Here is a 141712-nt window from a genome sequence, read left to right as displayed (position 1 = left end):
GAGCACAGCAGTACTACTCCCCCCAGCAGTGTATAGTCACACAGAGCACAGCAGTACTACTACTCCCCCCAGCAGTGTATAGTCACACAGAGCACAGCAGTACTACTCCCCCCAGCAGTGTATAGTCACACAGAGCACAGCAGTACTACTCCCCCCAGCAGTGTATAGTCACACAGAGCACAGCAGTACTACTACTCCCCCCAGCAGTGTATAGTCACACAGAGCACAGCAGTACTACTACTCCCCCCAGCAGTGTATAGTCACAGGGAGCACAGCAGTACTACTCCCCCCAGCAGTGTATAGTCACACAGAGCACAGCAGTACTACTCCCCCCAGCAGTGTATAGTCACACAGAGCACAGCAGTACTACTCCCCCCAGCAGTGTATAGTCACACAGAGCACAGCAGTACTACTCCCCCCAGCAGTGTATAGTCACACAGAGCACAGCAGTACTACTCCCCCCAGCAGTGTATAGTCACACAGAGCACAGCAGTACTACTCCCCCCAGCAGTGTATAGTCACACAGAGCACAGCAGTACTACTCCCCCCAGCAGTGTATAGTCACACAGAGCACAGCAGTACTACTCCCCCCAGCAGTGTATAGTCACACAGAGCACAGCAGTACTACTCCCCCCAGCAGTGTATAGTCACACAGAGCACAGCAGTACTACTCCCCCCAGCAGTGTATAGTCACACAGAGCACAGCAGTACTACTCCCCCCAGCAGTGTATAGTCACACAGAGCACAGCAGTACTACTACCCCCAGCAGTGTATAGTCACACAGAGCACAGCAGTACTACTCCCCCCAGCAGTGTATAGTCACACAGAGCACAGCAGTACTACTCCCCCCAGCAGTGTATAGTCACACAGAGCACAGCAGTACTACTCCCCCCAGCAGTGTATAGTCACACAGAGCACAGCAGTACTACTCCCCCCAGCAGTGTATAGTCACACAGAGCACAGCAGTACTACTCCCAGCAGTGTATAGTCACAGGGAGCACAGCAGTACTACTACCCCCAGCAGTGTATAGTCACACAGAGCACAGCAGTACTACTCCCCCCAGCAGTGTATAGTCACACAGAGCACAGCAGTACTACTCCCCCCAGCAGTGTATAGTCACACAGAGCACAGCAGTACTACTACCCCCAGCAGTATAGTCACACAGAGCACAGCAGTACTACTCCCAGCAGTGTATAGTCACAGGGAGCACAGCAGTACTACTCCCCCCAGCAGTGTATAGTCACACAGAGCACAGCAGTACTACTACCCCCAGCAGTGTATAGTCACACAGAGCACAGCAGTACTACTCCCCCCAGCAGTGTATAGTCACACAGAGCACAGCAGTACTACTCCCCCCAGCAGTGTATAGTCACACAGAGCACAGCAGTACTACTCCCCCCAGCAGTGTATAGTCACACAGAGCACAGCAGTACTACTCCCAGCAGTGTATAGTCACAGGGAGCACAGCAGTACTACTCCCAGCAGTGTATAGTCACACAGAGCACAGCAGTACTACTACCCCCAGCAGTATATAGTCACACAGAGCACAGCAGTACTACTCCCAGCAGTGTATAGTCACAGGGAGCACAGCAGTACTACTACTCCCCAGCAGTGTATAGAGCCGCAGGCAGTGGCTGTGTATATAGGGGCTGGGATGTCCCCGCCCGCCGCCCCCGGCTATAAGAAGCGCTGAGGAGCCGGGGATGGGGCAGAGTCTCATGGCGGGCGGGAGTCTCCAGGTGACCGGGCTGCTGCCGCTGCTCGTCCTCGGTGTCCTGCTGCCCCCGGAGCCGGCGGAGGCCATCACGTGTCCCCGGGACCAGTACACAGAGGAGGACGGAGGACAAGAGATCTGCTGCGACTTCTGTGCGGAAGGTGCGCGGGGAGATAGATAATAGATATAGCGAGTCTGTATGATACGTGTGGGATCTGCATAGCTTATAGTAATACATGTATAATGGAGTATTGATACAAATGTATATAAGCATATATATATATATATATATATATATATATATATATATATATATATATATATATATCTCCTTTGTTCTATATTATTAATGTATATAAGCATTTGTGTGTATATAAATATATATATATATATATATATATCCTTTGTTCTATATTATTAATGTATATAAGCATATATATATATATATATATATATATATATATATCCTTTGTTCTATATTATTAATACCTTCTCACTATCTATCTATCTATCTTACTATCTCTCTGTCTATCCAAGTCTGATTCTAGGACCGTATTCACATATGCAAAGGAAAATCCACAGCAATCCTGGATTTGTGAAAAAACTTCAAACTGGTGTTTATTTCAAAAGTGTTTCATCATATACAGTAATCGTGAGACGTGACTTTTCGGCGGCCGTCTGCCACCATTTTCAAGCATGGTGGCAAACGGCCACCGAAACATTGCATCTCACGATTACTGTATATGATGAAACACTTTTGAAATAAACACCAGTTTGAAGTTTTTTCACAAATCCGGGATTGCTGTGGATTTTCCCTTGCATATCTATCTATCTATCTATCTATCTATCTATCTATCTATCTATCTATCTCCGAAATATCTATCTATCTCTGCAATATCTATCGCTTCTGTTATATTCCTTTGAATAATTATAGGCTATGTTCACACAACGTCAAAAATACAGAAAAGGCGACCGATTTTGCAATTTAAACTGACTACAATGGCAATGCATTAAAGTCAATGTATCAAAGAACCGATGTTATTGCCGTGGCATTCAAAGGGCAAGTAGTCCACCCAAACTAGAATGATGTACAAACACCAGTCATTGCACTGCAAGGAGAGGCTAGACAGCTAAATGACGTCCGTTATTTTAGACTCAAAATAACGGACGTCATTTTAAACGAAGCTGAAAAGACATAGGAGGAGATTTATCAAACATGGTGTAAAGTAGAATTGTTTTAGTTGCCCCTAACAACCAATCAGATTCCACCTTTCATCCCTTACAATAATCCTATATATGGTTACATTTTAGTCTGCCCCGAGGTTCATCTTAACTAAATGACCATAGATCCAGGGGCGGGCACAGAATGCAGAGGGCCCCTGTGCAAAAAAATGTATTTGGGCCCCCATAACCTATTAGTTTCTCTACATTTCCGCCTTAAAGGCACACACATATATACGCCCGGGTATCCGGTACATGTGTCCTGGTTTCTCAGGAGGGCTCTATAGCACAGAGGCCAGGGCCCACTATAGGACTGTACTGCAGTCTGTCCAGGCCCCAGTGTGGGATTGTGGTATCTGTGGCCACCAATAGAACTGATCATAGGGGGAACCCAAATAAAGAACCCATCAGAAGCGACATGCTGACCTGGTCCCATCTTGGACTGATGTATCTGTGACCACAGCTGCCTGAATAACAATAACTACAACTCTCAGAATGCCTTACTCTTATGAAGCTCTCAGAGATTGCTGGGAGTTCTAGTTTCCGAGAGGACAACCCCTTGAGTTGTCTATTCTTCAAATCCCAGCACTTCCTGAGGGCTGCAGACTGCAGTAAATGCTGGGAGTTGTATTGTTTGCAGCTGTTGTTCTTGGAGGGTGGTCTTGGGTGCATTATACTTTGGAGGCTTAGTGGGGGGTGAGAATATATAGGTCATAGTGTGGAAGTGACCCCAGAACAGCACTAATAGGGGATAGAACACATGGGCCCTTAATCACTGTTGGGGCACAATGGGGATACATGTACTCTATGTGGCTGCACAGGTGGGAGACATGTACTGTATGTCTCTTACACAGTCCACCTTCTGTCTTAAACTTCCAGCAACCTGACAGACACACTGACAATAGTCACTCACTGTCAGAGCTGCTGCTGCTCTTCTTCACAGTCCTGTCCCTGGCAGCCATACCCTGCAGGATCCCTCCAGCCCCAGTCACCACACGCTCTCTCTCCTCTCCTCCTCACACAAGGTATGCCAGACAGTGGAGTACAGGAGGGGGAGGGGCTAGCAGCAGCAGCAGCGTGCAGGAGGAGAGAGGAGAACCAGCCACGGCCAGGCATAGTATACAGTCACTAAGAGGGCCCCGCAGGAGCATAGAACATAATGTAATCTAGGCTCATCCTGTAAGTCCATGGGGGTCTGGGTAACATTGGCGCTCAGCGTTGTATATATCACCACCCCACAACCCCCCCCCCCTTGTGATCCTCCCATGTGCCGGGGGAAATTTATTTTTCTTTTGATGAATTTGAACCCGACAAGTCTATCAGTTTCCGGGGATAAATATAGCTCACACTACTATACTGAGATCTGCAGACTCTGCACTTTTCATACATCATGGGTGGAAAGAAGTCAAAGGGGAAGTCCCAAAAAAAAGTGACTTGTACGTTACTCATACACACAGCCACCACTGCCGGTGTGCATCGCATCGCTGTGTGGTAACTATACCGCTGTACGCCAACTGGTGGTGATCGTGAAACTCATCGTATAGGGCTTCTCTACTATGAAGAATATCTTCCTTTTCATATCAGCTTGTTTCAGATAGTAATAGAGATTTGTAATTTACTTTACTATTCAAAAATCTCCAGTGTTCAAGTACTTATCAGCCGCTCTATGTCCTGAACGAAGTGGTGTATTATTACCAGTCTTTTCAGTGCTCTCTGCTGCCACCTCTGTCCATGTCAGGAACTGTCGAGAGCAGGAGTGGTTTTCTATGGGGATTTGCTGCTGCCCTGGACAGTTCCTAACATGGAACATGGACAGATGTGGCAGCAGAGAGCACTGTGTCAGACTGGAAAGCTGAATAGCACACATTGTATGTCCCAGGACCATGGCAGCGTTCACTGGGCTGACTCCAGAGATGCATCACTGCTTATTCAGTGAATGTTAACTGAGCAGCTTGCATACAGTGTATGTTTTGTGGTGCAGTATACAGAAGCAAGAACTCCTCCTTTTGACAGGTGTCCCTGCTCCTCCACTACTACTTTAGAATCAGATTTGGACTCTAAATTGACTCCGCTTCCTGCTTTGAGAGAAATTTTGGAAGATCCACTCATCTCTATAGCTGATCACTGAAGGTCCCAGTACACCTTGTGGATGATCTTTCCAGCAAACAGAGACTATCCATAGACGACACCCCCATTAATTCTGCATTCGGTTTCTAATATCATGCAAGGAAACACACTATTGAAAACCAGATGATCGGTAGAGAGAGGTTTCAGTATGGCGGCATATGTGTGAATAAACCCTCTCATGGAACGTTGTCTGTTCTCACTTTCACTGTGATTAGGTGTTATTCTATTGTGTAAGAACTAGTAGCATCTACAGTAATATCCTGAGAGCCTTGAAGACTTTCTGAAAGGAAGGAAGTAGTAGCTACAAGATTGCTTACCTGTTAATATGTAACACTATGTATCTGCGGACACAAGCACATGGGTGATTTCACTATGTCTCAGTTTACTATATATATTAGTCATGTTCTCCTACACCTGCAGAATACATGCAGTATACATTCAGGGACCCACTTGGCCAGTTACCTTATAAATAAATAAATATATATATATATATATATATATATATATATATATATATATATATATATATATTCCTTAGATTTCTGCATCTGTGGACTTGAACTGAATGTGTCATTATATATTGACTTATTGTATAAATCAAATTTTTATTTTAACATATTCTTTAAATATTGATTAAAGGACAAAATCTATTTTTAATATGTTATTACATAAGCAAAGTTAGACACATTCCTAATATACACTGATAGTGTATACATACATAGTGATATTTCCCTCAATTTAGTAGATCAGGCAGGGTTCAATTTCTCCTAAAAATTGTGACGTCTCGACCCCAGTGTATATACCTGCAGTGACCAGCATAGGGTGCAGTATATGTAGACATTACATGTAAAAAATAACAAGGCCATTCCTGTGCTTTCTGCACAAAATTCAGCTACCTGGCCCCTCCAGCTTGCTCCAGCTGAATTTTGTGCAGAAAGCACAGGAATGGCCTTGTTATTTTTTACATGTAATGTCTTCATATACTGCACCCCCTGCTGGACCCTGCAGGTATATACACTGGGGTCGAGACGTCACGTTTTTTGGGGGGAAAATTAAAGCCTGCCCTGATCTAGTAAATTGAGGGAAATAGCACTATATTTGCCTTTCCCAAAGTTAGTGTATATTAGGAATTTGTCTAACTTTCCTTATGTAATAACATATAAAAAAATAGATTTTGGTCGGAGTTATCCTTTAACCCCTTAAGGTCAAAGCCTATTTTCGTTTTTGCGCTTTTGCTTATTCCATTTTAAGTTTAAAAGTCCATAGCGCTTGCATTTTTTCACCTAGAGACGTATATGAGCGCTTATTTTTTACGAAACCAATTGTACTTTGCAATGACAGGCATTGTTTTTCCATAACATATGCTGCGAAACCGGAAAAAAATCATTTGCGCTGTCAAATTGAAAAAAAAACGAATTTGTTTTGATTTCGGGGAGTTTTGCATTTACGCCGTCCGTCCTATGGTAAAACTGACTTGTTATGCATGTTCCTCAAGTCGTTACGATTACTATGATATATAACATGTATAACTTATATTGTATCTGATGGCTTTTAAAAAATTCAAACCATTGTTAACAAATATATGTTCCTTAAAATCGCTCCATTCCCAGGCTTATAGCGCTTTTATCCTTTGGTCTATGGGGCTGTGTCAGGTGTCATTTTTTGCGCCATGATGCGTTCTTTCTATTGGTACCTTGATTGCGCATATACGACTTTTTGATCGTTTTTTATTAAATTTTTTCTGGATTTGATGCGACCAAAAATGCGCAATTTTGCACTTTGGAATTTTTTTGCGCTGACGCCGTTTACCGTGCAAGATCAGGAATGTGATTAATTAATAGTTCGGGCGATTACGCGCGCGGCGAAACTAAATATGTTTATTTATTTATTTATTTATTAATTTATATTTATAAAATGGGAAAAGGGGGGTGATTTGGACTTTTATTAGGGGAGGGGATTTTTTATTAATAAAAACACTTTTTTACTTTTTTTTTTACTGTAACTAGAAGCCCCCCTGGGGGACTTGTATATAGACAGCACTGATCTCTCATAGAGATCAATGCTGTGTATATACACAGCAAAGATCGATTAGATCGGTCATAGATTACTATGGCCTGCTGCAGGCCATAGCAATCTATTGCCGAGCCGGGATCAGCGTCATTCCGACGCTGAGGCCTGGCACGGGCAGAAGAACGGATCTCCCCCCCGCGATCGCATCGCGGGGGGGGGGAGATCCGTCCCACTAGACACCAGGGATAGTGTGTACAAAGCCTCTAAGTGCAGCTGTCAGGTTTGACAGCTGCACTTAGAGGCTTAATTAGCCGGCGCGGCAACGGGACCCGCGCCGGCTAATAGAGGCACTGCCCGGCTGCACGTGTCAGCCGGGAACAGCGCCGTTCAGAGCGGGGTCCCGGCGGGACCCCGCTCTGAACACCCCGAGCGGCACCATGACGTATCAGATACGTCATGGGTCGCTAAGGGGTTAAATACTCCTGAAAAATTGCAGTTTTAATTTTGGCCACTAGGCAAAAAACTAAGCCGACACTTCCTGTTCTGTACAAATCACTTTCCAGCAGTGTCCTTCTTATCATCATAGACTTGATTACAGTGACAGGTGAGAGTAGTGATTGGCTGCCTCAGTCATGTGCTGCTATGGCGGTATTATTGGCAGTGTGGGCAGGTGAATATCATGTAGTTGACTGTTTTGGAATTAGGTTACATTTTATACTATTTACTGTTCCTTTTATAGGACAGGAGATAACTGGGCGGTGCACACGGTGGAGTACGGCATCTAAATGTACCGATTGTGGGGCGAACCGATACAACCCAAAGAATGCCAGAGATCGCTGTCAGCTGTGTACTGTCTGCAACAAAGGTAAGCCAACAATGGAGGACCAGGAGGTGACAACTAGTGATGAATGAACGTGCTGATGGTTTGGGTTCGTCTGAACCTAACCGTTCGGCATTTGACTCATGCTGCGTGGAGACGTTGGTTGTAACTCTAGGGAATCCTGGAAAACATGGATACAGCCATAGGCATCCAACTTTTCCAGTCAAATTCCAAGGATCCTGGTTTGGATGAACCCGCTTATCACTAGTAACAACCCCTTCCTATATGCCCTATTAAAGCCTGAGGATGCCACCTGCTCAGAGTATTCCCGATTAGCCTAAAAGTAATGCCCGGCTCTGGTGGGATCAGTAGGAGAGGGCATTTCCTGAGCACTTACTGGCACAATGACAGCAGATCATGGATGAGTCTACATTCGGAAAATGGGAAATATAAAGAATATTGTGAGATCACTTCTCATTTGCTTCTTGTCCTCTGATTCGACAGCTGAAGGAAGCATTGAGAAAAGCCCCTGTACCAAAGGTGCCGACGCCATTTGTGAATGCCCTGAAGGAAGTACACCAAAGAATGACCGCAAAACTGCCTGCCGGTGTGACAGAGGAAAAGAGATCGTCAATAACAGTATGTCATGTGCACAGTGTTTTATATAGATTAGGTTATATTGGACAACTGTGTAAAGTATGTGGGGGTATCCCAACTGTTCCATGATGGAAGATCTTGGAGGAAAGAAGGAATGAGGTTGGATTATCTAATAGAGAGAAGAAGACAGTGGCATAATCCTCTTTACATCCAAGACAACTGCTGAGCCATAAATGTATGGGGGAGTAGGGAAGAATTTGGCCAACCGCTATTAAAGATGTATGGGCCTCTTAGGTAGAGCAGGGCAAATGTAGGACAGCTCAGTCTTATTACAAGTAGTTCAGCCAATATCTAGTTCTTCAAATCCCATCAAACTATGAATGTTAGACCCTGTATTCATATATGGGATATTCTCTATTATAATTATAATATAATATATAATATATTTATATATATTATTTCATCCCATTCAGGTAGTAGTGATACCCATTACAAAAAGTAATCACTACTGCCTGAAAGGGATGAAATAATATATATGAATAATTATATATAATTATAATAATTAACTTAAAGGGGTTGTCCGGCGATAAAAAATTATTCACAGACATAACATACATTACAAAGTTGTATAACTTTGTAATGTATGTTATGTCTGTGAATGGCCCCCTTCCCCGTGTTTCCCCCCACCCACGCTAGACCCGGAAGTGTGGTGCATTATACTCACCGCATATCGTGTCGTCCACGGTCTCCGATCGTCAGCAGTGACGTCTTCTTCGGGAGCTTGGCGGATCTTCCCGAGTGCCGGCCACCCTCTGCAGCGTCATCCGAAGCTCAGCCGCGATTGGCTGAGCATAACTGTGCTCAGCCAATCGCGGCTGAGCGGCTGATGACGCGGCCACGTCATCAGCTGCTCAGCCGCGATTGGCTGAGCACAGTTATGCTCAGCCAATCGCGGCTGAGCTTCGGATGACGCTGCAGAGGGCGGCCGGCACTCGGGAAGATCCGCCAAGCTCCCGAAGAAGACGTCACTGCTGACGATCGGAGACCGTGGTCGGCACGCGACAGGTAATGTATAGCGCACCACACTTCCGGGTACACGGGTGGGGGTGGTGGGACACGGGGAAGGGGGCCATTCACAGACATAACATACATTACAAAGTTGTATAACTTTGTAATGTGTGTTATTCTGTGAATAATTTTTTATCGCCGGACAACCCCTTTAAAGTGAATGTATCATCAGTACATTCGCTTTAAGTGTTGCACATGAGTTGACTGGCGGTGGGAAAGCTGATGCCACTATCCAGGGGCGTAACTACCACTATAGCAGCCATAGCGGCTGCTATGGGGCCCGCCGCATCAGGGGGCCCCATGGCCTGCTCCTGCAATACACTGGGCCCCCTGAGCCGTCATCATTTGCAGCATCGGGTGGCCCTGCTGGTCTCCTGGGTTTTGCAAATGTCCCTTTAACTGCAAGCACTCCTGACGAGAGCTAGCAGTTATGTAGTTATGACTTCACTTGACCGTTTAGTGGTCAGTCGGGGGCCCAATCAAATGTTTGCTATGGGGCCCAGCCATTTCTAGTTACGCCCCTGCCACTATCCTTTGTTTGAACTAAGGCCCTGTTCCTGCGCACGGCATCGGTCTATTGCGGAGCACTAGCCTGGGCTGAAGCACTGGAGACAGGTCGGCCGGCCCCCAGTGAGAGGAACCCTGCCCCCCTCTATGACACGGCTCCATTAATTCTACTGGAACCGCATCACAGAGGGGAGGGGTTTAATCACACTGGGGGCGGGCCGGCCCACCTCCAGTGCTTCAGCCCTGGCCAGTGCTCGACTCATGTGTAAAACTTAGAGTGAATGTAGTGATGGTACATTTGCTTTAATAAATATATGAAGTTTAGTGTCAGCTCTTTGTCCATCAGACCGCTGTTCACTGTTAATGTTCTTTTTTTTTTTTTTTTTTGTAGAATGCCAACCTTGCAAGCCAGGATACTTCTCAACCAAAGAAAACAGTGTCTGTCGCCAATGGACAAAGTAAGTAGAAAGTTTTTTTTTTTTTTTTTTTTTTTACTTTTGTGACAGCCCTCCTTACCCAAAAAGAGTGATGATTTATGATTTGCTTGGGCCATCTCATAGGGCTCCTATGATATATTCTGTTCTGAATATAAAGAGGGGTGTAAGCTGCTTCCATGCACCTCTGGCCATATCACCCTTCAGAAAAGAAGGATTGGGCATAGTCAGATCGAACTGATCCTTCACATCAGCCATCAGGAAAGGGTTTGGATGCCCCCTATAGAGGTTGGATGATTGGCCATTCCTGATGAGACTTACAGGTTCATCTGACATTAGTTTTATGTGTACGGCCAACTTTACACTTTTCAAGCCAAAATTATTGCAGAGAAGTTATTTGGAAGCTTTTAGTTGCCCCTATGGTCAGTGATGGCTGCAGTTTTACCCTGGTATTTGGAACACTAAGCCCTTTCTTCTTGAGTTGACAAATGTTTATCAATGTTATATTAAGCCCCCAAAGCCCTTTGGGTCTCTGCACCGCTAAGTTGGTGCCAACGGCACCCATGGCCCTGTGTAGTGAGCAGAGGGGCTGTCACATTGTCATGTCATTATATTACCCTTCTCTGGTGTCTGACTATTTTCTTCCATTTATATTCATAAATTTTATTTGGCTTTTTTTCCCTTTTAGCTGTAGTACATTGGGTGAAACCGTTCAGAAGCAAGGATCTGCCATAGAAGATGTGAAATGCACCAAACTCAAACCCACCCCAAGTCCTGTGACTCCCAGTCCCACCACTTCTCCGACACCATCTTCCACCAGTCATAGAAGAAAAGTAACCAGTCTTCAGAATAGCACTACTACCAACCCCATCTTCATCAGCACCAAGCCCACTACTAGCAACTCTCATGAATGGGGTAAGTTCCTACCATAGCAGAAGTCAAGTTCTTTCCTTCTGTATTCGGCAGACATTGGTTTCCAGACAGGGAATTTTAAGAAAACCACTATAGAACAGACCACATGTATTTTCAGATGTGTCCTGATAAAGAGTAGACGACTTGTTCTTTATTGTGGCGGTTTCTGCACATTGGGAAATTCTTGCCTATTTTTTAAAGGCTTATTTTTTTCCCTATTGAAAACACCAGTATTTTCGCAATATTCAAATTGTCCTGCTTGTTAGAAGCATAAGAACAGACTAGATGTAAGGGGAAGTGGCTGAAAAGGAAATACAATTCCATCTCATACTGAACTTCCCCACAGCTTTCATGCCTTGTTCCCATTTTCTTCCTTCCCTCGGCTGTGCCCCTGCTTTTTAGGGTTTTTCCACCACTGACATTTGTAGTGAACCCATAGGATCTGTTCTTGGTGTATGATTGTCTATGTATACTATATGAACACAAAACCTCTGTATTTGGGCTTATCCTAAGGGCCTAGTGCTTTTTTGGACCCCCTCCCATCCCCTTATTTCCTGACAATGCAGTTCCCTGGGGAGAGGAGTCTTGGAGTAGGCAATAGAAATGGGACCAACCAGTGATGGACTCCATCTCTCCCTGGGCACCATAGCGGCCACATGCTCTGCCTCTATGGTATGTACACCCTTGGTATAAGAACTGCTGATAACTCCAAAGTTTTTTGTTGGGGAAACAAATATATCAAATATGGTTTTCAACCAAGAAATATGTAAAGCTTCTTTTCTTCTATTAAAATAACATGTATATTTGGCCAGATACTTTCCGTCAGTGGACATGGGCCATATGGTTCCTTAGTATGAGGCTATAGGGCCTTAGCTTGCTACTAGCATAGTTGCCAACAGTCCCAGTTCTGCCAGGACTGTCCTGATTCTGAGGAGACAGCCCCGACAAAACCATGTCCCGGGTATGTCCTGGGAAGCTCCGCCCCATGTCTCAGGAAGTCCCTCTCCCTTCCAGCGCAAGTGATGCACTCATGCAGAGCAGGGAGAGGAGTCCCTGGGGGACTAGAGGAACCTTACTGGTGAAGTAAGTATAGCTTTTTTTTGTTTTATATACAGATGAAGGGACAAGAGGATGTTGAAGGGGGTACTGGTATGATGATGAAGGGACAGGAGGAGGATGAGAGGGGTAGTACTTTGATGATGGAAGGGCAGGAGGATGAAGGGGGTAGTAGTATGATGATGATGGAGGGGCAGGAGGATGATGAAGGGGTAGTAGTATGATGATGGAGGGGCAGGAAAAGAAAGGGGGTAGTAGTATGATGATGGAGGAGCAGTAGGATGAAGGGGTAAGAGTATGCTGATATGGGGTTCAGCTGAATCATATGGGTAAAAACTACCAGTATGTACAGTCAGTCAGTAGAATGCTATCTGAGTCTCAGCCTGCTCTGAGTGGGTTGTGTAATATACTGGGGACCTGAAACTGGGGGGTGTAATATACTGGGGACCTGAAACTAGGGGGTGTAATATACTGGGGACCTAATACTGGGGTGTGTAATGCTCCTTTTGTGGTGTTCTGACTGTAAATTCAAATGTTGGCAACTATGTACTAGTATCCTCAACTCAGCAATATTCTCACCTAAAAACAATTCTTTCTTATACCTCTGTACATACAGCATGCTGCATGTTTTTATCTGTCTGTATGGAAAACAATTCAGTAGAGGCCTCATACACCCCTGGGATCCCTATTACGACTACATACATAACAGAGCTGTAATAGGACTATGCATGAGCCTGTTGAGTATATACAGACGGTTGTGGATTATGATGTCATTTATTATGCTCTTTATCATTCTAGCGACTTTTTCCTTGATTCTGATTGGAGCCGTCCTGCTTATAGTATCTGCCGGAATAATCCTAATAATGATAATGCAGATAAACCGTAAGAAGATGAACAAGGGGTTCATAAGTAAGTATTAGTGTTTAGTAGGCCTCAGCGACACAAAGTGTTGTCAATATCTGCGACATGAAACTTGTATAAGAAATCGGATTACATGGCAATACATCCTTTTGCCCATTCTTCACACAAAGACAACGCCAGTGCATTTCACATACATTGGTTTCAGAAGGCATCATATAATGCTTTGTACCCTAATGGTGGTGTTAGGGTGGCATGATCTTCAATGTTAGAACACCTAGATCCCTTCTTCATGTGTGCTGCATTCTTCGAGAAACAGCACCTCTCTTGCCCTTAGTTTGGGTGTGCGGTTTTGAAGCTCAGTTCCATTCTACTGAATAGAGCTGAATTGTAATACCACACACAACCTGAGGACAGGGGTGATGCTGTTCTGTCAAGAAAGTAGCTGTGCTTTTTCTTATCCTGGATAATCCCTTTATGGTTTCCTCATAGGCAAAAACTCTAGGAGGAAGATTTATCAAACATGGTGTACAGTGAAACTGGCTCAGTTGCCCCTAGCAACCAATCAGATTCCACCTTTTATTTTCCAAAGAGCCTGTGAGGAATGAAAGGTGGAATCTGATTGGTTGCTAGGGGCAACTGGGCCAGTTTCACTTTACACCATGTTTGATAAATCTCCCCCTAGGAGTCTAGAGCTCCATGCAGACTAGGTGCAAGGACTCTTGTTAAAGACAGTCCCCCATCCTCTACAGTGATGCTGTATACTCACTAAACTGTAGATAGGGTCCATACATAGTTTTCCACTCTAGTGTAGAGTTCCACACAAAATAGGTTGACAAGCAGGGGCTCCTTTTAAAGACAGGTGTCTCTGACCCTCTGCAGTAAGCAGTCATTCGCCATGCATTGCTGCTTACTGTCTGGTGAAAAATAAGGTAAGCTGTGCATCGCCACACATTCATTGGGCCGGACGCTCTGATCATCTCATGCCTTGCCTAAACAAAATTGTCATAAGAAATTTTATTAATATTCCCTTCATTTCTGTATTGCCAGGAGGTGAGAGGTTCAGAGTCCCCATCCAGGAGGAGAGCACAAGTTCTGACTCCAGTCATCCCAAGGAGTGTCCAGCATGAGGAGCATCTTGGAGCAGAGTGCAGCTTTATGAGCTGCGTATTACTCACTGGTATCCAGTGGCTTATTTTCTATTACCCAGTTCAGTAATGGGACTGTGACATAGCGGGAGCTGTACGTAGACTGTCTGCTGAGAATCTCTCTTCATCGTTATAATGAATTTCCAGAGATTTAACCAGACTGTATTTATAAATTTTTGCTTGAGGTTGGTTTTATGTTTTTAGGCTTCACCCTGATTTTTGCATATTTTTTTTATAAGATGGGGTTTATTTTTGTATCTTTTTGTACATAGTTCTAGTAAAATCTTGGAAGATATTTTCATATTCTTAATAATAAAATTTTTAGTAATGCATAGTGGACCTGAAATAAAATATTAAACTGTTTCCTATTCTATTAGGTCTGTTATGATAATATAATTCTATTACGTATGTTATGGTACTGTTCATACATACAGAAGGGTGGGTACTGAGAATTGAACCCAGCATACAGAAAAAGAGGAATTGTGCAGTGTCTACATACAAGTCTAGGGAAGTGGTACTGTCCATTGTCCATACACACAGAAGAGCAAATATACTGAGAACTACACCCAGCATACAGGACAAGAGATGTGGTACTGTCTACACAAGCAGATAGTAATACTGTGCGCGTCAGTCTGCTATAGCTCATGGTTTGCTGAGGATGAAGATAAGTTTCTTACCTTCATCCTCAACACAGTTTTTATGTACTTTGCAGTTCCATATGTTAATGAGACAGTTTGGTGCACTGGGGGGGGGCGGGACTACCACCCTAAGGCTGGGTTCACACTACGTTTTTGTAATCCATTTTTTTGCAAAAAAAAAGAACGGATGAAAAACAGATGCATGTGTGTGCATCCCTTTTGATCCGTTTTTCCATTGAATTCCATTATAAAAAAAAAAGGCATCATAACGGATCCGGGTTTTTTATGGACACAAAAATGAGGTCGACTACGTTTTTGTGTACATTAAAAAAAAGGATCCTTTTTTTTTTTTATAATGGAATTCAATAGAAAAACGGATGCACACACATACATGCATTTTTTTCCATCTGTTTTTCATCCTTTTTTTTGAAAAATCGGATTGCAAAAACATAGTGTGAACCCAGCCTTAGTGCACCAATTCGCCCTGGCCACCCTTCTAATGAATATTGGGGCAGCACTCCGCAGTGAAGTCACTCCGGCGCTCATGACTGCATAGCGCCAAATTTAAAATCATTAAGGGGGGGGGGCCGGGCAATCATAGGTAGTTGAATGTAGTCCCGCCCCCAGTGCACCAAACTGCCTCATTAGCTAAAAGATTAAACTGCAAAGTACACAAAAATGATGCAGAGGATGAAGGTAAGAAAATTGCCTTCATTCTCAGCGCCCCGTGAGCTGTAGGTACAAATCGGCAGGTTAGATGCTTCTATCCTGCTGATAGTTTCCCTTTAAAGGACAATGGAAGATACTGAGAATTACACCCAGAAGAATATACATCATACAAAACATTCACTGTCACAAACATCTCACCTCCGGTTTGACGGCCCTTGAAAAGGCAGCGCTGGCCACCCTGCATAGTGAGCAGCCATGAACGTATAATATATATAGCTACTCACTACAGTACAGGAACAGAGAGATGGTGATAGACAGAAATCTCTGCTCCTGTACACTTGGGCTTAGGCTTCTGTTGGGGCTGAGGCTTCTGTACCCTAGTTCCTCCGCTACACAGGGAACAGAGCCAAATGCTTCTGTCTCTTTTCTCACTGTAGTGTGGGCAGGTACCTACAGATCTACTTAAAGAGTACAATTAGAATAGACTCTGCTGAAGAGAATCTTCACAGTTCACTTGATTGTGGTTTAGAGAAAATATTCATTCTCACAGAAAAACTCTACAGATCTGTCAAGTGATACCTTGAGGGACGTATGCAGGAGCATGATTACCAATGTGGAAGCCGATCAGTACCGTGTCCGACTGGAGTCCTAATAGAAGACATCAGTGCCAGGGGACACTTTAGCAATTTCTCCAACCCTGGTTCTAGATGAAGAATGCAGATGAATCCTCGCATCATGGGCTGGAACATGCTTAACATAACTTTGGAAAGTGCTGGAGTTGACTTAGAGGCTCTCAGAGGCAGAATGCTGGAATCTACATACAGTGTGTTTTTCTCACAGACAAATTCTGGGAATTCTTGACTTGAGGTAGGCCACATGGCTGACAGGAACTGACTTGCAGTAGTTAAATAAGGCTAGACTCCTACCTCTCTGACTAGTCAACCCTTTTATAGCCTAGCATGTATTGCTCTCATTGGTGGAGAGACATTAGGTGATCAGACTAGGGCTTGCTCTCATTGGTAGAGAGAGGGGTGGTGACCAGATTGTCTTACTCCCATACATGTGACAGGGTGTGGTATAGTGGTACAGCAGAAAATGTTTAACCCTTTCACTAAACACTTCACTGTTTGCTGTTAAACAGGATAACAATTGAAACAGTTCCAAAAATCTAGTATAGTACAAAGCAATACTCGTCAGCCTCCTGACAACATTAGACACTTAGCAGCTGTGGATACTGGGACACTGCACTTTTTTTACATAAAAATCTTAGGCCATCATTACCATCACGTTACTTATTTTGTTTTGTGTACGTTACTTCCTTTGTCTGCTTTTTATATGGTTAGAGCTTTCCTGGATTTCTGCCATGTCTTTTGTTCTTCTGTCAGTGTCGTGGCAGCTTGGGCATTTATTTTTTGCCGGGTTCTCCAGGATGTAAAGACTCTAATATATCCAATGGCTCCACCAAACCTGACAGAAGAACAAAAGACTTTGACATGGCTGAAATCCAGGAGAGATCTAATCATATAAAAAGAAGACAAAGGAAGTATCGTGATGGTCATGATGTCCTGAGATTTTTATGTAAAACACGAACTCCAAGCCCTGAAGTCCGATCCAACGTCAAATATACAGACAAAGCTACAATTTTTCTGAAGATCAAGTGCTAAAAAATTCACAATTGGAAAAAAAAAATAAAGAGAAATGATTACTCTCTTATTCTAGAAGGTCGACGTAAAACTTCTTACTCAACAGTCATAAGTCGGTCCAATCTGATCCATTGAGATGCAGCAGTAATGGATTACAGGGGCCCCTCTGCTGCCACCAACGTTAGATAGCCCTGCAGTTTCCGGACCCTGCTCTGATCAAGCGCAACACTATACAAAGCCATTTGCAAAATGAGAGCGGAGTGGCTGCCACACTGTTGGCAGGAGGAGATGGCCCCGTTGAGGGATAAGCTATCAGAAGGTCAATGCAGGGGCGTAACTGCCACTGTAGCAGCCATAGCAGCTGCTACGGGGCCCACTGCCTCAGGGGGCCCAGTGGCCCACTCCTGCAATACACTGGGCCCCCTGAGCTTTTATCATTTGCAACATTCAGTGGCTGAATGAGTCTTCCAGGTTCTAAAAATGTCCCTTTAACTGCAGGCACTCCTGAGGAGCACTTGCTGTTATGCACTTAAGAGTACACTTGACAACTTAGTAGTCACTTGAGGGTCCCAATCAAAAGTTTACTAAGGGCCTCGCCCATTTCTAGCTACGCCTTTGGGTCTATGAGAGAGTGTAGGGCAAGGTAGCAGGCCCACTCAGCCATTCAGAGGCTATAGCGGTATCCCTCCTCTGCCTTTAATTGGCTGAGTGGGCCTGCAACGTCACATCTCAAGACCAGGAAGCGACTGACCTCCCAGGGGGCAGGAGCAGCAAAATGTGGGCAGCAGCGCTGGAGCCAGGGTGGTAAATTGATGTAATTTTTTTCACCCACCCACTCCCCGGGCATTCCTGTCTGAAATACCCCTTGAAATCATCTACTTTTTCTATTTTACAAAATTTTTTTTGTAAACTACCAAAAAAGATACACCTTTCCACATAAAAAATACAGAGCAAGCCATTGAGGAAGTAGCAGGTGTCACTCAGGTCTAGTTACAGGTGTTCCACTGACCTTACACTACAACCCTCAAAGTCTTTCATAGTGCAGAGCAAGACAGCGATGGAGGCTAGAATGGAGCTCTGTTCTCTTCACTAATGAGTCCCGCTTTTGTCTTTGATGCAATGTCTTTGTCTTGGATGGGAGACCAGGTGGACTGTGCCAAGAAGAGGCCTACAAGCGGACATTACATTGGTCTTAATCTTGGGATTATGGTGTTTCCTGGAATAAAGTACAGTACCCAGACACTTCCTATCATCATTCCAAGTACAATAACAGTTTGGTGTTACATATGTTTATTAATAACCTTGTAGACTGGCTACAGAGTAGAATCTCCATTCTTGCAGATGATACTAAACGGGGTAAAGTAATCACCACGGAGGAGGATAATATCATATTACAGAGGGATTTGGAGAAGCTGGATGCTTGGGCAGATACATGGCAAATGAGGTTTCATGTGAATAAATGTAAGGTTATGTATTTGGGCTGCAAAAAAATAATAAGTAAAGTTATGTGCTAAATAACACACAAATAAAACTGGGTAAAACTGCTTCCAAAAGGGACCTGGCGGAAACGGTGGACAGTAAACTCAACTTTAGTGATCAGTGCCAGGCAGCAGCTGCCAAGGCTAATAAATAAGGGGATGCAGCAAAAGAGGCATAGATGCTAAAGATGAGAACATAGTTTTGCCTCTTTATAAATCACTGGTCCAGTGTAGGACTGGCCCACCAGAGGAGCGGAGGATCCTTCAGTGGGACCCCAGCTTTGCAACCTGCACAGGCACTTACTAACGTGTTGTTTCTCACTGGTTCTTCATTGGTGGTCCCCAAGGATCATTTCCTCTAGTGGGCCCCAGATACCCCAGTCTGTCACACTGCACTGGCCAGACCACACATTGAATATTGTGTACAATTTTTGGCACCAGTATATAAGAAGGATACAGCTGAATTGGACCAGGTGCAGAGGAGGGAGCGACAAAGGTCATAAAGGGAATGGGTGGGTTACATTACCAAGACAGGTTATCAAGCTTGGGGTAATTAAATTTAGAAAAAAAGACATTTTAGGGGCAATCTGATTACAATGTACAAATATATGAATGGACAGTACAGAGGTCTTTGTAGTGATCTTTTTACTCCTAGGCTTATAACCACTACAAGGGGGCATCCTCTACAAGATTTCACCATCAGCACAGATGCCGATTCTTTAGTCTAAGAGCGGTAAGACTGTGGAACTCTCTGGCACATGATGTTGTCATGGCTAATTCATTAAAAAAGGTCTGGATGCTTTTCTTGAAAAATATAATATTACAAGTTATGGGCATTAGATTTCCGGTGATATGTTGATCCGGGGATTATTCTCATTGCCATTTTGGAGTCGGGAAGGAATTTTCTCACTGTGATGGGGCAATTGTCATCTGCCTTATGTGGCCTTTTGCCTTCCTCTGGATCAACACAGTAGGGTTTCTCTAGGTTGAACCAGATGGACTCTTGTCTTCTTTCAACTTTATTTACTATTTTACTATGAAACCAGTGGTGCGGCCATTTCTCTAAAGTGTCTCGGGAGCCGTTTTTTCAACATGACAATGCCAAGCCACATGTTGTTGTATTACTGTGAGCGGCTTATGTGGCTAAAACGTGCTACCATGGCCTATAGAGTCATCGAACTTGTGTACCACAAGGACATCTGGGGGACTTTGGTTGGCAATTGCAATGAGAGCTGGTAGCAACAGATCCCTCCTTGGTGTTGCAGTTCCATTGTTGATGAGTGTAAATATATATGGTATTGTTCTTCAGAGATGTTATAACTATGGAAATATACCATTATATATCCAGCACGTTGAACACCACTTTAGTGCTCCTACAGTTACGGAGAGATGGATCCTCCCTGCCGTGTCACTTTGGCCGGGTGGTTCTTGAATCCAGATTAGAATTGAATAAAACCTGTTATTAAAATTCTGTTGACATGATGTATATTATCCTTAAATATGTTCTCACTTTTATTGCCCTGGTAGGTGGCACCTGCCAGACGTCACTCCCTCTAGGTAGCCGTGTTGTGGACTCTATATAAGAAACTGGTACAGCAAGAAAGTAGAATCTTCGGGCTACAGAGGTTGGACATGGATAACCTTAGTAAGTAGAATAATTTAAATTAGTTGGTTTGTACCTCTCTATGAGGAATTTTTCGTAGTATTTCCATTTACTTGAAGGTGTGTTTGCTGATGTTTGTATAGTTACTATAGGTTATCATGACATGTATCTGTCTCTTCTGATCTGCACACACAGTTCTCGTCTCCTTACTCTTCTGGGCAGTATTCGGTAGTAGCCGGAGTGATCTGCTCCAGGAGTGCCTGAAAGATCCCGACTATGAAGACTTATTGAACATTGCCAAAAATGGGTTGCCATCTTCCAAGACACGTAATGGTAAACACATAGTGGTTGTTGGTGCTGGGATGGCAGGACTCTCTGCGGCCAAAACTTTGCAGGATGCCGGGCACCAAGTAAGTCTTGGGTTTCTATTATTATTATTATTATCATTATCATTATTATTATTATTATTATTATTATTATTATTATTATTATTATCTCTGCTGAAGTAGAAGGCAAATACACTCACCTCTTCCTATTCCCACACTTCTGTTCCTTTCTGGACACCACTGCATGAACAATAGGATATAAGGTATTGGCTGGACATCCAGTCTGGGGTATGTATTAAGGGGTGGTCTACTCCATATTTATAGGTCTTTCCTGGAATCTATATTTATTTAGACAGTCTGGTGGTCCATAGCTTCTAAGAGGATCTGGGGTTCTGTATTTTCAGAGAGTCAGGGGACTGAGATTATTATGGGAGACAAATGGCGTATATCTTATGAAGTTGTCTACATTTATAGAAACATAGAAGATTTCCTTTATTATTATCTTAGGATAGATATATGTATATACCAGGCAGGTTTACATTCAGTTATTGTAGATTTACCAACCACATCTACTGGAATTTTGTTCCAAGCATCTACTACTCTTTCAGGAAAGTAATATTTTCTTGTGGTGTTTCTGACATTTCACCCAACTAACCTCTCACTGTGTCCTCTTGTTCTTGTGTTCAGTTTCTTATTTAAAACACCTCCCTCCTGAACGTTATTTCGTCCTTTAACATATTTAAAGGTTCCGATCATGTCCTCCCTTTCTCTTCTTTCCTTCAGACTATACAGATTAATATCCTTAACCCCTTAAAGTCAAAGCCAATTTTCGTTTTTGCACTTTTGCTTTTTCCACTTTATGTTTTAAAAAAAGGAATTTGTTTTGATTTCGGGGAGTTTTGCATTTACGCCGTTCACCCTATGGTAATACTGACTTGTTATGCATGTTCCTCGAATCGTTACGATTACAACGATATATAACATGTATAACTTTTATATTATCTGATGGCCTGTAAAAAATTCAAACTATTGTTAACAAATATATGTTCCTTAAAATCGCTCCATTCCCAGGCTTATAACGCTTTTATCCTTTGGTCTATGGGGCTGTGTCAGGTGTCATTTTTTGCGCCATCATGCGTTCTTTCTATCGGTACCTTGATTGCGCATATACGACTTTTTGATCACTTTTTATTAAATTTTTTCTGGATTTGATGCGACCAAAAATGCGCAATTTTGCACTTTGGAATTTTTTTGCGCTTACGCCGTTTACCGTGCGAGATCAGGAATGTGATAAATTAATAGTTCGGGCGATTACGCGCGCGGCGATACTAAATATGTTTATTTATTTGTTTATTTATTTATATTTATAAAATGGGAAAAGGGGGGTGATTTGGACTTTTAAGAGGGGAGGGGATTTTTTATTGATAAAAAAACATTTTTTACTTTTATTTTTACTGTAACTAGAAGTCCCCCTGGGGGACTTGTATATACAAAGCACTGATCTCTCTGAACACCCCGTCAGATACGTCATGGGTCGCTAAGGGGTTAAAGTGTAAGGCTAGGTTCACACATCGTCTTTTATTCTTACACCAGTTAAGATTTTTGCTGGACAACCCCTTTAAGAAACTCTGTAATGGGTTTCATTAGGCAAAAAAGCCTCCCCCCCTCACTTCTTATCTGTGCATTATCAGGCAAAGCCATCTATATTGCAGAGTAGGAACATGAAGATGGGTTTGCTGAGTCCATTGATAACCTATAATGGGAGTGACTGAGGGGGGTGAATGAGCAGGAGAGCAGACAAGCAGCCCTGCCATTTGGAGACTGTCTAGGCACATAAAATTCTGGATTCATAGGTCAGACTGCTTGAGGAAACCCACAGTCCATCCGACAGCCATCATGATCATACTGAACTGTCTTACCCCTATACAGAAATAGCAAGGTGTTTATGGATAATCTAAGCTTCCTCCATCTTAGGTAACTATACTAGAAGCCAATAAAAGAGTTGGAGGTCGTGTTCTCACCTACCGAGATCCAGAAGGCTGGTACGCAGATTTAGGACCAATGCGTCTGCCACCATCTCACAGGTAACAATGATCAGAACATTATTTTTTATTAGGCTATATTCACACTACGTAAAAGTACGGCCGTTGTTGCCATCGGCAACAACGGCCGTACTTTGTACAGTGTGGAGCACTGCCTTTACTGCTATGGGATCCTGGCCGGATCTTCCAATATGTCTTCTATTTATCATATTGGATGCCTTTAAGTGAAAGTACCATCAGTATATTCGCTTTAAGTTCTGCACATGGATAGAACGGCGCCGGCGAGGAGAAGCATATGGCACCGTTCTATTACCGGGTACTGTGTGGGGGTGAAGCACTGGTGGGGGGCTGGTCCATCCCCAGTGGCAGGAACCCCCCCCCCCCCCCCCCTATTATGTGGCTCCCTGCATTCAAATTGAACCGTGTCATAGTAGAGCGGGGGTTTCCTCCTACTGGGGGTGAGCCGGCCTGCTTACAGTGCTTTACCCCAAGCCGGTGCCGGAATAGAATGGTGCCGTATGCGGGAACCGGGCTGTGGTTCAAAAAAAGGACAGTGGCTCTGGCTTCCCTGCGCTGGCGCTATTCTATCCATGTGCAAAACTTAAAGTGAATGCTTTGTTGAGAGCACCTTAGCCGTGATCACACATCGCTGACTACATTATATTATATTACGAGTCCAATATATTACTTACCTGAATATGTTTGATATCTTTGGTGTATGGACTGTCACCGGTCACCTGCTTCATGTGACTATTATTATAATAGTGTCACTATTTTTGGGGGCAGCTTTAGTTTTCTTCTGTGTTTATTCCTTGTACCTCTGGTTGATTAACAACTTAAAGTGATACTGCTACCAAATCTTCAATTTTTTTTTTAGGTTTTTTCGGTTTTGTTGATGTATTAAAAGTCACATGACAATTTTTTTCCGAATGCCTCCATTTTGACAGATTTACAGCTTTATTTTCTTTTTACAAATTCTAGTCCTACAATTGGGCTTGACCATTCAATCCATTGATATCTTTTATAATACAATGTAATACTTCTAGATTTATTCCTGTCACTGGTATACTGACCACCATTCCCTCTAAGCTGTGCACTCTGAAAATCAGCTTGACAGGCACTGCTGCCATTTGGCTTAAAATAAAAAAATGTGTTTTCAAATCAGCTGCTGTCAGAAATTTTTACAAATTAGTAAATCGCTTTAAAAAAAAAAAAAAAAATTCACAAGGCTTCCAGTACTTATCAGCTGCTGTATGTCCTGCAGAAAGTGGTGTATTCTTTCCAGTCTGACACAGTGCTTTCTGCCGCCACCTCTGTCCATGTCAGGAACTGACCAGATCAGCAGCAAATCCCTATAGAAAACTTCTCTTGCTCTGGGCAGTTCCTGACATGGACAGAGGTGGCAGCAGAGAGCACTGTGTCAGACTGGAACGAATACACCACCACCCTAACCTTGGTCCAGTACTGGATATACACTGTCTGAGGTTCAGTGCTTCCATATGGTGAATGTATAATGCATGTAAAATGTATAGATGACATATGGATAACATTTCCATTGCTCTTTGCAGGATCGTACGGGAATACATCAGGCAGTTTGGGCTGAAATTAAACCCTTTTATTACATTTGACAACAACGCCTTCTATTTCTTCAATAATATCAGACGTGGACACGGAGAGGCCAAAGAGACCCCAAATCTGTTCGGATATAATCTAAAGGCTGAAGAGAAGGGGAAATCTATTACTGATCTGTATTATAAAGCCGTGTACAAGGTATATAGCGTATATAGAGGTGTGTGTAATATTATCTCACTACATATCTATTATCCAAAGGGCTATGAGCAGCAGTGCTGGGGAGAGATGTTTAATCACACAAATAAGATTTGTTGGTCACAAAAAACTATTGGTGTCTAAAGGACATTACCATTGATTTTACATGAAATGGCTGAAAGGGATTTGTGACAATGTGAAGAAATAAACTAGGCTGTATATGTCACTCTTTTTCTTCTTTTTATATTAAGATATATACAGTATTTAGATTTTTTTTCTTTTTCCTCAGTACTTGAAAGAAACAAACAGCAGAAAATGCTCGACAATATTAGACGGATTTGACAAAGCTTCTGAGATGGTAAAGTTGTGATTGTATTTATAGTAAATTATATTATATTCTAATTTTAAATAGCTCCCAACTTGACTATTACTAGCATATCCACAGGATACAGTGTTCCTATATATATATATATATATATATATATATATATATATATATTGGTTCCAGGACAACTATTGTATGTAGAAAATATTGTATGTTGAGACCAAAATTCTAGGTACAGTACAGAGCAGCACAGGACATGTAGAATCACACTTTACTCAGAGAATCACCACTAGATAGCCAACCAGTGCATAGATGTGTGTAATACATAGCCTCAGAAGGCAACTGCCATTCGACATCTCAAGTGTAAAGGGTCCACATTCAATATATATATATATATATATATATATATATATATATATATATATATATATATACACATTTCTCTTTCTAAATTTTGATTTGACTCCTTGCACTCAGCGAATTTCATTGAACACAAAGATCACGCTCTTCCACTGAGGTCCTAGGGCACAAGACACAGAGCAGCACTGCCTGTACTTTAGCTTTATTATATATATATATATATATATATATATATACACTCACCGGCCACTTTATTAGGTACACCATGCTAGTAACGGGTTGGACCCCCTTTTGCCTTCAGAACTGCCTCAATTCTTCGTGGCATAGATTCAACAAGGTGCTGGAAGCTTCCTCAGAGATTTTGGTCCATATTGACATGATGGCATCACATAGTTGCCGCAGATTTGTCGGCTGCACATCCATGATGCGAATCTCCCGTTCCACCACATCCCAAAGATGCTCTATTGGATTGAGATCTGGTGACTGTGGAGGCCATTTGAGTACAGTGAACTCATTGTCATGTTCAAGAAACCAGTCTGAGATGATTCTAGCTTTATGACATGGCGCATTATCCTGCTGAAAGTAGCCATCAGATGTTGGGTACATTGTGGTCATAAAGGGATGGACATGGTCAGCAACAATACTCAGGTAGGCTGTGGCGTTGCAACGATGCTCAATTGGTACCAAGGGGCCCAAAAAGTGCCAAGAAAATATTCCCCACACCATGACACCACCACCACCAGCCTGAACCGTTGATACAAGGCAGGATGGATCCATGCTTTCATGTTGTTGACGCCAAATTCTGACCCTACCATCCGAATGTCGCAGCAGAAATCGAGACTCATCAGACCAGGCAACGTTTTTCCAATCTTCTACTGTCCAATTTCTTGAGCTTGTGCAAATTGTAGCCTCAGTTTCCTGTTCTTAGCTGAAAGGAGTGGCACCCGGTGTGGTCTTCTGCTGCTGTAGCCCATCTGCCTCAAAGTTGGCCGTACTGTGCGTTCAGAGATGCTCTTCTGCCTACCTTGGTTGTAACAGTTGGCTATTTGAGTCACTGTTGCCTTTCTATCAGCTCGAACCAGTCTGCCCATTCTCCTCTGACATCTGGCATCAACAAGGCATTTCCGCCCACAGAACTGCCGCTCACTGGATGTTTTTTCTTTTTCGGACCATTCTCTGTAAACCCTAGAGATGGTTGTGCGTGAAAATCCCTGTAGATCAGCAGTTTCTGAAATACTCAGACCAGCCCTTCTGGCACCAACAACCATGCCACGTTCAAAGGCACTCAAATCACCTTTCTTCCCCATACTGATGCTCGGTTTGAACTGCAGGAGATTGTCTTGACCATGTCTACATGCCTAAATGCACTGAGTTGCCGCCATGTGATTGGCTGATTAGAAATTAACGTGGTAACGTGCAGTTGGACAGGTGTACCTAATAAAGTGGCCGGTGAGTGTATATATATATAGTCTATAAAACCTCCTTGAGCACAATAGACAACAAAGAAGAGGTGACACACCTGGCCCTGGGTATGTAACGTGACACACCTGGCCCTGGGTATAACCTCCCCGGCCTCGGGGGTGCTGATTAACGTAACTATTTATAGCCGTTAGTTTTCAAATAATCTAATAAATACCACATAAATTATGTGTGACATCTTAAAAACATGTACAATGTGTAATATGATAATCCAAAAATATCCAGAGATAAGGAAGCAGGGAGGAGGTATTCATTCTTTAAACCCAATTAAAGTATGCCTGTCACGATGGCCGGCTGCCGGATCAGTGGAAATTACCTCTGTTAATCTGGAATTTTGGGTCTTCATGACTACGAACACGTCATGATGCGACCGTAATTGGATCGAATTCATGGTCTCTTGGTTTGTTCGCAGCCAAGGAGGCCCAGACTTCTGAATTAACAGAGGAAGTCTCTTCGGGGCCAGTAGTGGGCCATCATGACAGGTACACTTTAAACTCTTTGCCTGTTATCCTAAAGGAGCAAAAACAAAAAAATACAGGCAGGGGGTAGGGGGAAAATAATAAAAAATGTATACTTACCTGTCTCCATGCACCAGCAGTATCGAGTCAAAGGCTCCCAGACCTTGTAAGACTTTTGCACTGCTTCCTGCTACATCACGGTCAGGGGGCCACGGGTGGCGCCATTTTTCCAAGAAAGTAGCTGTGTTTTTTCTAATTCTGGAGTACCCCTTTAATGCATTTTAGTATGAGTGGTTTCAAAATGAGAAAATCATCACTGCTTTCCCCTTATGAGACTATACTGTGTATTTTTTTATATTTTATAATCATATGACATAAGTGTATCAAGGCACATGATGAACATGCGTGCGTGTGTACGTGCGTGTGCATTATAATTATTCTGATATGATTTGCACCTATGTACTTAACCAGTTAGACACACCCCTTACTTCCCCAGAATGATGTCTGGGAATAGAAACGTAAGGTAAGATGAGGATGAGGTGTGCCGTATGTCTAGTGTGTTCAAGGAATATTTGAGAGAACAATTAGAACAATTATAGACTATGTTTTATGAACCTAATGTAGAGGTGGCGCTGCTCTTTGTCTTGTACCTTACTTTTTCTAGGAACCTGATTTTAAAGGGGTTGTCCAGGCTTAGAAAAACATAGCCGCTTTCTTTCAGAACCAGCACCATGCCTGGCCACTTCTTGGGTGCTGTTTTGTAGCTTAGTTCCATTAAAGTCAAAGGAGCTGAATTGCAATACTACATACAACCTCAGGACAGGGGTGGCGCTATTTTTGCAAGAAAGCAGCTATGTTTTTTGTAATCCTGAAAAAACCCTTTAACTCCTAGTATAAGGCAGCACACTGATTGGCTAAGCGGGATGCCAGGTAGCCGTGAGCCACAGGAGCAGGGCGGACCGAGGACGGGCAATTTATTAACTGGGTAGCGGTGGGTTAAGGGGGACAGGGCTTTTCATACTCACATCCGCTGCTAGTATGTAAGCCCATACAGGATGACAGGAAACAGGATCCCAGCAGATTTTGCTGCAGAACTCGCAGCGTTAAATTCACTGCGATCTGGTACATGTGAACCCACCCAAGGGTAGACTTTGCATATGGAGTATGGTGGACTGAGCATGCCATCACTCATAGAACACATGTCTTAGAAAGGATATAAAAAGTGTCGGACTGTTTAATCAGCTCTTACACCATAGAGGCATTCTTGGAAAACATGGAGAGTTCTCTCAAACATTTTACATTATTCTGTATCTTCTCCTTTGTATACACAGTCTTTCTTGGTGGAGGAAGGAAGCTTAAGCGCAGGAGCTCTTCAAATGATTGGACACTACATGGGATTAAATGGTGAATTTCACATTTCCTTTTTGGAGTCAATAGTGGACGATTCAATCTTTAACACCACCAGGTACAGTCAATAGCAACAATACTATTCCATGTTGTAGTATCAATCCACATAGAGACCACATAATAGAGATCACTACAATGTTCATATATTAGTACCTACCATATTGTAGAGCCAGAAAATAAATAAAATAAAATAATGGCTACAGTACGACCATACACTAGTAATTACCAGAATGACCCTGGTATAACCACCAGCTTTACACATGATCGCCATTAAATTGTATCATTTATCATGTTTTCATAATGATATTAAAGTCACAGAGTGAACATAGTGAACTATTACATTCTGTTAGGCTGAAATCAAAAGAAATCAAGTTTTCCCCATCATTCTGCACTCAATACCCCATAATATCAAAAGACAACAGAATGGTAGAAATCTAAGAATGCAAAATTATTAAAGAAAAACTAAAATCTTGCATTGCGGTAAGAATTCAAAGCCTTTAGGATGTGTGGTCAGATTACGGAATCCATGCGAAGAACATCCTGCGGTCAGGTGGATTCCGACGTCCACCTAAAGAATTGACATGTCTATTCTTTGGGCAGATGGTGGAATCCGCCTGACCATAGAATGGAGTCTATGGGACGGACGGAGATGCGAGAGAGCGTAGGGGCAAGCAGAGGAATCTGCGGGAACTTCTTCATTAGTGTGAATGCCCCCTAACTGAGTACTCTGGCAGCAATTTCAGCCTCCAGTCTTCTTGGGTGTGCGGTAGCAAGGTTTACCACATGGATTTGGGAATTATCTCCTCTGTAGATCCTCTCTAGCTCTGTCGGTTTGGATGGGGATTGTTGGTGGACGTCACTGTAAGGTCTCACTAGAAATCTTTGATTCAATCTTTGGTCCAAGTCAGGGCTCACACTGGGCTACTCAAGAGCATTCAAGGAGTCACCACTGTTTTCGTGTGCTTAGAGTCATTGCTGGAAAGTGAATCTTTAGCTCAGTCTAAGGTCCAGAGCACTCTAGATCAGGTTTTGATTAAGAATATTTCTGTATTTTAGCTTTGTACTTTACATTTAGCTTTTCATCATCCCGGACCAGTCTCTTTGTTCTCCCACAACATGAGGCTGCCTCCATCATGCTTCACTGGAGGGATGGTATAGGGCAGGTGATGATCAGTGCCTGGTTTCCGTCAGACATGATACTTAGGGTCGTATTACTTGGCCCGATATTCTGGATAAGCGAGCACCGATCTGCTAGATCAGCACTCGCTTACAGAACCTATTACACAGCTCAACTATCGTATTTTCCGGCATATAAGACGACTGGGTGTATAAGACGACCCCCAACTTTTCCAGTTATTATATATAGAGTTTGGGATATGAGACTACCCCTCTTAAAACGCACAGCAAATAAAAATTAATAAAATACATCAGACAGCAGTCAGATCTGAGAAACAGAGAAGGAGGTACAGTAATACTGGTAGGATACAAGGGCGGCCAGATGGGAGAAAGAGGTGTGTTATTCTGAGCACAGCACCACTTTACCGCATCTCTTTTTTTCCGCCACGCATCACTATTACACGTACCGACGTGCGGTCAGCAGCTGATGATTTTTTAACATGTTGAAAGACAGGAATCACCCAATAGTGTCTTTATTACCCAGAGCGATACGCTGCCCAAAAAGGCTGATTCGGCAGATTATCGCTCCGTGTAATAGGGCCTTTATTTTGTGTGAAACCAGTCCAAGGTTATAGCTACATGGTGACTCTGCTTGTGCAATGCACATTATGTTAGGGAATGGTGGCTTATTGCATTGGGACAGTCACAAAAAAAATTCAGTGCGTTTGGTTACCAGTGGCTGAAGAAGTCCTGGAAAAAATGATATTATTGGTCGGTGCTGGAACCAATTAAACACATTTACATTATTTCCTATTGGAAGACACTGCTCGGTTATCAAACTGCTCTGTTCTCAACCTTCCAGAACCAATTAAGTTTGAGAACCAAGGTACCACTGTCTATTGGTAGACTAGATACAGTCCTTTGCAAACATTGTATCTGTTCGGGGTATGCTCTGGTTAATGGGGGCATGGACTGAGGCCAAAATGTTTAACCTTGGTTTCATCAGACCAGAGAATCTGGTTTCTCCCAGTCTAAGAATCCTTAAAGGACAACTCCGGCGGCAGAAAAAAAAAACACTAACAGACACAGATCGTATACTCACCATCCCTCCTGAGTTGATCTCCATTCGAAATTCTCGCTGTCCCCGGTCCCCGTCAGCCCAATCCGCATCTTTGAATTTTCTGTACTTCCAAGTTCCTCCAGCATGAATGGGAGCGAAAAGGCTAATGTTGCACATGTCTTTTCATTCGCTGGATCACATCACATGCTTCCAGCTTGCTCAGCCAATCAGAGCATTCCAGCCAGTGAAAAGGCTGCCGATCCGCCTTTTGCCGATGGAGGCCACTGTACTGCAGCAGAATATTTTTTAGTATTTTTGGATTTGTGCCTCCACACAATCCTGTCTCTGAGCTCTACAGGCAGCTCTTTCCTTCTCATGTTTTTTTTTCTCTGATCTGCATTGTGAGCTGTGAGACCTTATATAGAGAGGGTGTGACTTTCCCAATCCTCTCCAATCACCTGAATTTATCACAAGTGACTCCAATCAAGGTGCAGAAACGTCTCAGAGATGATCACAAGAAATGGAAGCCCCGGAGCAGAATGTCACAGCAAAGGGCCTGAATACTTATGTCCATGCAACTTTTAAATTTTTTCTTTCCAAAAAATTCGCAAAAATGTTAAAAGTTCTATTATCACATTTTTATTATGGGGTACTTAGTGTAGAATGATGGGGGAAACTTGAATTTTATTCTATTAATGCAGTATATATATTGTTTAGCTATGCTAAATTTATTTGGCGTATTTTACTAATATTGTCCTTTTGTCTCACAAGGATGGATGAGATCACAGGAGGCTTTGACCAGTTGCCTTTAGCTTTCTCACGCTCCCTTGGAAATGTCATCAAATTAAATTCTACTGTAGTTAAAATCACAAGGAAGGAGAAATCTGTGGTTGTCCAGTACCGGCAAAACAAGTCCTCTGCTCTCACCAACATATCTGCAGACTACGTCATCGTCACCTCCAGCGCTGGGACCACCAGACGTATAGACTTCAGTCCTCCATTGAGTAATGACAAGTACAATGCTCTCAGTGTCATTCATTATGCAAGTTCCACAAAGATTCATCTGAGCTGTAATGAGAGATTCTGGGAGAAGGATGGGATAGTCGGAGGAAGGAGCTCTACCGATCGACCATCCCGTAACATCTACTATCCGAGTCATAACTTCACCAATGGAAGAGGTGTCCTCCTGGCCTCATACACTTACGAAGACAGCTCAGTGTTCTTCCTATCGCTAAGTGATGAGGATTGTGTTGATATTTTGCTAGAAGACTTGTCCATCATCCATAAGAGACCAAAGGAAGAGCTGAAAAAACTCTGCCCCAAATATGTGGTGAAGAAGTGGAGTCTGGATCCATATACCATGGGAGCATTTGCCTTTTTTACACCCTATCAGTATGGCGATATAAATGAAGCATTGAACAAACCAGAAGGTAGAATTTACTTTGCTGGGGAGCACACGTCACTTCCTCATGGCTGGATCGACACGGCTATAAAGACTGGTCTGAAGGCAGCAAAGAGCGTTCATAGAAGAGCGAGTTTATAGAATGTGTCCCCCAAACATGAAGAAATGATATAAATTCTATGTTTTCAAGATCAGTAAATAATATTTAGTCACTTGTTTATCCTATGATATAAGAAGATGCATATATTCAGTTATCATATAATAAATACATATGGATTGGGTGATGGAAAGTCACAGTTTTGGGCTTCACTCCAATGATGGCAGTATGGTCACATATTGGCATTTGTTTTACATCAATGAGACCCAGACCCACATGGTCCAAATGAATGGAGCTTAGACCACCACAGGTTCTTTAGTGATAAGAAATTTCAATAAACCGTTCATCCTAAGAAATGTCTTAATGTCTTCTTGGTGTCTACCACAATTACATAAACAGCATGACCCAAAAAGCCAACAATATTAGCCTCAACCCCCAACGTCCTTCCCACAACAAACACTAAGTTACCAATAGGGGGTGGTCCTTTTTCACGTAAGTAACAAAGGTGCCAAGCCCAGGGTGTCAAGCCAACTGGCCCAAATTTTTTAAAATTTCTTTAGTGCCTCTCGTTTTTCATAGGCATTCTTGTTAATTATAGCCTTAGGACAATGCATTGCATCTAGAGATGAGCGAACCTGGAGCATGCTCGAGTCCATCCGAACCCGAACTTTCGGCATTTGATTAGCGGTGGCTGCTGAAGTTGGATAAAGCCCTAAGGCTTTGTGGAAATCATGGATATAGTCATTGGCTGTATCCATGTTTTCCAGACAACCTTAGAGCTTTATCCAAATTCTGCAGCCCCAGCTAATCAAATACTGAACGTTCGGGTTCGGATCGACTCGAACCCGAACCCGGTTTGCTCATCTCTAATTGCATCAAACCATCATGTTTAAACTGCTGCAACTGTTTGCAGGGAGGGGGGACAAGGTCTCCTCAACCGCTGCATTCACATGTTCAGTGTTTTTCCTGGTCCGTGATTGTGGTCTGCTAGCTATCTCCGTGATCTGTGCAAAACCATCCATGTTGTCATCCTTTTTGCTTCCGTATCCGTGTTTTTCACGGATCTGTTTAAAGCATTTTAAATTACATTGATTACATCACATCCGTATTTTTCCCAGATGAAAAATACGGATCTCATTGATTTCTATGGGGAATTCGTTCCGTGCCTCCGTTCCAAGTAATGACAGGTCCTATTTTTAAACGGAACGGATTGGAGATCCTTCAAAACCTTGAACATGTGAATAGCCCTATACAAAGCAATGGGCTGTAAATTTGTCCAACTTGACAGATCGTGTGAATGCTGCCTTACAGTGTCAGCAGTTTTGAACATGATTTGCAGCTAACAGATTCCCTTTAAATAGATGTCCTATGTCCGTCAACCAATTTTAGGTTTGTTTTAATTAACTTTGATGAAAACTGAACAAACCATTATGATGGTAAGTCCGTCTCCTATTCCAGCTACAGTAATTTATCCTGACACAGACTACTGAGGACACCCCTGCAGCAAAGGCTTCATATTAGTAAAGTGTTACTGTCATTTCAAAATAATGTTTGCCATGTCCTAAGGACTTTCAATCTGAGAGTTGAGACCCCTAGAATGAGCGGAGAAAGTCACTCACTAGGCGCATTCACTTCCTGCTTGGTGTTCATGTGAGTAGACTGACTCCATAGACTTACTGTCACTCGCACAAAATATGGAGGGAACACTGTCAGCATGCACCTCTCCCTACTCATTTTAATGATCAGTGGGGGTTTCCACAACCGACCACAAATTTGTAGATGACCCTGTTAAGAGGCACCTATAATTTTAGGGTCCCAGTCATTCAAACCACTACTATTGCCACTATGGACATACCACTAAGTCTAGGGATGTTCGTGTAAATGTTTAATGTTACATTAAAAAAAAACAAAAAAAACCCTTTCCTTTATATAAAACTTTCATTGCTATAAAGTAGACACTAGTACTTTGCAAGTAACTCTTTTTGTACCTTGGCCAATGAAGTACTCACACAAGCCTTTGTAGAGGAACACCCATGGATATATATTCCGCCATCTTTAAATAAACGAGATCCACTTTGACCAGAAACCATGTCAGAGTGTTTGATTCTTCTTCATTCACTCGAGTTAATACTTTTAACTGTTAATTTGCAACAGACATTCAATATGACAGTACTCTTAAAGGAGACCTGTCACCCCCCGTGCCGGGGTGACAGGCTCCCGACCCCCGTTACAGCCCCCTATACTCACCTGATCCGGGTCCCGCTTCCTGATCCGGTCGGGTCACGCAGATATGAGCGTCTGAAGCCCAGCGCGCACGCTCACAGGAGAGTCCGACGCTCATAGAGAATGAATGGGGAGTCCGATGCTCCGTCATTCTCTATGAGCGTCGGACTCTCCAGTGAGCGCGAGCACCGGGCTTCGGGCGCTCATATCTCCGTGACCCGACCGGATCAGGAAGCGGGACCCGGCGGGACCAGATGAGTATAGGGGGCTGTAACGGGGGGTTGGGAGCCTGTCACCCCGGCACGGGGGGTGACAGGTCCTCTTTAAGGTGCACCCATTTGATTTAGCGCCCAACGCGGGGCAAGGAGCGAGATAGTCCGGAGAAGCAGCTGCATTGAAAGCATTCACACCGGTCTGACACATACGAGGGAAGAGACTGCAAGATAAGGAGGTCAGAAAATTAATTATCTTACCTATAAACACCCCTGTGCTGTGTGTTACATGGCTTTCCGGCCAGACACCTGACCACATAATAAAAGCCCTTGTCCCAAGAATCTGGTCACTTTTGTGACCTATTGTTACTATAAGGGACTTTAAACTTCAGGATATGGTGTGAAAGCTGCGCACTGTTACATTGTTCCTGGCCTTAGATGGCCAACGTAATACATTGGTGGCCATGAGCAAACGAACAGTTGATTTTACACAGAATCACTACCTAACAAAGGTTGACCCTCTTTCCAACTTAAATGGGACGATGAGGCTGAAGAGGAAAGAAGGAAAAAACAAAACGTGTTGCTATATCGTTGTAAGGGTGTTGATATTGCTAACAAGGGATGTGCCAAAACTGTAAGGCTAGCTGTACCTAAAAAAGGTTTTGTCCATCCTGTTCCCCAAAAGAGAAAACTATAAGATACAACTCTCCCTAAGTTCAGGGAGATGAAAGTAGAATTACTGAATCACTGTCAGTGACACCACCTTATTTGCTGAGATAGAGAATGAACAAAGGGCTACAGGTTAAGGCCCTATTCAATGGGCTGACTGTTAGGAGCGGGTGAGTGCGGGGGTAAGGGGTGCTTTGGTATCATGCATTTAAGAGCGACTTCGGTACCACCCCTTTAAGAGTGACTTTGGCACCATCACTTTAAGAGCTCATTTGGCTCTGGCCCTTTAAGAGCTAATTTGGCCCTGTCCCTTTAAGAGTGACTTTGGTACGCCCTTTTAAGAGCGACTTTGGTACCGCTCCTTTAAGAGCGACTTTTGTACCACCCGTTTAAGAGCAACTTTCATACAGTCCCTTTAAGAGTGACTTTGGTATCATTCCTTTTAGAGCGACTTTGTTACCGCCCCTTTGAGAGCTAATTTGGCCCTGTCCCTTTAAGAACAACTTTTATCCCTTTGTACCATACTTTCGATTTAGCTCTTAAAATGATGGTACCAAAGTCACTCTTAAAGGGGCGGTACCAAAGTCGCTCTTAAAGGGATGTACCAAAGTCACTCTTATAGGACTGTACCAAAGTTGCACTTAAAGGGACAGTACCAAAGTTATTCTTAAAAGGAATGGTACCAAAGTCATTCTTAAAGGGACGGCACTAAAGTTGCTCTTCAAGAGGTGTTACTTAAGTTGGTTTTAAAGGGACAGTAGATAAGCTGCTCTTAAAGGGACAATACATAAGCTGCTCTTAAAGGGACAGTCAATATGTTGCTCTTAAAAGGTTGGCACCAAAGTTGCTCTAAAAGAAACTTACCAAAATTGTTCTTAAAGGGACGGTACGTTGCTCTTAAAGAGACAGTGCCAAAGTTGCTCTTAAAGGGAAGGTATCAAGGGTTAAAGTTTCTCTTAAAGGGATGTCACTGTTAAAGGGGAGCTCTTTTCAAGTACGGTGTATTTCCCTGGAAATGCACATCTAGTTAATTATTGTAAATGTTATTGATCCTTCTGTTATTTTTGACTATGTCTTTTACAAGGATACTGCACAGAGGAAATTTGAGGGAATGTATATTCATAACAAGCAGATTTTTGATTAAAGGACAACTCTGGCGGGGAAGAAAAAAGCCCCCAAAGCTAATCTTTATACTTCCCCTGACTGTAGTGTCTGTCACTACTCGAAATTCCTCCCTCCCGAGACCCCGCTGTGCTGTGATTACCGTCTTCTGTTCTTCTTTACTCCCTTGTTCGATGATTCAAAACTCCCAACCCTCCGTTCATCAGTTCGGATGGCTTGCAGCTTGCTCAGCCAATCGGAGCCGAGCCTACTGTCAGTCACCTGGCGATGCTAGTTAGGCCAGCCTCCCTCTACAGAGGATGATGTTGACACAAAATGGCGGCGGCTGAAGAATGTGGTCGACAGTGAGCAGGTAAGTATACTTTTTGATACTTCCAGGAAGGGGAGACATAGGAAGAGGATCCAGACCAGTAATTAAAACACATTACAAGGTTTTATAACTTTGTAATGTATTTTATTGCCAGGGGGATATATTGCTGAAGTTGCCCTTTAAAAAGAAGAATTCCTGTTATCTCTCAGCAAAATATGAAAGAATTTATTGGTTTTAGTTGATATACCGCAGTTAGGTTTTATATCTGGAAGAATATGTATATGTTTTCTGTTCTTTATGAAGCTGCTTACAATTATAAAAGATTGTATATATATATATATATATATATATATATATATATATATATATATATATATATATTCTTTTAAAGTGTCTTTTAATTGAGTTCTGGCAAAAGAAAGTAAATATGAGACTAGCCGTGTGTAACATTTATTTTGAGTCCTGCAATGATAATAGTAAAACAGAATAAAACACTAATCCATTTGAGAAATAATCAACACTGGTAAACTAAGTTATTACTTAAAAGGATTCAATTTAAATGTTAGGAATTGAGGCCGTGAACTATGTGAGTTAAATGTTTTTTTTTTTTTAATTATTATTTTTTTTTATTTAGCTGCAGTTAAGGGCTGCAGGGCTGCAGTCAGGCAGGGGTTAACATTTCCGGCATATAAGGCGAACCCCTGACAATCTTCTTAAAAGTCAGGGGTTGTCTTATACGCCCAGTCGCCTTATATGCCGGAAAATACGGTATATAATTTTATACTTGGCTGTGTTATTATATACTGTACCTAAAGGCCAAGTTTAAAAAGGGGGAGAAAGAATTAAGTGGATGATTTTAAAATACTGCACAAACTTTTATTTTTGTTGACTTAGGGTGCGTTCACACCTACAGGATCCGCAGCAGATTTGATTATGCAGATTTGATGCTGTGTTCAGTTAATTAAATGAAATCTGCTGCAGATCCACAGCAGAAAATCAGCTGCGGATCCGGTATGTGTGAACGTACCCTAAAGATATTTATTTGGTAAAACTGGTCAGAAATTAAAATTCTGATAGATGAAAAAAAACAAAAACAAACAAATATTAATAAAAGGTTTTATTGTAGATAATCCCAGGTTTTACAAAGATGAATTATACAAGACTGGATATACGGTGACCTCCATGCAGAATGAGGTGTTACTGCAGCAATCACTCCTGCCAGAAGGTGGAGGTGTAGACACTCACTGAGACATATAAGATGGTTGAAGGTAACTTTTTGCAGATGTCTATATGAATTCCAAGCACACTTTCGGATCGCACCACAATTTAGGACTAATTGGCAAATTAGCGATTTTGTTGGGTTCCTGGGCAAACCAATAAGAAAGACATTCAAAGACGTAGAACTACCAGAGATGGTGGCTGAGGCAATGTTCAGGTTCACACAGACAACCCCAGATGATAAACGGATAATGAAAAAAGCTACCAAAGCTGGAGTCTCCAGTCTCTTCCTAAGGTAACCGTCAGTGTCGGACTGGGCCACCGGAGGACCGGAGGATCCTCTGGTGGGCCCCTCCCCCACTCCTACTCCCAGTCCAGCAGCTGGGGCCCCCAGACAGCCATAGGATGATGCTGCCTGTCCTCAGTTGGCCCCCAGCTGCAGCAATACATGGATTTGCCGGGGCTGTCTACTCAGAGTCAGGCAGAACCATGTCCTGGGAAGCTCCGCCCCCCGCTGCGGGAAGCCCCACCCCCTTCCGGTATTTGCGATCTCACTCAAGCAGAGTAGGGAGAGGAGTCGCTGGGGCACTATGGGAACCATACAGGTGAGGTAAGTATAGCTGTTTTTTGTTTTAAATACAGATGGAGGGGCAGGAGAATGATAAGGGAGGTACTGGTATGCTGATGAGGGGCAAAAGGATGAGGGGGTACTACTATGATGATGGAAGAGCAGGAGGATGAAGGGGGAAGGAGGATGATGGAGGGGTAGTAATATGATGGAGGGGCAGGGGGATGAAGGGGGTAGTAGTATGATGGGGTAGGAGGATGATGGATGGGTAGTAATATGATGGAGGGGCAGGAGGTTGAAGGGGGTAGTAGTATGATGATAAAGGGCGTAGTATGATGATGGAGGGGCAGAAAGATGAATGGGTAGTAGTATGATGATGATGAAGGGGTAGTAGTATGATCTTGGAGGTGCAGGAGGATGAAGAAGGAGGTAGTAGTATGATGATGGAGGAGCAGGACGACGAGAGGGGTAGTAGTATGATGATGGAGGAGCAGGAGGATGAAGGGGTAGTAGTATGATGATGGAAGGGCAGGAGGATGATGAAGGAGGTAGTAGTATGATGATGGAGGAGCAGGAGGATGAGAGGGGTAGTAGTATGATGATGGAGGAGCAGGAGGATGAGAGGGGTAGTAGTATGATGATGGAGGTGCAGTAGGATGAAGGAGGTAGTAGTAGTATGATGATGGAGGTGCAGGAGGATGAAGGAGTAGTAGTATGATGATGGAGGTGCAGGAGGATGAAGGAGTAGTAGTATGATGATGGAGGTGCAGGAGGATGAAGGAGTAGTAGTATGATGATGGATGATATGGTCAGTAACAGTGTGATGGTATGTTGAGAGGTACAGTATGGTGATAATATATATAAGTGCAGTTCTGGGATCACTTCCACACACTGAGCCCCCACATTACTATGTATTCTGATCTCCCACAAAGCATTCAGTGTACAATACACCAAGAATCCTCCAGGTACAACAGCTGAAAGGTTTACAACTCCCAGCATTTACTGATAGTCTGCATCCCTCAGGATATGCTGGGAGTTGTAGTACATATGAACTGCCACTCTAGAGACATATAGTGCTGGACCTTGAGGGCTGATGGTTGTAACAGATTACACCACCAGAAGCTTCTGCACAACAATCAATTGTTAAAGGTTTGTTCTGTCTGAAGCTACAACTCCCAACATACCCTTTATTAAAACTTCATAAGTGTAGGGTATTCTGAGAGTTATAGTTTGACTGAAAACATGTCATTCACAAGGTAGTTGTCGCAGATCCAGATGAATCCACGATAGGGCCGGGTCAGTATGTCGCTTTTTACCGATTCTTCTTTGGTGGGCCCCAAGGATCATTTCCTCTGGTGGGCCCCAGGTATCCCAGTCCGACACTGGTAACCGCACAGATTGTACAAGTGGATAGGGAGATGTGGATGTGTTTGTTTTTAAGTCTTCTATAGAGACAAGCAGTGACAGTGCTTGTGTGGAACTGTATTATCTACACCTGTCATAACTTACTATAGATAAAACAATAAAGGTGCCTGTCTGCATAGTCTGTGATCATCGTGCCTGTTCCTGTGGATATGGTAAAAGTTGATTTCTGTTACACACTTCTTCCGGCGCTTCTACGGACCTCAGGTCTGAAGAAGCGCCGGAAAGGGTGTGAAACAGCTGTAACCGGTAACACATTTTGGCTAACACTGGCTCACCTGCGATTTTATGTCTTGTTGTTTTTTGTATGTCTTTATATCTTGTTGTTGTTTTTTCAATAACGGAACGATAGAACTGCTACAAAGTAGTGAGTGCCGCTAACTTTCTTTTTACGATATTATGAATGTGAGAGACTGTATACTAGTAGCTGAGCACCCCACATAGATTAATACCTATTTCATCTGCCTGAAAAGATCTGCTTCTTGGAAGTTGGAATGGAGAGCGTGTTTCAGGGGAGGGCTTGACGGTGCTGTTCCTAATTACTAAAGAGTACAGTTTGTCTGTCTTCTTCTCCAGGCTAAACTTCATCATACGCTTTTCACCAGTGGAGAAGAACTTGAAGGCTCACTCTCTCTCACGGGCCTCTGATGTTCTTGGTCAAGAGGACACCCCTCGCCATATCATTCCCCTTGAATGCTTACCGTAATTCCCGTGGCCACCTTGTTTCTACAGAATGTTCCCCCTGGCAAGACTTATGTGCGCCCAGAGCTCAGGAGAATTCTGAAATGGGGTCATGCTTCTTTGGTGGTCTGGCATCCTGGAATTCATAAAATGAAGTAGTTGATCTCCCAGGATTACTGGTGGCCTAGTCCTTGCAGGGATACCAAGGACTACGTGGCCTCCTGCACCACCTGTGCCCAAAACAAGGCTTTCTGTTTAAAATAGCGAGTCTACTCCAGCCTCTGCCCATTCCAGATCACTCTTGGGCGCATATAGTTATGGACTTTGTCACCAACCTTCCTCCTTTAGCAGGCAACACCATCATTTGGGTGGTCACATACCATTTTTCTAAAATGTCCCATTTTGTACCCCTTCCTGGTTTGCCTTCTGCTTCTGGCCTTGTCAGTCTCTTCCTCCAGCACATCTTCCAGCTGCATGGACTACCACGGCATATTGTTTCTGATCGGAGACCTCAGTTCATTTCCATGTTTTGGCATGCACTCTGTTCCCAACTCCAGGTGAAGCTAGATATTTCTTCAGCCTACCAGCCTCAGACCAACGGGCAAATCGAGATAGTCAGTCAGGTCCTGGGAAAATATCTTCGTTATTTACTAGGCTGAAATGCATCAACCTTGTTGCCTACAAACTCTATCTGCCTCCCACCATGCGTATCCTGAATTCTTTCCATGTCTCCCTCCTAAAGCCAGTGATTCATAACCGCTTCTCAAGTAACTCCATCTCTCCTGCTCAGCAACCTCTGACATCTACACTGTTAAAGACACCCTGGCTATGAAGTCAGTTAAGGGGAAACGCGTCTTTTTGGTGGACTGGAAGGGCTTTGGTCCTAAGGAAAGATCCTGGGAGCCTGAAAATAATTTCCTGAACCGTAATCTGCTTAGAAGATTCCTAAAGACAAGAAATGGGGGGTGGGCGGTGGGTGGGGGGGGTTACTGTCACAGCTGTGGTGACGACCCATGCTCCAGGCTGCAGCTGCACTTTCTCCCCAGACTCCAAGTTCCATTTATTGGGGCTTAGCGTTCTCTAGGTTTTAAGGGTCAGTTCCCCCTTAATTGGCTGCAGCCTTTCCCTATATAAACTGGCTATCACTTGGCTCCCTTGTTGGAGCCCTTGCAAGTCTACCCTAAGCATTGTGGTCCCAGCTTTGTTGCCCATGATTTCTGCCTGTGACTCCTGCCCTGTGGTTCCTACCTGTGAGTCCTGTCCAATGTACCTGCTGTGTTCCTGCCAGCTGACCTGTTTACATTACTTCTAGCCCTTCACCGCTAGCAAGTTAAACCAGGGGTTGCGATCCTGCTTTGCGGTGAGCTCTGGCGATGACCAGCGGCCCCTAAGGGTCCATTTACACAGAAAGATTATCCGACAGATTATCTGCCAAAGATTTGAAGCCAAAGCCAGAAATGGATTTGAAAAGATCGTTTTGCGATCGTTTTAAGATCGTGCGCCCGCAGCCCGGCCTGGCAGGGTTCGATCGGATCGGCGACGGCGGCGATCGAGCCGGCGCAGGGGGCTGCAGATTAGGGGGGGGGGGACGAGCTGCGGGTGAGCGGGGGGCCGGGCTGCGGGCAGCCGGACTTTCGCGACAACTGTTTACATGGAACGATTGGCGAATTTTTTGCGAACGACGAATGACGATTTAAGAACAAGTTAAAAGATCAAAATGAACGATTTCTCGCTCGTCGTTCGATCGTTCGCTGCGTTTACACGTACGATTATCGTTCGAATTCGATCGTTATCGTGCAAATTCGCGCGATAATCGTTCCGTGTAAACCCAGCATTAGACTCGACTTGTTACAATTGAAAGAAAAATCCAATAACAGAGAAAGAAACCTTGAGAAAGCAACGCGAAACGTGCATTGGGTGAGGCGATGAGACAGACATTGGATATATTTTATGGGTGCCTTCACACCTACCGTATCGCAGCAGAAAATCCGCTGCGGATCTGCAGCAGATTTAACTAAATGAATGAACACAGCATCAAATCCGCACTTACAAATCCGCTGCGGATCCGCAGTGGATTTTCTGCTGCGATACGGTAGGTGTGAAGGCACCCTAAGTAGTTTTATGCACTTGCTGTCATATTTTTCTGTGTGGTAGTTTCCCAGTGGCAGTTTTTCTGGACACATTGGAGCAGGGTAAGGGGAGGCCTGTATCGGACCTGTCTTAGTTGGCTTATACTTACATTTATTTTATTTGCATGTACTTCTTTGTGAACGTTCCTACATGATTGTTCTATAATTTTTCCACCCTCATGAGACGGTGGCTACCCGTGGCAATCAGTTCTCTTGGGTTATGTGAGTATGTGCGTCGGGGGACCCTCTTGTGGCTAGAGATGCAATTCGGCCTACGGCTACAAGAGAGACTGGCAGGGCTGGTGGGTGCTGTGAGTCATAGATAGCATAGATAGCCTCCATGGTACTATGCCACTGTGCTACACCTCAGATCATTGAGGTTCTGGGAAACAGTGTTACGAGCCGCTACATGGTCAGCTGATCCTATAGGTTTTCTACTATTGCCTGCAGAGTCATCAAACTTATCTACCACATGTGAGACATCTGTTTATTGATAGTGTGGCTTTACATTAGATTCTATAGAACAACAGCTGTAGTGTATACACACTGTCTACACTATGGACGTTGTTCTATGTGGCTGCACAAAACAACTGCCATGTCTATTTTGTGCGGCCTCCATTCAGTGAACAGCTGCCGTACAAGATAGGTTGTTCTCACAGTGTAAAGTACAGCTTCTGGCTGTACTTTACATTGTGTTCTATGGCTAATTGGAGTGCGGGCACACCCGAACATGCCCGCATTCCAATTCAAATGAAGTGATGTTCATACTGCAGTAGCGGCTGGGTAAACATGTAAAACAACGGCGATGTTCTTGCCATGTGTGAACACGACCTAAATGTAGATGTCTTGAATACTTTGTTTCCTTTTTTAATCATTGAAAAGTCTGTAGATCCTGTGATTTCCATAATTCCATGACTTTCCCTTCTTGGTCCAAAGTTTCCCTTCTTCCTGTTGCAATCTCAGGCTATGTTCACACACAATTTTATTTATTTATTTTTTTTACTAAAGAACGGCAGCTGTTTTAATTGAAAACAACGACCGTTCTTTTCAGCCCAGTAATGCAATGCCGCCAGTTCCATGCACATTCTGTGCGTGCAGAAAATGATCATGTCAATTGTACAGCTGTTCTTAATCTTCCATGCACACAGGGATGCAATCATATATCCAGCACGTTGAAGACTTCCTTGGTTCTCCTAATACAGAGTGATGGATCCTCCCTGCCGTGTCACTTTGGCGGGGTTGTTCTTGAATGCAGATTAGTACTGAGTAAGACTTGTCATTAAAATTCTGTCGACATGATGTATTTTATCCTGAAATATGTTCTTGCTTTATTGTCACTCGCTCTGGTAGGTGGCACTTTCTAGAGGTCACTCCTTTTACGTAATCAAGCTATGGACTCTATATAAGAAACAGGAACAGTAAAAAAGTAGAGTCTTCGGACTACAGAGGTTGGACATGGATAACCTTAGTAAGTAGTATTCTTATTATATTGTATTATATTTTCTCCATTTGGACGAGCTGAATTTCTGAGAACAGAAAATTGACTTGAAGGTGTGTTTGCTGACATCTGTATACTGACTATAGGTTCTAATGGGTTGTATCTGTGTCTTCTGCACACACAGTTCTCGTCTCCTTACTCTTCTGGGCAGTATTCGGTAGTAGCCGGAGTGATCTACTCCAGGAGTGCCTGAAAGATCCCGACTACGAAGAGTTATTGGACATTGCCAAAAATGGGTTGCCATCTTCCAAGACACGTAATAGTAAACACATAGTGGTTGTTGGTGCTGGGATGGCAGGACTCTCTGCGGCCAAAACTCTACAGGATGTGGGGCACAGAGTAAGTAGATAAACCATGGTTTGGTCTCCATCTACCATAGAAGAACCTGGAGAGCTTGTCTCACCCTGATACTCATAAATATAGAAATAGCTAGGTGTATGAGATTAATCTAAGCTTCCTCTGTCTCAGGTAACCATACTGGAAGCCAATAACAGAGTTGGAGGTCGTGTTCTGACCTACCGAGATCCAGAAGGTTGGTACGCAGAACTAGGACCGATGCGTCTGCCACCGTCTCACAGGTAACATTGATCAGAACATTATTATAATGGTGTCACTGTGTTTGGGTTTAGCTTTAGTTTTTGTCTGTGTTTATTCTTTTTGCCTCTGGTTTATTAACAACTTAAAGTGATACTGTCACCAAATCCTCCTTTTAATTAATTAATTAATTAATTTATTTATTTATTTATTTTTGTTATGGTGTTCGTCGTGCATTAAAACTGCCAAAGTTGTCGTTTTCATCAACACCAGTTAGGGAAAAATTGCTTTTTGGCGTTGAGGCATATTTAGGAGCAAAAAATACGTGTGGCTTTTAGTTTATATTTTTGAAGTTAGAGTCTTTACCCATGAGACGATACTAAATTTGTATATGTAACATATTGAATATGTGCATTTTTTTATTGGTAGTTATTTTTCTTAAATGTTTTTTTATTTTAAGAACACCAGGACACCACTGCAGTCACTGACAGGCTAAGTAAAATGTATAGATCACATATCGATAAATACCTTTATGGCTCTTTGCAGGATCGTACGGGAATACATCAGGCAGTTTGGGCTGAAATTGAACCCTTTTATTACATTTGACAACGACGCCTTCTATTTGTTCAACAATATCAGACGTGGACACGGAGAGGCCGAAGAGACCCCAAATCTGTTCAGATATAATCTAAAGGCTGAAGAGAAGGGGAAATCTATTACTGATCTGTATTATAAAGCCGTGTACAAGGTATATAGCGTATATAGGGGTGTGTATAATTTTATCTCACTTCTAGAGATGAGCGAACCTGGAGCATGCTTGAGTCGATCCGAACCCGAACTTTCGGCATGTGATTAGTGGTGGCTGCTGAAGTTGGATAAAGCGCTAAGGCTATGTGGAAATCATGGATATAGTCATTGGCTGTATCCATGTTTTCCAGACAACCTTAGAGCTTTATCCAAGTTCAGCAGCCACCGCTAATCAACTACCGAACGTTCGGGTTCGGATCGACTCGAACCCGAACCCGGTTCGCTCATCTCTACTCACTACATATCTATTATCTAAAGGCCTATGAGCAGCAGTGCTGGGGAGTTGTTAAAGGGCTTTACCATTGATTTTACCTAGAAATGGATAAAAGGGATTTTTGACAATGTAAACGAAGTAGAAAACTAGGATTCAAATTTTTTTCTTTTTCCTCAGTACCTGAAAGAAACAAATAGCAGAAATTGCTCGACAATATTAGAGGGATTTGACAAAGCTTCCGAAAAGGTAAAGTTGTGATTGTATTGGGTTACATTACATGCAATATTACATGGATCCCAACTTGGATATTTCTGGAAATTTCACAGGATTCTGTGGTCCTACCTCTTAGACCCTCGCCTGTAGCCATAGAGGGGAATCCAGATATCCATTTACATGTGAGACCACCTCTTAAAGGGGTACCCCGGAGAAGAAAAAAAAATTAAATTAACTGGTATCAGAAAGTTATATAAATTTGTAAATTACTTCTATTTAAAAATCTCCAGTCTTCAAGTACTGTATGTCCTGCAGGAGGTCGTGTATTCTTTCCAGGCTGACACAGTGCTCTCTGCTGCCACCTCTGTCCATGTCAGGAACTGTCGAGAGCACTGGTAAATCTCCATTAAAAAAACCCTATCCTTCTCTGGACAGTTCCTGACATAGATAGAGGTGGCAGCAGGGAGCACAGAGTCAGACTGAAAAGAATATACCACCTGATGTAGGACATACAGCAGCTGATAAGTACTGGAAGGCTTGATATTTTTAAATAGAAGTAATTTTACAGCCATCGCTCCTTTATTTATCAGTGCAATTCTATGTGCAGGAAACTCTTGCTCTTCCTCATACAGGTTCCTAGAAACCAAAGGGCACAAGACACAGAGCAGCACCCCCTGTACTTTAGGTTTATTATAAGTAGTCTACACCTCCCTAAATAGAAAACAAAGGAAACCTGGGACACACCCGACCCCGGTTATAACCTCCCCGACCTTGTCCAGAGGAGATACGGGTGTGCCGTAACGTAGCTATTTTTAGCCGTTAGTTTGCCAATTGATATAAAGCTCATAAAACATGAATGACAACTAGCAGAACATGTACAAATAGGATAAGTCTTCAAATGTACAAAGATATGCAAGACGCTCTTACTATAAGGAAGCAGAGAGGATTTACTCATCCTTTACTCCAATTAACTATGACTAAATTTTAGATGTAAAAACACCAAACTCTTGGCCTATTATCTTAACCCCTTCATGACCAAGGTCATTGACGCCCAGATATCCAGGTTAAATTAAAGCAATGTTGTCTCCTCGTCTTCTAAGAGCCATAGGGGGAGATTTATCAAACATGGTGTAAAGTGAAACTGGCTCAGTTGCCCCTAGCAACCAATCAGATTCCACCTTTCATTCCTCACAGGTTCTTTGGAAAATGAAAGGTGGAATCTGATTGGTTGCTAGGGGCAACTGAGCAAGTTTCACTTTTACACCACCATTTTGTGCGCCATGATCTCTAGTTTTTCTTGGTATCATATTGGTGGAAGAGAAAAATTCAGATATTTTTTTTATCATTTTTTTTTTTAAATATAAAATTTTCAAAAAATCAGCAATCCTTCAGTTTTTTTTCACTTTTCATTTAGAATGTTTGCCATGCATGAACAATATTGTTATATTTAATAGCTCAGACAATATGCTCGCTAAGATATGTAAAATGTTTATTTTTTATTTATTTATTTTTTTTATTCGTATAATTAGAAAGGGGGTAATATAAATCTTTATTAGGGCATTTTATATGGGATTTTTTTTAAATATGTTTTGCTTTTTTTCCTTTTTTTCACACATTTTATATTGCATATACAAGTCCCTTAGGGGACATATATGCAATGCTCTGATGGTATATATTGATGAATGCTATTCCATAGCATAGCGTTCATCAGTACTATCGGTGATCTGTACATAGAGTCTGCCTGAGAGCAAACTCTATGAACAATCAAACAAAACAGAGGTAAGTGGCCCCCGCCTACCTGTTCAACTGATCGGGACCCCCACAGCAGTGATCTATTTAAGGCTATGTTCCCACACAGTATTTTTGCTCAGTATTTTACAACATCAGCAGTGGATTAAAAACACAGAAAGGCTTTGCTCACACACTGCTGAAATTGAGTGGATGGTTGTCATTTAATGGCAAATACTGGACGTTATTTCAAAACAACTGCGGTTGTTTTAAAATAACAGCAATTATTTGCCATTTAATGGCGGCCATCCACTCAATTTCAGCAGTGTGTGAACATAGCCTTTCTGTGTTTTCAATCCACTCCTGGTTTTAGTTGCAAAATACAGAGCAAAAATACTAGTGAAGAAGAAGGAGGCAAGTTTGCCAAATAAAGGTATTTGCAAAAATATATGACTGATTTAATTGAGATGGGAATAACCCTTTAAAAGCAAACGTACCATCAGGTACATTGGCTTTAAGTGTTGCATATGAATAGAATTGAACCGCAGCCCAATCCAGCACACAGCGCCACTCTACTATCAGACACCGGTCCAAACTTAAGCACTGGAGGCAGGCCGGCCCGCCCCTAGTGGGAGGTGCCCCCACTCCCCTGTATGATGCAGCTCCATTAGAATCAATGGAGCCTCGTCATAGAGGAGTGGGGGTTTCCTTCCACTGGGGACGGACGGCCTGCCTCCAGTGCTTAAAGTGACTGTACCACCAGGCCCAGGCTGAAGCACTGGAGGCGGGCTGACCCACCCTTACTGGGAAGAAACCCTAGCCCCTCTGATAGGGTTCCATTGATTCTAATGGAGTCATGTCATGGAGGGGCTGGGGTTTCTTCCCACTAAGGGTGGGTCGGCCTGCCTCCAGTGCTTCTGCCTGGGCCTGGTGGTACAGTCACTTTAACCGGGCCGGTGCTTGGGAATAGACCAGTGCTGTGTATAGGAACCAGGCCGCAGTTAAAATAAAGGGACCGCGGCACTGGCTTCCCTGCGTTGGTGCCATTATATTCAGCACTTAAAGTGAATGTAACTGATGGTACATTTGCTTTAATGTTGTAACTTTTATTTTACAAGAAACAAAATTTATTCTTTTAGGGTAGCTTCACACACACCAGTGGATTTTCTGCTGCGGATCCGCAGCAGATGCGCAGCAGACTCGAACCAAATAACTGAACACAGCATCAAATCTGCACTATGAAATCTGCTGCAGATCCTGTACGTGTGAATGCACCCTTAAGAGAATATATGCCATTGTTTTTCTTGCTGTGACACGTTTTGATGGGTTCCGTAGATTCTTTGGTGATGACAGCATATGGTTGTTCGATATGAGGTCTGGATACATATGGTAGAAGTCATTATATTGTCATATGGGACTAGTGTGTAGGATACTAATTTATGTATAGCTATAAGAAAAACTTCAAATATACAGTATTTCATTTCTTATTTGGTATAAACTTACATTTTAACATTTTTACATTTTAACTTACGTATACGGTACATTTTAATAATAGTTTTGGGGGGGTCAAAGAATGAGGAAATCATCCCCCGCTTCCTCCTTATAAAAACGTCCTGTGAATTTTTTGATTTTTTTATGATGATCATATTACATAAGTGTATTGTTGTATGATTTTATAGTATTATGATTATGACTACATGACTTATGAGAAATGTGCAATATCATTTGCATAGTAGCAGCAATAAATAGTTATACATCTAGACGCACCCCATACTTCCCTAGGATGATGTCTTAGAAGTGAACTCCAAGGTCGGAAGGGTTCGGGATGTTCCACATGCCTAGTGTGTTCAAGGAATATTTTTGAGAATAATTATTGATTATGTAAACGAGCAAGCAATCTTCTAGATCAGTGCTCGTTTACATAGCCTATTCAGGTTGACGATTGTGTGGCAAGGGCATGGACATCATTAGCAACGTCACTATATAGAAAATATAAAAGATTACACTTACCTCTCCACGCTACCCAATTTACTCCTGCCTGTTCCCTGCTGACCACAGCCGCCACTCACACTTTTAAACCTGTCTCTGCAGTGGCAGGATGCCCAGCCAATCACTGACCGAGATGGGACAGCACTAGGGATGGTCCGAACCTGCCGAGGTTCGGGTTCGTACGAACCTGAATTCTCGGCAATGATTCCCCGTGTCTTCCACCTCCGTGGAGAGGGTGGATACAGCCGGAGGACCGCCTGGAAAACTGGGATACAGCCTATGACTATGGCTGTATCCCAGTTTTCCAGGCGGTCCTTCGGCTATATCCCCCCTCTCCACGGAGCGGGCAGACAGCGGGAATCATTGCCGAGAGTTCAGGTTCGTACGAACCCGAACCTCGGCAGGTTGGGACCATCCCTAGACAGCACCTAACCAGTGATTGGCTGGACGGCCTGTCACTGCAGAGACCGGTTTAAAAGTGTCAGCAGAGTGTTCCAGAAACACAACAGGAGAACACTGGGGGAGAGGTAAGTATCATCTTTATTTTTTTCTATATACCCTTCATCAGTCGTCAGATGCACCTATCCATCGGATCATCTATCGCACTGATCAATGATTTTTAAACTTGTTTAATGATCAGCAGATGATCGGGTCCTCAGCTGATCATTGTCTTTATTACATTGGGCAATATGTGCCCAAATCTCCCTGATTCGGCAGATCATGGCTCCATGTAATAGAGTCCTACTTCCTTGTATAAGGACGGGTCTAAGGGTATGCGCATAATACGGGATCCGCGTGGATAACATCCACCCCAGTGCGCTCCAGCTTGACTCCGTGCCCGTGCCATAGACTCCATTCTATGCTCGGGCAGATTCTGCTGTCCGCCCAAAGAATTGGCATGTCAATTCTTTGGGCGGTTGGCGGATTCTGCCTGAGAGTCATCAGAAGGCCAGAAAGTGAAAGGACATGTAGTTGCACTGATATACTAGTGCAATTAATGTGGAGCGAGGAAACTGTATGCTTGAAACATTAGAAAGCAGTAGTACTCTGAGAGTAGACGTCCATAAAGTTCAACCTATGCGTCCATCAAGTTCAACCTATCACCCTACTGTGTTGATCCAGAAGAAGGCAAAATCCCTTATAAACCAGGTATCAATTGCCCTATCAAAATTAGAAAAATTCCTTCCCGACTTGCCGAAAAATCCCTGGATCAACATCCTATACCATCTAGTGGCCATGACTTTCATTGAGAAAAGCATCCAGGCCTCCCTTAAAGTATTAAGGGCCGATCATGCCATAACCCATAGAACGCATGCCTTACAAAGGATATAACAAGTACCACACAGTTTCATGATGTTTGCAGCTTTTACACCATAGAGGCATTTTTGGAAAACATGAGGTTTGATACTAAACATGTTGCAGATTTCCATGTCATATCTTCTCCTTTGTATACACAGTCTTTCTTGGTGGATGAAGGAAGTTTAAGCGCAGGAGCTCTTCAAATGATTGGACACTACATGGGATTAAATGGTGAATTTCACCTTTCCTTTTTGGAGTCAATAGAGGACGATGTCATCTTCAACACCACCAGGTACAGACAGAAGCAAATATTTTTACATGTTGTCGTATCAATCCTCATAGAGAACACAAAATAGATCTTGCTATAGTTCTCATATATCAGTGTCTACATAGAACCCAAATTTTAACGTCAACAACCGACTATATTGAATAATGCCTACTGTAGGACCATATACTAGTAACTTCCATAGTGACAATAATACAACCACCGGCTTCACAGATGATCACCTTTGCATTGTTAGCCATAAATTACAAAGCTTTCATAATGATATCAAAAGTCACATAGTGGAATATAATGCCTTGGAAAGTCTTTAGACCCTTTCACGTTTAGCATTTTGCATTGCGGTAAGTATTCAGGGTCTTTACTAAGTACTTAGTTGTAGCCCCTTTGGCAGTGATTGCGGCCTCCTGTCTTTTTGGCTATAATGCCATAAGTTTTAGACCTGGATTTTGGGATTCTCTTCTCTGTAGATCCTCCCAAGCTCTGTCAGGTTGGATGGAGACCATTGGTGGACGCCAATGTCAGGACTTTCCAGAAATATTTCACTGGGTGAAGGTCAGGGTTCTGGCTGGACCACTCAAGGACATTTACAGAGTTGACCCTAAGCCGCTCCTGTGTTGTCTTGGATGTTGGAAGGTGAACCTTCAGCCCAGTCTGACACCCAGAGCACTCTGAATAAGGCTCCATTCATCTTTCCCTTAACCCAGGCCAGTCTCTCTGCCACCCCACACCATGACACCAGACTTCACTGTAGGGATGGTATTGGGCAGGTGATGACCAGTGCCTGGTTTCTTCTAGACATGACACTTTGAGGCCAAAATGTTCAATCTTGGTTTCATCAGACCAAGAATCTTGTTTCTCACAGTCTCAGAGATCTAAAAGGGGTTATCTAGCATTAGAAAAACATGAACACTTTCTTTGACTTTTGTCTCCAGTTCAGACGTGGTTTACTATTAAAGGACAACTCCCACAAAAATTTTTTTTTTGCTCATTTAACACACATTACAAAGTTATATAACTTTGTAATGTGGTTAAATACCTGGCCTGGCCCCCTTCCCCCACTTTCGGACCCCCGACCCCCCACCCCGGAAGTTAAAGAATGTATACATTACCTATTACGATCGTCACGGTCCTCTTCTCCGGGGCGGCATCTGGTGACGACGACGTCAGAGCCGAGGGGCGGTCCGGGTCTTCTTCCTCCTCGGCGTCTTCATGCAAAGTGAATGGGGATGAAAAGGCTGCTGGTGCACATGCGCACCAGCAGCCTTTTCATTGGCTGGAGCGCATCACATGGCTTCCAGCTTGCTCAGCCCTGATTGGCTGAGCTTGCTAGAAGCCATGTGATGCGCTCCAGCCAATGAAAAGGCTGCCGGTGCGCAAGCGCACTGGCAGCCTTTTCCATCCCCTGGACCCGGAAGTCGGAGACATCGCTGGATGGCGGACGGCGGCGACGGAGAGGCGGACGGCGGGCGAATCGAGTGGCGATCGTCACCGGAGAGATGGTGAGTATGGTGTCTGTTTGTGTCTGTGTTTTTTTTTTTTTTTTGGGGTCCCGCGGGAGTTGTCCTTTAAGCTTCATTCACTTCAATGGAACTGACTTGCAAAACCTGCACCCAACCTGGAGGCATGAGTAGTGTTATCTATGGAAGAAAGCGGCCATGTTTTTCTAATGCTGGATAACCCCTTTAAGGCTCTTTTTTGAAAACTTCAGGCGGCTTTCACTTGTCTTTTGCTGAGGAGAGGCTTCTTTCTGGCCATAAAACCCTGACTGGTGGAGTTTGCATTAATGGTTGAACCTTCTGAAAGTTTCTCCCAACAGATCTTTGGTGCTTTTTAGTCACCTCTCTTACCAAAAATCTAAAAACTTCTGTTATCCTGTTTTTATTATGGAGTGTTTACTTTAGAACAAGGCCTCAATAGAAAAAATAAATAAAAAAGGGACAGAATCTGAAGATTTTCTAAATGTATTCTATATATCATTTTTCTTACTAATATGCTAAATTTACTTGGCGTATTTTACTAATATTGTCCTTTTGTCTCATAAGGATGGATGAGATCACAGGAGGCTTTGACCAGTTGCCTTTAGCTTTCTTACGCTCCCTTGGAAATGTCATCAAGTTAAATTCTACTGTAGTAAAAATCACAAGGAAGGAGAAATCTGTGGTTGTCCAGTACCGGCAAAACAAGTCCTCTGCTCTCACCAACATATCTGCAGACTACGTCATTGTCACCTCCAGCGCTGGGACCACCAGACGTATAGACTTCAGTCCTCCATTGAGTAATGACAAGTACAATGCTCTGAGTGTCATTCATTATGGAAGTGCCACAAAGATTCATCTGAGCTGTAATGAGAGATTCTGGGAGAAGGATGGGATAGTCGGAGGAAGAAGCTCTACCGATCGACCATCTCATAACATCTACTATCCGAGTCATAACTTCACCAATGGAAGAGGTGTCCTCCTGGCCTCTTATACTGCCGAAGACAGCTCAGTGTTCTTCCTATCGCTAAGTGATGAGGATTGTATTGATATTTTGCTAGAAGACTTGTCCATCATCCATAGGAGACCAAAGGAAGAGCTGAAAAAACTCTGCCCCAAATATGTGGTGAAGAAGTGGAGTTTGGATCCATATACTATGGGAGCATTTGCCTATTTCACACCGTATCAGTATGGAGATACAAATGAAGCATTAAACAGACCAGAAGGTAGAATTTACTTTGCTGGGGAGCACACGTCACTTCCTCATGGCTGGATCGACACGGCTATGTTGACTGGTCTGAGGGCAGCAAAGAGAGTTCATAGAGAGACCATCATGTCCACCAAAGGCTGAGTCCTACTTTGAAGAATAGCTATAAATTCCATGTTGGAAAGTTTACAAATACTTCGTAATTTGTTTATCCTATGCTATATAACAAGATGGCATGCGTATATTCAATTATATAATAAACACATACGGGTTGCGTGATGGAGAGTCACAGTATTGGGCTCCACCCCATTGATGGTAATGTGGTCACATAGAAGTGTAAGTGAACTAATATATGCAAACCACACATGAACTGAAGACAAGAGTGGTGCTGGGATTTTTGTAGCTCTGGATAACCCTTTTAAACTTCTGACACTGATAGATAGCTGTTAGAATAAAGAGACAAATGGTACCTTTTATATATCCGTCTGTTCTTCCAAAATGTTGAAAAATGCTTTTATTCTATGGGGCAAAGTGTCAGAGGGCTGTTCCCAGGCTCCTCCTCGCTCCCCCTCCCATCCCTATACCTCCTTGGTTGACTGTAAACAGCAAGCTGAGCTCCAAGCTGTTATAGGGATGGGACAAAGAGCAAGGTGAATTCCAGTTTGCAAAAGACGAGATGCTTGGAACAGCCTCTGTAATATTTTGCAATGAAAAATCGTGAAAAAATTTTTTCCCCACATTCTGGAAGCACAGACGATATATGAAAGTTACATTGGGGAAGATTTATCACACTGTAAAGTGTAAAGTAGAATTGTCTCAGTTTCCCCTAGCAACCAATCAGATTCCTTCTTTCATTTTTCAAAGATTCTGTGAAGAATGAAAGGTGGAATCTGATTGGTTGCTAGCGGCAACTGAGCCAGTTTAACTTTACACCAAGTTTGATAAATCTCCCCCATTTTGTCTCCTTATTCTAACAGCTATCTAGAATTTCAGAATGGGAATTACAGCTGACAGGTTCCATTTACATCAATGTCCTGTGTCCATCTGGTTTGTTGCAATGAAGATTGATGAAAAGGGAACATACCATTATGGTGGCGAGTCCTTCTCCCATTTCAGCTACAATGACTTATCTGGACACACACTACTCAGGACACCTCTGCAGCCAAGGCCTCTTATCAGAAAGCACTGCTGTCATTTCAAAAAATGTTTTTTATGTACTAAGGACTTTCAAAAATTTCCATCTGTTAAGGTCTGGGTGTTGAGACCCCTAGAATGGGCGGAGACAGTTGCTCGCTAGGCGTGTTCACTTCCCGCTTGGTATTCATGATAGTAGACAAACTCCATAGACTTACTGTCACTCACATAGAATATGGAGTGAACTTTCTAGACGAGCACTTCTCCCTGCCCATTCTACCAATCAGTGGGGGTCTCCACAACCAGACTTTGACGCAAAAGGGGCCACCCTGGTATTTCTCTCTTTGTGTCCAAACCGAGTGTCACTGTCGTTTCATTTTTTTTTTGCAGAAATCAATAGTACAGGCGATTTTAGGAAACTTTGTATTTGGGTTTATTAGCCGAAAAATGCATTTTTATCATTAGAAAGCAGTTTGAAGCTCTCCCCCCTGTCTTCATGATTTTCTATAGGGAGGGGAGGGGTTGAGTGAGATGAGGCACCAAAACAGGACAACAAAGAGTTAATTTACAGCTACATCACCAGCTATCTCCTCTGACAGTCAGCACTGACATCTCTGACCGCTAAATACCGGATTTTATGCAGCTCCCTGCTGTGTAATCCTTTGTTCTCTGCTGGTGACTTATCTCTCTCCCCCCCCCCTCTTCATAGAGCAGACACGGCCCGACTGATGTAAAAGAGTCGAGATTTCCTGATAATGAGCAGTGAATGAGAGAGAGGAGGGGAGGGGGGGACCTGGGGAAAGTCTTTTTGAATGCAGATAATTACATATTTGCTTAGTAAACCCAAATACAAAGTTTCTTTAAATCGCCTGGACTATTGATTTCTGCAAAAACAAACGAACAAACAGTGACACTTTAAAACAACATATCAGGATGGTTTGGTGATCTCCCCCCTGGGAGGTCCCCCTTGGCAACAGGTTTCCTTCCCTGGAGGGATATCTGGCTATTCCCATGTTTTTTTGCATCATATTCAAATTTTATAGGGGGCAATGTATAAATGGAGACTCTTGACTGAAAACTTCATTGTTTTGTTTTGTTTTTTTTTCCGCTGATCTCCCTGAGCTTAGTGATTGTTTTATTTCTCCATGACCAGACCCTGACTGACCAAAACTTCTCACATGCATCTATTAGACATCTATAGACACTTTTAGGGTCCCAGTCATACATACAACCACTGTTACCCCTATGGACATGCATGTAAGGACATTCATGTAAATGTTCAATGTTCAAAGGAAAAATGCAATAAAAAAACCTTTCCTTTATGTAAACTTTTATCTCATTCACATAGTAAATACATGTTAGTATGTAATGTATTATTAAAGAATAATCTGCACATGATCTAAAATGCATTGAATAAATTGAAAAAATAAACAAAAATATGGTCGCCCTCCTCTGCACCCGCTCCAGGTCAGCCATGTCCTTCCTAACTATCTGTACAAGCAGCTTCTTTTGACACAATGGGAATTGTTATTGTCTATACACAATCACTATTATTCGATTATTACTGTGCCCATTGACAAACACAAGACACATTTGTTCTGTCAATCGTTCTTTGTTCCATTGGTAGCTACATACAAGTCCACACATGGCGGGAATCTTCCATTTATAACTCTTGTAAAACCTTCAGCCACCACAGGATGTCTTCATCCATGATGGTTGTTGCTTTTAACCGAGGATGTGGAGGGACGACCTTTAGTTGCAGATGGACTATATATTTTTTCGTCATCTACAATGAATAAGAAGAAGAATAGAGGATGATAGCTGCAAACTAATCTTAGGGCCCTTTTACACAGAAAGATTATCTGACAGATTATCTGACAAAGATTTGAAGCCAAAACCAGAAACAGACTATAAACAGGGATCAGGTCATAAAGGAAAGCCTGAGATTTCTCCTCTTTTCAAATCCAGTCCTGGCTTTGGCTTCAAATCTTTGGCAGATAATCTGTCAGGTAATCTTTCTGTGTAAAAGGGCCCTAACACAATGCAGATTATTTATTTTAATGCAAGTTTGCAAAACTACAACTCCCAGCATGCCTCCTGCCACCTGCCACACAAGTTGTAGTTTTTCAGCAGCTGGAGAGCCACAGATTGGGGCATTCTGCCCTAGGCCAGGAGTAAGGGAACCTTGTCTCGCCAGCTGTTGCAAAACTACAACTCCCATCATGTCTGGACAGCCAAAGTTACACAAGCTGTATGGAGATATATAATACACAGACTGTATGGAGATACATTATACACAGACTGTATGGAGATATATTATACACAGACTGTATGGAGATATATAATACACAGGCTGTATGGAGATACATTATACACAGACTGGAGATACATTATACACAGACTGTATGGAGATATATAATACACAGACTGTATGGAGATATATAATACACAGACTGTATGGAGATATATAATACACAGACTGTATGGAGATACATTATACACAGACTGTATGGAGATACATTATACACAGACTGTATGGAGTAACATTATACACAGACTGTATGGAGATACATTATACACAGACTGTATGGAGATACATTATACACAGACTGTATGGAGTGAGATACATTATACACAGACTGTATGGAGATACATTATACACAGACTGTATGGAGTGAGATACATTATACACAGACTGTATGGAGATACATTATATACAGACTGTATGGAGATACATTATACACAGACTGTATGGAGATACATTATACACAGGCTGTATGGAGATATATAATACACAGACTGTATGGAGATACATTATATACAGACTGTATGGAGATATATAATACACAGACTGTATGGAGTGAGATACATTATATACAGACTGTATGGAGATATATAATACACAGACTGTATGGAGATACATTATACACAGACTGTATGGAGATACATTATATACAGACTGTATGGAGACACATTATACACAGACTGTATGGAGTGAGATACATTATACACAGACTGTATGGAGGGAGATACATTATATACAGACTGTATGGAGATACATTATACACAGACTGTATGGAGATACATTATACACAGACTGTATGGAGATACATTATACACAGACTGTATGGAGTGAGATACATTATACACAGACTGTATGGAGATACATTATACACAGACTGTATGGAGTGAGATACATTATACACAGACTGTATGGAGATACATTATATACAGACTGTATGGAGATACATTATACACAGACTGTATGGAGATACATTATACACAGGCTGTATGGAGATATATAATACACAGGCTGTATGGAGATACATTATATACAGACTGTATGGAGATATATAATACACAGACTGTATGGAGTGAGATACATTATATACAGACTGTATGGAGATATATAATACACAGACTGTATGGAGATACATTATACACAGACTGTATGGAGATACATTATACACAGACTGGAGATACATTATACACAGACTGTATGGAGATACATTATACACAGACTGTATGGAGATATATAATACACAGACTGTATGGAGTGAGATACATTATACACAGACTGTATGGAGATATATAATACACAGACTGTATGGAGATACATTATACACAGACTGTATGGAGATATATAATACACAGACTGTATGGAGATACATTATATACAGACTGTATGGAGATATATAATACACAGACTGTATGGAGATACATTATACACAGACTGTATGGAGATATATAATACACAGGCTGTATGGAGATACATTATACACAGACTGTATGGAGTGAGATACATTATACACAGACTGTATGGAGATACATTATACACAGACTGTATGGAGATATATAATACACAGGCTGTATGGAGATACATTATACACAGACTGTATGGAGATACATAATATACAGAGTCAGACTGTATGGAGATGCATTATATACAGGCTGTATGGAGATACATTATATACAGACTGTATGGAGATACATTATACACAGACTGTATGGAGATACATTATACACAGACTGTATGGAGATACATTATATACAGACTTTATGGAGATACATTATACACAGACTGTATGGAGATACATTATACACAGACTGTATGGAGATACATTATATACAGACTGTATGGAGATATATAATACACAAACTGTATGGAGTGAGATACATTATATACAGACTGTATGGAGATATATAATACACAGACTGTATGGAGATACATTATACACAGACTGTATGGAGATATATAATACACAGACTGTATGGAGATACATTATACACAGACTGTATGGAGATACATTATACACAGACTGGAGATACATTATACACAGACTGTATGGAAATACATTATATACAGGCTTTATGGAGATATATAATACACAGACTGTATGGAGATACATTATACACAGACTGTATGGAGATACATTATACACAGACTGTATGGAGATACATTATACACAGACTGTATGGAGAGATATAATACACAGACTGGAGATACATTATACACAGACTGTATGGAGATATATAATACACAGACTGTATGGAGATACATTATACACAAACTGTATGGAGATATATAATACACAGACTGTATGGAGATACATTATACACAGACTGTATGGAGATATATAATACACAGACTGTATGGAGATACATTATATACAGACTGTATGGAGATACATTATATACAGACTGTATGGAGATACATTATACACAGACTGTATGGAGATACATTATACACAGACTGTATGGAGATACATTATACACAGACTGTATGGAGATATATAATACACAGACTATATGGAGATATAGAATACACAGACTGTATGAGATACATTATACACAGACTGTATGGAGATACATTGTATACAGGCTGTATGGAGATACATTATATACAGACTGTATGGAGATACATTATACACAGACTGTATGGAGATATATAATACACAGACTGTATGGAGATACATTATACACAGACTGTATGGAGATATATAATACACAGACTGTATGGAGATATAGAATACACAGACTGTATGGAGATATAGAATACACAGACTGTATGGAGATACATTATATACAGGCTGTATGGAGATATATAATACACAGACTGTATGGAGATACATTATACACAGACTGTATGGAGGGAGATACATTATACACAGACTGTATGGAAATACATTATATACAGGCTTTATGGAGATATATAATACACAGACTGTATGGAGATATATAATACACAGACTGTATGGAGGGAGATACATTATACACAGACTGTATGGAGTGAGATACATTATACACAGACTGTATGGAGATACATTATACACAGACTGTATGGAGATATATAATACACAGACTGTATGGAGATATATAATACACAGACTGTATGGAGATACATTATACACAGACTGTATGGAGATACATTATACACAGACTGGAGATACATTATACACAGACTGTATGGAGATACATTATATACAGACTGTATGGAGATATATAATACACAGGCTGTATGGAGATACATTATACACAGACTGTATGGAGATACATTATATACAGACTGTATGGAGATACATTATACACAGACTGTATGGAGATACATTATACACAGACTGTATGGAGATACATTATACACAGACTGTATGGAGATATAGAATACACAGACTGTATGGAGATACATTATATACAGACTGTATGGAGTGAGATACATTATATACAGACTGTATGGAGATATATAATACACAGACTGTATGGAGATACATTATATACAGACTGTATGGAACCACAGTATAGACAGTCTGTTAAAATATTTTTTGACACTATTTCATACACATCAGTAGTCAGGATGGCCGAGCGGTCTAAGGCGCTGCGTTCAGGTCGCAGTCTCCCCTGGAGGCGTGGGTTCGAATCCCACTTCTGACAGCACAAACTTTTAGTCTCAATGAAGTCTGTAAAATACACTTTTTTACATACAATCTGAATTTGTGGGAAAAAAAAAAAAAAAGAGAAAATGAAAATATTGATGACACATACAAAGATCTACATAAATATATATGTGTGATATGTATATATGTGTGTGTGTGTGTTTTAAATACATACTATATACATTTTTCTATGTGTCAATCAATAACTTTACATACATCTACTGCATATAAGATTTCAGGAAACGACTAGAATGAAAGTGAAAGCCTGACACCCTGCCCGTGTATTACATGGCTGAGAAGCCGCATTGTGTCACTAATAGAAACATTAAAAGCTTCTGCCGAAACCCGGGATCGAACCAGGGACCTTTAGATCTTCAGTCTAACGCTCTCCCAACTGAGCTATTTCGGCTACATAGATGCTGAGGTTTTACTACCCCTGTTGGCTGAAGGGAAGGAGTGTTTGGTTATTTTGTATATTATGTCTTATGTGTTTACGGATAAAGGATTCCAAATAAATAAATAAATAAATAAATAAATAAACAAACAAATAAACAAATCAGACATTACAAAGTTCTATTGTCCCTCAGTACTGCTGGAAAGGCTGCGAGTTATCAAATACAATGACTTGTAATTCATCATTTTATGTGTTTTTTTTATTTTTTATTTCAGTTTTTTTTTTCCTCCATTGTGTTTGTTGAGCAGTGGCCTGGGAAGGGGTTGTCTCACCAATGGCATTGCGTATACCAGTGTTTAATCTATAGGGGTCTTGGTGACCCCCTGCACTCCCATGTGTAACCTGCCTTCGGGTCATGATGTCTTTACGCAGCTAAGGGTCTAATTACACGGAGCGATTTACGACTAACTATAAACGATAGTAAACGAGATTGTTTATCATTAACCAGAAATCGTTCACCATATTACACTGAACGATAGTCGTTAGTTACGATCGTTACTATGATCGTTTACTCCATCTGATCCCAGCAAAACAATGAACAATGTGCAATTACACTGAACTATTAGTGAACAAATGCGGAACTTGAGCGAACGAATGTGGAATTACAGCGAACGATTAACGATAATTTTAGGTTCAGATCTAAATCAACGATCAACGACATACCAAAGATTTTTCGATAGTTGCCTGCAATTACACTGAACGATTATGGTTTAAATTTGAACGATATAACGATTTTTAACACGATAATCGTCCCGTGTAATAGGGAACTTACTGGCACAATCTATAGTAGTCAATGTCCCACCATGAGTGTAAAAATAACTACTCACTAATAAAATTACATATGTTAAAACAACCCACATAGAGCAAATGTGAGCTCGCAAGTATTGGAGAAGGTCTAGTAAAGTGCCAAAAATATGTAGACATAGCCTCAATATTAGTAAAAAAAACTTGGCAATTATATACAGACACAACAAATCTCCATAGTATTAACACTCACCCATATTCGCTATGTGGGTCCCAGCTGTCCCTACGATCGTTTCGCCAACACAAGCTTCTTCAGGGAACTCAGCCCCAGTGGCGGTCTTTGGCACCAAGCACCCCAAGCGGTCGCTTGGGGCCCCCAACATCCAGGGGGCCTTCCACGTTCTGCTCTTGTGCTCAAGACTGCTGGACAGGGCCGCTGCGCCGCTTGCTGCTGCCATCTGAACTGTAACTATGAGCACTCGTAATGAGCGCTAATAGTTACATGCAGCAGCACTGACTGGGTGGGAGACATTGGCTCCCTTCCTGTCAGTCACTCTTGTGGCCGCAGGAAGTGTTTTCCCTGCGGTCACAAGTGGCAGCTTTGTCCTTGTGGTGCCGGCGCTCCAGTGACATCACTGGAGCATCGGCGCCAGGACAAGGGGAGTGCGGCCTCTTGTGATCGCAGGGAAAACCCTTCCTGAGGCCACAAGAGTGAAGAGAAGAGGAGACGCCCCGGACCCAGTTGAGTATAAGTGTTTGTTTATTGTGTTATATACTAAATGGGAGGGGGAGCACACAGGGGTCTGTTTAACTGCGGGAGGGCACATCGGGGGTCTATATAAATGGGGGGAGCACACAGGGGGGCTATATAACAGGGGGAGCTCACAGGGGGGCTATAGACTACTAGGGCTTCACAGAGGGGTCAATATACTACTGGAGGCAGCACACAGGGGGTCTATATACTACTTGGGGCAGCAGAATGGGGTCTATATACAACTTGGAGAGCACACAGGAGGTCTATATCCAAGTGGGGGAGCACATAGGGGGGCTATATACTAAAGGGGAGCACACAGGGGTCTATATACTACTGGTGGGGCACACAGGGGGTCTATATACTACTGGGGGAACATACAGGGGGGTCTATATGCTACTTGTGAGGCACACAGGTGGTCTATATATAACTGGGGGAGCACACAGAGGTCTGTATACTACTGGGCCAGCACACAAGGGGTCTATATACAACTGGGGCAGCACACAGGAGGTCCATATACTTCTGGGGGAGCACACGGGGGGGGGGCTATATATAACTGGGGGAACACATAGGGGTTTATATACTACTGGGGGAAGCAAACAAGGGGTATATACTACTGGGGGCAGGACACAAGGGGTATATACTATTGGGGCAGCACACAAGGAGTATATATCACTGGCGGTAGCGCACAAGGGGTATATACTACTGGGGGAAACACACAGCGGTCTATTGTTTTGGAACGCGTGTCGAGGGGGGGGGCCCAGACATAACTTCGCTTGGGGCCCCAGAAATGCCAAGACCGCCCCTGCTCAGCCCGGCTCGGTAAGGATCGCATTGCGGGGGGGAGATCCCGCCACTAGACACCAGGGAATGGGGAAATAATACATTTAAATGCAGTTGTCAGTTTTGACAGTTGCATTTAAATGTATTATTATTGGGCGCGGTTCGAGCTGCGGTCCCAGGCTAAACATAGCACCCAGGATTACGGCGATTCAGAGCGGGGTCGCCACCCCTGCATTAGGACCTAAATGTACTGACGGATGCAGGAAGGGGTTAAAATGAAAAATTTACATATAGTCACCCCAGATGGGACTCGAACCCACAATCCCTGGCTTAGGAGGCCAGTGCCTTATCCATTAGGCCACTGGGGCTGCTGTATATATCCACAAGCTCTTTTGCTCTTTTGCTCTTTTCCTCTTTTGTTCTTTTGCTCTTTTCCACTCACATAGTTTAGAAACAATGAATAGGATGTAGGCATGTGCTTTTCAGTCTCTTCTCAGTAAGACGTGTTCATTGTGCTCTTCCCCTCCCCCAGTACACGCTATCAGCCAGGCTAAGGAAGTCTTTGGAGGAAAGGGTTAAATCAATAGATGGATCACATTGCACTCACTCAGAGCTTTCTATGTATCTCATCTCTAATGCAATTAAATCTGCAGGGTACCTGGTAGCGTGGCCGAGCGGTCTAAGGCGCTGGATTTAGGCTCCAGTCTCTCTGGAGGCGTGGGTTCGAATCCCACCGCTGCCAATAGTAATTTTGTCATTCCACCACTAGGTGTCGCTATTATACCATTAATTTACAGTGTGATAGCCCCAGTCCAAACTTTACTGTTCTGTCAACTCTTAACTTAGGTAAGTTTTAATGTTTAGTTGGGAAAGCCGAGGATGATCTATTTATGTATTGATCACAAGCCGATATTACCGCAATTACTGATATTAACGTGGGCTGCACTCACTGCATCAACAGATTTACCACTCAGAAGCCTGGAAAAGCCGTGTGACAGCCTCTCTCTCTCTCTCGATATATATATATATATATATATATATATATATATATATATATATATATATATATTTTATTTTTTTTTATTTTTTTTTTATGTGGTTATTTATTTATAGTTATTTTTGTTCCATTGAGTTTGTTAGGCAATGACCAGGACTGAATAAAGATACTGGGAATTAAAGGGATTGTCATGGACAGTGATGGCATTGCATATGTTAGTAGTGTCCAATCACTGGGAGGAGCTGTGATCCCCTCCATCCTAGGACCAAGTGCTCAGCATCTCACGCTCATGATGTCTTTACCCTGGCATAATATATAGTAGTCAATGGTCTACCATGAGGGTAGCCCCCTTTGTTATTGTAGAAACAGATAGTGGATGAACTTATCATCAGGACAACATGCCATCAATGCTTTAGTGAGACACCCCCTTTAAAGGGTTTGTTCATTAACTTCTTTATCTGTTTAAATATGGCCAGTTTGGGCTTAAAAATAAATAAGAAAAAAAGTGTACTCATCTGCTGTGACCTGCCTGTGGTCAGTATTGTTTGGGCACACTTACCGGATCCGCAGCGTATTTTCTGCTGCGGATCCGCAGCAGATCCGCAGCAGATTTCATTTAAATGACTGAACACAGCATCAAATCTGCACCATCAAATCTGCTGCGGATCTGTTGCAGATCTGCTGCGGATCCTGTAGGTGTGAACGCACCCAGGTTATTAAATCAGGCGGCGGAAGATCCTGCCTGTTTCAGTGTGCCATAGCCTGTTTATGGGAGAGCTTGTGCGCCTCCACTGCCGCCGCTCTCCGCTCACAGACTTGAGATGTCACTTCTTTAAACGGAGAGTGGTGGCAGCAGAGGAGCGTGTGCTCTCACATAGAAAGGCTATGGCACACTGGAACAGGTTTATTTAGTGTGAATATACCCTTAGTTCCCAAACAATACTGACAACAGGCAGGTCACAGCAGATGAGCACACCTTTTTTTTTTTTTTTTTTTTTACTTATTTTTAAACCCAAACTGGCCATATTTAAACAGCTAAGATTTTGTCTGATTTACTCAGTGTGAACATACCCTAAGGGGGAGATTTATCAATCATGAGTGAAACTGACTCAGTTGCCCCTAGCAACCAATTAGATTCCACTTTTCATTCCTCACAGACTCCTTGGAAAATGAAAGGTGGAATCTGATTGGTTGCTAGGGGCAACTGAGCCAGTTTCACTTTACACCATGTTTGATAACTCTCCCCTTTTAAGTGGTTACATTATATGGGCACTTTATAGAGGTCTCAATAGCGCATACAGTGATTGTTTTGGCACTAAATTATAATATTTTTAGTACTGTATGACAGGATTACTTTATGTGACCTTTTTATCGTTTGCAAACAAAACCCTGACTATGAGGCTGTAAGACCATACTATAGTATGTAAGGCCATGTTCACACAACATATGTTTAGCATAATCACCTAATGTTTAGCATAATCGCCTTATCACCCCCCCCCCCCCCCCCAAGCTCCTCCAGCCCGCCCATCGGGCGAGCCGGGCGTATGAGAGGCGTACGCCAGGGAGAAGGGGTGAATCTGCACCTTCTCCCTGGCGTACACCTCTGGTCTACCTTTCATAAATGTCCCCCATAGTATACGCTCCGGCCGGAATTCTATCCAGCCGGATGAAAAACGGACATGTCAGTTTTCTGCAGCCGCTATTCATTGAATGGCGGCCACAGAGACATATCAGTTCACACAATGGAGCGTGCGGTACTGGCCGGGATGACCTTCAGTAACACCGGCCGTTCTGTGACAATAACTTATTCCCTATCTGCAAAACCAATCGTACATATCTATGGTAGAACTGGGAGGAACAGCTGTCAGTGAAAAGAAGAATTGTTCATTATCTATGTAATCTTCTGTAACTCCATGACCTTATAGGACACGAGGGAAGATGTTGTGCAAAGATAACCTCCAAGTAGTAATGTAGATGGAATGTTGGATGTGGTCACCAATTTTATGTGATACAAGGAAGTATTGAGTTGCATAATGGGTGCGTTGAAACGGTTTGGTTGTTACATCAACCATATGGACCCAGAGTCATGCACGGACAGATATGAGACATACAACCAGTGTCGAATAATCGAATAATCAGCGACTGGGCGGAGGTGAAGATCTGTGATTGTTCAGTACTCAGCAGTCTCCAGCAAGGGGGGGGGGGGGCTGCCTGGGTGATCACTGGATCATCCGGGCAGCCCATAGAACAGGGGTCCTCAACTGGCGGACTGTGGAGGCTAGCTGTCCAGACCCCTGCTGCAGCTCAGTGTACCTGTATACTGAGCTGTGCTGCTCCCCTCTGCACAGTAACTATGAGCGCTCGTAACGAGCTATCGGCTCCCTCGCTGTCAGTCACTCTTGTGGCCGCAGCGGTCACAAGAGGCTGCTCTGTCCTGTTTCTGGTTTCGGCGCTCGAGTGACGGCACCCACAAGAGGGGAAGAGAAGAAGAGACACCTGGACCCAGTATAAGTGTTTGTTTTTTATGTTATATGCTATATGGGAGGGGGAGTACAGGGGCGCTATATACTACTGGGGAGCACAAAACGGGGGGGTCTATATACTACTGGGGGAGCACAAAGCGGGGGGTCTAAATACTACTGGGGGAGCACACAGAGAGGGGCTATATATTACTGGGGGAGCGCACAGGGGGGCTATATGGGAGGGGAACACACAGGGGTCTATATACTACTAGGGGAGCAACAGGGGGGGCTATATACTACTGGGGGAGCGCAACACATTTACTAATGATGTTCAGCTCGGACCTTCACCTGACAATAGACCCCAGTAAGTGGACCTTCACTAACAGTTGTTGAGTACACCTGCCATAGAAGATAGCAGCGGTCTGCCGCCACCACTCCTATTATACAGAGCAACGGCTGCAGATCGCTGCTATCTAGATTGTTGATTTTTTAAAGGGGTAGTGCACCAAAAAAAAATTTCTTTCAAATCAACTGCTGCCATGAAGTGCCAGAGATTTGTAATTTACTTCTATTAAAAAATCTCAAACCTTCCAGTACTTATCAGCTGCTGTGTGTCCAGCAGGAAGTGGTATTTTCTTTCCTATCTGACACAGTGCTCTCTGTTGCCTCCTCTGTCCATGTCAGGAACTGTCCAGAAAAGGAGCAAATCCCCATAGAAAACCTCTCCTGCTCTCCAGACTGGAAATAATACCACTTCCTGCTGGGCATACAGCAGCTGATAAGTACTGGAAGGCTTGAGATTTTTTTAATAGAAGTAAATTACAAATCTCTGGCACTTCATGGCAGCAGTTGATTTGAAAGAAATTTTTTTTGGGTGCACTACCCCTTTAACATGTTAAAAGACGGCTTTCAGCCGACATTGTGTATCGTTGTCTTCTATTACACAAGGCGATTATTGGCTGTAAAGGCCGATATCGGCCAAGTACAGTCGATAATCTCTTTGTGTAATAGGGCCTTTATAGCCTTCCACATGGAGTATGGACTGAGTGTCATGGAGGATCATGGAGTATGCTCATCATGGAGTATGATTGATTATGGTAGTCCAACAAAGATTCTTTTGAGCTGTAATGAGAGATTCTGGGGGAAGGATGGGATACTTGGGGGGAAGAAGCTCTTCTTACCAACCATCTTGTAACATCTGCTACCCAAGTTATAACTTTCCCAATGGAAGAGGTGTCCTCCTGGCCTCATACACTATACAAGATATTCAAGGTTCTTATTGGTTTTTTGGTTGATCTCCCTAAGGTCAACCAGCGTCCTTTTGCATGCACTTACTAGTCATTGCTCCCACTAGCCAGAAACCTACTCCACACTGATGAGGGGCAAAAACCCAGAAACAGCTGTCTGTGGATAGATACCTTGCTGAGGTGGTTTCCTTGACTGGAGAACGCCTTTGGCTTGGTTGTTCCTTCCCGGAGGGAAGGTCTGGCTAGTTCACTGACATCGAGACATGTGATGGTGTCTCTGCAGTGTTCTTTTGCATATTCAAGGTTCTTTTAACCATGACTGGTTTGAAGACAGCAATGGAAATTACCAGAGAGGCCAATGTGTTCCTCCACTGATAATACTGGCTGGGTCAATATGTTTATTATAAGAACAGATATGATAAGTCTCAGACACAGAGACACTGTGTATTCTCATTGTCAATATTATCATTCATAATACAAAGAGAAATATTTCCATTGTGTTACTATATAAATTATCTCTTATCTATTAACTTGGTCTGGAATGTGTACCAGTACACTAAGTCCACACGGCTAAACGCACAGTGATGTAATCCCATGGGGAAGTATAAATCTCTGACGTCAGGAAATACAATATAATTATGCATCATTGCGGAGTTATTAATATATTCCAGTAACACCTACCAATATATATGGATATATGTGCTTCTGTATAATTACAAACAACCAGCAACAAGATAAATGAACCAGCAACAAGATTAATTTTATTAATTATATTAATTAATTATAGAAAAACACCCAGCCGCTTAATGATAACGGACCAAAAAGATGTTCATTTTCATTGTAACCCCATAGTCTTTTACATATACATGGATATAACCTCTGAGCTTTAACTCATTAATGAGATCTATGATGTCACTCTCAGCTCAGGATAGGATAGAAAGAAATGTTACTCACCTACCCTGATCCCCCTGTCCTGACAGCCTCTGGTTCCAGTTGAGCAGCGCTTCCTGCTTTCCTATTATTATGCAGGAAGTACCCCACTGGCCAAGAAGGGTCAAAGTCATAATTAGCATTGGGGATCCATGGGACTGCCGTGGTGGTGGATCAGGAAAGGTGAGTATTTCTGTTCTCTTAACTCAAGCCTGCACACCACATTTTTTGTGTCAGACAACCCCCTGTAAAGGAAGTATCATTACCCTTTTCAGGTCCACAAAGCCTCCACTTCCACCCAGTGGACTTCTACTTCTGTGGAAGCTTTCCCCTGTGCACTTGGAAGCATGTCATACCACAGCTACAGGTTGTGGTCACACCAGCTTAGTGGACAGGCAATAGATGACTACAGATCCATAGTTGGCAACATTTGAAATTTTTTTCCATGGACACTTTAGCGGTAAAAGGGGGTGTGGCTTATTGTGGGTGTGGTCTTGGTGGGGTGTGGCCTAACATGGGTGTGGGTTCCAGAACAACACAAAAAGAGCATTACACACCCCAGTATTAGGTCCCCAGTATATTACACACCCATGTTTCAGGTCCCCAGTATATTACACACCCAGGGGCGTAACTAGAATTCATGGGGCCCCACAGCAAAAAACTATATGGGCCCCATTCCCCCCCTACACACTATAAAAAGGGTTAATACAGAAGACAATTAGCTCTCTCCTTCACTACTCCTGCACTGATAACCCCTGACCTCTGCAGGAGCTCAGACAACAGAGGTCATCAGAGCAGTGCTAATTGTCTTTAGCTTGTTAACCTTTTTTTGTGTTGCAGCATGTAAGAGAACAGTGGGTCACTTACACACTGCAGTACATAAGGGGTTAAGCAAGGACACAGGAGGCTCTTATCTTCCCAGGGGCCCCCTCCCCCCAGGGCCCCATAGCAACTGCCTTCCCTGCCTCTATGGTAGCTAGGCCACTGTACACACCCTAGTTTTAGGTCCCCAGTATATTACACACCCCACAGGCTAAGACTCAGATAGCATTCTACTGACTGACTGTACATACAGTACTGGTAGTTTTTACCGATATGATGCAGCTGAACCCCATATCATCATACTACTACCCCCTTCATCCTACTGCTCCTCCATAATCATACTACTACCCCCTTCATCTTCCTGCCCTTCCATCATCATAGTACTACCCCTCTAATCCTCCTGCCCCTCCATCATCATACTACTTCCCCCTTCATCCTCCTCCTGTCCCTTCATCATCATCATACCAGTACCCCCAGCATCCTCTTGTCCCCTCATCTGTATTAAAAAAATATATAAAATGCTATACTTACCTCACCAGTATGGTTCCTCTAGTCCCCAGGGACTCCTCTCCCTGCTCTGCGTGAGTGACATCACTCACGCTGGACGGGGGCGGGGCTTCCCGTGGCGGCGGGTGGGGCTTCCCCCGGGACTGTTGACAGCTATGCAGATCACACATTAGGCCTCAAATGTTAGGATCTAGGGTTTAAAGCGAATGTACCATAAGTACATTCGCTTTAAGCTTTGCACATGGATAGAACAGCGCCGGCGTGGGGTGAAGCACTGGAGAAAGGGTGGCCTGCCCCTTGTGGGAGAAAAAGCCCACCCCTTTATGATGGGGCTTTATTAATTCAAATGGAGTCGCGTCATAGAGGGGCGGGGGTTTCCGCCCACAGGGGGCAGGCCAGCCTGTCTCCAGTGCTTAACCCCCAGCCAGTGGCCAGGAATAAAACAGTGCCAATATGCGGGAACCGGGCCACAGTTCAAAAAAAGGACAGCAGCATCGGCACCATTCTATCCTTGTGCAAAGCTTAAAGCGAATGTACTGATGGAACATTTGCTTTAACTTGTAGTTTATAACACTTCTCAGAACCAGCTCAGCAGAAAACTTCTAACTTGTTCTAGTGATCAGTTCTAGATCAATCAACATATGTCTCTATGATGTGTCAATGATGTAAGCAGTGGTTAGTTATATTCAGGGGCATAACTACCACTATAGCAACCATAGCGGCTGCTTCAGGGCCCACTGCATCAGGGGGCCCCGTGGTCTGCTCCTGCAATACACTGGGCCCCTTAAGCTGTCATCATTTGGGTGACAGGGTTCTGCAGATGGCCCTCTTGACTAGAGATGAGCAAACCGGCCGAGGTTCGGGTTCGTATGAACCTGAACTCTTGGCTTCTGATTCTGTCTGCAGCCTCCATGGAGAGGGTGGATACAGCCTGAGGACTGCCTGGAAAACTGGGATACAGCCTATGGCTATGGCTGTATCCCAGTTTTCCAGGCGGTCCTCAGGCAGACAGCGGGAATCAGAAGCCAAGAGTTCAGGTTCATATGAACCCGAACCTCGGCCTGTTCGCTCATCTCAACTCTTATACAGTTATGACTACACTTTGATCCCTGGGGGGGATCAAAAGTTTGCTATGGGGCCCAGCCATTTCTAGTTACGCCCCTGGAGTCTCTACCTAAAAACATATGGCAATATCTTGTAAAACATGGCCTCAAAACATAGGAATGGCAGATATGGATAACAATCAGCTGTGATAACTAATATGTCATGGGATGTCAGAGAAACTGTGGTCTCAGCCATGCACGTCAGAGCATTGTCCTATGACTTCTATAAATCTATGTGTAATGACTATGAGCAGGTGCAGAGGTACATGTCCCATCCAGGCCCTGGCGTCTTGGGGGTCTAAAGGCTCCTCTACTACTGTACATCAGTATTATTAAAAGGCATGATCAATTGTGTGTGTGTGGGGGCCTTAAAGGGGTTGTCCAGGATTAGAAAACTATGGCTGCTTTGTTACAGAAAAATCACTACTCTTGTCTCCAGATGGTTTTGCAATTCAGCTCTATTCACTTCAATGGGAGGTGAAAAACAACACCCATGCTGGAGTCGTGCTATTTCTGGAAGAACATGCCCATGTTATTCTAAGCCTGGATAACCACTTTAAGCTACACTTTTGTCTATGACAATATCTTCATCCTTACGTGAGAATGTATCTATATATATGTGGTGATACATCAAGCTACCTAGTGAACTGTCCCAGAAAGAGATCAGATCAGGAAATGGGTTTAATGTGAATTGTGCCGGCGGCCAGGTACATGTTGTAACACATACCATCTATTGTCATAATGCCATATGTCACCTTAGAATAACACAATGTATCTGTCATCAAAGTATGCAAAACAGCTAAACCCCGCCCACTATTCCTAGCTTATGGTACTATATAAGGATTATTTTCCAATGGCTATCTTATTGGAATACTACAGTGAAGAAAGAGATGGACATCTTTGGTAAGTGGCGTGGTCTCATGTCCTGCTTATATTAGTGTCAACCATAGAGCATGTTCTTCATCTCACTGCTAAAGTAGTGGTGGACGGAATTATAATAGAGCGCTATGGAACGTCTGGTACAGAGATTACCAGACGTTCCATAGGCTCCATTTTAATTCCGTCCATAGACTTAAAATAATTAGGTCCATAGACTTCCATAATGAGCAAGACTCTTTTTCTATTCTAACACAAAGCGGGAGTGGACGGCGGTGCAGCGCGTCATCTCCTGCTCGTTCTCCTGATCGGTACAGGTATGAACACTCAGACCCAGAACAATCAAACCTGTTGGCATGTCTATATGACATACCATCAAAGGAGTGATAGAACAGCACCAAGTGTAGAGAGTAGCCTTTCTGTCAGTAGATGTGGGACGCACACCAAAGGGTCTCCAAACCCAAGTGAAGACAGTATGACAATCAGGAATAAGGTTATCCGACAGCATCCAGTAGTGCAAATCGGATAAAATTTACTCAAGCAACATACACAGTGACAATGTTTTGACCTCTGTGGGTCTCTCTCATGCCTGGCTTTGCCATACATTGCCACCATGTATGTTGCTTGAATAAATTTCATCTTATTTGCACTACTGGATGCTGCCGGATAACTTCATTTCTGGATGTCTCTATGACGTTTCAAAAAGTTTCCCCCAAAAGATGGGTACACTTTAAGGCTCAGATTTCTTTCTTTTTTTCCTCTTCTTTTTGGCTTTTATTGTACAAAGTTTTTTGGAAGGCGTCTTTTAACATGTTTTGAGGGCATTTTATGTAAATCAGCTCTTTGCTTGCAGTTATCAGGTCTTTCTAAGCTTATAGGATGGAATGACAGTGGATATTTTTGAAAAAAAATTAATAAATCCCAAATCGATAAAAAAAAACACCATAATTGTCGCATGGTGTTTTATTGGCTTAAAAAATGCAGGAAATTAGGAAATATAAAATGCCATACCCACAAGGTTGTTTTGTATTCAGCTTCTTTGCAGGACATCTTGGCATTTCTGCAAAATCCCAGCATGCTCTGGCTATTTTTTATTTTTTTTTCCAAAAAAATATCACTTTTCTTCCCATTAAAAATCTACTGAGTACGTGCCTCAATTGCTTTCATATTTCTTCTATAACATGGTTGTCCAGGACATGGTCTCTGAGAACCCCAGTATGCACTGAAAGCAGATCTCTCATAAGCAACAGTCTTTTTATAGTGTCATCTTGTCATTGTGAGATATGTGATAACCTACATATTGTGTTCTTCTCCATTATCGACAGTATTTCTTCCCCTGGTACTCTGGTTACTGCCTGGGAGGGTGAAGACTGATCTGAGCACTCTAAACGATTGCATTAAGGACCCCGAATATGAAGAGTTATTTGATATTGCCAAAAATGGCTTACCAACTACCAAGACACTTCACCGAAAAAACATTGTCATTATTGGGGCTGGAATGGCTGGGCTGTCTGCAGCCAAAGCATTGCAGGATGTCGGACACAGGGTAAGTCGGCTAGTGAGTAACTTTAATATGATTGTGCATGATGGTCACATTCTGAACCCTCCTCACTTATTGGTAATATGATTGGCAGATGACCCACCATAGATTTTGCAGCTCCCGCCCGAAGAATGAGTAGGTTCATTCTTCAGGCAGATGGCGGAACGTGCCAAACCATAGACTGAAGACCAGCCATGAGTGGGGGTGATCCGCCGGGATTCCGTAGTGTGGAAATACCCTTATGTAGAGATACAGCACTATATCAAACAAAGTAGAAGATACAGTCTGTTGCTCTAGAACACAACTCCCCCACTCCTCCCGTAAGACCAACATAGACCAATGCAGATCTTAATTTTCCATGTTATTCTTGGTAAGTGGACACATATAGACATCATCTAAATATGCTTGATCTTGTGTTCCTTGAGGACTCAAACAAGGATGTTCTGCTTTTATATATATATTTTGGATCCAAAAGGTTCTAGGTCAAAACGTGTCGTCCTATACTTTACATGGGCATTTACCAAGAATACAATGGGAAAATTAAGATCTACATTGGTCTATGGTTCTCCCACAATAGAGTTCTACACACAAACACACAATTTTGTTCAAGAAATTTCGGTATGGAGCTATAGAGGAATTTGGGTAATCAAAAGTGCCTTACAACCATAGTGGTGGCCAATGCAACTTTATATACAGGCTCCATACATAGATAAGCCTCTACTGTTAAGCAAGTGCAATAAAAAGACGATATTATATACAAATATGATGTATTATGCTTTATTCTTCATGTGTCAGGTGATTGTGCTGGAAGCCGACAACCGTGTTGGAGGTCGTGTGAGAACCCATAGAGATCCAGAGGGCTGGTATGGAGAACTGGGGCCCATGCGTCTGCCAGAGACTCACAGGTATTAATATCGAGATCCCTATTGGGACGAGTTATATAATATTACTATATTTCTTTTTGGATACTGCTAAAAAGAAAAAAAAGTCTTTAGAAAATCAACTTTATGGCCAAGGAAGACTGAACAATTTTCCATCAGGGAAGACTTTTTAATGGCTAAGAGCACAAAGCAGAACTCCTGACCAAACAGCAGGAAACTGTATGTCCTGCAGAGTGGAGTATTATTTCTAGTCTGACACAGTGCTCTCTGCTGCCACCTCTGTCCATGTCAGGAACTGTCCAGAGCAGGAGAGGTTTTCTATGGGGATTTGCTACTGATCTGGACAGTTCCTGCCATGGACAGAGGTGGCAGCATATAGATATATGGAACTAATGTTGATGTTTCTGTTCCCCCTTACAGGATTGTACGTGAATACATTAGAAAGCTTGGCCTGAAGCTCAGACCTTTTATTTCATCAGATGACGACAATCTTTATCTGTTCAACAATATCAGACAATTAAGTAAAGACGTGATGAAAAAGCCAAATCTGTTCGGATTTGATCTTTCATCAGAGGAAGAAGGGAAATCTGTAAATGAGCTTTATTATAGCCTGTTAAACAAGGTATATATGTTGTTTCTTATAGGGCGGCCCTAGGTGGGAAGGTGTCTGCTTGTCCATGGACCTACATAATGGGAGCAGATGAGAAATAGCGTTTATCAGAGTGGCATATAGAAGGAGACGGCAAACAAAAAATACTGTACCTGCACTTGTGTGGCCCTCCTAGACCTCCGTGCTTGCACTTGTATGACCCCTATTTCTCCCCTGGGCCTGCAATTGTGTGGTTCCTGCTATGGTTATAGATCAGCAGATACAAATACACTATGTAGTAAGAGACTATACAGCTGCTGTGGGGTCGGTGCCCATTTCAGGATGGGGAGGATCTGCATAGGGATATGGGCTATAATAATATAATAATACATAATAATATAATAAGGGAAGCTATAATGTTATTACACACAGTAAGTTGAAATTATACTCAAGTCAGAAGCAGGAGTATAGCTAGGAATTATGAGAGCCCATAGCAAAAAACAGTACAGGGTCCCATGAATCCTGTACGGGCACCATACCCCCCCCCCCATTTCCCAAACATACCCATCTGGCCCGGCTTGTACGGGGTGGGCCGGGGTGGTGTGGGTGCTGGTGGCCGCTGTGTGTGGGTGCTGGTGCCCGCTGTGTTGGTATTTGGTAATCAGTAGCTAAAACCCAGGCCCCCCTTGCTGCACAGGCCCCATAGCAGTTGTGTGGTCTGCTTCCATGGTACCCATGCCACTGGCTACAAGTGTGGTGGTGTCATGGGGCTATCATTTTTATCTTTGGTTTGGGTCCTGCTGTCCTCTATGTAAACCACTGATTATAAATACTCTAGATATCCAGTCTTTTTGCACTTCTTATCATTGCTCTAGTATAATCTGGTGTTGGTGTGCCTTTAGCCGGACATTATATTGTCCAGTCCATGCACGAATACAGACAGATTGGCTTTATTTCCAAACTGATCAAACATTTGTTCTCTTCAGGTCATTGCAAGAGCACATGGAAACTGCTCAGTACTTCTGGATGAGTTTGACCAAGCTTCCAAGCAGGTATTACAGAGTCATTGTTATTACTGTTTATGATAAAGCACCATTCACACCAGGAGTCCAACAACATAACATAAGACAAAAGCAAGGGCAAGAAACATAAACAAAAAGAGCTACAAGCTGGTATAGAAGGAAACAGGACCCTGCCCACGAGGGCTTACAGTCTACAAGGGGAGGGAGACAGAAGGTGCAGGCGGAAGATCCCGATATGGTAGCTTAATGGTAGTAGGGTTTTTGTAGGTGAGACGGGTTTCCCAATAATAAATTCTTGGCTTAAAGTTTGTTATTCTACAGAATCGGGATACAGGGGATACAGTAGAGACTAACTTGCTTTGTGATTTTTTGATCAGTCTTTCCTGGTGGATGAAGGACATCTAAGTGCCGGAGCAGTTCAGATGATTGGACACGACATGAACACTAATGGAAACTTCTTCATATCATTCTTGGAATCAGCAGTGGCTATGTTTAACAGCAGCAGGTAAAGTCCATGTCAACGGGAACATGGATGCTTCTACTGTCATTCGTCATGCCCAGAAATTAGAGCTAGAATGTCTTCAAATTTACCTAGCATTTCATATGTAAACCCAAGATAAAGTAAGAGGCACCAAGTGTATTAGGTATGTGCGGGACAGATTTATGTCAATTTTTGGTCTTTAAAGAAACATTGTCAGGTATCAGGAAGCCTGTACCCTCCCACAAAGCCCACCCGCCTTTCAGGAGGTGGCATACGTTGGGCCAAATTAAAACGTTTACACAAATGGAGGCTCCCAAAAAAACAGTCCATACAGAATATAATAATTTATCCTCTATAAATTTGGCCTCCAAAATTTCCACGGCAGCAGTAGAATGAGTAGAATTTTTTTGGTGATACTTTATTTGGTGCCAGGGCCCGTTCCCTAAAATTTTGGGGGTAAACATGCAATCTTACAGTCAATGTTGGACTTCTGCTACCGCTACTGTCAATTTCATTGGGAAAAGTCGAACATCTAATGGGTATGGTGGCCCCCGACAGATGACAAAGGATTGGATGTTCACTGGTGAGATCATTTTGTTTTCTGGAAAATATGCTGCAGCCAGAGTAGTCTTCTAACTGAGAACACATGCAAGCATGATAAACGTGTATGTGGGGGTTGGGAGAGATATCCGTCTACCCGACGAGTCCCGATCTTATGTTTGTGGTCAGCTCTATTTGGATTCATTGGTGCTTGCCTTGGGCTCTGCCTTTTGAAGAAGTTCTCCTATTTCATATATGATGGCCATCTTAACATCATAAATGATGGGGGGGGGGAATAATCGTTTTGTGTAATTGCAGGCAACGATCGAAAAATCGTATGTCGTTGATCGTTGATTTAGATCTGAACCTAAAATTATCGTTAATTGTTCACTGTAATTCCACGTTCGTTTGTTCAAGTTCCGCATTTTTTCACTTATCGTTCAGTGTAATATCAGATTGTCCATTGTTTTCCTGAGATCAGAAGGAATAAAGGCCCTATTCCACGGAACGATTATCGTCCGTATTCGGCTGATATTGGCCGCTACGGACGATAATCGTCCCGTGGAATAGAGTGCAACGATCAGCCGACATCGTTCATGTTGGCTGATTGTTGCAGTCGCTTGTTTTTCAACATGTTGAAAAACAAGTGACTGATACAGCAACGATCTGCTGCTGTCGCTCTGTTGAATAGGAGCGTCGGCAGCAGACGCTGCTATATCCTATGGGCTGCCCGGACGATCAGCGATCACCCGGGCAGCCCCCCTGCAGCTCCCCGCCGCCCCTCCCGCACTCACCCACTCGCTGCAGCCGCGTTGAATAGCGGCGGTAGCGAGCGGGGAACGAGGAGCAAACGAGCGCTGAGAGCGCTCGTTTGCTCCTCTTAACGACCCGTGTAATAGGCCCTTAATGCTGCGTTTACATGGAACAATTAAAGTGCGAATTTGCACAATACCAATCAAATTCGAACGATAATCGTACGTGTAAACGCAGCGAACGATCAAGCGACTAGCGAGAAATCGTTCATTTTGAATTTTGAACATGTTCTCAAATCGTCGTTGGTCGTTCGTAAAAAATTCGCAGATCGTTCCGTGTAAACAGTCGTTCACCGATTAAACCTATGTGCGAGATAGACCTAAGCGATCGCAAAACGATTGCAAAACGATTTTTCCGTACAATATATAGTTCCGTCTAAGCACTGATCGTTATAAAAAAAAATTGTTACATCGAAATTGTTAATCGTATGATCGGGCGAATTATCGCTACGTGTTAACCCAGCATAAACGATCGCAATAACGATCGCAATAACGATCGTAATAACGACCATCGTTCTGTGTAATATGGCGAACAATTTCAGGTTAACGATAAACAATCTCGTTTGCGATCGTTAGTTGTTAAAAAAAATTGCTCCGTGTAATAATGCTGCGTTTACACAGAACGATTATAGCTCGAATTTTCGCAATAACGATCGCATTTGAGCGATAATCGTTCCATGTAAACACAGCAAACGATCAAGCGATGAGCAAAAAAATCGTTCATTGTGATCTTTCAACATGTTCTCAAATCGTCGTTCTTAATCTTAAAAACGATCGCAATAACGATTTTTCTTACAAAACTTTTAACGATTTTTCTCCATCTAAACGCTGATCATTATAAAAACCAAATTGTTGCTTCAAAATCGTTAATCGTTCGATTGGGCGAACTATCTTTCCGTGTAAACCCAGCATGAGCATAGACCATTAGTGTATGAAATTGGGGAACCCTTTAAAGCTACTGTAGTGCTAGAAATATGAACATGTAATGTAGATGCAAACAGATATGATATAGACATGTAACACTTTGATTACTTTTTTCTTCACCAGCTTGGATGAGATAGTCGGCGGCTTTGACCAGTTGCCCCAAGCATTAGCTAGCCGTCTGGCCAATGTCATCAGATTAAACTCCACTGTGGTCAAAGTTGCACAGAAGCACAAATCTGTGGTTGTCCATTACCGGAAAAACAAGTCCTCTGCTCTCACCAGCATAACTGCAGACTATGTCATCGTCACCTCCACCGCCCGGGCCACCAGACGTATAGCCTTCAGTCCTCCACTAAGTAATGACAAGTACAATGCTCTGAGTTTCGTTCACTATACAAGTGCCACAAAGATTCTTCTGAGCTGTAATGAGAGATTCTGGGAGAAGGATGGGATAGTCGGAGGAAGGAGCTCTACCGATCGACCATCCCGTAACATCTACTATCCGAGCCATAACTTCACCAATGGAAGAGGTGTCCTCTTGGCCTCATACACTATAGAAGATGATTCAAGGTTCTTTCTGTCACTCAGTGATGAGGATTGTGTTGATGTCGTGCTGGAAGACTTGTCCATCATCCACAAGAGACCAAAGGAGGAGCTGAAAAAACTCTGCCCCAAATATGTGGTGAAGAAGTGGAGTCTGGATCCACATTCTATGGGAGCCTTTGCCTATTTCACACCGTATCAGTTTGGAGACATGTATGAAGATTTATCCAAACCAGAAGGTAGAATTTACTTTGCTGGGGAGCACACGTCACTTCCTCATGGCTGGATCGACACGGCTATAAAGACTGGTCTGAAGGCAGCAAGAGATGTTCACAAAGACTCCTGCAGGCTTTTCCATAGATAATTTCTTTACTTAGATTGTACATATATTCTTTTAAGATTTCATCCCAAAATTTTTTCTAATAAAACAAAGACAAATTACTGGCAGCACCAATAAAAACAGCCTCAAATGTCAAGAGAGTGTCCTGCCCATCATTGGTCCTGCTGTTTCTATAACTCTATGGACCTGTATATATATAGTCAGCTCTTTGGTGTCCTCTGATATACTGGTGGCAAAGGCTGCCATGGCTTACCAAACAGGGACCAAGTGGCAATTTTACTCCTGATATATATAAAACACAGCATAGATACATAGCTTTATAATAAAAGTCAGTCCATCCTTCAGATATAAAAACTCATCTCTATATAATAGTATACCTCATAATAATACTTTCATACAGTTACCATGTAATACCACTATATGAAGGCTGCATAATATCACTACATCACCACCACATTTTGCCAACAAACAGGGGAACATATATTAAGACCAGAGTACACATAAATTAAATTGACCCCACCCCCATTCACTCTGCCAGATTTACTAAGAGGTGCAGAAGTTGGAGAAGTAGGATTGTGGAAAGCTAGTTCAACACTCTGCTACAGATTTGCTTCCTATTGCTCTTAAAGGAGTATTCCAGCTTAAAGGGGTACTCCGGGCTGGGGGGCTTTTTTGCCTATGGCTGGGGAGGAGGTGGATGAGGGCAATGACGTCCCCTTACCTCCCCGGTTCCAGCGCCATGTCCTGGATCACGCCGCTCCGGTCTGCGCTGCCCGACCGCTTCCTGGTCACTGACGCGGGCTTGAGACATGATGTTTCAAGCCAGCGTCAGTGACCAGGAAGCGGCCGGGCAGCGCGGACCGGAGCGGCGCAATCTGGGACACGACGCTGGAACCGGGGAGGTAAGGGGACATCATTGCCCTCATCCACCTCCTCCCCGACCATAGGCAAAAAGGCCCCCCTGCCCGGAGTACCCCTTTAAGAGTGCGTTCACAAGTACAGCATCCGCAGGAGATCCGCAGCAGATTTGATGGTGCAGATGGTGATGGAGCAGATTAAGTTATTAAGATCTCTCCTGTGGATCTGCACCATCAAATTCATTGCAATACGGTACGTGTGAAGCTACCCGTAAACTAACTTGTCTTCCATCCACATATGGAAATATTAATCTCTAGCTATTGGTTTCCCATTGCCTAGGTTGGCACGTTACATGGGGCGGCACCATGGAGCTGAAAGAGAAAATCGGGATGCACTAGGACCAACATATATAATAGGGAGGGGGTAGAGGCAGCATCAGCATGGAACGAGTGTGAGTTGCCAGATTAGACGTCAACAGCCTAATGGACCACAGAATAGTGAGTCTACCATAAGCTGTGTGAACATACAAAAGAAGAACCTGTGGAGCCTCATTGATGAGTCTCAAAACACAGGACTAGCCAGCTATCCCTCCGGGAAGGACCCAGCCAAGGGGCAGCTCCTGTTAGGAAACCACCAAATCCACCATATTAAGTGGCTCTATGGGTCAATGTAATGACACGGGATAAACCAAGGCTAGGTAACCATCCACAGACAGCTGTTTCGGGGTGTTGCCTCTTCAATGAGGCTCCACAGGCTCTTCTTTTGCATGTTCATGTTTCCCAGGGGGCAATGCACCTAGGACTTCACTGCATTGAGCGCTTTCACTAGCAGCCGGCAGTGTTGTCGTTTGGCTGGTCTCCCTGAGTTCAGCAATCTGTTTCTCTTATACCATAGGCTGTGGACATCTGATGGAGCTGCCCAGCATCTTGTTCTGCAGGCAGATGTGCCTCCCAGAAGATACAGTCTGTCCGCATCCTCACTTATGGCTGCTGCTAAGCCCCTTCCTTTCCTGCACACATCTTCCTGATCCACGAAGGAGGAGCAAGAAAAAGGTGGTAATGTGCAATAATAGGCAGTAATCCCTGTCTATGTAGGTGCCCCTAGTAGGTAGGTTTTCTAGTGTGTAGGTGCCTTTGATAGGTAGTTTCTCTCTCTATGTAGGTGCCCCCAGTAGGTAGTTTCCCTAGTGTGCAAGTGTATAGGTAGTTTCCTCCTCTATGTAGGTGCCCCCAGTAGGCCCTAGAATGTAGGTGCCCTCCATGGGTAGTTTTCTCCTCTAGGTAGTTGCCTCCAGTAGGTAGTTTCCCTAATGTGTAGGTGCCCTCCATAGGTAGTTTCCTCCTCTATGTAGGTGTCCCCAGTAGGTAGTTTCTCTAGTCTGTAGTTGCTCTCCATATGTAGAAGCTGCAGGCAACCTAGAAGGCTGAGTGACAGAGCGAGGGGACAATGGCTCCCTGCTCCTTCAAAGCTTTTAACTGGGCCCTGCATTCAAAGAGGCTTAGAAAAACATGGCCGCTTCCTTCTAGAAACAGCACCACCCTTGTCCTTAGTTGGCATGTGGATTTTGCAGCTCAGTTCCACAGTGTGAATGGAGGCTAAATTGTAATACCACACACAACCAAGAGGACAGAAGTGGCGCTGTTTATACAAGAAAATTACTGTATCTATGTAAGTATGAAAATTTAACATATTATATCCAAATAAAAAAAAAACTAATTAAAATACTGAAAGTCTTTAAGACAACGATCAGGTTCGTAGAATGACTAAATATTGTGCCATGTCAAAAGCCGACCACGAGGGGGCAATAACGTTCTAGGGAACTGCTGTGAAGCCGGCTATTTCCCTATCACTGATCAGTACTTTTTTTTTCAACAACTTTATTGGTAACGCCGCGAGCCAACACTCTTTGCATTTGCGTTTCAGAGACATGCGCGCTGTACGTAGTACGTAGTGACGTCGTACGTACGGCTTGACGGGGTCGAAGGGAAATTAGGGAGCGTTGGGGCCTGTCGTTCAACATGAAGGCAGAGATGTCAAATTAGGGAGGCTATAGAACGTATAGAAACGGTGCGATAAGGAGCGGAGAGCGGGTGAGTGTCCGGCGGGGGGCGGTGTGGACGCGGTGTCCGTTGTGAGGAGGAGCCGGACGTTGCTTGCTGTTTATAACGTGTATAGGGACCGGACTGGTCACCTAGTGTATGTAATGATGTATGCGGAGCTGTTGCCTATAGCAACCAATCAGATCTCTGCTTTCATTTTTGTAAGGGTGGTTGCAAGTCTAGTGACCAATCAGATCCCTGCTTTCTTGTTTCTAAGGTAGGGTGGGAAATGAAAGCAGAGCTCTGATTGGTGGGTGTGTTCTGCTGGTTTCTGAGGGTTACATTCTGCTGGTATTGTCCTGGGCTGTGGATACATTACACATAGGACTCAGTAGCTTCCTGGTGCATGATGGGACATTTCTTATAGCTGCCATTGAGCCATAACCAGCCCTACTGCAGTCCAGTGCAGTCTGCTGCTCGCTTTTATCAGCCAGAGTGGAGAGCGGTAGATGGCTGGCTCTTCAGTGAAACCAGAGACCCCCCCCACCTTCCTGACCCATAGGATTACCCCCACACATGACCACTGCAGACAGTCACATATCTTTACTAATATAGATAGATTGACACTCCAGCTGTTGCAAAACTACAACTCCCATCATGCCTGGACAACAAAAGCTTTAGGGGATTGTGGTTTTGCAACAACTGGAGGGCCGCAGTTTGAAGACCCATGCTCTCTATCTTGTCTAAAGTGACAGGAATACTTTATATACTAAATATTTTGTTAATACATTTTAACTTTAATACTACTGTAATAAAGTTATGTTACATTGTCATATAGATTAATTTTTATTAATTTTTTTTAACTCTACCATTCAACTTCCATTGACTGGCAAAACGGTCCCCTCTGTTGCCACCAACATTTGTGTTGGGAACTGCAGGGTTGTCTAAGCCGATCCCCTGCTCACAGCAAGCACTGCCGCACAGCGATGTTTAGAGCAGGGTTTTGCTTCCCCTGTGTACTGTTTAGAAGCAGAGCGCAAGAGAAGCCCTGCAGCCTGGACAGGTAATGTATGCACTTTACATATCATCAGCCGCTGGCCTCGCACCGCTATTACATGTAGCGATACGCTGTCAGCGCCCAACAATTATAGGTCCAAACCTATATCAACGATCAGCCAATGATCGTTGTCATCGGCTGATCGTTGTGTTTATTACACGGAGCGATAATCGGCCGGATAGGGCCGATTATCGTTCCATGTAATAGTACCCTTAGACAGCCCTGCAGTTCCCCGTACAAACAGTCAACAGAAGTTAAATGGTAGATAAAACAATACATTCAATAAAGTTATATTACAATGTGCTATAACTTTATTAAAGCAACATATTAGAAAAAAAATTTTTTTCTGTCCTCTAAGGTGCCCCCTTTTAAAGTGACTGTACCATCAGGCCCCGGCTGAAGCACTGGAGGTGGGCCGACCCACCCTTAGTGGGAGGAAACCCTAGCCCCTCTATGATAGGGTTCCATTGATTCTAATGGAGTCACGTCATGGAGGGGCGGGGGTTTCTTCCCACTTGGGGTGGGTCGGCCCGCCTCCAGTGCTTCAGCCTGGGCCTGATGGTACAGTCACCTTAATGTAAAAATCAAAGTGTGTGCATCTGCAATTTATTAAAAAAAAATGCACATTGTTTCCATCAGAAATCTTACGTTCTATTTTTTTTTTCTTCATCGCAGGTTCTCCTGGGTGGGACTCTTCGTTGTTACCTTAGCACAGGATATTCTTCTATTCTACACAATGGAGCTACCAAACTACAGCCGCCAGCTCCTGCAGCAGGTCTACACCTTGTGTAAAGAGCAGCAGTTTTGCGATTGCACGATCTTTGTCGGCTCTTTACACTTCCGAGCTCACAAACTTGTTCTTTCTGCAGCGAGTTTGCTCTTCAAGTCCCTATTGGAATCTACTGAAACCATTTCCATAGACGCCTCTGTTGTCTCCGCCGATGAGTTCTCGTTGCTCCTGGAGATTATGTACTCAGGAAAGTTACCACCGGGGAAGCACAACTTGACCAAAATCATCTCTGTAGCTGACAGCCTTCAGATGTTTGATGTGGCAGTAAGCTGTAAGAACCTCCTGACCGAATTGATGAATCACTCCACCCAGAGCCAGAAGAAAGAAGCCCCGGTCCAGCCATTAACTTTAGTTAAAACTGATGTGAAGCCAGTTGTCCCTAGGAGTAACGTAGTAAGTGAAACCATCGCTATTGAAAAGATGTTGTCACCTATGAGCGCGGCAGGTTCCTCTCTCCTGTCCCCATCTGAACAACCACAAACCAATAAAACTCTAAGCCCCACTTTACTTAGCAAGAAGTCGGACTCTAATGGCAATCTACAGCCTGCAAACCCGACCTTGCCTGACGGATCTGCGGAGCAGGGTATGCAGAATCATAAGGTAGTTGAAAGGAAGGAGGAGAATGGGACAGAGTCTTCTGGTGCAGAAACAACACTAACTTCTGCACTGCTTAACGCTGCACCAGTTTTGGAGAGACCTGATAAAGTATCTAGTCCTCCAAAAACTGGCACCGCAATGTGTGATCCTCCAGTAGAGATCTGCCAGGAGCAAAAGACATCAGAACAAGAAACAGCTGGTAAAGGAGTGGATGCCGACTCTGTGGCTGCAGGAACCGAAGCCACGTCCTGCTGCACCTCAGCACAGGACAGTAAAGCAGCTGTAGCAGAGGAGACTGCAGAGCCTGCTGCCAAGAAAAGAAGACTTGATGATCCTGGTAATTTCACGTCCCATTTATTCTTTTACAGGTTTATGGTGTATGAACTTGGGGTGGCCATGGTGGCCACAACCTGACTGCTCTTCAGTTTAGTGGCGAATCTCTAGATCTGTGGGGGGAGAAAGGGTTTGTTTCACCAACACTACTCCTGAAGCCACTAACTAGCATTGAGCAGAGTTATCAAACTGTTCACGTTCTGCAGCGTTCTCCGAACCTGTACCTTTTGAGAACATTGCCGAACCCAAACAGTTCGGCAGCTCTGCTCAGCACTACTGCTCACCTCTGGCAGGTAGCAGATACAAAGAAATCAAAGCCAGCTTATCATTCCTTTCCTCCTGATATGCACAGACCCCTACTCCAACTGCGTGTAGACCAATGTCCAGATGCATTCACTTCGGTTCACATCCTTTAAAGCATGTTGTGATTTTATCCTGTTTTTGAGGGTCACTAATAGTGAAGTTGTAGATGCTTATACTTGCAGTATTGCGTCTATATAATGTGTGATAGGAGGCTCTCTGCTGTGGTTAATAGAGGGGGTCCCAAAGCAAGGTGTTGACTTTCATGATATCCATATGCCTTGTTATTACACAGGGAATGTTTTACGGAGTCACACTATTGAAAAAGGATGTCTGTCTGTTATTTTAATGTCCCCTGGTCGACAATTGGCATTCATTAGCTATCCCCCAGATAGCTGATGACTGTTTGATCAATAAGACCCCAATAGCCCTAGAATCTTCCTGAGCCCAATGTTCTTCCTCGGTGAAGAGGAATATGAAAAGAATGGTGGCCAAGAATACCCACGGCTGCTCCATGTTACTTCTATGTGATGAAAGACAGTAGGGTACAGCTCTCCATTATATTCATCATCCCAACAGACATTCAATAGGGCGGCAGTCATGCTCAACCACAAACGTCTCTTCACTGCAGTTACGTACTATACAGAAACTAGGGGCTTAGGACCACTGTCTAGTGATCAGAAATGTGTCACCTTTCCAAAGAATAAGTGTTAGATGCCAGTTTCGGAAAGCCACATCAAAACATTTTCTGTCAACTGTGCTCAGAAGTGAGGAACAGGTTGGGATCCATTTGCACTTATGAATATACATATATTATTACCTATGTAGTATATAAGCAACATCACTTTTCATTATCTATTAGTATTATGTGATTGCTACACATAATTTCCCATATACATGTATAAAAACATTGGACCTCATAAAAAAAAAAACACAAAAAAAACTAGAGCAGGATGGAATAAGAGGGACTGCAGCAGCTGATGGGGAGACGGGTTTATCAGGATCTGGCTGTCGTTGTTTATTGGGTACAAAGGCTGCAGTAGTGAGTTAAGATGAAAGCGTTTTATGGATGGATTTATTTCTTATTCATTTATCTGGGCGACATGCATTTTGTTTTTAGAACCTGAGAAAACATCGGGTGAGTTGGATTTTCTTATCCGTTATGAAAGTATCTTTAGTGAGGCTCTGTCAGACCCCCAGAGCGTCCTAGAAAACCTGAACAAGTGTCAAGAAATCAACGAGGCCGAGAAGCAGGTGAGAGCCCCCCGCCATCCATGTTGCCTTAAAGTGTCACTATTTTGTCTTTTTTTTTTTTTTTTTTTTTTTTCCCAGAAATCGATAGTACAGGCGATTTTAAGAAACTTTGTAATTGGGTTTTCAGGCAAATATGCCATTATCTGCATTCAAAAAGTCTTTCCCCAGGTCCCCCCCTCCCCTCCTCCTCTCTCTCTTTCACTGCTCATTATCAGGAAATCTCGACTCTTTTACATCAGACATGCCCTGTCTAACCAATGGAGAGGGGAGGGGGAGGAGGGAGATTAAGTCGCCACCATAGAACAAAGGATTACACAATGGGAGCTGTGTGAAAGCCAGTATTCAGAGCTCAGTGCTGACTGTCAGAGGAGATAGCCGGTGATGTAGCTGTAAATTAACTCTTTGTTGTCCTGTTTTGGTGCCTCATCTCCCTCCACCCCTCCCCTCTCCATAGATAACCATGAAGACTGGGGTGAGGGCTTTAAACTGCTTTTTCATTATAAAAATGGATTTTTCGGCTAATAAATCCAATTACAAAGTTTCTTAAAATCGCCTGTAAATAAAATTAAACGACACTTTAAAGATGCCGTTGTGTCCCCGCACTTATGCAAAGAACAGTCAGGAATAATACAGATCACTCAGGTTATGTTTTTACATGCATCTTGTAGCACTATACTGGGGTGAAGGGGAAGCCTCTCACTGGAGGATTAGTGTACACACATTTAAATCCCCAACATATCCATTCCCAGTGTTTCACTGTTCAGTCCCATCCACTTCTTATTGCTGTGGCAGAGAAGATCTCTCCTCAGGTCTTGCACAGTCTAGATGGGATGGCAGCAGGCATGAAGTTTTGCTTTTACTTCTATGTGTTTTGTACTAAAGGCTGTGGTGGAGTGTTGTCAAGCTGAGGAAGGGAGCTCAACGTTTGCAAAACTCCTGGAAAAGGTTAAAGATGGGCAGAGCATTGTTGTTGAGACTGTTCTGGCTTTACTGAAGTTGTGCAGAGACACCAATCCGAGCGTAAATGAAGCGTTGCGGGAGAAGGAGCCGCAAGAGAAGGACTCGGCAGGGGAGGAATCAGTGGAAACTGGTAAGAAGAACATTGTAGAACATTTATTAAAAGGCTCATCTGGTTTTAGGCCAACAAAGTTTAAAAGTGGACTACAGAGAGAAAAATAGGTTTTTAAATCAACTGTTCTTAGAAAGTTATACAGATTTGTAAATGACTTCTAAAAATCTAAAGTCTTCCAGTACTTATCAGGTGCTGTATGTCCTGCGGGAAGTGGTATATTCTTTTCAGTCTGACACAGTGCTCTTTGCTGCCACCTCTGCCAGTGACTGGAACTGTCCAGAGCAGCAGCAAATCTTCAAAGAAAACCTCTCCTGCTCTGGACAGTTACTGACATGGATAGAGGTGGCAGCAAAGAGCACTGTGTCAGACTAGCAAGAATACACCAATTCCTGGAGGACATACAACAGATAATAAGTACTGGAGGACTTGAGGTTTTTACTTTCTTACTCCAGTTGATTTAAAAGCTTAATTTTTCCTCAAAGTGCCCCTTTAATTCCTATATGACAAGTTTAATACACAAAGTGAATGAGAGAGTTTCAGTGCATTATGTAATGATTAAGGGTGGGTTCACACGTACTAGCTAAAGTAAAGGTCCTGGCAGGCCCCTGGCCACTGCGAGTATATAATGCAGCCGCCCCCTTAACCCCTTCGGCTGCCACTCGGCTCCCTCGCTGTCTGTATATACATTACCTCTCTCCTTGCTGCACGGGCTCCCGCCCAGCCAATCAGTGGCTGCGGCTGGGCAACACACTGATTGGCTGAGCGGGAGAGCAGGAAGCCGGGACCCTGTGCAGCAAGGAGACAGGTAATGTATACAGACGGTGCGGTAGCCGAGCGGCAGCCGAAGGGGTTAAGGGGGCGGCTACATTACATACTCGCAGCGGTCTTATGTAGTCCCAGGGGCCTGCCAGGACCTTACCTCGTAGCGGATCTCGCTGCAAAACTCGCAGCGAGATTTCCACTGCAAGTCGGTACGTGTGAACCCACCCTAAAGCCATTCTCCTGCCAAAATTTATTATAGACCCATTCTCAGGAAAAGGCCAACTGGTAAACCCTTTAAAGTGACTCTGTACCCACAATCTGACCCCCCCAAATCGCTTGTACCTTCAGATAGCCACTTTTAATCCAAGATCTGTCCTGGGGTCCGTTCAGCAGATGATGCAGTTATTGTCTTAAAAAACAACTTTTAAACTGGCAGCCCTGTGCCCGACGGCCGTGGCCTAGATTGTGTAGGCATTAGGCTGGCACACCCTCCCTGTCCTCCTCATCATTAGGAATGCTCTAGGCAGATTGTCTCCTATTCCCCACCTGTGTCAGCACGGCACATGAGCTGGATCGTTAAGACACCTGTGCAACGTTCAGACAGGAGAAAATGTTCCAGTGGCATTCCTAATGATGAAGAGGGTGGGGAGGAGGGACGAAGGGGTGGTGCACAGATATTGTAGGCCACGGCCACTGGGCACAGGGCTGCCAGTTTAAAAGTTGTTTTTTAGGAGAATAGCTGCATCACCTGCTGAACGGACCCCAGGACAGATCTTGGATTAAAAGCAGCTATCCGAAGGTACAAGTGGTTTGGGGGGTCAGGTTGTGGGTACAGAGTCGCTTTAAATAATTTGAAGCAACTGAATGTGTCCCCTTTGCTGCTGTATGATCCATTAGTGGAGGTTTTATGCCATTTTTGTCTCCGCCTTGACAGCGCTGGTGGAAAAAGAGAAAACACTGTTTGATCTCCTGCTGGAACGCAGAGAAGAGCTGATCCAGTGTATTACTGAGCTCAGCCCCATTGTCGAGTGTCTGGACACAGCAGAGGAAGGCTTTCTTACCAATATTGAGAAAAAGGTATTTCAGAGTGTTCTCTCTCTTCCAGTGGTAGAACTTTGTTTTTGTAGCTTACTTTATTGATTATGTTTTACCAGTAGAAATACTATATGTCCTTTATAATGACAGGTGATCACGGATTGCTGTGAAGGTGCATCGCACAAGGAAGCCATGGACAAGCTCTTGAGGAAAGCATCGGAAACCAAAACTTTGAGTCCTGACAGTTTGATCAAATTGCTACAAGCTGTAAGAGAAGCCTTCCCCGATCTGCACACCCTGCTTGATATTCTTGAGCCGCACAGTAAAAAAGCCACCTTTAAAGGTAGAAAACCTTAAAGGAATACCCCATCTTTGTAGCCCAGTAGTTGGATGACCATAGTTTACTAAAATGGAAGACTGTAGGCCCTTTTCCCCTTCTTCACAACATCTATAGGGAGCAATGACTGACTGTATGTGGACTCCCACCCCCATATGTCTCTCCCACCTATGTTATGTTTAGTTGACCAGGACTGTAATTGTTTTTGGTTCCAGCCATTGTAGGAGCCGGCCATATCCCACACACCCACAATGTATACAATCTGTATATACAGTATGTCACATATGGTGGAAGGTTTAACTATGTTTTCTGTGGTTAATGCATGTGTTGTTGGATATTTATCTAGTAATTGCTCTCAGGGCAATGTTTTCTTTACTCCAGGGATGGACTAGTAAATGGTCAAATAATAAGTAATAATAATAATAATAATAATAATAAAGTAATAATAATAAGTAAATGGTCAAATAGACAAATGGTCAAATACCTGTGGGTCTGGGACTATTGGGGAACTACAGCTCTCAGGAAGCTCTGAAAGACACAAGTCACATTATTAAGGGGATTTGCAGCCTATTACTTCACAATAGGTGCTAGCTATATTTCTCTAGGAATTTTGGTGACATATATTCTTTTCATTTCAGGCAAGATAAGCATGGCAGATTATGGAGCGGAACTGCTAAGGCAATACCAGGAGAACTTGTCCGAGGTTGTGAATGATGCTGACTTGGTCCTCAGCAGTCTCTCATCGGCAACTAATCTAACGGAACATGAAAGAGAGGTGCGTCCGCACAGGCCAGTTCCACAGCTCCCAATAACAATGGAAAGAGCATAGGGGTTGTACAGTATTCTAATGGACCACTATAATACTGATGTCCCATATAGGTTTCTGAATAACACTATTGTTTATGTCAGAAAAATGTAGTAGGTCTGTAGTATGCCAGTGCATACCGTGGTGGGCCCATTCACTTTAATGGATTAGATGGACTATTAATCTATGTATATACTTTTATTTTGCACAAACTTAGTAGATCATACATTTGATTCCCTCAAAACAGAAGTATACTTTCAGAAATGTGTCTAAATGTAGCCACTAAAGTGTACAAATAGGTAAATATGCCTGCCCATACTCTTCTTTTTACCACTAAGTGTAAGTGTGTATCACTTTCATATGGAATAGATGGCACATGTTTGGCAGCAACTTGAGTCCTTGTATTTGTGTTGATGTTACTAGGACATGTACCACCTACCTAAAAACTGTAGAGACCCTGTACTCCACTTATAGCAGTGGTGTTCCCTAATAGCACTTGCAAGATTATGCATTGTCATACTGCATAACTTGTTAAAAAATAGTTAAAGGAGCAATACAAAGAGTTCAAGGTGATGGCTTGGCCTCAATTAAGAATTTGTGGGGTTTCCTGGAAAAAAAAGTCTGATTCATGAAGGCCACACCTCACAGCTTATAGAAATTACAAGATCTGCTGCTAACATCTCGATGCTAGATGCAACACAGCCGGGGAGGGGGGTGGGGGCTACACAGTGTTATATAGGTAGTATAATAAGTATAATCTTCTGTTTCAGGTGGTGGAGAATATCGTGAGGAAAAACTGCAGCACTCGTATTTTCAGTATACTGGTAGCTTGTGTATTTGAAGAGCAAACCTTAGCCGTTGTGGCCGTCTGGCAGCTGCTGCTAGCAATGCAGGACTTGAGTCCATCAGTGAAGTCTCTGATGGATGAGATCCGTAAAGAACCAGGAGCAGACGTCTTCTTCCAGAGTGGTGGGTGTAGAGCTCAATTCAAGAGTTGTAGCTACACAGGGGTTTATTTGCTTTTACTAGGTTTCACATTGAAATTATACTTTTTTTTTTCCTGTGACAGTGATGAACAGAGAGAATGAAGTGGCTGAGATATTGGTGCACCACAGCGAGGCAATTGCACAAGCTTTCAGGCACTGCGATGTTCTCAGCTTAGTGTCACCCGAGGATGAAGCGCTGAACAGCTTAGTTAAACAGGTAAATCCTTGTCCAGCTAAGTTTTAGTAGTTGGTGAACATTTTTAGCAAGTTCTGTTTAGTCTCCTTTGATCTTTGTTATCCTTTTTTCATGTTCATCATGTTTCATATTACTGCGTTTTCATGCTGATTTATGGCACCCTTTCATGTGGCCATATCGTCTGCCATGTGGGATCCTACATTGCAGAAGGCCTCTCTACTTTAAGGGTGCGTTCACAGGTAAAGGATCTGCAACATATTTAATGGTGCAGATTTTATGCTGTGTTCAGGTATTTAGTCAAATCTGCTGCAGATCCTGTACATATGAAGCTACCCTGAACAGTGCCAAGCTCAGGAACGTCAAGAGTTGTGATATTGCTAAAGACAGGAATAGCATAGTCTGTATTGCACTTTAATAAAATTAATCCTGACTAAGGCCATTGATTTGTTAGATCCATTACATATTGACATTACAATGCTAGTGTGTACAGAGATTTTTGATGCTTCGTTCAGATCACATAGGATTGCCTACACCAGTGCTTCTCAGGTTGTGAGGTGGGCTTCAGTAGTGGGAGCCCCCCAGTCGGCTCAGTTTTCATGTTTGCATGTCATTTTAGTCTTTCCTCTGCCCTCCTATGCTCTTTGTGTTCCATTGTAATTGTATTCTATAAGACTGCTGCTATTTTTCCTAACTTTCCTCTGCATGATCTTCAGAACTTTTTGTATTGATTTTTTTATGATAAGTTTTGTGCAAGTGTTTAATTCTTAATTTCTGTTTTTTTAGATGTTAAACATTCCCCAGCAGAATGACAGTAGGGATTTGCCAGCAAAGATCCTGAGTTCTTCTCTCCAGCACTCAGTGCCTGTCCTGAAGTTCTGCCAGCTGCTGTGTAGCCTCCAGGACTCTGCCCCTGACGTACAGCCATTAATGAAAGAGCTGGAAGAACTTGGTGAGTATTAGGAAACCCCACTGTCCTACCATTCAGATTTACCCCCAGAGTAGACCGTTTTCTGTCTAAAAGCTTTATTTGTTGTAATCTTGCTCAAGAGGTATTATCTTATATTGCTGGAATATTCCATCACTTAAATAGTTTACCAAAGACTGGATAAACATAGCTGCTTTTTTCTAACAGCACCACCCCTGTCCTCGGGTTGTTTGTGACATTGCTACTCAGCGCCATTCAGTTTATTGGAACTGAGCTGCAATACCACACCCAAACTAAGGACAAGAGTGGCGCTGTATCTGGAAGAAAGCAACTAGGCTGATTTTTTAAAAATTTTGGACAACCCATTTTATTAATTGTTGGGGGCCTGACCTTTACCAGTTCTGAGAATGAAGGGGCTGCAGAGTTGATTCAGCACAGTGTTTCCTTCTAGTCTATCCCTGTAAAGCAGTTCAAAGCCAGATGGGTGTGAACACTGCTGTGCAGGAAGAAACTGCTGTCTTAGCCCATCCAACCCATTTAACATGCCTCCTATTTTCATTCATTGCCATTTAGAACCATTTATTTCTTTTAAGGTTTGCTGGTGGATGGCAAATGCAATTTCCAGAGCTCTGTGAAGTGGCCAGTGAACAACGATTGTCAACTGGATGTTATTGAAGAGATCGGTGATAGAAACGAGGAAGATGAAGAAGCAAAAGATGATGAAAACGAAGAAGTGGATTCTGAAAAGGAGAGAGCAGAACTCGCCCAAGAAAGAGGCTCCAAAAAGAATTTCATTTGCAAATCTTGTGACAAGATCTTTCTGTTCCGCTGCCGCCTGGAGGTGCACATGAAGCGATGCCGTATGGCCAAAAGAAATCCCCTGCAGTGCAAAGACTGCAACGTGGTACAGGCCTCTAAGAAGGAACTAGATCAGCACCGAGAGGAAGTGCACGGCTATCTGATCTCTCGTAATAGCAAAGGGAAGAAGAAAATGCTGGTGACGTGTGACATCTGTGGGAAAGAATTTGCTCATCCCTCAGGTAATGATTCTTTCCTTGCTTCTACATCACTCTGCTAGTCCTGTTCTCATTATGAGACTGGCACACAGTCTCTCCTGCTGCCAGAAGATTGAGTAACTGTGGAAGCTACCACACCTGTTTTTGGTCAGCAGTGGCTTCCTTCATGGTGTCTATCCAAGAACACTGCTCTTAAGCAGAGTTATTTTTTTTTTAATAGTTGACACTTGAGCAGAGGCTTTTATGATTTGTTGAGTCTTTTGTAGGTTCTTTGCTGTTACCTTTGGGATCTTTTGGAACCCTTTAAGGATTTCCTGTTGTGCTTGTGGAGGGATCTTAACAGGATGACCACTGCAAGGCAGAGAAGCAACAGTCCTTAAAGAGGATGTACCATCAGGTACATCCTCTTTTATCTGACCCAGGGATAGAACGGTGCCGTCACAGGCAAGCTGGTTTTTGAACTGTGGGTACCGGGCCGGGGCTGAAGCATAGGAGGCGGGCCACCCCGCCCCAAGTGGGCGGAATCCCCCGCATGACGGGGCTCTATTGATTCTAATGGAGCTGCGTCATAGAAGGGATGGAATTCAGCCCGGCCCGGTACCCGTGGATAGAACGGCGCCGTGCACGGGAAACGGGCCGCGGTTCAAAAAATGGGCCGTGGCATCGGCTTGCCCATGACGCCGCCGTTCTATCCCTGGGTCAGATTAAAGAGGATGTACCTGATGGTACATCCTCTTTAAAGGGATTATCCAGCGCTCCAAAAACATGGCCACTTTTCCCCCTCTCTTGTCTCCAGTTCAGGTGTGGTTTGCAATTAAGCTCCATTTACTTCAATGGAACTGAGTTTGAAACCCCATCCAATCTGAAGACGAGAGGGGGAAAAGTGGCCATGGTTTGGAGCACTGGATAACCCCTTTAATTTTCTCTCTTTGTAAAGAATAGACTAACCATGAATTGATGCACATCTTTTCCAGCTTCCTGTGTCTCTGTATTGTCTTTTGAGGCCTTCTGGAACTTGTGTGCATAGAGCCATGGTTTATTTTAACTGGTCTTTCTCAAGAGTTATACAGGCTAAGAAAAATATAGTTGCTTTCTTCCTGAAACAGCACCTCTCCTATCCTAGTTTGGATGTGGCTTTGCAGCTCAGTTCCATTGAAGTAAATGGAACTGAATTGAAATACTGCACACAACCTGAGGACAGAGGTGGTGCTGTTTGTCAGGTTTTTTTTTTTTGTGTGTGTGTGGGGGGGGGGGGGGGTTGCAAGAAAGCATCTGTGCTTTTTGTAATCCCGGTCAATACCCGACCTAGTGGGTCTTTATTTAATAAGCACATGTTAGGGTCATTTTACACACACAGATTATCTGACAGATTTTTTAAGCAAAAAACAGGAACAGACTATAAACAGAGAACAGGTCATAAAGGAAAGACTAAGATTTCTCCTCTTTTCAAATCCATTCCTGGCTTTGGCTTAAAAAAATCTGTCAGCTTAATCTCTCTGTAAAGGCACCCTTACATTTTTTTCCTGCACTGTGGATGTTTACAGTGTTCGGTAAGGCTATGTTCTCACATAGTGTTTTTAATCAGATATATGTGCTCAAGTTTGTGTTTGTCTACAAACATTATACTAGTAATAAATGCAGAGACCCAGGTGGATTTTTTATTTTTTGCAACTGCTTGTTGTTGTTTTTTTCTGTTTTATAGAATAAGTGGTGACAGTAAATTCTATTTCTCAGGTCTGCAGTACCATAAACGGACAGAGCACTTTGATGAGAAGCCATTCTCTTGTGAGGAGTGTGGCGCCAAGTTTGCAGCAAACTCCACACTGAAGAATCATCAGCGGCTTCATACAGGAGAGCGCCCCTTTGTATGCAAGCACTGTCACATGACCTTCACCCAGGCCGCTGCTCTTTCCTACCACACGAAAAAGAAGCATTCTGAAGGTACAGGCCACATACAGTACAACATGCTCTGTGTAGACTAGACTGAGTACGGCTATTGTAATATATAATATAAAACCTTTTTCTGCGTGAAAGATGTCTTTACCTTTTTAAACGTTTGCATCGGCGTTTTTTAATACTATGCTGTATTCTCTTTCCATTCTAGGTAAAATGTACGTGTGCCAGTATTGCGATGCCGTATTTGCACAATCTATTGAATTGACTAGACATGTGAGGACCCACACAGGGGACAAGCCTTATGTCTGTCGAGAATGTGGGAAAGGTTTCAGCCAAGCTAATGGCCTTAGTATACACCTGCGGACCTTCCATAGTAAGTGTCTTTGATTCATTACATTAGTCTATTAGATTTTGCCTTAAAGGGGTAGTGAGGCACAAAGCTTTTTTGGGGATCTAGCGCCACATGACAAAGTTATATAACTTTGTCATGTGGTGTTATTACCTGTTTTGTCGTCGTCTTGTCGTTCTTTGCAATAGTTGTACGTTTTTGTCCATCGCGTCGACACATAGGCCCGACTGCCATTTTGGGTCAACGCATGCGCATGCGCTGATGCAGGCTGTCTCTTTTCGGGACCATAATTTCTTTTTACCTCCAGCAAGCTGCTTCTGCGCAGTCACAATGTCACTGTGGATTACTCAGCTTAGATTACACACTGACAGGGTGAATGCGCAGAATTTGTGTGACTAGGGAGCGGGACAGGCTTGTTTGCTTAAGGGGCGGGTATTGCAAGGCGTGGGAGAGTCCAGTATGAGAGGGGCGGAATAGAAAATGAGGTGGGCGGGTAGAGGAGCTAGAAAGATTACGTGGGACGTGCACTGCACTATGGGAAATCGCCAGTGCGCGCCAAGCGACTTGAAAAGAGACACAAGTACAGATCGGGCAGTGGTATTGGCGGGACCTGGCTCCCAGTAGTGCAGCAGAGGGTATGGGAGGCCATATCAGCACATTTATGAGGGTTTTCATTATATTAGTGAGCACCGCTCTACTCTAACTTTTACTTACAAAAAAGGCCTGTTGGCACCAGGGTAGGGGAGTTAAAGGAGAAGTCTGGCAAAAATTTTTATTAAAATATTGTATTGGCCTCAAAGTTATACAAATTACCAATATGCACATAAAGTGCTTTTTTTCCCTGCACTTACTACTGCATCAAGGCTTCACTTCCTGGATAAATGGTGATGTCACGACCCGACTCCCAGAGCTGTGCAGGCAGTGGTTGCTGGAGAGGATGATGGCAGGGGGAGACCGAAGGACACAGGGCACTGGAGGGACACTGAGCATCCCTCTGCCATCATCCTCTCCAGCAGCCACAGCCCGCACAGCTCTGGGAGTCGGGTCGTGACATCACCATGTTATCCAGGAAGTGACATCACCATGTTATCCAGGAAGTGACATCACCATGTTATCCAGGAAGTGAAGCCTTGATGCAGTAGTAAGTGCAGGGAAAAAGGCACTTTATAAGCATTGCCCGTAATAAGTGTATATTGGTGATTTGTATAACTTTGGGGGGGGGCAATACAATACTTTAATAAAAATTTTCACCGGACTTCTTCTTTAACAGGTTTCTAATGGTCGTGATTTTTTTTTTTATTATTATTTCATAGCATTTACTGCTGTTGGGCTACTTTAAGAAACTCCCATACATCCCCTGTAATCCTTAGCCTTTAACTACTTTGCTCTTGCCAAAAGGGTTTTGACCTTGCAATCTATAGACTTTCCATGCCCTAATTTTACATACCTGCCACACTCATTGACTTATGATAAACATGAATATTTCCAGATATTGAAGATCCCTATGACTGTCAGAAGTGCAGAATGAGTTTTCCCACACTAGAAGAGAACAGGCAGCACATTCAAGTTGTACATTCCAAGGAATACCATCCCTGCCCCTCCTGCGAGAAGATATTTAGTGCCCCTTCTCTACTGGAGCGCCACATAGTCACCCATGTCGGAGGAAAGCCTTACAACTGTGAGATCTGTGACAAGGCGTACCAGGTGAGCAAACCAAGACTTTCACCAGATGCTTGTTGACTGGTAATTGACTTCTTTTGTTTGATATTAATGCCTGATTTTTCACAGCAACTCTCTGGCCTATGGTATCACAACCGCACGCATCATCCAGATCTGTTTGCCGCTCAGAATCATCGTTCTTCCAAGTTCTCTTCTGCTCAGTGCAGTTCCTGTGAGCAGGTCTTTTCTAACACCTCCACACTGCAGAAGCACACAAAGTTAGAGCATCCTGGTGAGTGCATTGGTGGTCAGAAGAAAATTATGATGACGATCGTACATTATAATCTTTCCATAATAAAAATTTGTTTGGAGAAAAAAAAAAAGAAAATTATTGTAGATTATAAGCTGACTTTATATAAAGTGTTTGCCAGTATAACTCAGATAGTCATGGTGTACATAATACACTATGGTGAGAGAAAGAAAAGGGATGTAACACTGATCAGTCTTAATGTTATATGGTTGGGTTCACACTGCGTTATCGCAAAAACGGAGTTTGGATACTTTTTCTTTTAATTGACTTTGGGTTGCTTCACACGTACTGCATCTGCAGCGGATTTCACGCTGCGAGTTTGCAGCTAAAAAAAAAAAAATTCTCTTATTTGTGTGGAATGTACTGAATTGTTTGTCGCACAATTGTCCTTTGTTGAGGACCACTGCCTTTCCAACTTTTTTTCTTTGTTAATGGAAAAACTAAAATAAAGAGTTAAAAAAAAAATCCACTGCGAATCTTGGTAGTGTGAAATTGAATGGGTCACATACCCGCAGCGGACTTTTCATTCCGCTGCCAGTATGTGACCCGGCCCCTTTAACACCCTGCAGCGCGCAGCACTGATTGGCTCATGGGGAGCCGGGAGCCTCACACACAGCCGCGGCACCGAGCAGGTAATGTATGTTCCGGGGGGTTAAGGGCCGGGTTACATATCCGCAGTGAAATGAAAATTCGCAAACTCGCAGCGTGAAATCCACTGCAGATACGTGTGAAGCTACCCCGTCATTATTTAAAAAAAAAAAAAGATTGAATCCACGTTTTTCTGTACGTCAAAAGTAACTAAAAATGGATCAATTAAACTGACTGCAAAAACACAGTGTAAACCCAGCCTAAAGCAAACCACCTACCTAGTTGTATAGATCTAGTACCCCACCTTCATGGCCATGAAATTTCTTAATGACAGTGCCACATTTTAGCAGGAAAGTGCTCTGGTCAAGCTGCAACCTTGTTCAGGAATGGTTTGTGGATGTGGTAAAGTGATCAATCTGTTGACCTGTTATCCCATTCATCATTATTTTAAATGGTGGAATGGTGGCTGGTCTGAAGCATAAGACCTATCCGGGAAGACTTGAAGGAGAAGTCAGCTGAAAATAATTTTCCAGGAAGCAGGGGCCAAGAGGAACATAATAAACAAGCTCCACTTACCTTTCCCCATGCCTCCTCAGCGCCGCGTTACCACCCTGGGACTCCCGCTGGGCTCTTGCATCCTCTTCACAGCCAACGTCACAACTTGTCTGAGCCAGTCAGTGATTTGGGCGGAACACCGATCCAGTCACTGAGTGGTCGATCCATCAGCCGCCTCAGGAATTTTTCCCCAGAGTCTTGACGACATTGCAACTTGGGGGAAAATGAGTTCCGACAGAAATCTAGAGGGGGCTGTGACGTGGGGCTTAGGAGGCACGGGGAGAGGCCAGAAGGGAAAGGGGGACATGATTGAAACTTGTATGTATGTTAAAAGCCTAAATAAGGTTCATGAGAGAGAAAACTAAACATAAGAACAAGGGAGCACAACCCAACCTGAGGTTATTGGGGGAAAGATCAGAAGCAACATGAGGAAATATTACTTTACCGAAAGAGTAGTAGATACTTAAAATAAACATCCAGCAGATGTGGTAGGTAAATCTTCAGTAAGTTAAGGTAAAGCTGCCTGGGATAAACATATATCCATCCTAAGATGATAAAGAAAATAATGTAAGGGCAGACTAGATGGACCAGGTGGTCTTTTTCTGACGACAGTCTTCTATGTTTCTATATTTGTGTCATAAAACTTTGTATCCAGGGCTACAAAAACATGGCCACTTTCTTGCAGAGACAGCACCACTCTTGTCTCCAGTTTGGGCTCAGGTTTTGCAATTTGGTTCCATTGAAGTGATTTGAGCTTAATTGCAAACCGCACCTGAACCTATAGACAAGGGGGGCTGTCTGCTGGGAAAAAAAGTGACCATGTTTTTGTAGCGTTGGATAAACCCTATAACGGTTATTGTACAAAAGTCTAATGTTATAAGCCCAGTAATGCTTCAGTATTTGGTAAATCTCTGTATAAGTATAAGCCTTTGCTGGTTGCACTCATTACCTTATGTTAAAATGTTATTCCTGGCCCCCATACATGTTTCACCACATCATTGTAGAGTCGTCAGGGGCAGACACACACTAATGTCAGAGCAGGAGTTATATAACCTCTTGTGGTGAGGTCATGGGCAATCTCTTAAGGATGTAACCAACCAAAGGGTCCTAGAGGAGGGTGACAAATCAGGAACCACAGTGAATGATTGAGGTCACTCCTAGCAAATGGAATGGCGGCCACTGCAGTTCTCTGCTAACCGGAGCAGCTGCCATACTTGTGTGCATCATAGATCCAGGCATGTTACGTCCTGCGCTGGTTAAGACCTCCTATATAGCCGCTCTCCAGCCTATTTCATGTAACGTAGCATGGTCTATTCACAAGAGTGACGGCCATTCTGGTCAACAAAGAACTTCAGCGGCTGCCATGTAGTCTATTCCAGGATAATATTACATAGAGTAATATTAAATCTTCGGCTCTTGTCCCCTTCAGACAGTAAGATATTTGAATGTGAGAAATGTAAGCAGACATACCCATCTTCGGCTGCATTGCAAGTTCATTTCAAATGCAAGCACTCAGGTAAGTGTAGTTACATCAGTGAGTTTTCCACTTAAAGACAAGTCCCCAGGAGGAGGGATATTATAAATATGCGGCCATTGTGTTCTCTGTAATGTTTATAACCATGCGTCTCACCATTAGGGACCCAGCCATTCCAGTGTCTTTACTGCAGCGAGTGTTTCCAGTTCCCGGGCGCCCTGCAGCACCACGTATCCACGGACCATTTCAACGAGACTGAAAACACGTTTGGTTGTGAACTTTGTGGGGAGTTATTCACGTTACAGACTCAGCTAGAGAAACACTATGAAACCGATCATCCCGACATAGTACTTGCGGAAGCCCAAGCAGCAAACGCTCAAGTTGTGCAGGTAATTTGTGCCCCTGTGTACAGGATATGTAGTTCAGATCAATTTTATCAACCATGAGTGGCATGCGCTTGTTGTACTTACTTTTTTTGAATTATTACTGGCCTTTGTTTATAGACACATTGGAGGTATATGCTGAGATTATGCCCTGATGTGTCTATTGTCCTTATAGAACAAGTTTGGCTGGCATGCGTCAGCATACCTTCTATTTCACAGCATAGAAGGGCAGGGTCTACCATGCTTTTTTTTTTTTTTTTTTGTTTTCCCCCATAATACTACTGGGGTGTATGTCGAGCCTGCCTTAAAACAAAGTGTGAACTGAGCCTTAGCATGTAAAGTGTAGCTAGGTCATTCGTGTCTTAGTATCGGTAGGATACAGGCATGTATCTGAGAAACTGGCTCTTGCTAGGGGTACGTGCACACTGCGGAATTGCGACGGAAAACCGTCCCGCACCCGCTCGCGGACTCTGGTGGCCGCGTGCATCTCCGCCCGTGCCATAGACTTCATTCTATGCACAAGCAGAGTGCGCCTTCCATCTAAAGAATGAACCTGTTCATTCTTTGGACGGAAGGTGGAATCCGCCCGTGCATAGCATGGAGTCTATGGCACGGGCGGAGATGCGCGGGTGCGAGCTGTGGAACTTGATGCGATTCCTTAGTGTGCACGTACCCTAACAGGGGAAGAGGCATTCCAAAAGTTAGACCCAGTCACACTTCACAATATACGTCAGTAACCTAAGAGAATGGGTTTCTGGTTGACCCCACGTCCCATGTAGAAAATCGTATACACCTGCCCATGGCACAAAAGTGACAAGATTGCGCACATAGACATAGAGAGCTTTGGTATACATTGGCACATCCTTTTCCTGGGTTGCTGAGCTACCACAACATTTTTACTATAGGCTAAATGGGAACTTAGAGCTCTACTACAAGGAGCAATTTTCAGCTAGACCCATTATTGCCATGTGTCTTTTTTTTTTTTTAAGTCTTCTATCTTTCCTCTACATTTAGTAACCTAAAAAGTGTATTAACTCACTGTCTCCCTTCACCCTCTCTAGGTTATCCAAGCGCAGGAACAGGTAACAACAGGAGAGCAAGTAATAACCTTAGACGAGTCACAACTGGCAGGTTCTCAAGTGATTGTGGCGTTACCGGACGCTCAGACCAGCCAAGCCGCTGGCACAGAACTGGTGGCCGTCAGCATGGAAGACTTATTCGATGGAACGGTCACGCTTATATGTGGAGACGCTGTCCCAGGAGTGACGCAGAGAACTCAAAGCTAATATTGACTTGCTTTGACCATTAATAAATCCCTGGGCATCTATGGCTTTTATATTTACCACTTGCAAGATTCATATTTTCATTTCATGGATTTTTCTTTCCGTTTTATACCCACACGGCCTGCGCGCTTTTGTTCTTTATATTTATTTTGTCTCCATTCGCACCTCTCACTGATGAATTCATTCCTGTTTGCTGACACGAATTTACAGTACAGTCAGTCTGAAAAGTTGTGTCCAGTCTCTTGTGATAATACAGGGATAGCAGAAGGATCTTTGATGCGTCTTTTGCCTGACTGTGGACAACGATTAATGTTCCTAAGGATGTCTAGTTCTTTTTGGGGATGCCTGATTCCCCTAAGCCTCTGCCTGATGTTCCTTAAAGGAATTGTCCTATTTTGTGCATATAGACATCCTAAAAAGTTTCTCCAGCTATAAGCCAGAATGAAGAGCTACTGTTGTAAAGAAATCAACTCCAGGTAGCACCTAAATAACATTTTAGGTGGCATTACGTGGTGTCTGTGTAAAGGATTGGGGTGAACACAGCAGATCCGCTAGCTGGTATCTACATTTAACTCAATTTAGAGGTCTACAATTCTTTGATTATATATCATAATATATATATATATACTTTGAGGTAAAATTTTTCTTTTTCTGATACAGAATTCCTTCACAGGCATAGGGTCAAATGATAAAATGTTGAATTTCTCCAGTGCCATCTAGGGTTTGCAGTGCTGTATACAGATTTATTTTGAATGAGTTCTATACAAATCCGTTTGTATTTGTCACAGCCAAATGATCACAGCATTCGTTACTTTACAGCACAGCTGTGAGTGTGACCTGCATGTTGCCCTGGATATCTGGGGGACTGGTCAGGTTGCAGTGCTACCACATTTACTTTGAGAGCAGGAGCACACAACCAGTTGCTGTCAAAGCTGTGTAGCCCTAGACTTAAAGGAGAAGTCCGGAGAGACATTTTTTTTTCCACAAGTCCCAGGGCGGGGGAGTATAGAAGAAATAACATGCTCTCACCTCCCTGGCTCCACCGCTGGTGGCTGCATACCGCTGGTTTGGTCCTTAGCCACTTCCTGGTCTGAGTAAGAACCCGGGTAGTGAGGTCCGCTCAGACAGTCAGCATCCGTAGCAGACATGTCACAACCCTGGTCCTTAGACCAGGAAGCGTCCGGGGACTGGATTTGCACTTGGGAAAATAAGAGGTCTGCCCGGACTTCTCCTTTTTAAAGGTGTTTTTTGTTTTTTTTTACCTCTGAGAAAAGCTACAGGATGTGCAGTGCCTGCAGGAAGAACCTGTAGGAGCCCATGACATTTTTAAAAGATATATTTATAAAGTTTATTTATGTTTTTTAACAATGCGAGGCAGTAAGAGCGTATTCTTAAGGGTCGCTTATCACTTTAATACTATGACAATGTGAAGGAAAGAATTAACTTTGGAGCTCTGTATGGAAACAAAAGTAGACGCTAACGCCATCATTATGGCATTCATTGACACAGGATTTTAAAGTTCTTCCTAAAACAAGCCATCTTCCTGCAATTTCCAAAGTTGTAGCACTCGGAAAGTGGGGATGAACAAAACAAATGGGCATTGCCAAAATTTTGCTGGTGGGGAGGAGTTAAAGGGTTTTTCCAGTGTTGGGAAACCATGCCTGCTTCTGTCCCAAAGCTGCACCACTCCTGTCCTCAGGTTGTGTGTGGTATTACAGCTCGGTTTCTTTTATTCCAACAGAACCAAGTTGCAAAATCTCATGCAAACTGAGGAAAGGAGTGGTGCTGTTTTTGGAAGAAAGTGGCCATGTTTTTCTAATCCTGACCTGCCATTATTAGAATATCCATCGTAAGCAAACCTGTCAGGTACTTCATTGTGGTTAAAAAAAAAAAAAAAGACATGGTGGGCATACACAAAAAGCTTTTATGCCGCTTTCACACATGGTAGTTTTTGCGCCAAATTCAAAAGAGCATTCAAATGGGATGGGAAATATAAAGGAAGGACTTCTCTTTCCTGTTGGATCTACTTCTGGTTTTGGCACAACAACTTTAGTGTCAGTGTTAAAAAAAAAAAAAAAAAAAATGTTGCATGTGAAACCGGCATTAGATGGCTGCTGTTAGGGTGGGTTCAGACTACGGAATTCTCGCAGATAAATTCTGCTGAATTCCATCGCCTGTACACACGCCTTTCCCCCAGCTCCATAGACACCATTCTATAGGCCGGCTGATTCTGCATTACGGAATCAGCCGGCCTATAGAATGTTGTCTATGGATCCAGCCGAAAGGCGCGCGTACAGGCGACAGAATCTAGTAGTCTGAACCCACCCTTAGAGTAACTCCCCAGGACGTTCTACCTAGAGACTCTCGCCTTCCAAGGGTGGCGTTCCCATTCTGATGAGGATCCCAATAGAAACCTCCTAGAAGCTATTTACTAATAATATAATAAAAGTAGCTCGTAAAGTGCAATAGAAACAATAAAATTCTATAAAAACTTGGTGACAGCTAGCTTCCTATGCATATACATACAGGCTTAGCTATACAGTGGATTAACATTACTAAGAGTGTACTGGAAGGGGCTTGTCACGAATGTTACTTTTTGCTAAGTGAAAGATGTAGAAAATACAGGTGTCAAACTTGCGTCCCTCAACCTGTTGCAAAACTACAATTCCCATCATTCCTGGACAGCTAAAGCTTTGGCTGTCCAGACATGATGGGAACTGTAGTTTTGCAACAGCAGGAGAGCTGCAAGTTTGACACCTGTGATGTAGAAAATGCAGTAGAGGTAGCAGAATCTGGTATTTATTATAGATGAATTGATATCTTTTTTACATATAAATCTCTATTGTTTCTTCCTGTGGAAGAACTCTGCAAGTCACCAAAAAAAAAATCTCCAGCTACAAATTCAGGTTTTTTAATGATCAGAAGCCAATATTACATTAAACTCCATATCGCCATGAATTATCCAGAGAATCTATCTGTGTTACATTTATACTGTAGTGTATTGTTCACATCACTGGCTGAATCAAAAACTATTTAAGTTGCTTGTTTCCTTAAGGAAAGGGGACGACTTTAAAATGTAATACATTTTTCACACAGATCCCACAGACTTAGCCCCCCTCCCCTATCAAAATTGTTAACATTTTGTGTGTTTGTAAATTACTAGAATATAAGATATTGGAATATACAGAATAAGCTTTATAAGTAATAAACTTTTTAATTTAAAGGTGTTGGCTTTGTTTAGTATAGATTTGGACATCTAAAATACTGTTAATGGGGTCCTGTCATCACTTTAATGCGGTCTGAACTACAAGTCGCCAGCAAGAAGAAAAGAAAAAAGAGCCCACTGGAGGAATGAAGACTCTTGTGAACTCAAGTGCAGAGACAGCTGTCCAGCACACTGTTAAATGCATTACTGATTCAAAAGGTTAAAAATCATAATGTGGTCATAGTGTCCTGACTGACACATTTCTCACCTCTTGGGTGCGTAGTCGTAGTCTGGACAAACTGTAAAAAAAAAAAAAAAAAAAAAATTAAAGCCCAAAATAATCAGTACCCTTTAGTTGTCAAATTGTGACAAATTAGCATGCAGATCTAATCCCATATGAGTGTAAATATAAGCATTACATTAAGAAACAAAAATATATCATTGTGTGTGTATGTATATATATATATATATATATATATATACATACATATACACACCGTAAGTATACGCTGTTTCTCAAAAAATAAGACAGGGTCTTATTTTTTCCCCGGAATAAATGGTCAGGGCTTATTTCTGAGGTAGGTCTTATTTTACCATGAACAACAATCCCTTTCTTGTACTCCCTTCTTATTGAGCTCTTGTTGTCAGGGGGTACCAGGGCATTTGTCCCGGACTTTTGGGAGCTGTGGTATGCCCATTCTATGACTTTGGGAAGCCAGTGGTATCACATGACAACGTAGCGCTGTAAGCGGTGACTTTAACTAGGCTTACTTTTGGAGTAGGGTTTTTATTTCAAGCCTTCTCCCAAAACCCTGCCAAATCAAGGTAGGGCTAATGGTGCATTTACGCAGAGAGATTTATCTGACAGATTTGTGAAGCCAAAGCCAGGAATGGATTTGAGAAGAGGAAAAATCTCAGTCTTTCCTTTATGATCTGTTCCCTGTTCATAGTCTGTTCCTGGCTTTATCTTCAGAGATCTGTCAGATAGATCTCTCTGTGTAAATGCACCCTAAGAGACGATTGGTTTGATAATGGAATGATGGTTCAGAGACATGTACCATGCAAGGAGATATACTAAGCATTGTAAGCTGTAAATCAATCACTCACTATAAGAACCTACAGTCTGTCTGCATATGGCTTCATCAAAATTTTCTCCTCTATACCCCCCTATAGCCATCCACACAGATGTCAGTGTTTTCTTATTTTTGGATTTTTAAACAAACTGCAGACATTTCTAAAGGATTATAATTTATTGCTCGGACAATAAATATTCATATAGGATTTTCGCCGACCGGTCATAGTCTACAGAGTAACTTTTTGTAACACATATATACATGAAGCCAATGCTGCCGAAAAACAAAGTGACAACAAAAAGGTAGAGAAGGCTTTCCGCCATGCATCTTTGAACTTGATCCTTAGATGATGTATACTATCCTGACATAAGAGAAAAAAACAAAAGACGATGACGATGGAGCTGAGAATACATTGAACCATTGCATGTAACTAGGGATGGTCCGAACAGAGTTCGGTTCGGGTTCGTACGAACCCGAACCCTCGGTAATGGTTCCCGCTGTCTGCCTGCTCTGTGGAGAGGGTGGATACAGCGGGAGGACCGGGAGGAAATAGGCCTGTACTAAGCTCCCATAGAAAGAGAGATCGTCTTCTATTCATATAAGAGATCAGCCAACATTTTTGGAATTGTGACGGCCGTATAGTGAATCTCCAAACAAGATAACGCTAAGATAAAGATGTACATGGGAGAGTATTACGAGCAGTATTACAGCATTGCCAGAAATGATGAACAGGTAGATGATGAGAACGGTGACGAAAAGAAGATCATGGGAATTTTGGAGATTTTAAACCCTCGTAACACTATTTCATAGACTCTGCTATCATTGCTATCAAGATTACTTACTTTTTTCATCTATATTGTGAGATAAAAGTCTATATATATCTATGTAAATCTGACAAAGATTAAATATAAGCTTACAGAAACAATATTTGAAGAAGGAGTCATACATGTGAGCCAGCCAGATATGTGTAATTGTCCGGAGGTCCAGCTTTGGATTCTTCTATTAAATCTACAATAAGAATCAATTTGATTAAAAATCTCTACTTGTGTGTACAGTCTACTGCAGACTAGAAAACCTTATGTGGTCAACAAGTATATTGGATTATCTAATATACTTTTAGAGACATTGGGGGAGATTTATCAAAGGGTGTAAAATTTAGACTGGTGCAAACTGGCCACAGCAACCAATCACAGCTCCTCTTTCCTTTCACCAGAGCTGGAAGCTGAGCTGTAATTGGTTGCTGGGGGAAGTTTGCGCCAGTCTAAATTTTACACCCTTTGATAAATCTCCCCCATTGTTTGAGGTGATTCTCATTTCAGAACACTGGAAAACCAGAAGAGTGGTTCCAAAGAGCTTCTCTCAATCTGGAGGACCCAGCCTGTCCACGCAATACAAGATAACCTATTAATTTCAGTTTAAACTGTGTAAAACTTTACTGCTCCTGGGGTGGCACTGTAGGGAGTTCCAACTCTCAATAATTCTTCGTAGCTCCTCTCCGACTGTGTCACCTGGCTGACGGATGCCCCACTCAGCCAGTCAGTGATTCGGGTGGGACACTGCTGCAGTCACTGATTGGCTGAGCGGGCTAAATCCCACTCATCTGTGACGTTGAACCCGGGTCGTGGCGAACCCAGAACCAGGGAGAAGATGACAGCCCGCAGGGTCGAAGAGCTGCGGGCACTGGGAGTGGTAAGCATATTGTGTTTTATATTACCCCACACACACACACACACACACACACACACACACACACCCTGCCCGTAATGATTTTTTTTTTTTTTTTTTTTAGCTTCTTGAGTGGTTTTTGCCCTTTATAGGGTGCCTTCACACCTACCGTATCGCAGTAGAAAAATCCGCCGCGGATCCGCAGCAGATCCGCAGCGGATTTAACTAAATGAATGAACACAGCACTAAATCCGCACTTACAAATCTGCTGAGGATCCGCAGCGGATTTGACAGTGCGTATTTAATGCTGTGTTCATTCATTTAGTTAAATCTGGAACCAAATTTGGAACCAAACTTTTGCGCCATGATCTGTAATTACTCTGGCAGAGCCAGGGTTAAGATATACCTGCCATTATAAAAAAGACTTTCTGTACTGATCGTGAATACGAGCCAGAAGAAGATGGTGTTAAGCGTGGTTCTCTTACTCAGGAAGTGGACGCGTTGTAGTGTGTTTTTCTCTCTGCTCGTTCACCCGATCCCTATGAACTGGGAACGATGAAAACTTTTGGCATGTCTTAAATGTTTTTCATAATGACAGGTACCCTTAAAGCAAGTTTCTGCACACACTGACTTGACTAAACCCAATCCCTTGCCCTCCCTCCTTGGTGTAGCCAGAACTATTACTTAACTGGTCCAGCTCTTTGGAGAGAAGGTATTGTACTGTGGTACTCCTCCCCAAGAACTTGCTAGAGACTTCTAGCAGAAGCCTGTATGTATGAGGGGCAGAACTGACATAAAAAAAACCTACAGCCACACTACAACATATATTCTTCAGAAGAACATTGGTGGATACTAGGACACTGCATATAGGAATGCCTTTAAACTGAGGGGGTCTGGCCGGAAAATGCTCCTTTTATACATGCCCTTTGGCCTATATGTTGGTCTACCACTACACTTCCACAGCCTGAACTTTTTAGAAACTAATAGGAATTTAGTAGCCACATGTAGGAAGGGTGTAGTTGTCCATGGCAGTTGGGGATAGTAGTCCATTGAGTCTATAGAAGTGTCACGTGGCTGCCTGGCCCTGTAGATCTCTCAGTAGATCTTGCAATAATAGTAATAGTAATACTGATGGAAAGTTTCGGAATATACTGTAAGCACTTTAGAATTGCTAGTGAGCATATGCAAAGTCCAGTTAAAGCCCTATAACACCCACCGATTATTGGACTTACTTGGCCGATTACTGGCCGTTCAGGACAATAATAATTTAGTGCAATAGGACACGCTAAAAGGCCATGATCAGCCAACATGCACAATGTTGAAAGAGCACGATCATGTTAGCGACAGTCTGTTGCTTGACGCTCCATGTAATAGGAGTGGCAGCTGACTTCTATTGGCAGTCCGAACGATCTAAGGATCATTTGGGCAGCCCCTTCCCCCCTCTGTGCTTCTTGCACTCGCTGTCTGTGTATGTAATAGCACAGGCAGCGAGCAGGGAACAAGGGGGAAGTGAGAGATGAACTGACAGGTCGGCACTCGCTTCCCCCTCATTATCGTGCCGTGTAATACGGCCTTTATACTTTACTCATGGTAGGGTGCATTACAATACCTTATTGCAGGGCATATGCAAAAGATGGCCATGGCATGATAGCACACAGCTGTAACTCTTGTTGGAAGCCCACAAAGAGTTAGGTGTTTGCAAAAGAGTCCTGGCACAGCTATATCCCTCTTGTAGGTTGATGATTCTCCCTCTCAGAACAAGAACAGGATATTACAGTTGATTTGCCCTCATAGTGTGAACTGGAAAGGGACTGGGATAAAAACTCTGCATGGTGCCATGATCACAATGATCTTGACCCAGATCAGTCGTATGTAAACCTTTAGAACGCAGACCAAGATTTGGCATTAAATGTAAACAAGTCTTGGTTATCTTGTTTGAGGCAGACTTTATCTGAGAACTGAAGACTAATTAGGCCTAAACATTTTCACAAGGCCTAATAAACTAGTCTTGGTTAGCCTACCTCAGGTACAGAGACTACCCACATTTTTCTTTGGACTGAACTTATGTGGATGGACCGCTATGCCTTTATTTCTGTTGACAATTGTAAGTTGCTTGTGTACACTTTGGGAGAGATTTAAACATGGTGTAAAGTAAAACTGACTCAGTTGCCCCTAACAACCAATCAGATTCCACTTTTCATTCCTCACAGACTCTTTGGAAAATGAAAGGTGGAATCTGATTGGTTGCTAGGGGCAACTGAGCCAGTTTCACTTTACACCATGTTTGATAAATCTCCCCCTTTGTGTGCAATGTATCTAACCTTTAATGGTGTTTGAGCTTAATATTATCCCTTAAAATCCATACAATTTGTTATCCTTTTGCTTTTATTTATTTATGAAACTATATTAAAAAAATTATAACGGTCTGGCGTGTAAGTATTTATATAGCAATCTTTTGATTTCCTGATTTCTCAGTCCATAGATGATGGGGTTAGCTAGAGGCGTAAACACCGCATAGGTGAGACCCACCACCCGGTCATAGTCTACAGAGTGACTTTTTGTAACGCGTATATACATAAAGATAATGCTCCCGAAAAACAAAGTGACAACAATAAGGTGCGCCCCACAGGTAGAGAAGGCTTTTCGTCGACCATCTTTGGACCTTATTCTTAAGATGATGTATATTATCTTGATGTATGAGAAAAGAACAAAAGCAATCCAAAATAAAATAGAGGAACTGATGATAAATTCCACCAATATATATAACCTTGTATCTGTGCACGCCAAAGAGATTAATGGGGGGAAGTCACAGAATAAGTTTTCAATAAGATTGGGCCCACAAAATGGAAGAAGCAAAATTAAGATGGTTTCACCAACTGGACTTAGAATCCCTCCAATTAAACTGGTGACAATCAAATTGACATATAGGCTGGTAGTCATAATAGATGAGTATCTCAATGGCTTACAGATGGGCTTACAGATGGCCAAGTATCGATCATACGCCATGATTGTGAGGATATAGCACTCCGCTGCTCCAAGAGCATGTAGGAAATAGGCCTGTACTAGGCATCCATTGAACGAGATCGTCTTCTCATCAACCAAGAGATAAGCCAACATTTTTGGAATTGTGACGGCCGTATAGCAAATTTCCAAGGAATTCAACGCCGCGATAAAGAAGTACATGGGGTAGTGTAGGGCGGACTCTCTGCAGATTACAAGCAGTATTACAGCATTGCCAGAAATGATGAACAGGTAGATGATAAGGAGGAGGATGAAAAGAAGATCATGGAAGTTTTGGAGATTTGGAAATCCTTGTAACACAATTTCATAGATTCTGCTACCATTGGGGCTTATTCCCATCTTGTTTTCATCTGTAGTGTGGATTTGTGAGATAATCCATATACATCCATGGAAATCTGATGAAGATTCAATACAAGCTTTGAGAAACAATATATAAAAAAGAAGACATACATGTGGCCTAGTCAGATATGAATAATTTACAAACCCCTTTAATCAGTTGACGACAAAGGATAAACATTAGAGATGAGCGAGTAGTGAAATATTCATATTTTCGAATATCGAGTAGACCCCAATACTCGACTATTTGATTGAATATCAAATCCCGTTAAAGTCTATGGGAGAAAAATGCTTGACACTTGGAAATCAAAATTTGACCACTTGGAGGTCACCAAGTCCACAATGACTAGAGTGAAGAGAAAACACCAAGGGCACACATTGTGCATTACCACAAGCTAGACATAAACATGAAAGTTGTGGCTAAGAAGCCGCTCACCTGGGGTGGTCGTGCTACGAGCGCGACACCGCCAATCGCTTGATCAATAAAAATGCCACTTGCAGCCAGTCCACGGAGTCGGGAAACCCGGTGTAGTATCCGAAGCAGATGATGCAAACTGGAGGCACAGTATTGCAGAGGTCCAGGACTATTTAGTCGCTGCACGGCATCAGTGAAGATACACTACTTGGACCGATGAGAGTCGTAGTGGAAATCTATATCTTTATTGTAGTGATTACGCGTTTCGAGGCTCCGCCTCTTCATCAGATCAAGATCAAGATCTTCGGACCAAGTCCACAATGACATCTCAGGAAATGATGCCAACACCCCTGGAATGCAACTGGGACAGCAGGGGAAGCATGCCTGGCTGCATCTAACACGCCAAAGTCGCAGTATTACACCACTATCACAGCCTATCAACTATACACTCCAAACACAATGGGGGACATTTATGAGATTTATGGGGGAGATATATACACCTGGTGTAAACTGCCCACAGCAACCAATCACAGCTCAGCTTTCAGCTCTGGTAAAATATAAGAGGAGCTGTGATTGGTTGCTGTGGACAGTTTACACCAGGTGTATATTTACACCTTTTCATAAATCTTCCCCTATATAACCTCTACGTAAAGTGGAAAAAAATACATGGAAACCTTCTTTCCTTTACAGTAGTATGGACAGAAAGCCACATTTTAAGTCAAAGAAATATTTTCATGCACTGTTCCCTAGCAGAAACAACAAAGTACTATGGCCCTCTGTCCCAGAACTGTCCCTTCAAAAATCCTGGACTCTTTCCCTTGCAGAAACAACAAAAATGTGCTAGGACCCTCTGCCCCAGCACTGTCTCTGCCCCAGCACTGTCCCTTCAAAAATCCTGGACTTTTTCCCTTGCAGAAACAACAGGAAGGCACTAGGACCCTCTGTCCCAGCACTGTTTCTGCAGAGATCCTTTCCCTAGCAGAAACAACAAGAAGGCACTAGGACCCTCTGCCCCAGCACTGTCCCATCAGAAATCCTGGACTCTTTCCCTTGCAGAAACAACAAGAAGGCACTAGGACCCCAGTAGAAACAAAGATGAAACAATGGTGCGAAAAGAAACAGCATGAACTTCCAAATATAAATACCAGGAGTTTACAGACAAAATTTAAAAACAAGAAAGAGAAGCAAACTGTTAGAGAGTGAAGCAAGCAACACTAGATACAACCAGTTGTATAGCAAATCCTCCAAACTACTAGTAGACAGGAGCCGGCAGAATAGCAGGCTTATTCCTGGTATCCATAACAACAGAATGGGAATGACCCTTTAAAGATGGATATACCTGTTGCATCTATATATGCTATATGTATAGCATAATAGAAATATTTATCATTTAGAAATAGAAATATTTTTATAATTTATTTTATAGTTTTTATCTCCTTGAGTTGTTTTTGCTTTTTTATGAAGTGAAGGAAGCATGAATTTTATTAGAATTTTGAATTTGAAATTTACAAAATTTTTTAAAATTGAAATTGAAAAATACTAAATAACATACGTGCGGAACGTCCAAAGATGTAACAGAAAGAAAGGTGAGAAAAAAAAATCAATCCCCGTACCTGATTACAGAGCCTCCCGCTGATCATGGGAGTTGTTCTCTATGCTCTTTATATAGAACCAGGTGTTCTGGGAAATTATTCTCTGCAGGAAACCGATAATTGCAATTTAGAATTATTTTTGGCCATTATGAATATAGGATAATGAGATCTTTTCACCTAATTGGATGTTGTAGAATAAAGGTTATGCTGTAAAGCAAAGAATACTAAAATTCTGATTGTAAAATATCAGATTTATAGGAAAAGCTGTCAATAGATGATTACTTAAAGGAGTATTCATATCTCAAATAACATATATACATGTTTAGCTCCTCATATTAAATATTTTTACGAATATTTTCATTTAGCAAATATGCCTCTTCTGATATGCTGCTCTTTTCCTCCCATTGTTGACTGCTCGTTGTCTACATTACCAACCACTGCTCTGCTCTAAAAACAGAGTGATATATTAGATAGATAGATAGATAGATAGATAGATAATAGATAGGAGATAGATAGATAGATAGATAGATAGATAATAGATAGATAGAAGACAGATAGATAGGAGATAGATAGATAGGAGATAGATAATGGACATCTTGCTTTGATTGGGGCCGCATCACAGGTCACTGTGACACTTCAGGCACTAGTTCTTGAGAAATCACTACACCATGAAAGACATTAAAGACGATGAACTATCAGGTACACTCTCTTTAAAATGACACATGAATCAAACAGCGCCAGGACGGGGAAGCCAGTGCCGTGGTCCTTTTTTATTAACCAGGGGTGAAGCCCGCCCCCAGTGGGAGGAAACCCCCACTGTCCATAACGCGGCTACATTAGAATCAATGGAGCCGTGTCATGGAGGGGTGGGGGATTCCTCCCACTGGGGGTGGGCCGGCCCACCTCCAGTGCTTCATACCCAGCCCGGTAACCATGAATAGAACGGCATCATATGTGGGAACCGGGCCGCGGTTCAAAAAAAGGACTGCGGCAGCGGCTTACCCGTCCTGGCGCCGTTTGATTTATGTGTCATATTAAAGAGAGTGTACCTGATAGTACATCCTCTTTAACCCCTTCAAGACTAAGCCTATTTGGGCCTTAATGACCAGGCTCATTTTTCAAAATCTGACCTGTCTCACTTTATGCGCTCATAGCTCAGTGATGCTTTAACGTATGCTAGCGATTCTGAGATTGTTTTTTTGTCACATATGGCACTTTATATTAGTGGCAAAATTTGGTCACTACTTTGTGTGTTTTTTTGTGAAAAACATCAAAATATCATGAAAAATTTAAAAAATTTGCATTTTATGAACTTTGAAATTCTCTGCTTCTAAAAAAAGAAAGTCGTATCACATAAATTATTTACTAAGTCACATTACCGATATGTCCTTTTTATTCTGGCTTCATTTCATAAACATATTTTACTTTTTTAGGGTGTTACGGGGCTTAGAAATTTATCAGCAAATTACCACATTTTACAAAACTGATTTTTTTAGGGACCTGTTCTTTTTTTAAGTTGATTTAGGAGGCTTGTATACTGGAAACCCCCATAAGTGACCCCATTTTGGAAACTATACACCTTAAATAATTAATCTTGGGGTATAATGAGCATTTTAACCTTACAGGGGCTGGAGGAAAGTATTTACAATTAGGCTGTAAAAAATTAAAAAATAAAAAAATTTTCCAATAATATATACGTTTAGATTTAAGTTTTTCATTTTCAAAAGGAACACGAGAGAAAAAGCACCACAAAATTTGTAACGCAGGTTCTCATGAGTACAACGGTACCCCATATGTGGGCGTAAACCACTGTTTGGGCACACAGCGGGGCCCAGAAGGAAGGGAGCGCCAATTAGCTTTTCCAATGCAGATTTTGCTGAAGAAGTTTCTGAGCACCAGTTGCGTTTGCAGTGCCCCTGTAGTGTCAGCAGAAAGAAAAAAAACCATAAGTCACCCCATTTTGGAAAGTGCACCCCTCAGAGAATTCATCTTGTGGTAAGATGAGCATTTTGACCCCACAGGTATTAGAGGAAAGTATTCAAAATTAGACCGTAAAAATGAAAAACTCGAACTTTTCCAATAATATGTTCGTTTAGTTTGAAATTTCTCAATTTCACGAGGAACAAGAGAAAAAATTACCCCAAAATTTATAACGCAGGTTCTCCTGAGTAAAAAGGTACCCCATATGTCGGCATAAACCACTGCATGGGCACACAGCGGGGCCCAGAAGGAAGGGAGCCCCAATTAGCTTTTTCAATGCAGATTTTGCTGTAGAAGTTTCTGAGTGCCAGGTGCATTTGCAGAGCCCCTGTAGTGCCAGCAAAAATAAAAAACCCCATAAGTCACCCCATTTTGGAAAGTTCACCCCTTAGAAAATTCATCTTGGGGTAAGATGAGCATTTTGACCCCACAGGTATTAGAGGAAAGTATTCAAAATTAGACAGTAAAAATGAAAAACTCGAATTTTTCCAATAATATGTTCGTTTAGTTTGAAATTTCTCAATTTCACAAGGAACAAAAAAAAAGTACCCCAAAATTTATAACGCAGGTTCTCCTGAGTAGAACGGTACCCCATATGTGGGCATAAACCACTGTATGGGCACACAGCGGGGCTTAGAAGGAAGGGAGCGCCAATTAGCCTTTTCAATGCAGATTTTGCTGAAGAAGTTTCTGAGCGCCAGGTGCGTTGGCAGCGCCCCTGTAGTGCCAGCGAAGTAAAATCTCCCCATAAGTCACCCCATTTTGGAAAGTGCACCCCTCAGAGAATTCATCTTGGGGTGTGGTGACCATTTTGACCCCACAGGTATTAGAGGAAAGTATTAAAAAGTAGACAGTCAAAATGAAAAACCCGAATTTTTCCAATAATATATTCCTTTAGTTTGAAATTTCTCAATTTCTTGAGGAACAGGAGAGAAAGTTTACCGCAAAATCTGTAACGCAGGTTCTCCTGAGTAGAACAGTACCCCATACGTGGGCATAAACCACTGTATGGGCACACAGCCGGGCTCAGAAGGGAAGGAGCGCCAATTAGCATTTTCAATGCAGATTTTTCTGAAGAAGTTTCTGAGCGCCAGGTGCGTTTGCAGTGCCCCTGTAGTGCCAGTGGAGTGAACCCCCCCATAAGTCACCCCATTTCGGAAAGTACACCCCTTAAAGAATTCATCTTGGTGTGTGGTGAGCATTTTGACCCAACAGGTATTGGAGGAAAGATTTCAAATTTGGCCAGTAAAAATGAAAAACTCGAATTTTTTCAATAATATGTTCATTTAGTTTAAAATTTCTAAATTTCACAAGGAACAGGAGAAAAAATGTACCCCAAAATCTGTAACGCAGGTTCTCCTGAGTACAACGGTACCCCATATGTGGGTATAAACCACTGTATAGGCACACAGCGAGGCTCAGAAGGGAATAGTTATTAGAATATCGCAGTTACTAAAATACAATAAAAAATTGAGATTACAGGTAACGTGGGGTGGTTATGGACAGTCTGGGGTTGTTCCGGGTAATCTGGAGGTGGTTCCGGGCAACCTGGGGTGCTTACGGGTAATCTGGGGTGGATACGGACAATCTGGGGTGGTTACGGGTAATCTGGGGTGGATACGGTGAACATGGGGTGGTTACAGGCAACCTGGGGTGGTTACGGGCAACGTGGGGTGGATACGGACAACCTGCTGTGGTTACAGACAACCTGGGGTGGTTACAGACAACCTGGGGTGGTTACAGGTAATCTGGGGTGGATACGGTCAACATGGGATGGTCACGGGCCCCGTTCACACTGAGCAAGAATGGCGGAATTTCACAGCGGAGCGCTCCGCATCGCAATCCCGGCGTGCTCAGTGTGCTGCTTTGAGTGAAGGAGAAGGCACACACTCCTCCGTGGCTCCGCTGCCACCGCTCTCTGCTCAAAGAAATGACATGTCAGGACAATGACAGGAGGAAGCGGACGCCTTCACTCCTTCACTCACAGTGAGACACTGAGCATGGCGGGATTCTGCGGTGGAGCGCTCCGCAGTGGAATTTCAACGTTCTTGCTCAGTGTGAACAGGGCCTATGGGGGAGGCAACCAATCAGATTACACCTTTCATTTCTCTCAGACTCTTTGGAAAATGAAAGGTGAATTGGTTGCTAGGGGCAACTGAGCCAGTTTCACTTAACACCATGGGGGAGATTTATCAAACATGGTTTAAAGTGAAACTGGGTCAGTTGCCCCTAGCAACCAATCAGATTCCACCTTTCATTTTCCAAAGAGTCTGTGAGGAATGAAAGGTGAAATCTGATTGGTTGCTAGGGGCAACTGAGCCAGTTTCACTTTACACCATGTTTGATAAATCTCCCCCCATGTTTGATAAATCTCCCCCCATGTTTGATAAATCTCCTCCTATGTGTTTAGATTTTTAAGATTTCCATCAGTAGCTTCTCAGCAGACAAAGCCGAATCCCAAATAAAATGTAAAAAATGTAAAAAGTAATTCTTGTGTCTATCACTCAATGCTACTGATTTCATGGGGGTATAAAATGGCCTGAGGGGGTATGAATTGGCCTAGGCCGAAATATACCCTGGGGTATAAAATATTCTAGGCCAAAATATGCCCGGGGTATAATCTAGCCTAGGCCATTTTAACCCCGGGTATAGTCTGGGCTGGGGGTATACTCTGGCCTGTTACACCGGAAGTGAGAGACATCGCTGGACGGCGGTGACGAAGACGAATCGAGTGGCGATCGTCACCGATGGGATGGTGAGTATGGTGTCTGTGTGTGTCTGGGGTTTTTTTTTTTGGGGGGGGGGGGTCCCGCGGGAGTTGTCTTTTAACCCACCACTGGCCGGAGCATAATTACCTGCTCCGTGCTCCGACTTGCTCCGGGCAGTGCACTGATAGGCTGAGCGGAACGTCCAGCCAGGAACCTTTAGAGCGCGGAGCAGGTAATGTATGCTCCAGCCGGCAGGAATTTAAGGGGGCTGTCACTCACTCGCGAGTATGTATTCCTATTCAAAATTATATGAAATCCACTGCGGATCCTTTACGTGTGAAACTGGCCTAAAGGGGTTTATTAATGTATTATTACTTACTTTACAAGTATGAGATTGCAGGGACAAACCTCTGGGCCCCCCAGGGATCTCTAGAGTGGCACCCCAACCGCTTTGGTTTTAATGGAGCCACAGCTCGGCACATGATCAGCTTCTCTAATTATTCTCTATGGAGCCCCTGGAGAGAGCTGAGTGCTATAATAATGCTAGTAATAATAATCAGACCAAATGGGAAACCCCCTTTAAACGGGTTGTCCATGAAGGAGAAAACGGCTGAAGCCCTCTTTTTGCCATACATGGCTTGATTATTGTGCAGCCTGTTAGCGTCGTCCATGCAGCCCTTGCTTTGATGTAAAAGTAATAAAGAGATGTACTTACCTGTCTAGGTTCCTCCTGTGTCCTCCAGTCTTGTTCCTGTGTTCCCTGCTCAGTGCAGCTGCCTCAGAGACTTCTAATCCTGTCTTTGACTGGCTGAGGCGGGACAATGCAGTGGCCAGAGATTGGCTGAGCAGCCTGTCACTTCAGATGAGGGTTCAGAAGTTCAGCAGCTGTGGTGATCGGGAAACACAGGAACAAGGCAGTAGGACACCAGGGGAGCCTGGACAGGTAAGTATAATTTATATTTTTTATTATAAAATATTATAATATAATATTATATAATTATATAATAATTTAATATTTAAATTGATTTAAATATTATATATTTCCTTACTCTAGCATCAGCCGTCGGCTGCGCATCGCTATTATATGTGCACAGCCGATGGTCAATCATTGTTCTTTGTAATAGGGCCCCAAGTCTTCATCATTGTTAAACAATCATTTGGCCATCAGTTATTGGTGCATGGCCGCTGTAACTGCTGAGCGATAAAGGTCACGGTGTGTAGGTCCCAGCCTCACTAGGAGTCCAGTAGAAGCACACAAGTCTTTGTTCAACTTCTCCCTTGTGATTGACTCTTCCTCTATTCCTGGTGTAGGCAGGACTATGACTGTACTGATTCAGCTCTATGGAGAGAGAGGGTTGTAGATAGGTACTGAGCAAGTTTGGCAGGGAATTGCTTCTTTTATACATGCCCATTTGCCTAAATATTGGTCTTCCAGTACACTTCAACCACCTGAATTTTTTTTTAGAAACTAATAGGAATTTTGTAGCCACATGAAGGAAAGGTGAAGTTGTCAGGGCAGGTGACGGAAACAGTCCTTTAGGCAGAGTCGATAGAACAGCATAGTTGCTAACAGTCCCAGTTTTGCCAAGACAGTCCGGGCAAAACCATGTCCCGGGTATGTCCCAGGTATAATTTGGAAAGCTCCGCCCCCATCATGGTAGCCCTGCCCCACACCTTTAGCTATAAGCACTAATGAGTGCTTATAGCTAATAGCTAACAGTGTACTGACACACCAGGGAACCATAAGCTCCCACTGTTACAGTATCTCTTGTGGCTGCAGGCAGTATCTGCCTCCAACCACAAAGGGCCGCTCTCTCCTCCCAGCAGCCAGCGCGAGTGACATCACTCATGCAGAGCAGGGAGAGGAGTCGCTTGGGGACTAGAGGAACCATACAGGTAATAGCTTTTTTTGTTTTACTCACAGATGAAGGGGGTAGTAGTATGATGGAGGAGCAGGAGGATGAGGGGGTAGTAATATGATGGTGGAGGTGCAGTAGGATGAAGGGGGTAATAGTATGAGGATGGAGGAGTAGGAGGATGAAGGGGTAGTAGTATGATGATGGAGGGGCAGGAAGATGAACAGGATAGTAGTAGGATGATGGAGGGGCAGGAGGATGAAGGGGGTAGTAGTATGATGATGGAGGGACAGGAGGATGAAGAGGGTAGTAGTATGATGATATGGGGTGCAGCTGCATGATATGGGCCCAAACTACCAGTATATACAGTCAGTCAGTAGAGTAAAATCTCTGGGCCACAGCCTGTATGGTATGTGGGGTGTGTAATATACTGGGGGCCTAACACTGTGGTGTGTAACATACTGAGGACCTGGTTCTTGGGTGTGTAATATACTGGGGACCTGATACTGGGGTTTATATTATACTGGGGACCTGACACTGGGGTGTGTAATATACTGGGGACCTGGTACTGTGGTGTGTAATATACTGGAGACCTGATACTGGGGTGTGTAATATACTGGGGTGTGTAATATACTGGAGACCTGATACTGGGGTGTGTAATATACTGGAGACCTGATACTGGGGTGTGTAATATACTGGGGACCTAATACTGGGGTGTGTAATATACTGGGGACCTTATAATGGGGTGTGTAATATACTGGGGACCTGACACTGGGGTGTGTAATATACTGGGGACCTGACACTGGGGTGTGTAATGCTCCTTTTGTGTTGTTCTGACTGTAAAATTCCAACTGGAAAATTCTGGGGGGGGGGGAAACAAAACACTGGTGACAAGGCACACTGTGCAAACCACACCCATAAGAGACCACACCCACAATAAGACACACCCCTTGCTGTTAACCCTAAAGTGTCCCTGTAAAAAAATTTAAAATGTTGGCAACTATGGAACAGTACTTATAGATGGTTGGAATTTGGTCACAGTTTTCTTGGCAGCTGCTCTGTAAACAGTAATACTGATTTAACGTTTCTGAATATACTCTAAGCACTTTAGGATTGCTAGTGAGAATATGTACAGTCCAGTTAGGTTACACTCTGCGGTAGAGAATCCACACAGGTTGGTTAACTGTAGTATAGGTACTTGAATAGGCTTTACTCATGGTTAGGTGAGTCACAATACCTTATTGCAGGACATATACTAAAGATGGTCATAGTATGACAGCAAACAGCATTAAAGGGAATGTGTCGCCTCCTTTTCTTTTAATGATTAGAGTCACATACTAAAACATATTCTTTTATTATAATCTGTTTCTATTTTCTGACTTTAGTTTTAATTTATTTCACTTTTTGTACATTGTTATGGGGCTGCCCTAGTACCTGGGCTGTTTTTAACAGTATTTAGTGACATGCTTTACAGCAAGCCTCATGTACATAGACAACAATAGACAGACTCTGTCCCCTCGAGATGAATGTATTGTATTGATGGTATCTACCTACTGGCATCACATGTTGCTGCAATGCTGTACAGATCACTTTACAGCAGCCTTTTCTTCTCAATACAGACACAATAGGAGGTCTCAACTTAGTTTGAGACCTAGTGGGGAGAATGAAAACTGCAAGATTTCCAGATTCTTTTATAACAAAGATAGAAAAATGGAAAATTTGAAAAAAAGGTCACCAAAAAATCTTTTAAAAATGTTAAACTTAAAAACATTATTTAAATAATAAATCATTTTCTCATGACACATTCCCTTTAACTCTGGCTGAAAGCCCACAAAGAGTTAAGTGTTTGCGGAAGACTCCAACATCATCCGTCAGCAGTCATTCGGGAGAGCCCCATACACCCTTTAGCAGTATATCTAGGCCTACGTAGTCTAATGTGTATGCAGACCATTAGGTGAGTCCCCAAGCCACTTTCTTCCAGATACAGCACAACCCTCCAGTTCTTTGACATCCATTGACGTAAACTCAGCTTATTTGCAAAACCTCACCCAATACAGCTCTCACCTCTGACTGACAGCCAATGGAAGTGATCTTCAACTGGCTTCTGCATACGTCATGGCACGGATTCCTCAGTCAAATGAGGAGCATGTAAACTCTTCATTCTTTGACAAAACTTGATCCAAACCTCCCTATGTAAGTCCCAACCCACATTGTTGACCCCCCCCCCCCCCCCAAAAAAAAAAATAAATAAAATATATATATATATATATATCATGGGAAAAAAATGTAATGTATTAAGAAACAATGCCAAATTAAAAGAAGCCATATGTTCCACCACTCTTCTCCGGAGTTCTTTACATCGTAATACAAACATTAGGGGTGAAATCTGGTTGGCCGCTACAGGCATCTTCTCCATTCTGGCAGTGCACCAGTTCTAATACCTCATTGTATGTATTGAATCTGTAAATGTCTGTATTTTGCCATGAGATAAAAGTGTCCATAATTACCCATGGGCTTTACTTTGGCTAGGTCACAATAAGGTGAAACTTTATGGACATGTGCAGGATTTTAGTTGTACAAATAGAATAGTTTTGACAGTAAATGTTTGTATAGGAATTTTTTTATTTCTTGATTTCTAAGTCCATAAATTATAGGGTTAGCCAAAGGGACAAAGACCGCATAGGTGAGACCCACCACCCGGTCATAGTCTACAGAGTAGCTCTTTGTGACGCGTATATACACAAAGCCAATGCTGCCGAAAGACAGAATGACAACGATAAGGTGCGCCCCACAGGTAGAGAAGGCTTTCTGACGTCCTTGCTTGGATTTAATCCTTAAGATTACGTATACTATCCTGACGTAAGAGAAAATGACAAAAGCACAAGTCAAGAGGATGATAAAGGAGCTGACGATGAATTCCACCATTATATATAACCTTGTATCTGTGCACGCCAAGGAGATTAATGGGGGGAAGTCACAGAATACATTCTCAATATGGTTTGGACCACAAAATGGAAGAAGAGAAATTAGGATGGTTTCGATGACCGGGCTTAGAATCCCGCCAATAACACAAGCAACAACCAAATTGACATATAGGCCGGTAGTCATAATAGATGAGTATCTTAACGGCTTACAGATGGCCAAGTATCGATCATACGCCATGATTGTGAGCATATAGCATTCAGTTGCTCCAAGGGCATGTAGGAAATAGGCCTGTACTAGGCATCCATGGAACGAGATCGTCTTCACAATGGCTAAGAGATCAGCCAACATTTTTGGAATTGTGACGGCCGTGTAGCAAATTTCCAAGGACGATAGCGCTGCGATAAAGAAGTACATGGGGGAGTGCAGGGTGGACTCTCTGTAGATTATGAGCAGTATTACAGCATTGCCAGAAATGATGAACAGGTAGATTATAAGAAGGATGATGAAAAGAAGAACATGGAAGCGCTGAAGAGTTGGAAATCCTTGTAACACTATTTCGTAGACTCTGCTATCATTGGAAATTGTTTTCATTTTTATGTGTAGTATGTAAAGCTGACAAATCAGTCTAGACTTGTATTCCTCCTTGGCATCTATTATAAAAATCCAAAAGGTTGCAAATAGTTTTGATTAAAAAAAAACATCCATTAGTTTGTGTTTACAGCCCCAAGGAAGTCTATGTGGTTCCATGGTTCCAGCAGATCTTAAAAGGAATCTGTCACTAGGTTTATTCCGCCTTAAATGAGGGCAGCATAAACTAGTGACAGAAATACTGAACATTTGATTCAGCCATTCTCCTAATATGCAGGAGAGTAGGATTCTTGCCACACCCCTCCACCACCCTCCAGCTGCTGATTTACAGTTGACTGCCTATACACAGCATTGATAGATAACTGCCAAAGAGAAACTGGTAGGCGGGGTTTTCTACTTCTCATGAATATTAAGGACTACTGGGCTCATGCACATAATGGAGAGGACTACTTATTGTCCATGTTATACAGGAGGATATCTCTGGATCAGCTGCACAGAACAATGTAAGTGATACATCATTCTGTTCAGCTTCTCTGTCACTAGTTTATGCTACCCTGAAATAGGACATCATAAGCCTGCTGACAGAGTCTCTTTAAAGTCTTACTGTCATTTACATTGGTTGAGGCCTAAAATATATTTCTATAATATATAGAAATAAAGTACTTGTAGGCAGAGAAAGATATGGTCTATATGGAGAAAAAAACAGACATGGCTACACATCCACACCCTAAAGGCCCCGTGCACACAGAGCAAGGGCGGTGTAATTCTGCTATGGAATTGTCCACCGCGGAATCCCACCAGCCTCCGTGTCATAATGACACTCTATGAGAGGCTCGCGCGCTGCATCTCTCGGCGCTGAAGAACGAACATGTTCATTCTTCAGTGCGGAGAGAGGAGCCGCACGAGCCTCCCTTAGAGTGTCATTATAACACGGAGGCTGGTGGGATTCCGCGGCGGACAATTCCATAGCAGAATTCCGCCGCTCTTGCTCTGTGTGCATGGGACCAAACCCTGATCATCTGCTTCTCAGCACTATTAATAATAAGATCACACACCACTTCATGGTTCCTGATTTGTGTGGATCCATAACCTATATGGCATAGCGTTGGGCAATGACAACCACCATCAAAACAACAGTGCCTGAGGGGAGATGACCCAGGGGTCCAGCAATACCACCGCTACCACACCAATAATGGCCGCCACACAGCACCACACCAAAGTTCTGAAGAGAGCTAAGTACTGACCCTTATAAAAACTTGTAATTAAAAACACCTGGGTGTAGGAGGAGTGCTAAAACCCGGGGACAGAATATACAAAAGTGCAGGTGGTGTAGCCCAGAGCCAGGAGGCACCAGGTCTGGCGGCAGTGCAGTTGCTGGACCACTGGGTTCCTCTATGGGCATTGGTGTTGTGGTGATGGTGGTTGCTGCCTGGCACTACACCATTTAATTTAAGAACCAATATGAATCAGTGTGAAGTTGTGTATGGGCTTAGGATCCAAATGTAAAGTAACTTCTGATGTTAGTCTTCATGTTGCTGAGAAGTAGAGGACCAGTGTTTGGCATGTGAATGTGCGGCCATGTCTGTTTTTGTCTTCCCATACAATTCCAGATAGTTATATGAAAGGTTCTATGTGTCTCCTAACCGTGTCAGCAGTTTGGTACATGAATTGCAGATGTGAGGGAATGAGGCAAAGAAATTACAAAATGTATAGAAAAAATGTAACACAAATATAAGTGTCAATTCAAGCTTAAAGGCGCTGTCTGGCTTATTAAACCCTTTCTCAAATATCCTAAGAATTCAAGTTCTCTGAGTGCGTCCTTTGTTCAGGACTCCTAACTTTTAACAGAGCAGAAAGCAGTAACAATGAGCAGCTTTCCTGGCAAACCGGCCTGTCCATACATTACATAGACAATCTACTGATTACAATGTGAACTATGCAATGCTTCATTACCCCTCTGATGGCTATACAGTATCTAAGGTTTTCAGACAGCCTTAGGGCTTTATTCAACTTTAGCAGCCACCGCTTATCACATGCCGCACACTCGGGTTCGGCCGAACTCCAGCATACTTAAAGTTCACTCAACTCTAATCATATATATATATATATATATATATATATATATATATATATATATATATATTTTAGATATATATATATATATATTTTTTTTTTTAGGCACAATTGAAATTTGTCATTCATTTTTATTGAGCTGTGTTGTAGTTCCCTACAATAGTGGTGGCTAGGATCACTGCTGAGTTTTCTTTAATACCATACCAAACACATAAGACCAAAATGAATATAGTGAGAAAAGAGAGCGCTCCATGGTGCAGGATATACAGTCAAAAAGTTACGTAATCAGTAACACCAGGATGTATCTTTCTGGGTCAGGTTGTATGATTTCAGGCATAACACTGAAGCACAAAGGACATCAGATGAACCAAACTATAAGTCCGCTACCCCTGTCCCAGAAAAGGAGTAACCAACATCAACCCCAATCCTCCGGGTGCTGATCAGAACCAGCAAGCTAAGGTGCCATAGTAATTTTATTAAAGGGCAACGTGTTTCAGGATCTATCCGATCCCTTCCTCAGGCACAGTTCACATAGTTACCAGCACAATATATAAAACAGTTAAGGCCCTATTCCACCAACAGATCTGACGACAGATTATCTGCCAAAGATTTGAAGCCAAACCCAGGAACAGACTATAAACAAAGAACAGGTCATAAAGGAAAGACTGGATTTCTCCTCTTTTCAAATCCACTCCTGGGTTTGGCTTCAAATCTTTGGCAGATAATCTGTCGTCAGATCTGTTGGTGGAATAGGGCCATTAGTTAGATAAATAGATAGATAGATAGATAGATAGATAATAGATAGAAACAGGGGCGTAGCTAATGTCCCTTGGGCCCTGGTGCAAGAGTTCAACTTGGGCCCCCCCCCCCATTCCTCGACCAAGCGATGCGATACATAGATAATAGCTAGAGGCAGATATTACCAATAATACCAGTATATAGGAAATATTATCACCATACATATTACCGCCATACTGTTACTAACCAAATCCTGTATACTGAGACTGATATTACCAATAATACCAGTATACAAGGGGGAAATATTACCACCACAACCACTACCATCACCACCATATTGTTACTGACCAAATCTAGTATACTAAGACCAATAAAACACTGTACCAGATTACAAGTAACAAATACCACCACATACTGACTAACACCACCGCATACTGACTAACATCCACTGTACACAGATCACCATCACCTCATCCAGTCATATAGAGGCAGCCCCATCTCTACACAGGCTCTGTACACCATATACATTACAGTGCAGTTATATCAAGTGACTCACATTGGACGTCTTCTCTAATTGGAGTTCTTTCCTTTTCATCTTCTTCTCTATCTGTCCTGGGCCGTCATGAGAACTTCTCCGAGCCACAAATCCACAGAATCTGACAGACAAACATATTAGGCTCCTCATACTGGCACCATCCTCATCTCTATACACACTGCACATCTGTATTGGCCCCTTTACACCCTCATTAAAGTGACTGTACCACCAGGCCCAGGCTAAAGCACTGGAGGCGGCCGACCCACCCTTAGTGGGAGGAAACCCCTGCACCTCTATGATAGGGATCCATTGATTCTAATGGAGACACTTCATAGAGGGGCTAGGGTTTCTTCCCACTGGGGGTGGGTCGGTCGCCTCCAGTGCTTCAGCCTGGGCCTGGTGGTACAGTCACTTTAAGTGGGTAGGCTGACTATGTCATCCCCATGATAGTATATGCCCCCCTCTGTGTAGATGGTCCCTAGCTCAGTCTTCCATATAGATGGCCCCTTGTGCATCTCCTTTGTGCAGCCCCTCTCTGTGTAGTCCCCCTATAGTAGATTCCCCCTCGTTTAGTCCCCCTTATAGATGGCTCCTTTGAAGTCCCCCTTATAGATGGTCCCCTCTGTATCCCCTATAGTATACACCCCCCCCTGTGTAGTCCCCCTTATAGATGCCCCCTCTGTGTAGATGGTCCCTAGCTCAGTCTTCCATATAGATGGCCCCTTGTGCATCTCCTTTGTGCAGCCCCTCTCTGTGTAGTCCCCTATAGTAGATTCTCCCTCGTTTAGTTCCCCTTATAGATGGCTCCTTTGAAGTTCCCCTTATAGATGGTCCCCTCTGTATCCCCTATAGTATACACCCCCCCTGTGTAGTCCCCCTTATAGATGCCCCCCTCTGTGTAGTGTCCCTTACAGATTGACCATTTCTGTGTATTCCCCCTTAAAGATGCCCCCTGTGTTGTCCCCCTCTGCCCCCATTTTAGATGGCCCCCTGTGATGTCACCCTTATAGATGCCCTCCTTACAAGGCCTCCCCTTATAGATGGCCCCCTTATGTTGCCCCCCCCCCCCTTATAGATGCCTTCCTGTGTTGTTCCCCTTATGTTGCCCCCCCTTGTAGATGGACCACTTATGTTGCCCTCCTCCCTTTTAGATAGCCCCCTGTGTTGCCCCCCTTACAGATGGCTCCTCTGTGTTGTCCTCCTTATGTTGCCCCCCCTTATAGCTGGCCCCTCTGTGTTGCCCCCTTATACATGCCCCCCTTATGTTGTCCCCCATATTGATGCCCCCCCTTATAGATGGCCCCTCTCTGTTGCCCCCCTTATACTGCCCCCCATGTAGATGCCCCCACTGTGTTGTTCCCCTATACATGCCCCCCTTTTGTTGCCACCCCCCTTGTAGATTGCCTGTGTTGTCCTTTTATATTTGTCACCTGAAAAGCAGATAAAAACAAAGAAAAAAAACTCACCTAACACCTCGCTCCCCCGTCGCAGCTCCCTTTTCTTCTATTCTTCTGAGGTGTCGGACGGGCCCCCGGCGATGCTCAGCTTCCCAGTGGTGTCCCCGGCATTCCCGGGCAGCATATGCACAAGAGAGCTCAGTGTGCGCTGCCGGGGCTGTTACTTCCGGGTCAGGGAGCGACGCGCTCCCTGACCCGGAAGTAACAACTCCGGTGCACACAGCTCCCTGGTGCCTATGCTGCCCGGGAATGCCGGGGACACCACTGGGAAGCTGAGCATCGCCGGGGGCCCGTCCGACACTGACTCTTATGACCGCAAGCGAAAGAATGCTTGCGGTCACAAGAGTGATCAGTGCGACGGGAACCCGCGGCGGAGGACGGCCGGGAGCAGGGGATAGATTGTTGGGCGCGGGCCCCCCTCGACGCCGGGCCAGGTCGCAGCGGCGACCCCTGCGACCACGGTGGCTACGCCACTGGATAGATAGATAGATAGATAGATAGATAGATAGATAGATGATAGATAGATAGATAGATAGATAGATAGATAGATAGATAGGAGATAGATAGATAGATAGATAGATAGATAGATAGATAGATAGATAGATAGATAGGAGATAGATAGATAGATAGATAGATAGATAGATAGATAGATAGGAGATAGATAGATAGATAGATAGATAGATAGATAGATAGATAGATAGATAGGAGATAGATAGATAGATAGATAGGAGATAGGAGATAGATAGATAGATAGATAGATAGATAGATAGATAGATAGATAGATAGATAGATAGATAGATACCACCTGGATTCTCACCTCACAGCTCAAAATTTTAATATAATAGCATTCTTTTTTGTAGGAAATTGCTCTGCCATAGTTCTTCTGTGTTATTGGACTGGACGTGCTAGCCTCTTGTACCCATGACTCTTTTGTTGGTTCACCTGCTGTCTTTCCGGTCCACTCTTCTACATCCCGGTCACAACCCACAAGACCAGATGAGACAGGGATGCTCTGACTTGGTCTACTTGCCATCATAATTTGGCCATTTTCATATTTGCCTAAATCCTTACACTGCTCATTATTATTATTATTAATAATAATAATAATAATAATAATAATAATAATAATAATACTATCATCTAAATGTAAATTTAAAAATCCTTACAAATTCATACATATTTAATAATATTGTGTACATTTGTGTACATTTTTGCTGTAGGTCAGATGTTCTGTTAAAAAAAAAAAAGTTTACTGTATTTCATAGATATTTAAAAAAAAAAAATTTGGGAGCACGGACCCCTCCATGGAAAGCGGAAACAGATCGATTGCAAATAAACCTAGCATCCTCCTCGATTACGTACTTAGGGATTAAAATTGGTAGGACCTCAGACACGCTCTATTCCCTAAACTATGGCCCCATTGTAACTAAGATTATATCTGAACTGCAGGGATGGCATAATCTACCTCTAACGTTCATGGGGCGCTGCCATTTAATTAAGATGATTAGTTTCCCACGTTTACTCTACCTTCTGCAGACCTTGCCGGTCCTGGTGAAACACAAAGATGTTCAAAAATTACATAAAGCATTTTCCACCTTCATATGGAAGGGAAAACGTCCGAGAATTTCTTTACAAAAATTAATGCTGGGGAAATTGGATGGGGGCCTGAATCTCCCTAGTATTAGGGGCTACAACTTGGCCTGCATGCTTCGGCATGCATTGGACTGGTTTCACGGCTCATCTTTCTTCTCCAACCTTGAGTTGGAGAAAGAATTTGCCTCCCCTTGGGATTTAAGAACTCTGTGCCACACGGCCTATGCAAAATTACCGAAAGAGATTAAGACGTCAGTGCTACTTAGGGACACCATGGTGGCCTGGAAGGAAGTGCGGAAGGCATATGGCCTACCCTTTCTTCTTTCAAAATATGTGCCTCTTTCCAGACACCCTGAGATGGCCCGGGGATGCATACAGCCGTGGCTCCATCAATGGGCAACTAGGGGACTCCGGGTGGTGGGGGATCTCATAGACCGGGAACATCACAAATGGCATACAGTCGCAACACTAGTCACTAAGTTTGACATCCCCTCCTCTCAACTCTTGCACTTCTTTCAACTCCATGCATTTTACACCAACAGACTGCGTGACTTATCCAAAGAATCCCCAACTAATCCGTTCGACGACATAATAAGCTCTACGCCGGGACATGCCTCTATCTCTTTCCTATACATGGCTCTTAGGGACCGTATCCTGAAAGTGAGCAAACAACAACTGTTTAAATCATGGGCGCATTATACCCGAGACCAGAATATTGTGGAGGTGATCCTGTCGGGGTGGCAGAGGATACGGAAATGTGTAATCAATGAAAGATGGCAAGAAACCTATTTCAAGCTAGCCCACGGAGCCTTATATGGCTTTAACATTCTCCCATCTCCTGCTTTCCCCGACAGAATTACTTCGTGCCCTAAATGTAAGACCCCTCTCACCAACCTATGGCACGGCGCATGGTCCTGCACTTATACTACACAATTCTGGCAGGAAGTGCTTGACTATATACAGAAATATTGGAAACTCAAACTGGCCTTGACACCTCAAACAGTACTGTTTCACCAACTACGCCCACCCGAAGAGGTGGGGGACGGGCGTCCACCTCCACAACTAGTCAGCGTAATCCTTTTAGTAGCTCTTAGATGCCTATTCCTCAATTGGTTATCAGCCACCCCGCCTGATCTCCCCTTAGTTATCTCACAACTTAAATTATTCTTTGGGGTAGACCGTATTGATGCTGAAAGACATAAAAAAAGAGGCACTAAGAGATTTTTCCAGAAATGGAGAACATTCCTTGTTACACACTATGACACTCAAGAAATTGCGAACATAGTTCGCCCGTTCCGCCTAACGGAATGGTACTGTAAGGCGGATATTGCTAACACACTAGGGGCTCTACGACTACCGCCTCCGTCAAGAGGCCACGAGTGACTTGTATTTGACGCACCCTGACCCCCCTTTACTTGTACGGTCAATCGCACGTACACCAACAATTGGCATTAGGCCTAACATGTACTCATCCTGCCGCCTTCATCTCCCCCTCCCATATGCAGAGAATGATGAGAATTATTGACCACAAGGATCCTGTATTGCTCGTGGTTTAGTTTTTGTATTGTTGTTTTTATTGTACTGTTTGTACTCCTGAGATCTTTGTACAGTACCTTATGCACATTTCTTTTTGTTTCTTTGGAAAACCAAATAAAACATTATAATAAAAAAAAAAAAAAAAAAAAAAAAAATTGTACAGAACGTTGAAAAAAATCCCCCATACCTGATCACTGCATCGCTGGTGGATGAGGGGCGCTGTTCTTTATGCTGTTTATATAGATCCTGATGTTCTGGGAATTTATTCTCTGCAGAAAACTAGTAATTGGCATTTAGACTTACAGTAATTTTGCCTGTTGTGACTTGTTAGCCTAATTGGATGCTATATAGGATAATGGTTATACAATGAAGCAGTGAGGGGTACACTATAATAGAAAAGTATGTTAAAGATTTATATTCAATTCTTATTTGAATATAGGATATGGTAGGCAGTCTGTGGATGATAATCATACATGGTACCTGGGTTGCTCACTATTCCATCAGGCCGGCTTTTGGGTACATAACATCCTGTTTCAAATTTTCCTACCTCTTTCTTGTTTTCAGATCTGCTACTATGGCCACTGCCCCACTGCCCACCTGCCACACTCTTTTGGCAGTCTCTCTTCTTTGCCCAGTACTGCTACCATAATTGTTCTGCAGTCTAGCTCTTGGCTCCTCGCTGGTACTCAGAGTCCGTCCCCTGCTCAGTTTCTCAGTACCAGTACTCTTTATCCCTTACAGTCTTAGGCTATGTTTACACTACGTATGGGACCGGCCATTCCGTGACCCCGGCCGAGTCACGGAACGGCCAGTCTCTGCCTAGTGGGGGGGGGGGGGCAAGAGGAGGCCATCTACAAGGCGGGGGAGTAAGGGGGCCATCTACAAGGGGGAGAGTGAGGGGGCCATCTACAAAGGAGGGAGAGAGTGGGCCATCTACAGGGGGGTGGAAAGGGAGCCATCTACAAGGGGGGGAGATGGGGCCATCTACAAGGGGGGGGGTGGGAGGGGGCCATCTACTAGGGGGGAGGGGGCCATCTATAAGGGGGAGAGAGGGGGCCATCTATAAGGGGGGGAGAGAGGCGCCATCTATAAGGGGGGAGAGAGGCAGGGCATCTATAAGGGGGGCAACATAGGGGGAGAGGGGGCCATCTGTAAGGGGGACAACACAGAGGGCCATCTATAAAAAGGCTACATAGAGGCGATGGCATATATATATAGGGGGTCACATAGAGTCAGCCTACCCACTAAATGAGAGCGTAAAGGGGCCAATACAGATGTGCAGTTAGTATAGAGATGAGGCTGGTGCCAGAGTGAGGAGTCTAATATGTTTCTCTGGCAGATTCTGTGGATTCTGGGCTCGGAGAAGTTCTTATAACGGCCCAGGGCAGATGGAGAAGAAGATAACAAGGGAAGAACTCTGATCAGAGAAGACGTCCCCTGTGAGTGACCTGATGTAAATGCACTGTAATGTATATGGAGAACCTGTGTACAGCTGGGTCAGTATCTATATGACTGTATGAGGTGTTAGTGATCTGTGTACAGTGGATCTTATTCAGTAGCAGCGGTGGTGTTAGTATGTGACGGTATTAGTCAGTAGCAGCAGTGGTGTTAGTCAGTATGTGGTGTGTTAGTCAGTATTTGGTGGTGTTAATCAGTATGCGATGGTGTAAGTATGCGGTGGTATTAGTCAGTATATGGCAGTGTTAGTCAGTATGGTGAAATTTGTTACTTTTTCTGGTACTGTGTTTTATTGGTCTTAGTATGCTGGATTTGGTCAGTAACAATATGGTGGAGATGGTAGTGGTTGTGGTGTAGCGGTAATATTTCCTTCCTATATACTGGTATTATTTGTAATATTGGTCTCAGTATACAGGATTTGGTCAGTAACAGTATGGCGGTAATATGTATGGTGATAATATTTTCTCTTCCTATATGCTGGTGTTAATGGTAATATCTGTCTTGGCTTGTGTATGTAACTTGCTGCCCATGGTGAGACTAACAATTCATTCCACACTTCATCTATTGTTTCCTTCCCCCAGTTCTCATCTGCTACTTATTGCTGAAAACACAAAAATCTGTGTGTCAGCTTTTCTCTCCGTCTCTCCCTCCTCCCTTCTGAGACGGTTGATGTAAACAAGTCCCTGACAAGCTTTATCTGCAACATTGTAGCTTCTTTGTAATGCTGTGAGGGTTAATCACAGTGAGGTCATCAGCAACTTAATCTCAGAATAACCCTCCCAGCATTACAAAGAAGCTACAATGTTGCAGATATAGCCAGCTAGGGACCCGTTTACATCAGCAGTCTCAGAAGGGAGGGAACACAAAGAACAGCTCATACACAGATTTTTGTGTCTTCAGCAGAAACAACAGCTCAGAACTAGGGGAAGGAGAATGAATAGATAACATCAAGCATGGAATGATTTGTTAGTCTGGGCAGTAACATATCAAAAGTTGTGTTTGAGTGGAATACCCCTTTAAGCAGTTTTGTCAAAAGCATTATTTAGTGGAAAGTTTCAGTGTAGTTCATAGTGCCACCAAACCTTTAAGCCAACCTGGAAAAAAATGTCTGGTAACAGACAGTTTGGCAATGGACAGAATAGTAGAAGTGGGAGATGTAACACCCATCATTTACCAGGATGGATGTGGGATGTGGGTGGCAGTAGTGCAAGCAGCAGCAGAAGAACGAGCTGTCTGGCCAGTAGTAGCAAGTAACAATGATGGAACAATAGATGAAGAAGAACAGCTTCCACATCTTGCTCACTGTCCTTACATGCAGGAGGATAATGAGACAGGACCTAAGAAGGAGGATAAAGAAGAGTTGGTGGTGGAGGAGAATATGGACTTTTTATGACATCCCGACCACACAGAACACAGACTGACAGGGAAGGAAGATAAATGGAGGAGGCAACTGTCCATCAGTACTCAGTCTAAACCAGTCATGTCAAACTCTGACCCGCAGGCCAAATCTGGCCAGCGGTGCCATTATTTTTGGCCCGCCAGGCAATTTACAGTTTGAATTACATCTGGCCCACCATCACATTAGATTATATTATGGGTGGTCCGGACAGCCGCTTGGACAGACCATATTATATTCTTTTAGGCCACAGGGAGTTTTTAGCCTGTGCCATAGGAGAATGTGAGCGGTGTCCCGATGCCGGCAGCTCAGTGACGTCATCACACACGTCCTGCACTGGGCGCCTTCCGCGTCCTCTGGGGCCGCAGAAAGGGTGAGTCCAAGCTAATAGGACAACCTGTTACTACTGGACGGCCCCCCAAACCCACCCTACCCCTGGATACGGCCCCCCATACTTACATGAGAAGATGAGTGGGCGGCCTGGCGGGACTGGCATCAGAAGTGGGACTGGCAGAATGGGGTAAGTATGGGGGGCTGTATCCAGGGGTAGGTTTCCCTTTAACAACTGTTCTAGGGGTTGGCTACTATATAAGAGTATTGGGGAGGGCTGGCTTCTATATGGGACTATGGGGGAGGGCTGGCTACTATATAAGAGACTATGGTGAGGGCGGCTACTATATGAGACTATTGGGGAGGGCTGGCTACTATATGAGACTACAGCGGAGGGCTGGCTACTATATAAGAGACTATTGGGGAGACTATGAGGAGGACTGGCTACTATATGAGACTATGGGGGAAAGCTGGCTACTATATGAGACTATCGGGGGAGGGCTGGCTACTATATGAGATTATTTGGGAGGGCTAGCTACTATATGAGACTATGGGGAGAGCTGGCTACTATAAAAGAGACTATGGGGGAGGGCTGGCTACTATATAAGAGACTATGGGGGAGGGCTGGCTACTATATAAGAGACTATGGGGGAGGGCTGGCTACTATATAAGAGACTATGGGGAGGGCGGCTACTATATGAGACTATTGGGGAGGGCTGGCTACTATATGAGACTACAGCGGAGGGCTGGCTACTATATAAGAGACTATGGGGGAGACTATGAGGAGGACTGGCTACTATATGAGACTATGGGGGAAAGCTGGCTACTATATGAGACTATCGGGGGAGGGCTGGCTACTATATGAGATTATTTGGGAGGGCTAGCTACTATATGAGACTATGGGGAGAGCTGGCTACTATAAAAGAGACTATGGGGGAGGGCTGGCTACTATATGAGAGACTATGAAGGTGGTCTGGCTACTATATGAGACTACTGGGAGGGCTGGCTACTATATGAGACTACTGGGAGGGCTGGCTACTATATGAGACTACTGGGGAGGGCTGGTACTATATGAGACTACTGGGGAGGGCTGGTACTATATGAGACTATTGGGAGGGCTGGCTACTATATGAGACTTCTGGGGAGGGCTAGCTATTATATGAGACTACTGGGGAGGGCTGGTACTATATGGGACTATAAGGGAGGGTTGGCTACTATATGAGACTACTGGGGTGGGCTAGCTATTATATGAGACTATTGGGGAGGGCTGGTTACTATATGGAACACTTGGGGTGCTGGCTATCTGGGTACTTTTAGGAGGGCTATTACATGGGTTGGGGTTTATTCATATCATAGCAATTTATCATGTCATTTATCATAGTGCACAGCGAAAGCGCACACCACTGACAGTGCCAGGAACACCGCATGCTGCTCTGACAGTGCCAGGACCGCCGCATTCGCACTTCAGTAATTATCAAGGTTGGCCCGCGTCTTTGTCTAATTTTTAAATTTAGGCCCACTGTGTATTTGAGTTTGACACCCCTGTTCTAAACCATCTGCAACCTGTCAGGACAGGGGAGGCAGGGACAAGACACAACAGTGAGCCCTGATGCTGAACCCACCAACTGTCCCTACCTGCTTGCCTCAATCGGCCCTAGGCGGCCTTGGACAACTACGAAGACGTTCCCTATACTGAGTACGTGCAACACAGAACAAGACAGACATACAAACACAATATAGAATAGTCGAACAGGTAAAGTCAAAAACCAAGCAGGCAGCGCAGTACAAAACAAGTGGCAGTCGGATAGTCAAAAGTCAAAGCCAGAGGTCAGGTAACACAGACGAGCAAGCAGAGGGAGTTAGGATGGGGAGCGCAGGAATAGACAAGGGGTAGCTGGGATCCGGGTGTTGCTCAAAATAGTCCCAGCTTTGATTTATGCTGACCAAGAGCCCGGTCTGGATCCCTATTGGACCAGCTCTCTGATCTTCCAGGTTACAGACAGGCAGAGAGACCCATCAATCACAGAGACCAGACAGGTGCAAAATGAAGTCCAGAAGCTTCTCAGCTAAACTCCTGCATTGCTGGAAGCTGAGAAGCAATCGGGTGTGGCACACAAAAGCAAAACACAAGGCCCAGTTCAGACCAGGCTACTGCAGATTTCTGACACAACCTGGCTAAGACTAGTAGAAGAAACCGGACGGGTGTGGTTTAACCTGTCAATCACCACACAGCAAGTGCTGGAATCAGACTGGTAGGAAACATGCACACTAAATCATGGCCAAAAGTGAAGTCTTGGACACACTTTACAGGAAGAGGACCACACTGAGGAATGAACAGACATGGACATAACATTGGGGTCAGAAATTGTGGTGCAATTGACTATAATGATCCATGATTTGCTAGCTCAGACATTTTTGATGGCCATTTTTTAGTTGTATAAATAAAGGTTCATCCATAGAGATAGAGCTGCATTAAGTGAGGACATGTGAGATAAAACCGCATCCAGCACAAGCTGTGGACTACTTTAATATTGGTCCAACAAAATTTATTTACCTTTATATACAGTTTAATTTTTATACATTTTTGTATTTTACTACCAATCTACCACTGCCATTTTGACACCAACACAAAACATTGTTTTGACCAAAAACCTTTATATAGAAATCTTTTTATTTCCTGATTTCTCAGTCCATAGATGATGGGGTTAGCTAGAGGTGTAAAGACCACATAGGTGAGACCCACCGCCCGGTCATAGTCTACAGAGTAACTTTTTGTAACACGTATATACATGAAGCCGATGCTGCTAAAAAACAAAGTGACAACAATAAGGTGCGCCCCACAGGTAGAGAAGGCTTTCTGGCGTCCATTTTTGGACTTGATCCTTAAGATAATGTATACTATCCTGACGTAAGAGTAAAGAACAAAAGCTGATGTCAAGAGGATGATAAAAGAGCTGACGATGAATTCCACCATTATATATAACCTTGTATCTGTGCACGCCAAGGAGATTAATGGGGGGAAGTCACAGAATACATTCTCAATATGGTTTGAACTACAAAATGGAAGAAGAGAAATGAGGATGGTTTCAATGACCGGGCTTAGAATCCCCCCAATAACACAAGCGGCAACCAAATTGATGTATAGGCCAGTAGTCATAATAGATGAGTATCTCAATGGCTTACAGATGGCCAAATACCGGTCATATGCCATGATTGTGAGGATATAGCACTCAGCTGCTCCAAGAGCATGTAGGAAATAGGCCTGTACTAGGCATCCATGAAACGAGATCGTCTTCTCATCATTCAAGAGATCAGCCAACATTTTTGGAATTGTGACGGCCGTGTAGCAAATTTCCAAGGACGATAACGCTGCGATAAAGAAGTACATGGGGGAGTGCAGGGCGGACTGTCTGCAGATTACGAGCAGTATTACAGCATTGCCAGAAATGATGAACAGGTAGATGATAAGAAGGATTGCAAAGAGAGGAACATGGAAGCGCTGAAGAGCTGGAAAACCTTGTAACACAATTTTGTAGACTCTGCTATCATTGGAGACTGATTCCATCTTTGTTTTATCTGTAATGTGGATTTGTGACAGCAAATTCTAGCTATATCCATGTAAATCTGATATCCATGTAAAAAACTCTTCCAACCCATCTACAATAAAAACAAAGCCATTTTGCAAATAGTTTTAATTAAAAATGTACAGTATATACCATTTTGTGTATACAGTCCCTATGGGTCTCAATGATTACAGACTGCAAACCCTGTGTAGTCGGTTACAACAATCATTATATAGGGTTTTACGGAACTTTAAAGGGTCACTGCTACGATGGGTTCCCACATGCTCTGGGGGTGAGCCAGGGCTCCAAGCGGCCTAACTGGCCAGAAAACTACATTAAAACTGCACAGGAACGGTGCCAAGGATGAAGGTGAGAGACCTGCCTTCATCCTCAGAGACCTGTGCACAATAGGGAGATATCAGCAGGTTTGATTCGTTGATTCGGCAAATAATTCCCTTTAAAGTCCCGCCATTTTTAAAAACAGGCAGTCATTTTCAAACAAAAAAATCATAAATTTAAAATCAAATGTGAAAGTAAATTCAAGCTTAGAGGAGAAGTCACATACAAAACTACAGAAAGGCATGGGGGTGCGGGATCATGATAAAGAAAGTATTCTTACCCATCCTGCTGCCTTAATGATAGCTGACAGCTGCCGGCCTCTAGCACCTCCTCATCCATCAGTGGGGCCGTGACGTATGGAGAAGCCGTCCGACAATTACTTCCAGTGGCTGCCTGAAAGAAGTGAGGGCAGCACAATGGAGACACTAGGACAGGTAAGTATACTGAAATGTAATAAACACTGTGCTATGATACACCCCAACAGATTAATGCCAATTCTGGGTGTCCCAGCAGGAGGAAACTATGATATTCTCAGGGGGACTTTCTGATAAATTTAAATCATCCATCTGTCTTCAAATTAAGTAAGATATTCCTGACAAACTGGTATATCTATTAAATATATTTACTATATATTCACTATATTTACTATTCACATTTTTTTATCCAGGGAAACTCCTTTTGGTGTCAGCAGATAAGAATTATAGGGAGGTTACCACCACTATTAGAACTAATATGGTATATTGTTAGCAAAGACACCACTTGCCACAATTTTTTACAGTGTTAGTTTCCTACACAGATGGAGGATAAAAATGGCACTGCGGAGGTAAAAGTAACTTAATTCTTAGAATCAGAGGTTTCAGAGGTCAGACCCCACCAATCTTAGTAGCATATCCCAGTGATAGGTCATAAACTTACAAGATACAACCTGCTAGTTGACAATGCTTGTAGATGTGGCTGTCACCGGCCTATGTTTCTGTTACCCTCTTTCCCTTTCTTCTCTCTTTCTCTTCTGTTTCTTGTTCTCTTGTACTTTTATACAAGCTATTATAAAACATGTATTTTTGCTCATATGTTAAGGCTGGGGGACCCAGTATATGTTTTCTGTAATCAGCCAGACAAGTGCCATGAAAAACTTTTTCCCAGTAATTGAAGCACATTACAAAGTTATATAACTCTGTAATATGCTTCAATCACCAATCTGCCTCCCCTCCCTGTCTTTTCCCCCCTCCACCCCCCACCAGGAAGTGTCCTAACTCACACAGACCTAATGACTGCCGTCACCGTCACCAGGCAGCACCTTCTTATGAGGATGAGTCATTAGCAGGAGGGCTGGTCTAGCTCCTGTTACAGCAGCCCCCCCCCCCCCTCCCCAGTCCAAGTGATGGCTTGCAGTTGTTCAGCCAATGGGAGCTGAGCAAGCTGAGTCACCTGACAAGGCAGGGGAGGGGGGGGGGCTGCTGTAACAGGAGAAGGAGCTGAGAGAAGAGCTTGGTGACGGTGACGACAGTAATCAGGTCTGTGTGAGTCAGGACACTTCCTGGTGGAGGGTGGAGGGGGGAAAAGACAGGGAAGGGAGGCAGATAGGTGATTGAAGCATATTACAGAGTTATATAACTTTGTAATGTGCTTCAATTACTGGGAAAAAGTTTTTCATGGCACTTGTCCTTTAAGCCTTTGTACTTGTCTCTAAAAGGCAGATTTTGTCCTGCTCATCACAGCAGGAAAGGAGGCACATGGAAGTGCAGGGAACCGTGACGTTAGAAGCAAAAATTAGGAGTTTTCAGCTCTTCAATAGGCGGATATAAAATACAGCTTTAGTATGGCTGCATTTAAAAACTAATACCAACGCATTTTAAGTCGTTTTTCTCGTAGTCTCTGATTCACTGACACTTCTGGTCCTGTCTCTGGTTCACCG

The 141712-nt window shown here is 43.2% G+C and overlaps 8 protein-coding genes and 3 non-coding genes across 12 annotated transcripts; 6 read left to right on the top strand and 5 right to left on the bottom strand.

Annotated features, from left to right (window-relative positions):
• The first annotated feature begins 1704 nt into the window (after nucleotides 1–1704).
• On the top strand, nucleotides 1705–14787 carry LOC138768676 (tumor necrosis factor receptor superfamily member 4-like). Its single transcript, XM_069946626.1, has 7 exons — nucleotides 1705–1876; nucleotides 7813–7938; nucleotides 8398–8532; nucleotides 10457–10523; nucleotides 11188–11414; nucleotides 13266–13376; nucleotides 14376–14787. The coding sequence occupies exons 1-7, from the start codon at nucleotides 1705–1707 to the stop codon at nucleotides 14453–14455; spliced, it is 918 nt and encodes a 305-aa protein (XP_069802727.1). The 3' UTR covers nucleotides 14456–14787.
• A 5713-nt stretch (nucleotides 14788–20500) lies between these two features.
• Nucleotides 20501–32680, top strand: LOC138769048 (L-amino-acid oxidase-like). The gene is made up of 7 exons (XM_069947217.1): nucleotides 20501–20546; nucleotides 20700–20914; nucleotides 22805–22914; nucleotides 24441–24642; nucleotides 24929–24997; nucleotides 28593–28726; nucleotides 31616–32680. The coding sequence occupies exons 1-7, from the start codon at nucleotides 20534–20536 to the stop codon at nucleotides 32385–32387; spliced, it is 1515 nt and encodes a 504-aa protein (XP_069803318.1). The 5' UTR covers nucleotides 20501–20533; the 3' UTR covers nucleotides 32388–32680.
• An 11665-nt stretch (nucleotides 32681–44345) lies between these two features.
• On the top strand, nucleotides 44346–54917 carry LOC138769006 (L-amino-acid oxidase-like). The gene is made up of 7 exons (XM_069947155.1): nucleotides 44346–44365; nucleotides 44520–44734; nucleotides 44864–44973; nucleotides 45476–45677; nucleotides 46128–46196; nucleotides 51338–51471; nucleotides 53505–54917. Exons 1-7 carry the CDS (start codon nucleotides 44353–44355, stop codon nucleotides 54286–54288), a joined length of 1527 nt encoding a protein of 508 aa, XP_069803256.1. The 5' UTR covers nucleotides 44346–44352; the 3' UTR covers nucleotides 54289–54917.
• A 6627-nt stretch (nucleotides 54918–61544) lies between these two features.
• TRNAF-GAA (transfer RNA phenylalanine (anticodon GAA)) lies at nucleotides 61545–61617 on the bottom strand. Its single transcript has one exon. It is a non-coding gene; the product is annotated as a tRNA-Phe (tRNA).
• Nucleotides 61618–64235: 2618 nt separating this feature from the next.
• On the bottom strand, nucleotides 64236–64308 carry TRNAR-CCU (transfer RNA arginine (anticodon CCU)). Its single transcript has one exon. It is a non-coding gene; the product is annotated as a tRNA-Arg (tRNA).
• Nucleotides 64309–64600: 292 nt separating this feature from the next.
• On the top strand, nucleotides 64601–64682 carry TRNAL-UAG (transfer RNA leucine (anticodon UAG)). Its single transcript has one exon. It is a non-coding gene; the product is annotated as a tRNA-Leu (tRNA).
• An 8205-nt stretch (nucleotides 64683–72887) lies between these two features.
• LOC138769082 (L-amino-acid oxidase-like) lies at nucleotides 72888–80692 on the top strand. Its single transcript, XM_069947290.1, has 7 exons — nucleotides 72888–72911; nucleotides 74210–74430; nucleotides 75220–75329; nucleotides 75726–75927; nucleotides 76881–76946; nucleotides 77294–77421; nucleotides 79797–80692. Exons 1-7 carry the CDS (start codon nucleotides 72899–72901, stop codon nucleotides 80578–80580), a joined length of 1524 nt encoding a protein of 507 aa, XP_069803391.1. The 5' UTR covers nucleotides 72888–72898; the 3' UTR covers nucleotides 80581–80692.
• A 2683-nt stretch (nucleotides 80693–83375) lies between these two features.
• Nucleotides 83376–103474, top strand: ZBTB40 (zinc finger and BTB domain containing 40). 2 transcript variants are annotated; one of them, XM_069948977.1, is made up of 18 exons: nucleotides 83376–83504; nucleotides 85186–86234; nucleotides 87651–87784; nucleotides 88667–88874; nucleotides 90553–90695; nucleotides 90804–90996; nucleotides 91629–91765; nucleotides 92566–92764; nucleotides 92865–92998; nucleotides 93761–93926; nucleotides 94496–94942; nucleotides 96653–96859; nucleotides 97023–97187; nucleotides 98653–98867; nucleotides 98952–99114; nucleotides 101705–101791; nucleotides 101912–102138; nucleotides 103194–103474. In XM_069948977.1, exons 2-18 carry the CDS (start codon nucleotides 85247–85249, stop codon nucleotides 103416–103418), a joined length of 4038 nt encoding a protein of 1345 aa, XP_069805078.1. In that variant the 5' UTR covers nucleotides 83376–83504; nucleotides 85186–85246; the 3' UTR covers nucleotides 103419–103474. The 2 variants fall into 2 exon arrangements, with proteins under 2 accessions (XP_069805078.1, XP_069805079.1); XM_069948978.1 differs by lacking the exon at nucleotides 101705–101791.
• An 8299-nt stretch (nucleotides 103475–111773) lies between these two features.
• LOC138768675 (olfactory receptor 6N1-like) lies at nucleotides 111774–112718 on the bottom strand. The gene has a single exon (XM_069946625.1). It carries the CDS (start codon nucleotides 112716–112718, stop codon nucleotides 111774–111776), a length of 945 nt encoding a protein of 314 aa, XP_069802726.1.
• Nucleotides 112719–123834: 11116 nt separating this feature from the next.
• On the bottom strand, nucleotides 123835–124782 carry LOC138768674 (olfactory receptor 6N1-like). Its single transcript, XM_069946624.1, has one exon. The coding sequence runs from the start codon at nucleotides 124780–124782 to the stop codon at nucleotides 123835–123837; it is 948 nt and encodes a 315-aa protein (XP_069802725.1).
• Nucleotides 124783–138497: 13715 nt separating this feature from the next.
• LOC138768672 (olfactory receptor 6N1-like) lies at nucleotides 138498–139460 on the bottom strand. The gene has a single exon (XM_069946623.1). It carries the CDS (start codon nucleotides 139458–139460, stop codon nucleotides 138498–138500), a length of 963 nt encoding a protein of 320 aa, XP_069802724.1.
• Between the last annotated feature and the right edge of the window lie 2252 nt (nucleotides 139461–141712).

This window comes from Dendropsophus ebraccatus, chromosome 12, assembly GCF_027789765.1.
Source record: "Dendropsophus ebraccatus isolate aDenEbr1 chromosome 12, aDenEbr1.pat, whole genome shotgun sequence".
NCBI classification, from domain to species: Eukaryota; Metazoa; Chordata; class Amphibia; order Anura; family Hylidae; genus Dendropsophus; species Dendropsophus ebraccatus.
The sequence above is the reverse complement of the archived record's forward strand: the minus strand, read 5'-3'. Positions and strand labels throughout refer to the sequence as shown.

Bases quoted from the DNA above. Each gene is read 5' to 3' on its own strand.
- LOC138768672 (XM_069946623.1), bottom strand. From the start codon at position 139,460: ATGGAATCAGTCTCCAATGATAGCAGAGTCTACAAAATTGTGTTACAA.
- LOC138768676 (XM_069946626.1), top strand. From the start codon at position 1,705: ATGGGGCAGAGTCTCATGGCGGGCGGGAGTCTCCAGGTGACCGGGCTG. The intron at 1,877-7,812 runs GTGCGCGGGGAG...TTCCTTTTATAG, and splicing joins CTGCGACTTCTGTGCGGAAG to GACAGGAGATAACTGGGCGG. The intron at 10,524-11,187 runs GTAAGTAGAAAG...TTTCCCTTTTAG, and splicing joins GTCTGTCGCCAATGGACAAA to CTGTAGTACATTGGGTGAAA.
- LOC138769048 (XM_069947217.1), top strand. The intron at 20,915-22,804 runs GTAAGTCTTGGG...CCTCCATCTTAG, and splicing joins TGCAGGATGCCGGGCACCAA to GTAACTATACTAGAAGCCAA. The intron at 22,915-24,440 runs GTAACAATGATC...TGCTCTTTGCAG, and splicing joins CGTCTGCCACCATCTCACAG to GATCGTACGGGAATACATCA.
- LOC138769082 (XM_069947290.1), top strand. The intron at 75,928-76,880 runs GTATATATGTTG...TGTTCTCTTCAG, and splicing joins ATTATAGCCTGTTAAACAAG to GTCATTGCAAGAGCACATGG. The intron at 77,422-79,796 runs GTAAAGTCCATG...TTTCTTCACCAG, and splicing joins GCTATGTTTAACAGCAGCAG to CTTGGATGAGATAGTCGGCG.
- LOC138768675 (XM_069946625.1), bottom strand. From the start codon at position 112,718: ATGGGAATAAGCCCCAATGGTAGCAGAATCTATGAAATTGTGTTACAA.
- LOC138768674 (XM_069946624.1), bottom strand. From the start codon at position 124,782: ATGAAAACAATTTCCAATGATAGCAGAGTCTACGAAATAGTGTTACAA.
- ZBTB40 (XM_069948977.1), top strand. From the start codon at position 85,247: ATGGAGCTACCAAACTACAGCCGCCAGCTCCTGCAGCAGGTCTACACC. The intron at 92,999-93,760 runs GTAAATCCTTGT...CTGTTTTTTTAG, and splicing joins TGAACAGCTTAGTTAAACAG to ATGTTAAACATTCCCCAGCA. The intron at 93,927-94,495 runs GTGAGTATTAGG...ATTTCTTTTAAG, and splicing joins GAAAGAGCTGGAAGAACTTG to GTTTGCTGGTGGATGGCAAA.
- LOC138769006 (XM_069947155.1), top strand. The intron at 44,735-44,863 runs GTAAGTAGATAA...CCTCTGTCTCAG, and splicing joins TACAGGATGTGGGGCACAGA to GTAACCATACTGGAAGCCAA. The intron at 51,472-53,504 runs GTACAGACAGAA...TTGTCTCATAAG, and splicing joins GTCATCTTCAACACCACCAG to GATGGATGAGATCACAGGAG.